At 32.7% G+C, this 115,707-nt stretch overlaps 8 protein-coding genes and 1 pseudogene across 11 annotated transcripts; 8 read left to right on the top strand and 1 right to left on the bottom strand.

The window, feature by feature from the left end:
• Positions 1–269: 269 nt before the first annotated feature.
• LOC11429546 (AT-hook motif nuclear-localized protein 7) lies at positions 270–4,726 on the top strand. Its single transcript, XM_003590338.4, has 6 exons — positions 270–848; positions 1,328–1,395; positions 1,536–1,670; positions 2,570–2,731; positions 3,625–3,969; positions 4,431–4,726. Exons 1-5 carry the CDS (start codon positions 449–451, stop codon positions 3,958–3,960), a joined length of 1,101 nt encoding a protein of 366 aa, XP_003590386.2. The 5' UTR covers positions 270–448; the 3' UTR covers positions 3,961–3,969; positions 4,431–4,726.
• Positions 4,727–15,867: 11,141 nt separating this feature from the next.
• LOC11434581 (glucomannan 4-beta-mannosyltransferase 9) lies at positions 15,868–21,076 on the top strand. Its single transcript, XM_003590336.4, has 9 exons — positions 15,868–16,540; positions 16,646–16,744; positions 17,159–17,411; positions 18,234–18,344; positions 18,567–18,703; positions 18,835–18,948; positions 19,046–19,245; positions 20,019–20,213; positions 20,573–21,076. The coding sequence occupies exons 1-9, from the start codon at positions 16,241–16,243 to the stop codon at positions 20,733–20,735; spliced, it is 1,572 nt and encodes a 523-aa protein (XP_003590384.2). The 5' UTR covers positions 15,868–16,240; the 3' UTR covers positions 20,736–21,076.
• A 4,952-nt stretch (positions 21,077–26,028) lies between these two features.
• On the top strand, positions 26,029–34,623 carry LOC25483904 (glucomannan 4-beta-mannosyltransferase 9). The gene is made up of 9 exons (XM_013612622.3): positions 26,029–26,461; positions 26,561–26,659; positions 27,236–27,488; positions 31,984–32,094; positions 32,238–32,374; positions 32,480–32,593; positions 32,689–32,888; positions 33,705–33,899; positions 34,095–34,623. The coding sequence occupies exons 1-9, from the start codon at positions 26,162–26,164 to the stop codon at positions 34,255–34,257; spliced, it is 1,572 nt and encodes a 523-aa protein (XP_013468076.1). The 5' UTR covers positions 26,029–26,161; the 3' UTR covers positions 34,258–34,623.
• Positions 34,624–35,445: 822 nt separating this feature from the next.
• Positions 35,446–37,917, bottom strand: LOC25483903 (F-box/kelch-repeat protein At3g06240-like; annotated as a pseudogene).
• Positions 37,918–50,161: 12,244 nt separating this feature from the next.
• Positions 50,162–58,990, top strand: LOC25483901 (glucomannan 4-beta-mannosyltransferase 9). The gene is made up of 5 exons (XM_039830809.1): positions 50,162–50,461; positions 50,560–50,658; positions 57,999–58,284; positions 58,565–58,675; positions 58,839–58,990. Exons 1-5 carry the CDS (start codon positions 50,162–50,164, stop codon positions 58,988–58,990), a joined length of 948 nt encoding a protein of 315 aa, XP_039686743.1.
• A 182-nt stretch (positions 58,991–59,172) lies between these two features.
• LOC120578262 (glucomannan 4-beta-mannosyltransferase 9-like) lies at positions 59,173–60,988 on the top strand. The gene is made up of 4 exons (XM_039830807.1): positions 59,173–59,193; positions 59,293–59,492; positions 60,429–60,623; positions 60,826–60,988. Exons 1-4 carry the CDS (start codon positions 59,173–59,175, stop codon positions 60,986–60,988), a joined length of 579 nt encoding a protein of 192 aa, XP_039686741.1.
• A 1,808-nt stretch (positions 60,989–62,796) lies between these two features.
• LOC25483900 (glucomannan 4-beta-mannosyltransferase 9) lies at positions 62,797–67,679 on the top strand. 2 transcript variants are annotated; one of them, XM_013612618.3, is made up of 9 exons: positions 62,797–63,223; positions 63,328–63,426; positions 63,771–64,023; positions 64,768–64,878; positions 65,165–65,301; positions 65,450–65,563; positions 65,661–65,860; positions 66,802–66,993; positions 67,137–67,676. In XM_013612618.3, exons 1-9 carry the CDS (start codon positions 62,924–62,926, stop codon positions 67,297–67,299), a joined length of 1,569 nt encoding a protein of 522 aa, XP_013468072.1. In that variant the 5' UTR covers positions 62,797–62,923; the 3' UTR covers positions 67,300–67,676. The 2 variants fall into 2 exon arrangements, with proteins under 2 accessions (XP_013468072.1, XP_024641557.1); XM_024785789.2 differs by lacking the exon at positions 62,797–63,223 and having other exon boundaries at positions 63,728–64,023; positions 67,137–67,679.
• Positions 67,680–71,640: 3,961 nt separating this feature from the next.
• Positions 71,641–77,535, top strand: LOC25483897 (delta(14)-sterol reductase). Of its 2 annotated transcripts, XM_039827332.1 has the most exons (14): positions 71,641–71,848; positions 71,881–71,958; positions 72,059–72,176; positions 72,259–72,329; positions 72,865–72,921; positions 73,182–73,273; positions 74,067–74,114; positions 74,298–74,418; positions 74,508–74,554; positions 75,135–75,216; positions 75,889–75,965; positions 76,132–76,251; positions 76,870–76,944; positions 77,049–77,535. In XM_039827332.1, exons 2-14 carry the CDS (start codon positions 71,911–71,913, stop codon positions 77,200–77,202), a joined length of 1,110 nt encoding a protein of 369 aa, XP_039683266.1. In that variant the 5' UTR covers positions 71,641–71,848; positions 71,881–71,910; the 3' UTR covers positions 77,203–77,535. The 2 variants fall into 2 exon arrangements, with proteins under 2 accessions (XP_039683266.1, XP_013468069.1); XM_013612615.3 differs by having other exon boundaries at positions 71,641–71,958.
• A 17,692-nt stretch (positions 77,536–95,227) lies between these two features.
• Positions 95,228–106,412, top strand: LOC25483895 (DNA glycosylase/AP lyase ROS1). Of its 2 annotated transcripts, XM_024777928.2 has the most exons (21): positions 95,228–95,624; positions 95,820–96,211; positions 96,293–96,403; positions 97,021–99,927; positions 100,015–100,359; positions 100,453–100,543; positions 100,637–101,879; positions 101,976–102,055; positions 102,231–102,315; positions 102,387–102,478; positions 102,560–102,628; positions 102,770–102,806; positions 102,891–102,973; positions 103,323–103,796; positions 104,003–104,039; positions 104,114–104,171; positions 104,315–104,457; positions 104,543–104,608; positions 104,706–104,820; positions 104,914–104,952; positions 105,859–106,412. In XM_024777928.2, exons 2-21 carry the CDS (start codon positions 95,989–95,991, stop codon positions 106,164–106,166), a joined length of 6,606 nt encoding a protein of 2,201 aa, XP_024633696.1. In that variant the 5' UTR covers positions 95,228–95,624; positions 95,820–95,988; the 3' UTR covers positions 106,167–106,412. The 2 variants fall into 2 exon arrangements, with proteins under 2 accessions (XP_024633696.1, XP_024633689.1); XM_024777921.2 differs by having other exon boundaries at positions 95,820–96,403.
• Positions 106,413–115,707: the final 9,295 nt, after the last annotated feature.

Below are 115,707 nucleotides of genomic sequence, written 5' to 3'. Positions count from 1 at the left end.
TAAAATATCTTTATATTTTGTTTATTGAATAGAATAAATTTTTCTGGTCAAGATTGAATAGAATATTTTACGCCATCATATATGAATTAAATTAAATGCATATAAATATAAAATTAATGTATATACAAATGCAAATAAATATAAAATTAATGTATATACAAATACAAATTAAATATCTTTCAAAAAAAAATAAAAATACAAAAAGTATTTTAGTAAGAATTTGATTTATGCTTTCAAAATTATAAAAAGAGAAAAAGGCTACACTAGCCTCTTCACTACTAACTAGTGCTACTCCTTCTATTCTTTTTTCTCTGTGGCGCCATTTGAATGCTCTTCTCCGTTCAAATCCACTCTTCACGCTTCACTTTTCTCTCATTTCAAGCATTCCATTTATAGGAATAAAAAAAAAACTCACAAAACAAACAAAGCTTTTTATATATAGTTTCACATGGAACAAACCATGCACAACAACAATGTTTCAGTTGGGTCACCACAACAACTAGTAACAACAAACACATTACCTCAAGAAATGAACATGAACATAAGTGTTGGAAACAGTATTGTAACTACTATTGGAACATCAATAGTTGCTTTAGAAGCACCAACAGTCACACCAACAACAACAACACCAGGAAGTTTGGATTTGTTTGGTAAGAAAAAGAGAGGTAGACCAAGAAAATATGATGCTGATGGAAACCTAAATCCAAGTTACAAGAAGATTGTTAAAACAACAACACCAATACTAACATCACCACCAGGATTCACTTTGTCTACAAATGAGTTTGCTTCCAAAAAGGGTCGTGGTAAATCAACTGGGTTTGTTAATTACCAAACCTTTTCTTCTTTTGGTGAGTTTTCTAACTAACGACTTTTGTTTAAAAAAAAAAAAAATCCTTACCCATGTTTTTCTTCTTCTTTTTCTTTACAATGGAATCTTAAAGTTTTGAACTTGTACTCAAAATGTGAAAAAGGCTAGTTTTTGGTTTTTATTTTCATCTTTTGGTTTATAGGGTTTTGGGATTTTAAGATTTTAAGATTTCATCTCTATTCTACTTCTAATTGATTTTTTTTAGCCCTAATAATGTAAATTAGTTATGATTTTCTGTTTTGTATTTAGATTTATTTATTTTTACTTGTAATGGCTAAATTTTTCAGTTAGGGTTCAAGGTCGGTGAAAAAGTTTGAAACTTTACTTTCTGTGTGAATTTGTTTGTTATGATTACAAAAATGTTTTTTCGTTTGTGAAAGAATTAATTTGGGTTTTCTAATATTTTTACTTTGAAAATTAGTTAATTGTTGAGTATTTTTGTGTGTTGTAATTTTGAAGGTGAGGTGTTTCCAAGCACAGCTGCTGTGGATTTTGCACCACATGTAGTCACAGTTTATGCAGGAGAGGTAATGTAATTTTTGATGCATTTTAACAGATCAAGTTGTTGAATTCCTTTTTATGATGTAATAAACTTTTTGTGAAGTTTTAACAGATCTATAGGATTTGGTAAAGTATATAATAAAGATGTTATTTTGTCACTTTGTAGGATGTTGGTGGAAAGATCTTGTCATTTGCACAGAAGAGTCCAAGAGGAATATGCATTCTTTCTGCCAATGGAGCAATCTCTAAAGTTGCACTAGGTCAACCTGGTTCTACTGGTGGTAGCATTTTGACTTATGAGGCATGGATTCTTAAATCTAAACTCAATTGTTCTCTATATTTTTCCCTTTGATTGTTGGTTCAATTTTTTTTGAATTATTCATTGAACAATCTTATGCACTGGTCTATTTATGTCTTCTGCTAAGTATAGATTATGGATATGGCCCATATATGTCAATAGTAGGTACATATTTGCCAGTTAATCTATCTATGTTTGTCTCTATTTGAAGGGTTGGACAAAGTTTCTTTCCTATTTGTTAGCTAAAAATGTTCATTCCATCATGAGATTAGCTCAAGTGTATCAGAACTAATTCTACTAAATGGGAAATTAGTTAGAGTAAATACTCAATTTGGTCCTTGAAATTGTAGATAAGTATCAATCTAGTCTATAATTGCAAAATGTTAATCAAGTTTGTCCCTTTGTCTGAATTTGTTATCAGATGCATCATTAGTCCTGCAATACTAGTCCTGCAATTTCAAGGAACAATTTGGGATATTGATAATGTGAGACTAGATTATAATAGTCCTGCAATTTCAAGGAACAATTTGGTTATTTACTCGATAAGTCAATTCCAAAAAGCAATGCAATGGTAAGGCTTACCATAGACAATGTCCTCTAGCTAGAGAAGTTGTGACTCAAGTATTACAACACTAAAAGGTTATAAGCTTCTTCAAGTAAAGCTTTTCGTCTCTTGGAACATAGAAAAGCATGAAGACATTCTTATAAATTTAGTGCATATTGTTTTGTGGATCATTTATTGGATGCACTATTTATCTGGAAACAAACATCTCTATATGCAAAATTTTCTGTTGTTTTTGTATGTGTCTCCTGTTATTGTTATTACTCTTCTACATTCTAAAAACTGTGATTGATTTTTCTTTTTAAATTCTCAAACATTTTAATACTCCATTTACTTTCAGGGACGGTTTGAGATTCTATCTTTGTCTGGATCTTACACGGCTTCCGACAATAGTGGCATAAGAACTCGAGAGGGTGGATTGAGTGTCTCGCTAGCTGGTCCGGACGGTCGAGTAATCGGAGGTGCTGTTGCTGGTGTTCTTATAGCTGCTGGCCCCATACAAGTATGATATTTTCTTCATTACTTTCTAAAATATTTATGATCTAGTTAGTATCAGATGAAAAATTTTATGGATTAATTTTCATTACAACTTCCCTATAAGATTTGACTGCAAGTTGCAATGAGATGATAATTGCAAGTTGCAACTAGTATAGTGATATTTGAAGTTAGAATTGCATAAACTATCTCAAACAAAAGTATGCTAATAAGAACTAGTTAAAAAAAGTTGCATGATATGTTAGAGTATTTGGGAAATGATTGCATTCATAACACTACGGCTATGTTTGTCAAGGCCAAACAATTAGCTTATAGCGTAAGTTCGTATGATCGACGTACAACTGTTTGGTAATGGTTTTCTCTTAAGCTTATAGCGTTTTTTGAGGTACTACTTCAAATAGTGTTTGAGCTTATAGCACATCATATTCTCTGTCATTTTTTACTTTCATTATCTTAATTGAAAAATAATTAAATATTAATTAAAAGTACATTTTCATGCCATTTTATATTTATCAGTTGGTTCAACGTGTAATTTTACCAATCACTTTATATCCAATTTTCTAGCTTATTCACTATCGGTTAACTTATCTGCTATTCTTTAACTTAACCATCTTCCTCAAGGGTCAAATTTTGTTCCGAGTAAGCAACAACCCACGAGCAAAAAAATATCCCTACAAAACCACGCTTCGCTTGTCACGACCCGTGGATCAAAACTTGCGATTCGTCACTCAAATCACCCACAAATGCCACGCGAATTATTGCTCAAGCTTCGTTAGTCTTTGTTCTTACTTTTTACCAAATAAAGCATATATAGTATTTGATTGAGGCTTAGTCTATCATTTCCATAGCTGAAATAAATATATAAGATTGATAATCTTCTCAACACATTCTTGGTTTCAGATTGTAGTGGGGAGCTTCATGTCAAATGGTAACAACAGCAAGCCTCTTAAAAGGAAGTACCAACGCGAACAAACAGTGGCTTCTCCAACTTCAACTGGTCCAGAAATAGTCACTGCAGCAAGACCTATCTCACAAGCAAATATTCATGGTGAAAACTTTATGATACCTATCATGTCTCATCAGCTTCCTGATCAAATCCAGAGAGAATCTATCAATGTTTCAAGTGATAAACTGAACTTAGATGCCACTCCTGATGATGATACTTGGAACAGTTCTGATGAATATTCAGATCAAAGGACATCCCCTGACATCAATATTTCTTTGCCTGATGAATAGATGGTTTTGGTACTGTTTTCTCTTATGATACGATGTTTCATGTTACCATTTCATGTGAATAATATGACGGCTTTTAGGGTGGGGAGAAGTGTCTCGTTTAGTCTACGATGGACTAATGCTTGAAAATCATTCGATATTCTAACAATGAGTAGAAGCTTATAGTATTACATCTAGTTGGTGTCAGTTTGGCAGAACAAAGAAAACAAAATTAGTGACTCAAACAAAACTTAATTTATATGTTTTCTTTTGTTTTTGTCGAATCAACACTAATTAGTTGACTGTCTCAGCTATAAGAACGTGAAAGACACCGAACTTCTACTTTATGTTTTCGACTTCAGTCATTGTCAAAGTTTTGATCGATTTTCAAGCACCGGTTCACTGCAGACCACATTAAACACTTCTCCATCCAAGCAATTGTTTACATTTTCCCCCCTCATCTTATTGTAACTGTCTTTTTATTCTGATTTCAGGTGATGGAGAGGCTGACATGGTAACAGAATGAAACTAACAGTGGAATTTGTGATGACAACTAGGATATTTGACATAATGTACAGTTGTCAGAAATTAGAAAGGAGTATTATTATGGCCTTACATTAATTTTTTATCTTTACAATTTGTGCTGAAAACTTACAAGTTTTTTCTTCTTGAGTTGGGAGTTAGCTAGGTGCATGGAGTTATCAAAAGACATTTTTAGTTATTCTGTTGGAATTATTTCAGTCAAACTATTTCTATTATTTTTCATTATATTTGAACATTTTGGCCTTTTTATTTGACGAGTGTTGTTCACAACGAATCTAACACGAAACCAAATCTATCAGTTCCTACCGCTGCTGCACCATAAAGTGGCCGTAGAGGATCCAAATCTATCGGTTAAACATTAACATCACAAGTGATATGTTGAACAGTTTTTTATTTTTAATATAATCAAATAGTTGGAATGCAAATATTTTGAAATTAAATTATGACATTTTCTTCGTTGATTTTGGAATTAAGTTCCATTTAATTTCGTTTATGGTAATTTAATTGAAATTAAAACATAATTTTTCTTGTTTTATTAGTTGATTCATTTAGAATATGATTGGAATATTAATTCTTTTTGACAAATTAATTCCGAATTAAAAATATTTAATCTTCCAAGAAGGTAACGGATAACTGTTGTTGAGATCCAAAGAATCTCGCAAGGTTCAAAAACTGAAATCGTATAGTCAAAGTGTGAATCAATTATTATAAGGATAGTCAAATCGTGTCCAGCTTTATGAAATAAGATTATATATTAAAAAAGAAAAACAATTCCCTTCAAAAGAAAAAAAGAAACAATTTGAATTAACTACAATATCAAATGTGGCGTAAAGTACAGATTTTGTAATTTTATTTTTGTCGTTCTCGTGTCTTCGTCCAATTTAACTAGTTTTTGGGGTCCACCACGTTGGGAAATTATTCTATGAGACTCTCGGAGTCAGACTACTTACTTAAAAAGCTTTTGATTTAGGCTCTCTTTATAAAAATAGCGGATAGCTGATAAGTTAGCTGATAGCTTTTAGCTGATAAGTTAACTGAAGTGTTTGGTAAAAGTAGCAGTTCAACTAACTGATAAATGTAAAATAACATAAAGGATATTCTTAATTCATAATAAAAATTATATCATTAATTTTAGTATTTGTAATTTTGTGAACTAATTTTTCTTTAAAAAACATTTTAAATTTATTAATTTAATATATCCTATGTATTATAAATTAAATTAAATTTTATTCACTAAAATTTTATCTTATATTTATTATCATTTAAGTGTTTCTACTTTATAAAGAAAATAACATTTACCTCAAAAACAAAAAAAAAGGTAGCACTAATAGAGTAATATTAATAACAGAGAATAAAGAAAATAACACTTACCTCAAAAAAATAAAAAAAAAGTAACACTAATAGAATAATAGTATTTTGTTTCGTAAAAAAAAACGAAGGTATATATTTAAAAAAAAAAAAAAAAAGGCCAGCTGATATATATACAAAAATTGAAATAAAGGGATAGTAGTCTTTATTACGTAGCTTATTATAAAAATTATAATGGATAAAAATACAATTTAAATGAAATAATAAGGGTAAAATTGGAAGAAAAAGTGAGAAGTTATAAGCTATAAACTCAAACGCTACTTGAAATAGCTTCTGAAAAATAGCTTATAAGCTCGTGAAATAAGCTATAAGCTCATGGTGAAAAAGTATTATCAAATAGAGCTTTTTTTGTCAAACGAGCTTATAAGCTATAAGCTAAAAGCTAAAAGCTATTTTTTTGGATTTTCCAAACAGACCCTTAAAAGATTGTAATTTCGATGGCATAAAACCTATCATGTTCTAACTTCTGATCAATTTTTGTCACCATATCTTAACATCGATTTATTTTAGAGGTTGAACAATTTAAGAAACACATAGAACAATCTCCGTTGCATTATTGGATTCTCAAACAACAGGATTGAAGCACAATTCTCATAACTCATAATAACATTGTTATTTTTACTACTATGGAACAACGACCACTAATATGTCCATCTATCTGTCTACAATTGAATTATATAAAAAGAAATGCTAGCGAGTGTTCTTATGATACCTTTTTAACAATCTTTAAATAGTAAGTTTTTATAAAAATATAAAAATTGATACACTAAATGCATTGGAAACTAAACTGCTGAACTTTACTTATCAACATTTTCTTAATTAAGAATCCTTAAAGAATGGTTTTTGGACACTCAGACTCGGTAGCAAGACTATATATATATATATATATATATATATATATATATGGGACTTGTTAGAACACACCAACTAGTTTTTATGTGTGAGTGTTTTAGCAAGCTACAACTTAAGGTGTATTTAACTACTTTTTAGTTATAACTTGCTAAAACACACCTTCTAAAAAATAAGTGGGTGTATCCTAGCAAATGCCTATAGGAGTTGCTAACACACACCCACTTATTTATTAGAATGTGTGTTTTAGCAATATTCACCTTAAGGTGTATTTAACAACTTTTTAGTTATATCTTTGCTAAAACACACCTTAATAAAAACTAGTGGGTATATCCTAGCAAACCCATATATATATGGATTATGCTAGAAGCCACCCATAAAGGCGTCTTTTAGCAACCCACACCTCAATGTGTGATTTCCATTTTTTAGTTATAACTTTGCTAAAAGACACTTTCATAAAATGTGTCTTATAGCAAAACCATATATATATACTTTTTTTTTGTGTATGTTGCTTTTTAAGTCTCCTAACCTAGCATTCCTTGTGCTTGCTAGGATTCTGTGTTTTAAATAAATTTCATTTTAGCTTCTTCAAAAAAAAAAAAAAAACTCTTACCATAAGTCTTAAGGAGTAATTAAAGTATAGAAATATGTATATGTTTTAGACTAAAATATCCTTATTTATGATTAAATTCACATGTGATAAGTCAAATGTCACAATTTCTTGAATAGTTTTACGATGTGTTTTTCAACAAGGATAAACTTGAAAAAAATATTAAATATACTAAAACATCAAATATTTTGAAATATAGTTGAAGTTCTAAAACATCAGGAAAAAAATGGAGGGAGTGTGTGTGTGTGTGTGTGTACAAACACCTTGTATCAAATATAAACTTCTACAAACAAACCAAAAACACCCTCTACAGAGGGCCCTCGAAACCAATACAGACTAAACACCTGCGCAATAGGAGAAACAAATCTTGTGTCATACCGTTGAAAAACCTCTCCAAACTAACCATCAAACCTACCAAAAACCCATGTACCCGCATCTTAAACAACCACACCGTCTAACATGTATTTGAAAACCCCAACAACAAACTCATAGAAGAAAATCCACAAAAAGCGTAACTTCCACTAGCCACCACAAGCACCACCACCACCAAAACTACCATTAACCACCACAAAACAACCATTAATCCTCACCAAAAACCAACACCAGCCACCACGAGCATCAACACCAAAAATCACCACGAGCACCACCACAAAAGACCCAGTATCAACACCACCATGAAACACCACAAATCAACACAACCAAAAAACAACCTACGAGCTCCTCAACAACCACCACCCCATACCTTCCAAATCACAAACATCTCACCACCACCAAGCCACCACAGCCCCGTCCAACACACACCACACAACTGCAACCACCCACCTTTGGCCGGCTAGTGAACCATTAACCACCACCCTCATAACGACCTCTCACTGGTGCAACAACCACACCACTTAACCACCACCGATCCACCCCATAACCACTACCGAGTCACCACCAATCCACCACAAAAAAAACTTAACCCACCAAAAACTATCTCGAAAACAGCCATAAAAGGAACATATAACACCACTGAAACAAACCATGAAAACCGTACAGAGGAGATGAAGAGACCACCAGAAACCGCCTTGAAAACAACCACAACCGCAAGCTACGATATTGAAAAAATCCAGCCGCCGGCGCAACCATCGGAAAAACAAGAACACACCAAGAACCCATCCTCTCGACGAAATCAACGCCGAGAGAATAGTGACCAGTGGTGATGCGGATGGCTGTTCCATATTCGCACCATCAGCCACCACCGTTTACATTATGAACCAAAAGAATTTGGAAAGAAGGGACAGCGGGGGTAAGAAGTTAGATGGCGGCCGATATAGTGAGAAGAGAGAAAGGATTTTTGGACTTGTGCTAAGAGTTAAAACAACAAAAGATAAAAAACATACGAAGTATATATCATTGTTCTATTTTTTTTCGACCCCTTGAATATTTCAAAAAATATTTTTCATTTGGCATTTGCATATGATTTGCCGTGTTCTATACATCATGCAAATCTTATTGATGGTTGCTCGATAGACACACCATTCAATTCAACTGCTTAGTTCTTAACTTCCAATCAACTTTTTTGTGTGTAAATTCTGATCGGGTGGTAACTCCCGATCGATCTTTTCTAAAATTATGACCGATTTGAGCGGTCCATTGAGCAATCATCAATTTTTTTTTGAATTCAATTTGTATTAGAGAATTTCTTTTTCCATTGTAGTCATTTCCTAAGTCCAAAATTACCAAATTGTCCCCCGTTCAGATTTTATAATGCAAAGTGTATTTGTGATATTTCAGATGAATATTTAAAAAAATCAGAAATAGATGATTAAAAATGTCCAACAATGAATATGACATCATAACCGCGCCCGAGAGTAAAAGGAATTACAATGAATAAAATGAATATGATCGGATATTTTTGAGAATGGTTTGAGTCTAAATGACAATATTGACTTGTAGAAGAACTGTCAATGCTTGGACACAAATCTAATTGAAGTTTCTCATATGATAACAACCGGTTTCAAGTGAGCTTTCTATTACTATAAGGGTGTTCAGTTGTTCAAACCTACGAACTAAACTAAAGTTGTTAATTCAAAGACTTTGAACGGTTGAATCATCATATACAAAAAAGGACATGCTGGCTGTTGTTATAGTCTTGGCTTTGAGATGTTGAGCAATTTTCAACGTGGTTGTAGTGTAGTGTCATTTTGTGCGTGCTACTAAAGCCTCACCAATGCAAAATTGTTAAAGAAGCAAAACACATTCTCAGAATCACACATATACATTTGTACTACTAGCCAGATAAGGTTTAATCATTGCATGAACAATGTTGTGTTTCTATCTTCATTTTGTTTTTTAAGCAACAAAACGAAATTTTGCAAAAATTAATAAATATTGATTACTTGCAAGCAACACATCACATTTTTCTTTTGTTCAAATGCAAAATCATATCTTGTAGCACATGCCATCCGATTAACTATCGCTTGCATGACACATAAATGTTAATAATAACTAGTAGTATGGTCCATTCTTGGTGAAGATTGAAGAATTTGATAAGAAAATGCTTCCATTGTTTGGGGTCTTTAAGTATACTATTTTTTTTACTTGTTCTATGCATTTGAAATTATGTTAATTGTTTGCTAAACTTGACTTTTAATGTTACTTAACTTTCTTTCGTGTGAATATTGTTGTCTTTAAGGTTGATGTTACTGTTTGCATGATTTCTTTGAAACTTCATGAGTTTGATTGACCATGCTTTTGAATTGTTTGCATAGAAAGCTCCAAGTAATTGACCAGAGAGCAGAACTAAAAAGTAAAAGCACACAAATTAATTAGTGGAACTAATACATCTTGCATATTTAAAAATCTCCATCAAGTTCAACCAGGGATTTTTCATATTCTAAAGGTTGTCTCTAAGTTGCTCAAAATGTATATTATAAGCAAACAAAAGCATTGACTATATGAATTTAGAGCATTGATAGGACACTTGTTGTAGACATAATTGGCTGTTACATATAATTTGCATCTTAGTAATAGTCAAGTCTTCCTTTCCTTCTCACATGGAATCTTGATTCTCAATGTGACAAACCAAGAGCAAGATATTATATTTCGGGACGACAAAGAGACTTAGTATTTTTAAGAGCAACGATATTTATACAATCATTTGGTATAACTTTTATGACAACCTTCGTTTTCTCTTTTTTATTAGTAAAAAACAATGGAGAGAGAAAAAAGAATAGAGAGGGTAAGAATATAATGTGAGTATGAGAGAAAGTTGTACAAAAGTTATCATAAAATGGTTGTACAAATACCATTTCTTTTTTTAGTAATAATGTAACCCTAAACACTTCCTATAACGAGTCTAAGATTTTGCCTACATTGTTTGTACAACTTGGAATTTGGATTTGAAGCAATGACTCCGCCACACAATTTTTTTTATCTCAATTGTCTGATTTCAAACTAACAATCAAATTCGTCTAAAACTGATTTTGTTATTGTACAATCTACACCGTTTAATTTCAAGTTAACAACCGAGATTGTTTGGTGTGTAAAAACGTGTTTTTTTCATCTACAGAGAATCCAGATCCATACACTTGGACTAGAATTAGCTGCTCAAACCCCATTACAAATTTAAATTGATCATAATACTATAAGCTTAAGCATAACCAAATAAATCAAAATTGGTCATAATACTATAAACTTAAGTATCATCAAATGAATCAAATTAGAACATCCAAAAATTACATTTGATCGTAGTCCACAAGAATTATTAGAAAAAAATCTTAACATATAGCCCAATAACTAAGACCACAGACATTATGCACACAGTTGACGTAGCAACCAAAACAAAGCAAAAGAGTACAACATCAAACAAACTTGATAAAGCAAAATTCACATAAACGCAATTGTTTCTTTTGTCATTGGCCTATTGCAAATCAATTTTAGTAGTAATTCCTTAATATTCCTTCACTTCAATCAGATCCAAAATTGATATATGTGTGAAGTCAACAAACCTCAGATCCATTTCCCCTCAACAGTTTTATGAAATCATAACAATTGGTCAAATGACTCAAGTTGTTCATCATATATATGTTCCAGGAGGGCAATTGTTGCTTAAAGACAAGAGAAGAATGATTAATTTCAGATGTGAAATTATATGGTGAAGAGTTATTTTAGAGATATATATCATGGGTAAATCTGACAGAATACTCGATACACATTATTTTTCTCAACCTTCTTCAATGATTACAGTGATTTTTTGGTAGAGCCAAAAATAAAAAAGGGAAGAATCTACCTATAGTAGTACTATGAAAATGTAAACTTCCTATGAATGAGCCAAAAAACTATATCTAACAGTTTTACATAAACTTTTTTGTAATTAAGTTATAACTGATAACCATAATTTTGAATGCGAATCTTGAGGTAGCAATGTCTACCGATAGATTTAACCAAAGTCAATAATGATTCAAACAAGGCAACAATTTACTATGGAGTATAAGACAATAAGACAAAGACATACAAGCCAGTGCTTTTGATGTAATAATTCAAACGTGGATACATCTTTTAGGTACATGTGTTTTTTGTGCATTTTTAGTATCATGTTTTATAAATTATGGGAAAAAAATAGAAAGATCGATCATTCTTATTTTTGCTAAACAATCGGTACAAGTTAGTTCTTGAAAAGAAGAGAAGACGACGACATGTTGACAACCTTAATATAGGAATCAAGAGTAAGTTTTGTGGAAGTAAGAGGGAAGGTGCAATGTCTAGTCCAATTGAAATAAAAATACACACGCTTTGCAAAGTACCAACCACATATCTTTTTTTTTTTTTTGAGAGAAGAGAAACAAAAATGATGTCGAACACCGAACACAAACATATGAACAACATATGAACACTGACATCAATAATAATTTGAAAAAATAATATAATTTAGTGTAATTATATGAGTCAGTGTTGTGTCAAACACCAACGCATGTCTGGCACCAAGACCCACATAATTCAAGGAGTGTATGATACAAGTGGTAAATATTATATAAGCTGTGGTCGTTACTCATTAGTATTAGAGGAGTGTTATTTGAACAACCAATTTGGTGACAACTTATTTGACAACCATATTTTACAAAGAAAAAAGTGGTATTGACACAGAAACTATAGCAATAGAGAGATAAAGTAAAAAGTAACGTGAGTATGAGAGAGAAAATTGTTGCAAAAGTTGTTACTAAGTGGATGTTCAAATATCATTTCTCTTAGTATTATCAGCCCACAAGCCAACTTTTGATACAAAACTTTTTGACAACAAAGTTAAAATAAGGGTTATGCTAACTGGTGCCTCTGGGCACCGATTAATGATAAAAAAGGAAGTTATTATCAAATAAAAGAAACTTTTTTTAATTTTTTATAAATTAATTACACAATTTTCATTGGAATAACTACTATTAAATTTCTTTTTCTAGTATACTTAACCAATACTCAGAGAATCAGTTATCGTTTTCCTTGTAATTGAGTTTACTATAAATGCTTGCATTGCACGGTCGGTTTTGTTATTATTACTAGGATGTGATTTTCTTTCTTTAACACTCAAAATATAGAGCTTTGAAATTAATTTGAAAGGCTGATGATTGAATCATTGAGTTCATCAATGATTTTATTTAAAAGAATTAATAGAGTATAAGTTAGAGAAGTGGGAGTCTCACTTAACCTGAATATGAAAACGAAAGTTAAAACAGTACCTTCAACCAATCAGTTGTTGAGTGACTCTTGTTTGGTTTATGTGACACCCTAATTAGAAAGTTAGACCTAAATTCGTACGCATGTTTGTTTTGCATTATAGCTAAATCAACTACCGGCTATTTGATTGGCTGTTAGGACTAGGACATAAAACTAAAATGCTAATAATTCCAAGGATAAACTTTTATGTTTATATTAATTTGTATCAATTATGCCATAATGAACAAACACAAAGTAAGTCAGAGTGGTTACAAGTTCAATGTGTAACGCTTGTGTATAAAGAAAATTCGATTGAGAGGGATAATACATAATTTATGCACAATAGATTTCACACGAAGATTAATTTATTGCAAACCGACAGTGGATATTTTATATTAATAATCTGGTTATAAAAAATGCTATAATGAGCAAAGTGAAATGCATAAAATACAACTTATAAAAAAGCAATGTGAAGTCCATATATATCTTAACTCAACTGATAAAAACGTCGAAATTGTTAAGTTGAATGCTATGATTTTTCTTTGAACCTTGACAGTTCCACTTATGTGTGTGAATTTTCTATGACCATTATCATTTCGTCTATCTAAAAAAACAATGTATTAGTTTGCATCTCTCATCATCTTTTTCATGGTTGTGTTGATACCAATGATGAACGCCTTGAGTCCTTTCATTTATTGTTTCCCGTCATGGTAATTGGTAAATGATGAAAGCACCAATGTAAAGATAAGAAATTATACAAAAGCAAATGTGGAAATCTCAATAATTGATGAGCACAGAGAAAAAATGCTGAAAATATTCAAGTATTGATAACAATCCAACAAAACAATGAAAAAAAATACTGAAAATAAGCTAGTTCTTGTAATCTTGAGTGTTATCGAATTCTGCACACAATGATTGAAACCTCAGTTTGCTGTTTGTACTGATATAGAGAATATTTACGGTTAGGTATTTTCTCCCTGGGGCCTCTCTCTCAAGTTTTTTGATGCTTGGATCATTCAATATTTGTCCTAGAACAATTCCAATTTTTCCCTTTCCCCCAACAATCATATTTGTCCAACTCACCTGTTTGTCTGTATTCATAACAGATAACTATGTACTGCATTGGTTTTTGAATCCGTGTAAAAAAGAGATTTTACATCACTTACATAGATATACGATAACGAAATGATGTGAATTTTTTTTTTACATCAACTAATGTGACTAAACCGGTGTAAAATATACAGTCAACCATAGTCATATTTTACCACATTTTTTCTATATTGATTGCTACAATTAAAAAGGACAAACTAAGTAGCTAAATATATAAATATTAGAAATATTATTTTTTGAGGAAAAATATTAGAAATATATAAATTGGTATATACCATTTAATATTAGTTTTTTAATAAAGGGGTAATTTGGTACTTTCATATATTAGTTTAACAATACCTACATTTTCTCTTACCTATTTCCGGTGGCGGTTTCACCGCCCAGTAACCCCGAGCACACGCATGAGGTCCGGCCTAATTTTTTTGCAATTTATTATGTAAATTCATATGAATTTCTTATATAAACTCCTATAAATTGAACAATTTTTTTAGATTTTTTGATTATTTGCTTGCAATTTCTCATGTAAACCCATATAAATGTGTTGCAAATTTCCCAGACTTTATAATAATCATGGCTCCACCATTGCCTATTTCTATCTTCACAACTCCTCCTCCAAACAAAAAACACCTCATGTAAAAAGAATGTTTACATTGTCTAAACTACCTTTGGTTGGAACTTCCTTCAACAAAATAAAACTTATTATAATGTTAAATGAGAAATGTTAACCGGTGCCCCGGGATACCGGTTAAGGGATTAAATGTACTAAATACTCCCTCCGTCCCAAATTGTATGACGTTTTGGACATTTCACACATATTAAGAAATGTAATTAATATTGTGTGGGAAATAGATATTATGAGTTGTTTTACAAAATTATCCTCAATAAATGATATGAGAAAGATAAATGAAGGAATTGAAAGAAGAGAGAGTAATAAATAGTTAAGGATATAATAGGAAAAGTAACATTAATTTTTTATTGGTATTGTAAAGCGACATATAATTTGGGACAAATATTTTTTCTAAAGTGACATACAATTTGGGATGGAGGGAGTATTACATTGTAATTTGTACTATTAACTTCTCGAAAGCATAAAAAAAATATTATTTTCACTTTAAAACTTTCTTTTTTAGTTTCATTAACCCGTGCCCGGGAGCATCAGTTAAGATGATCCATGTTAAATTCTAAATTGGTTGAAGACTACGAAATTATATGATTAAATAGCCTAAATAAATATAATTAAGATTACATTGTTATAGATGTGATAGATAAATATAATTATAATTTTTTTTTTTTCGTCTGAGTTTGAACCCCGGACCTGACATATTTTATGCATCGTTCATATCAACTGAGCTAAGCTCACGAGGACAAATATAATTATGATTAAATAGCCTAATCAAATCTTATATTTGATAGGAAAATATTTGGTGGACACTCTATCGGATGTATACACTTAGAGAGAGAGGTATGAGAGTATTGTGATAGATTTGATAAATTGATGTTGTAATAAAAGAATATACAAAAAAAATGAATTGTTGAATATGTTTTTGGTTACAAATTACAAGGTGCGTATTGTTATATTTGATATCACAGAGGAAATACCAATACTTTTTAGCATAGAAAATTAAAGATACCAATACAAATGTGTTTTAAAAAATAAAACACCTTTGGTCATTCTATTCTATATAACCATCATGCTCACTAATATGATTGCAACAGTTGGGGGGGGGGGGGGGGGGTTTATGAGGCAGTGATAGTTCAACTAAATCCACTATAAAAAGCAAACAACGCTTTAATAGAGAGAATACAGAGAGAAAAAAACAGAGCATTCTTATTTCTCACAATCACAGTGCCATAGCTCTTACAGAAACTGAAACCCGCAAGCACTCTCTCTCTCTCCTTTCAATTTTCCAACCATTTACCTGCTTTGCATTGTCATTGTTCTGTTCTGTCTCTCTTTTCTTTTTCATTAAGGAACCATAACATGCTTAGATCTTCAAGCATATCAACGTTTTGTTAATTTTTCTACCTCTTTCACAGTTTCTTTTCTGCATGACCCTGGAAACAAAAACAAGTTTTTCTCCTTTTCTTTAAGTAAAGTTGGTTAAATTTATTCAAAAAAACATTTGAAGTAAAAAAATGTATGCTTTTCAAGGAGCAAGGAATGGACTTGGTTTACAACACGAGTTTCTTTGGAGACAAATCAGAGAGCCATTGATCGTGCCATTGCTGAGAGTTGCAGTGTTTGTTTGCCTAGGCATGTCGTTGATGATGTTGGTTGAGAGAGTTTACATGGGAATTGTGATTTCTTATGTGAAGTTGTTTGGTAGAAAACCAGAGAAACGTTATAAATGGGAGACTATTAAGGATGATGTTGAGTTGGGAAACTCTAATTACCCTATGGTTCTTGTTCAAGTTCCAATGTATAATGAAAGAGAGGTGAATTTTCAATATTGATTTTTTTCCATTTTAATGTAATTTGTGAACTTTTTAAAGCATAACTTTTTCTCTTTGAAATTGACATATAAATTGTTCAAAATGCAGGTTTATCAGTTATCAATTGGTGCTGCATGTGGACTCTCATGGCCTTCTGATAGGATCATCATACAAATTCTTGATGATTCAACTGATCCTACAATTAAGGTATCTATGCTACAAAACTAATGAGAACTTTTGTCACCTTAATTTTTTTTCTTCCATTTTGGTTCTCTTGTTACTTGTTAGACACTTCAGTCATTTATATCGGTTTTTCATTTCCGTCCATCAAATATTTCCTAAAATGTAGAATAATCGAGTAACGTTTATGCCACTAAAAAAAGTTGAATTAGAAACGTAAAAATTCAAGGAAGAAAAAAAAAATGAAATTCATCTTTAATTTGGTCAAGTATCATTGACGCTAACATTGGAGACGAAAATCATTTTTTCCATCTCTAATTCAAGCTTTTTAAGGAGTGTTAATAATTATTAATAGCAAGTCAATGGACTAATGATAGGGTTAAGTTTGTATTAAAAGGTGATTGTGAATGATTGTGGCAAATGAACAAACAAAAAATGCAGGAGTTGGTACAAGTAGAATGCCGTAGATGGAGAAGCAAAGGTGTGAATATAAAGTATGAAGTTAGGGACAATAGAAATGGTTACAAAGCAGGTGCATTAAAGGAGGGAATGAAACATAGCTATGTGAAACAATGTGATTATGTTGCTATCTTTGATGCTGATTTTCAACCAGAACCTGATTTTCTTTGGCGAACCATCCCTTTCCTTGTTAATAATCCTGATATTGGTCTTGTTCAGGCTCGCTGGAAGTTTGGTAATTTCCTTTTCTTCTCCTTCTTATAATCACATTAACTTCTTTTATTTATCTTTTAGGGTCATGCTAACTTGTGCCCTAAAGAGCCGCAAAACAATAAAATCAAACTGTCGGTAGATTTTGTTTATTTTGAGAATGTTAGATTTTGGCCGTGGCTGAAGTAAGTCCCACTTAGTACTTGAATGGCTTTCTTATTTAGCCACGTATGCTTCTTTTATGATCTTCAAAGAAGTCTAGTGTTATTTTCTTCCTTTGGTTGGTTTCTTTTGTGTGCATAAAAAGTAACATGGAAAAGGTGGAAAATGCTACTTAAAAGAGTGCATATTTGATTTGGATACAGTCTGTCATGAGAAGTCATCGTCATGACTGCATTGAGTATTATGGATGCTAAGACTTCATTTATGGCTGCATTGAGTTGGTTTCTGCGGCAAACGTCCGCAATATCCAGGGGTTGAGGTTCAAACCTCGGACTTCTCACTTATTCACTTTTAGATGAATTTCCAACTACTAGGATGATATAGTGCATATAGACTAACTTAATTTTTTTTCATCATCACATTAATTAGGAAACACATTGAAGAAGAGACTAATCTCCTACTATTACATTATCAGCTGCATGTGCAATTTTAATTTAATAGTGGACCCTATTTTCCAGTAACTGTTTATGTATCTATTAGTAATGAACTGATTAATTAATATTTGTACTATCCTGCAAAATAATTCCTAATCAGTATAAGATAAACTATATAGCAATTAATTTGCATCGAAGCAAGGTTGTTGAATTAATTAATTAACGATGTGTGATTTTCCCTTTGTTTTTAGTGAATGCGGATGAATGTTTAATGACAAGGATGCAAGAGATGTCACTCAATTATCATTTTACAGTTGAACAAGAAGTTGGATCTTCCTCTTACGCCTTCTTTGGCTTCAACGGTAAAACCCCTAATCTAATCTCATCGCATGGCTAAAACAGTTTCATCCATTTTCCTTCTGAATTGTGATTATAGTCATAGTTATGGTTACATACGCTGCAAGCTTTGATACTACGATAATACAAACAAATGTGGCTGATATGCGGCCACAATTATAGCTGTGATGTCATTGTAGAAACCATTAATTACGATGTTTTTTATATAAATTATGTGCATGACACAGGGACTGCGGGTGTATGGAGAATTTCGGCGTTGAATGAAGCTGGTGGGTGGAAAGATAGAACCACCGTCGAAGACATGGATTTGGCTGTACGTGCCAGTCTCAAAGGATGGAAATTCTTATACCTCTCCGATTTGCAGGTTCGATTTTCTTAATTCATTCTCAAAATTAGTCTTATCTCTTAATCACATGTTACCAAAATTTAATGTGAGAAGAAGAGTGTTACATTACATTGGTTCCATATTAACATATGGTGTGAATTGGTCTATAGGTTAAAAACGAATTGCCAAGTACATTAAAAGCCTTTAGGTACCAACAACATCGATGGTCATGTGGACCAGCCAATCTTTTCAGAAAAATGGTAATGGAGATTGTCACAAACAAGGTAAGGTTGATTTGATCCCTTCAATACATTAGTCAAGTTATAATTTAATACTATGATCTAAATTCAGGTGTTTGTATATATAATCTGATCATTGCAGAAAGTGTCTTTGTGGAAGAAGATATATGTTGTTTACAGTTTTTTCTTTGTTCGGAAGATTGTGGCCCACATCAACACATTTGTTTTCTATTGCATTGTGTTACCTGCAACTGTTATGGTACCTGAGGTTGTGGTCCCTAAATGGGGAGCTGTTTATATCCCTTCCATCATCACCCTTTTAAATGCTGTTGGAACTCCAAGGTATTTTTTTTATTTTTTTAACTCAACTCTACCTTAAGCACGGACACTCCTCTGATTAGGCGTGTCCCGGTATCGAACACGTGTAGTGTCTGACACGACACTTATAATTACATTTAATTATGTGATTTTTTTTAAATTATTATTTGTGTTGGTATCCGTGTCGTGTCCGATGTCCGTGTCCATATCCGTGCTTCAGACCATATCTAATGGTTGATTGTAAGACTAAAAAATGTTCATTAATTCACGTTTATGTAATCTCCCTTATGTAAATAGCATTGTTTATCTCTTAGGGAAAAAAGCACATGCCACTTAATAAATAAATAAATAACTGCTGCTTAATTGTCTCATTGGTTTTAAAAAGCAGGGCCAGCCTAACCTTTAGACATGTATATATAGTATCTAATACTAATTTATGTTAAAAAAGATGTATATCTTAAGGTAAATTATATGGTACACCTAATAATTTGAGTGTATTGGTACACTAAATCCGACGTCTAATTTTAGTTAAAGATTGTGAGTGTGAATCCATGAAGCTTCATATTCTTCTTTCAATGCTTTTTCTTCTTCCTTATTTACATTGTAAGGTTAATTTGGTTAGAATTTATATAAGGTCACACGTTAACATTTGCTTTAGGCCTACAAATATGTCCGGCCGATCCTAGTAATAAACAGTTTCATGGGAGATGCTCTAACGATCGAATTTCACAAACAAAAGTATAGCTTATATTATTCATAGAGTTTGATTGATTAATTACAATAAACTTGTTTTGCAGGTCATTCCATTTACTTGTCTTTTGGATTTTATTCGAGAATACCATGTCTCTTCATCGAACAAAGGCAACGATTATTGGTCTACTAGAGGCTAGTAGAGTGAATGAATGGATTGTCACTGAAAAACTTGGAGATGCTTTCAAGGGTAAAGCTAGTGGTAAAGGACTCAAAAAGCTTCGATTTAGGATTGGAGACAGGTATAAAATACATAAAATGTTACTCTATTTAGTCTTATATATAAGTAAAAAAGAATATTTGCTTTATCATATAACTTTTATCTTATATTCAATACTAGAGTATTTCATATAGCATTCAATAATTCTCTTTTGGGTCTTGCTAACAAGTGCCCTAAGGGCAATGGTTAAGAAATTTACAATTAGAAATTTTGTCTTGGAAATATAAGATGTTACTTTTGATAAAGTAATGATTACACAACTTTTTCATGAAAATTTACTTATTTTAGATGCTTAACCATTGCCCTCTTTTTAGTGATGCATAAGCAGTCACAAAAAAATTACTTACCTATTTGTTGTATTTGTGTTCAATGATTAATTAGGATTCACATGTTAGAACTTGTTGTTGGATTCTACCTCCTCTTATGTGGCTGCTATGATCTTATGTATGGGAAAAATCACTTCTTCATATTCCTATACATCCAAGCGTTTGCTTTCTTCATCATGGCATTTGGATATGTTGGCACTTTTGTTCCCAACTCCTAGAAGAACTTGGCATTGGCAATACTTCATTCAACAGTTTCAATTTTTATGAATTCAACAATTTATATCTACATATTGGAATATAATATAATGTTCATTACTCACAGCGTGATCTGCTACATAAAAAAAGAGTGTGAATATTCAACCAAAATAGATGAAGAAATTACGTAAGTATATAGATCAACTCAGTAGTCTACAGCAACATTTGATTGGAAGATTGTTTCTAAAATTTTGTAGTTTTTTTTTTTAAAATACTTTAGATTCTTTTGCCTATTTACATTGTATTTGCTTGAGGAAATAAGCTGCTTCAATAATGGAATAGATTTACAAAGTTTTCTTTTGAATCTTCTTTTTACATGTCCTTTTTTATGAGTAGGAATCGAGCTCAGTATTTTGAAATTTAGAACATCCATACACCGTGCATTAACCACTTGCGTCAGATCTTTGTTTTTTTACATATTTGTTTCTATGTATATTATTTAAAATTATATGAATATTACGGTATGGTGCATGACACTCATACCCAAGGTTGTAAATAACGGTCAAGGTCGTTGTTGCATTAAAGATTTTGCGATTTCAGTTGTTATAGATGTTGCATTACAGATTGTTATTGTCGCGGTGTAAATTAATCACAACATTGCACAAATTTTATTAAACTTATTTATACTAACATATAATGTGAAAAAACTTAATTTCTCATTGTTTTTTCATAAGTTAATAACTATAACTCTTTATAATTTTGTAATGAATTTGTTCTTCTTAAAATCAAACTAACCACTGATAAATTCAGATTTTAATGTTTTTAGAAGAGACATGGACATACAAAATTAAATTAGACATTAAATTTGTTCCCCACCACTTGGCGCAACCGAAACTGTGTTTTGTCATGGTGTAATGGTGTTTTGACATGATAGTTTTTATGATTTTTGTTCACTATATTAAAACGGTGAAAAACGGTATCAGACACGTACTAATATTTAATATATAAAACCTTAAAATACCAAGGTAAAATTCACGGGACGATCTTAGTTATTTTCAAAGTTCAACTCTTTTATTTTCAAGCTTGACATTATCAATATATACCATGCTCTAACTTGTACGAAGCTATTGAAGAATGATACAAACAAGATCGAATCAAGTTTACTTGAAGATAGACAAGAGGAACACCATAGACTGCATAGACTGCATTGACTTGCAATGCAAGGTATCGTTACTCTAGAGCTTTTTGTAACCAAATTTCAGTTGTAAGTAATTCCATAAATTCTAGGAAGTGTTAATTATGCTATTGTTTATTAGCTTAGTGTGATTTATCATTGAAATAGTGTAAATACTTGCAAGGATGCAACTTCACATTGAGTGAGAAAACAATAAAGTTTTCTGAGATTTTATTTATCATTCATTTTCTTTGATATCTTTCGATCTTTGATTCTCTCAACTAATGTTATTTCTTTTTGTGGCTAGCTTAGTGATTTGGAGAGTGGTAGATAGGTTCATTCTGAAATAGAAGGAGAAGAAGAAAGTGGAAGGACAGAGACGAAACAAATGAACCAAGGAAATTTTTTTGGGAGAAAAACTTTTTCCAATATTTCAATTTAAAATATTATTTTAATAATAAAATGTTTCTTTCGAACACCTTGTACTGAAGAGAGTGTCCTTTAGTCGTAATATATTCATTTTGGCTTGTTAAAAAAAATATAATTGAATTAATAAAAAATTAATAGTGCATAGTTATTAAACAATGTCACATAATCATTGACTTGGATATGTCATCAAAATTGTCGCCAAAATTGAGTAAGGGATACAAAATTAGGAAGAAAAAAAAAAAGAGGATCTAAAAGTTGAGTTTTAAAATAGAGGTGCAAAAACTTAAAAAAAAATGAAAATAAAGATATAAAAAATACATTTAAACCTATAAATTTTTGTTTATCAATTCCTTAAGAAAATTTCTCAGTCATACCTCCAAAAGCACATGGGCGTACGAGGATCTTGCTTCTATTGATACCTTGACCAAATTAAATACATTATAAATTTAAATAATATTATGATTAATATCTGTATTCACAGTTGGCATTCAAAAAAAAAAAATTGTATTCGCACAAATGTTAATCGTATTGGTATATTTAAACAACAATTTGGCCTCGTGCTCCTTCTACTATTCCAAAATAAGCTACATGGAGCACCACACGATACATGCATAAACCTTAGTACTAGAATAAAAACACGTGCATGCATTTAATCCATTGAAGAAAAAACTCAAGTTGATTGACAATTGCAACTTTGGCTTCACATCCCACATGCAGTAGGTCCTACAAAATATATATACACACCAATAGATTGAATAGTAAAAACATACTGTTTTCTGAGGGGACCAGAAACACACTCGTACCACTGCAAAAAAAGAGAGTAAAGATGATTGGATACATTTGTTAATTAACAAAAGTTTACATTAACGTTAAATATCTATAAACTCAAATTTTCTTTCTTAACTTGAACCAAATTAATACAGCCACAGTAACAAGAATTCTAAGAGAATTATTTACACTAGTACAAAAAACACTTTTTAGTAATAGTGCTGCTTAAGTAATTATTGAGGGTCTAGATGATCTTGCTCAACATGCAATATGAAAATCCACCATCGCGTCTACTCGACACCGACGCAACGATCAATTCAATCGTTCTACACTTGCTACTCGGTTTTGGAGACAAATTTCAACGATCTTGGCAGTTTCTTCCATATCCGAAGGTAACATAACACCACGAGTTTCACCCTCTTTCATAATAAATAAAATTTAACAAAGTTTCGAACTCACTATCTTCTTTAACTTATCTTTCTCCGCCTTCACTCTCCATTTCGCATAACAAATCCAACCCTCTCTGAAAATACCCTTTTCTGAATTTATATTTTTTATTAAATTGTTTGTGACATTGGGTATGAAAATGATATGTTTCTTCAATTTGGAGAGAATTCTTGTGGATTTGGTGATTTCAGAAGTTGAGTATTTGTTTTGGCTAGGTGATATTTGAAGTTGAAGGGCACGTTTTGTGTTTGTATCATCCTAAGCTATGAAGTGTTTTTCTTAGTCATTAAGAATGCCATGAATCTAAGTAGTGGCACCTCCTAAACATTACACCAGCACCGTCTTGTGTTTCTTAGCATAGAAGATGAGTTGTTTTTCAAGCCTATATAAATTAATGTGAGTGAAAATAGTTTTCTATTGGGCTACTAATTAAGGCTATTTTTGCGGGGCATTGCAACCTAAGCCAGAGGAAGCGACCTGATAGGTGAGATAATATATGAGGCGAGAGTCGAGAGATAGTTAATTTCATAGTTTTCATGTGTAATGGATTTATCCATATATGTGTAAAATATTTTCATCTTTGCATCTTTATTTGCTGCTATCCTGTGATGTAATAATGTGATAATGGAGAGGCTGTACTGTGATGCATGTTTTAGTGCTAAGAAAGTCCCTTATCTTTTCAAGTAATTAATTACCCGATTTAAGAAGTCATTTTCTATGTCTGTTAAAAACCGACTTAACAACTAAAAACTTCTTATGACGGCTACTATTAACACGGTGCGCAATGACTTAGGAAGCCTTTTTCACCCGACTTAAAAAGGGTTTTTTCCACTATTGTTAAGGAGTTCCTTAAATAAAAATTTGTCTTAGAAATATAAGGGTAACATTCTCAAATTAATAAATGCATCATTTTCTATGTAAAAATTAATAAATGCATCATTTTCCACTACTTGTTACTTTTTTTTATTCTTTCAAAGCATTTAATTTCCCTCCAAAGTTCTAAAAGAGAAAAACCTTAAACAATGTCATCAGAACCCTTGTAAACATTTTTCAAAAACTTATTTCAAAAACTAATAGCTAGAAAAAGCAAAGTTATGGAAGAAAATTAGTGACGGAAAAAATAACTTCCCTCACAAATTCTTTGATCGTAAAATTTAGTGACGGAATTAGAGAGGAATTTCACGTTTTCCCTCTCTAAAATTCCCTTGCTAATTTTTCTTTTTTAGTAGTGAAACTTTTAAAAAATACACATGCATAACCATCATGACAAAACAAAACTCAAAATACATTAGTTGATTAAAGTAAAAAATATAACCCCTAAATATTAGTTGAGTGAGATAAGTACATGCGGGATTAGTAAGCTTTATGGGGCCTTAAAAAAGAACACCCTTCGTATTTTATTAGATGTCATTTTAACATTTTCACATATATTAAAGAAATGTAGTTAATGTTTTATTGAAAAAAATTTATAAATGATTTTATAAAATTATCCCTTATTGATAGAATGGGAAAAAGATATTAAAAGAATAGAAAAAAAGAGAGTGATAAATGGTAAAAGATATGATAGGAAAAAAATCCATATTGATGCATTTATACTGGAAAATGACTTAAAATTAAAAGATAAATATTTTTTTCAAATTGATCTATAATATAATGGTAATATTATTAAAGGAGAAAATTGCTTTGTTTCCGGGGCTTGATCCCCCAACATCCTATAAGTGGAACATGTGGAGCATACAAAGTGGATTATCTCCTCTTATTTAAAAAATTTCATACGCATGAGTCAGGAGTCGAACCGTTGACCATATAATTAAAGGATCTAAATCTCTCTACTTGTTAGATCAATCCATATTGTTGGTGTGGATTCTTAACCTTTAAAAGAAGAAAGAAAAGACAAGTTTTACATTAAAAATAATTATTTTTCAACTTTTAAAAAAAAGAAAGTAATTTTTCATTATTAATTCCTTTTATTCTTGACCAACTTTTTTTAATTCCTTATTAACTGCTCCTTTTATGCAAAGCTAACATAGGTTTTATGCTTTAAAAAAAAACATATATTTTTTAAAAAAGCCATATATATTATTTATTTTTTTGGTCAAGAGACATATATGCTTTTTTAAAATATATATATATATTTGGTCTAATAGCCTAGTGGCTAGAGCTCACACAATTAAATGTGGAGAAGTATGGTGCCCGGAGTTCGAACCTCGGCCCCTGCATAAGTTATGCAATGTTCCTGCCAACTGACCTAAGTTTACGGGGACGAGACATATATATTTTATATCCTCTAAAAAGGACATATATATTTTACATCAAAACTATAGTCCAAAAATCAAATTCATATTATAACTGTGGTGCGATCCCGTCAAAATAATAAATTAATAAATTGTGGTTCGATCCGATCGTCACGGATAAAATTGTCTATATGTAAAAATATTTTTATTTATTCTAGCTCTTATAAATCTGAATCACACAAACATGCATTGTTTTTATATTATCCTTTTATTTGCTTTACACTGTCATTCCTCTGTCCTGCATCTATTCTCTTTATATATAAGGAACCATAATTGGTCTTAGCTTTCATTTCAACCAAGTGGGTCATTGCCTTTCCCATTTGTGTTGATACAAAAAATGGAGGCATTTAAAGTAGCAAGTGAAGGAGTTGTTATGCAACTTGAGTTCATATGGAAGAATATCAGAGAACCTTTGATAGTGCCAATGTTGAGATGGACAGTGTATTTGTGCTTAGGTTTGTCATTGATAATGTTGGTTGAGAAAGTTTACATGGCAATTGTCATTTGTTATGTGAAGTTGTTTAAAAGAACACCAGAGAAACGTTATAAATTTGAGGCTATTGAGGATGATGTTGAGTTGGGAAACTCCTATTATCCCATGGTTCTTGTCCAGATCCCAATGTACAATGAAAGAGAGGTGAATTTTTAATGTTGACTTTTTCATTTTAAAGTCAACTTTTAAAAGCACAACTTTCTTCTCTCATTAATACATACATGTGTGTTGTTCATATTGCAGGTTTATCAGTTATCAATTGGTGCTGCATGTGAACTCTCTTGGCCTTCTGATAGAATCATCATACAAATTCTTGATGATTCCACTGACCCAACAATCAAGGTATACATGCTACACTCTTCTTCTCATATTAGTTGTCCAATTTGAGTTTCACATAAATATTTCATCCCGTATTATTTTGATTTATTGCATTAATGATGTACTTCGTCTATATTCTAGATTAGATGTATCAATTATTCAATAAATTTAAAAAGTTAATTTTTTATTATAAATAGGATCGGATGGAGTATTAAAGAAATCATTAATGTTGTTGGTTTTAATGGTAACATATGTCATTTATTAAACTACTTTTATTAATTATAGTTGGTGGAATAATAATTTGACTGAAATGCAATAAATAAAGATATGTTAATAGAAAAAATAATAAATGTCGTATAAATATTGTAAAAAAGACAAATATTTTGAGAGAAAAAAATAAATAAAGAATACACTTAATTTGAGAAAGAAGGAGTATACATAGAATTTGCCTTGAAATAAAGTGTTCTTTTAGTGGTAGTAATTATTAATTGTCCACTCAAAAATAATTATTAATAGTGAATGATTGATAGGTTAAGGATGGGGTAAAGTTTGTATTAAAGGTGATTGTAACATGTGAACCAATTTTTTCTTCTTCTTCAGGAATTGGTACAGGAAGAATGCCGTAGATGGCGAAACAAAGGTGTGAACATAAAGTATGAAGTTAGGGACAACAGAAATGGGTACAAAGCTGGTGCTCTAAAGGAGGGAATGAAACATAGTCATGTCCTACAATGTGAATATGTTGCCATCTTTGATGCTGATTTTCAACCTGAACCTGACTTTCTCCGCCGAACGATCCCTTTTCTTGTCAATAATCCTGAAATTGGTCTCGTTCAGGCTCGCTGGAAGTTTGGTAATTACTCTTTCTTCTTGAAGATTTGCATTGACCTTAACATATAAAACTCAAATAAGTAATATGAGTGTGGGTGCGTTACGATACATATAAGTAAACGTTCTGAAATTTATGATAGAACACAACTATATATAGTAACACAAAATTTATAACAAAATAAAAATTAAATACAATTAAAGTAATTGTAAATAAATAATATAAGTATAATAAAGATGATCTCATTTTTGTACCAAAGAAAAAAAAGATGATTTCATTCATTTTCATTGTATATTATCATTCGTTTCAATTTTTTGGGGAAAAGTGTTGACAATGAGGATACAAAGCTCCCTCTTTTGATTTTGAGGTGAGGAAAATTGCAGGCAGAATTGAACCTTAACAAATCTAACCACGACTTAGTGTGTGTTTGGTTCTGAGGTGTGTAGAATTGATTCTGACAGAATTGATTCTGAAAGAATTGATTTTGACAGAATTGATTCTGACAGAATTGATTTATGTTTGGATGCAATAATGCAGAATTGATTAAACAGAATGATTGTTGTTTGGATAGTTTTGATCAAAATTACTTTTGAATGTATAATTACCAAAATAGACATAGTTAAATACAAATAAATAGAAATTACTAAATTAAGATAATTAAGTGCAATATAGTCCTAAAATATAAGGTATTACAATACTAACATCATGAAAATAAAAATTACAAATAGATAATTATCCACAAAAATTACCCACAAAAAAACACTAATTTCTAAGAGACATTTTATCAAACACATACAATGCAGCAATATTTTTCCTTTGTATAAATTAATAAGAGGTACTAATTTATGGAACCAAACAAATTTTATAAGCATTGCAACAAAGAAAAAAGTGTGATTTTGGTACAACAAGTAAGCAAATAAAATTAATGAGGGCAGGGATGGAATTAATAGAATTGAGGGTGTAGAATTGATTCTAGGAAAGTAAGAAGCTAGGAATTGTAGCTTCAACTAGAATTGCTTTTGGAGGATAAAAGCTATTTTGAAAAGCCAAACCAAACATGTTAAATATTGCAGAATTGCTTTTGAAATGCTCCAGAATTGATTCTGGCTTTGCAAAAGCCAAACCAAACAGAGGCTTAGTCAACTCCTTTCCCTTTTAAAAAAACACGGTTTAAGAAAATGTATTTTAGTTTCTATGTATGGTTGAAAAAACTGAAAACAAATATTCTAAGGTTTAAATATGTTTTTGGTCCTTATAAATATACAAACTTTTCGTTTTAGTTCCTCTAAAATTTTCCTTTAATGTTTAATCCCTATAAAATTTTCAATGACTACTTTTGGTCCCTATTTTTAATTAAATTTTTGTATTTTTTAATGAAATTGTGCAGAAATTTATATAATTTTGTAAAAATCACTCTCCAAAAAAATTATAATTTTTTTAACAAAACATGAATTAAATATGAATTTTTTACCGCCAAAAATATAAAAATTTATATTTAATTCATGTTTTGGTAAAAAATTCTAATTTTTTTTTGGGAGAGATGCTTATAATATTATACATTTTTCTGCAAAATTTTATTTAAAAATATGAATTCTACATATGAGTTTACTTTAAACGAGGGACCAAAAGTAAAGATTGAAAATTTTATAGGGACTAAAAGTTGAAGAAAATTTTTAAAGGGACTAAAACGAAAAGTTGGTATATTTATAGGGACCAAAAACATATTTAACCCAATATTCTATATTGCTAACTAGTCTCTTCTCGTCATTATCATCATCGATAAAAAGCCACGAGCTTAGCTCAGTTGGTAGGGATATTGAATATTTATATGCAGGGGTCGGGATTTAAACCCCGGACACCCCATTTCTCCACAATTAAATTGTGCGAGCTCTAGCCACTAGGTTACTTGACAAAAAAAAAAAAACCACAACTTCTAAGTATAGTCTATCAAGAAACAATTTTATCATTTTCATCTCATTTTTTATACCTCTTTAATGAAGTAAGGTTAAATAAGTTTTGGTCTAAATAAATATCTCAAATTTTGTTTTAAGTTCCTCTAAAATTTTCAACCAATGTGTACCCTCTACATTCTTAAATGGATTTTCAGAGAGATATTTATAATTTTTTTTTTTTAAAACTCGGTATTCAATCCAAGAATCGACTAATCCGAAGCGATCAATTCCACCATCCACTTGCAGGGGTCCCATTTAAAGGCAGAGCAAGTTCTGTATGGACTTAACCCATAAAAATTGACATCATAGGGAATCGAATCTGAGACTAGGAGCAAACTCTAAGATCTCAAGTCAATCACTAGATCAACCCAAATAGGTTGATATTTATAATATTATGACAATCACTCCAACAAAAATTTAGATTTCTTTGCAAGATAAGTTTTTATAATGTACTAAATATGAATGTAAAATATAATTTAAAACTTTAAATGGTAAACACGAGTTTACTTAAAAAATGAATGCCAAAAATCATAATGGAAAACATTTGAAAAGTTTTAGTGAAATGAAAAACAAAATTTAAAATATTTATAGAAAACAAAATCTTACTATTTAACACGTTTGTTTGTCGTTTTGGAGGTGACATGTTTGTTTGTATTATTGACATTGTGTGATTATGATTTATTTTTTTAAAATTTCAATATGCATCGGCTAAATTACGGTAACAGACACACGTGATTTAAATGTGACAAACAATGAATGGGAAAATAAAAAAACTGTCTCTCTTAGTTTGAAGGGAAAAACTGTCTTTTTTAATTCGTCAAAAAAGGACTGACGGTGGCTTTTTTGTTTGTTTAGAGGTGAGGTAGGTCCCACCACTTGGTTCTTGTATATGGCTCTCGTTGTTTTGCCAACTATTCTTCTGTTATCATCATATTCTCAGAAAAGCTAGTGTTATTTTCCAAACTGCAGCTTTAGAAAATTAGGATGGATTATCATGAATTTTTGCACATCCACCACAATATTAAATATATATTTCATTGTTTTTTAACAAACTAAAATGGATTATTATATATGTTTCATTATTGTTAGCTGAAATTTTATGAGAGGGTCAAATATATATTAAAAATAAAATAGATTTTCTGTGAATATGATCGTAATAATATTTGTCTTTAACAATGCTCTTTCGTACTTCTACTAAAAAGTTTCACAAATAGATTTATTTGGGACAACTAAATCTATATTATTAGAGTAGCTAAACATAAGAATACACTAACTTATTAAATAAAATAAGGGATAGCAAATGCTATCCAAAGTTACACTCCCCTCCGACCCTATCTTTCGAAGTTCAAGATTCTATTCCGTTGCATGAAATGATTCAAATTCTAAGTCATCATTTTTAATTTATAAATAAAATCAAAATTTGTTTTCAATTTAGGCCATTCGATTTTGAAAGGACAATCGATATGTGTGTGACTATACCTGATCTCAATCATTATTTGTTAGTATAAAAGTTGTCCTGAAAAAGATTGAAATGGCTAGATAACATAATTATTTTTATTTTCATAATTGGTAAATGATAACCGCGTCTTAAAATCATATGTTAAGGAATTCACTATAGTATTAAAACTTGTGTGCCCAACTTTTAGAAAAATTTTATATTATTTTTTTAATGTAAAATTTATACTTTTGAATTCTTTAACGTAGATTTTAGGATCCAAATTATCAGGGTCATTTTTAATTTGTATACATATATCATCTAGGCTAAAATTTAGCACGACATTTTTACCGAAAACATTTTCATTAAGTTAGCATAATATAAGATATTTTTTTACATATTTAAATGTACTATTATAAAATATAATTGAAATATATTATCCTGTTTTTAAGTAGATTGTGCTATAAAGTCATACTCTCTAAATATTATGTTAAATGCTAAAAAAAAAAAAAAACTTAAATATCATTGAAATATTAGCTCGCTAATCTATTTAAATATATGTCACATTACTTAGTTGAAGACGTTATTATGAAATATGCATTTAACTTTAAGTATATTTACATATCAAACACGTCTTTCCAAAAAATATGACTCAACCCTAAATATATGTCTATAAAAGGTAAGAGACCAAACTTGTGGTTTGATTTTTTTGATCAACCCGGACTTTAACCTTGCAAGATTTAACTCGGTCTAATCTATTTTTAGTTTTTCACCCTTATAATGAAAAGTATTGTCACATGTAGGTAAATCGGTACTATTGATAATAATGGTTTTTACTACGTTTATTACCGTTGGGAGCCTAGAACTCGGACAAAAGGGTTTGACCAAAGTTAAGATAGTTTGAGTAAAATGATACACAAAACTATCATAAATTTTCACCAGAGTCATCTGCATTGTCAATGGTCTTCTATGAACCTTTTTAGTTACCATATACAACCCACAATAACTGTCATATTCATTTCATAAGCGACCGAAATAGAAATAATTTTATGAAATTAATCTTTTTTTTTTTTTGAAGGAAAATAACTTTAGAGTAATGTGTAATATTTTTTGTTTTTCTCTTTGTTTTCAGTGAATGCGAACGAATGTTTGATGACGAGGATGCAACAAATGTCACTCGATTATCATTTTAAGGTAGAACAAGAAGTGGGATCTTCCGCTTACGCCTTCTTTGGCTTCAATGGTAGTAATCTCATCTTATACATGCCTTTAAACTTTTATATTGTGGTCGCAATTACATTTTTTCGATAACTGCAATTTAGAACTATGCTTGTTGCGATTTGGCATGATGAATATCTTACATAACAATAATGTCAAAATTTATAGGGACTGCTGGTGTGTGGAGAATTTCAGCATTGAATGAAGCTGGTGGGTGGAAAGATAGGACCACAGTTGAAGATATGGACCTGGCTGTACGTGCTAGTCTGGAAGGATGGAAATTCTTATACCTTTGTAATTTAGAGGTTCCAATCTCAAAACTCTCGTCTCTTTACATGTTATGTTAACAAAATTTTAATGTTACATTGATTTTATTTGAATATAAGTTGTTCTTGATATATGATCTATAGGTTAAAAATGAATTGCCAAGTACATTTAAGGCTTATAGGTACCAACAACATCGATGGTCATGTGGGCCAGCCAATCTCTTTAGAAAAATGGCTATGGAGATTCTTAGAAGCAAGGTAATTATTTTAATCCTTGTTGAATTCACTAGTCGATTATAATTTAACTTATGATCTAAATTCATGCATGTCCTTGTTTAATATGTCTATTGCAGAAAGTGTCTTTGTGGAAGAAGTTATATATTGTTTGCAATTTTTTCTTTGTTCAAAAGATTGTGGTGCACATACACACATTTGTGTTCTATTGCGTTCTGTTACCTGCAACTGTTATGGTGCCTGAGATTGTGGTCCCTAAATGGGGAACTGTTTATGTCCCTTCCATCATCACCCTTCTAAAAGCTGTTGGAACACCAAGGTCTTTATTTACTCAACTTTTCCTTTTTTATATTTGCCTAGATCTATGTTTGGTTCTACATCACACATCCTAAAATCACTTTTGGGTTGGTCAAACACAATTTGATCACAAATTAGTTATGTTTGGATTTCAATCTTAAAATTAATTATAGTCTCAAACCCAATTCTTAAAAAATAGCTTAAGAGTTCTAGCTTTTTACAGTGATATAAAAACAATACTAAAAGTTACTATTAACAATGGAAGATAAGTATTCATATGCAATGGGGATAGGTAGCTTACTAAAGATCTAAGGGATTAAAGGGGTTAACGAGTTAAAGATCTAGGTTTGAATCCTGACAATGGTGAAAAATACTAACATTAATGTAATTGTTTTTCTACACATACATTTAGTTAAATCTCACCATATAGATATTTGATAAGATATTTTAGGAACAAATAAACTAAAGTGATATTATACCGTGATTCAACACATTGAAACATCACAAAGCAATTTAAACTACATGAAAGTTATCAATTGTTTCTATGTTTGAATTCTTAACAAGGGCATGACACTTGTTAGTAAGATCCTATTTTTTTAAATGTAAATAACATTGTTTAATTTTAAGGAACCCAACGTGCCAACCGTCACCCAGGTGAGCTCTTGTAAGAAGAAAAAAAATGAAATTGTTGTTTAATTGTTCTATATATTTAAAAACTTAATAAATAGCTCAATTGAACAAAAGTTGAGTTTAGATTATCCATAGAGTTTGATTACCGTGAACTTGTTTTGCAATTATAATCTTGACGAAGTTACTAAATTTGTTTCTCATTTTGCAGGTCATTCTATTTAGTTATCTTTTGGGTTCTCTTTGAAAATACCATAGCTCTACATCGAACAAAAGCAACAATTATTGGTCTACTAGAGACTAGTAGAGTGAATGAATGGATTGTCACTGAAAAACTTGGAGATGCTCTCAAAAGTAAAGTTGGTGGTAAAGGAATCAAAAAGCCTCGATTAAAGATAGCAGACAGGTAAAATAATGCGTAAAATACAATTCTCATGCATAATTATTTTCTTCTTCTTTCTGCATATTTTAAGGCACATGTTAGCATTATCCTATTTTTAAATCGAGAGAGTATTTCATATAACATTTAATAATTCGCTTTTTTAGTTATATTTTTAAGTACTTACCTACCTACATATTGTTGTTTGTGTTCAATCATTAGGATTCACATGAAAGAACTTTGTGTTGGATTCTACCTCCTATTTTGTGGCTGCTATGATTTTATGTATGGGAAAAATTACTTCTTCATATTCCTATACATGCAAGCGACTGCTTTTCTCATCGTGGCATTTGGATATGTTGGCACTTTTGTTCCTAACTCATAGAAGAATTTGGCATTGGCAGTACTCCATTCACCAATTTCGGTATTTGTGACTTCAGTTTATATTTGCATGTAGAAAATTGCAACATAATATTCATTATTCATAGCTAGCATAATTTGTTACATTAGAAATTAAAGTTTCTTAATGTAGAAGAAAATAAGATTATTCTCCAAGGTTCTGCAAAGGTACATAAAGAAGTTACTTCAGAGTACAGAGAAGAACTGATCAGCAGTCTACACCAGCATTTGATTGGAAAATTGTTTTATAAGATTTCATAGCTTATTTATTTTTCTAAATAGTTTTTATTCTTTTGTAATTGTTTGAAAAAATAGTCAACTTCAATAAATGGAATAGTATATACAAAGTTTATTGTTGGTTCTCCTTTTTGCATGTCTATTTGTCTTTCAGTCAAAGTTATATGGATATTATGGTAGGGTTAAATAATGTTTTAATTGGTTTGATATATATGGGTAAATGTATTAATTATATGTGAGACTCATTACTTGCTGGCAGACACTAGGAACAAGAAGGCCAAATTTTGTAGAAAAAATGTAGGCTTAATTGCACTTTTCCCCCCTATAGTTTATCAATTGTGCGATTTTGCACCCCATAGTTTTAAACGAGCGATTTTGCCCCCTATAATTTTCCCCCTTTCTGATTTTATGGTCCCCATGATATTTAGTGCGTTTTTTTATCAATTAATGTGTGCCACGTGTGTAATTCCATTTTTTAAAAAATAAAAAAAATGGTATTTTTCAGATTTTGAGAGAAGGAACGCGTGATTTTTCAGATTTTAAGAAGAAATATCACGTGCCTCCTTCTCTCAAAATCCGAAAATACCATTTTTTTATTTTTTAAAAAATGGAATTACACACGTGGCACACATTAATTGATAAAAAAAACGCACTAAATGTCATGGGGACCATAAAATCAGAAAGGGGGAAAACTATAGGGGGCAAAATCGCTCGTTTAAAACTATGGGGTGCAAAATCGCACAATTGACAAACTATAGGGAGGAAAAGTGCAATTAAGCCAAAAATGTATTGATTGAGAAAAACAGTTTGTATTGAGACCATCTTAAGTTTAGAACTCCATGCAACCCATAAACCATTAGAAATGATCAAATATTTCTATTTCAAATGTCCTCATGGTTATATAGCAATATGCATTCAACTTTTCAAAAAACGAAAATTCTAACAGAAGTTATGTTTTCCAAGAACAAAACTAGCATGATTAATCTATTACATCAAGATGCCCTAACCCAATTACAAGTTAGAACAGTATCATTATTTTGCACGAAAACTAACAAACTAACAAGGCTCTCATCTACATACATACATCATGATTTTAAATCACAGTAACGGTCTCAATGCTTGATATTGTTGATAATTGTAGTTTAAATTTAGTTGATATGTCTTCAAAATCTGATGCGGATACATAAATAACCTTAACTTTTCTATCTAGATCAAGCTCATAAACTGTTTTTTCAAAACCCTACAGTCAAGTTAACAAACCATAGCTCCCAAAAAAGAATATGGGATAGAGAGCTGTAACAAAACCGTGGTGCCACCGCTATTTCGTCAAACTCTCCGCCTTTCATTTCTCCTTCGAAGTGAAATAAGACTTCCCGTGTACATGTATTAGTAGAGCACCTGGAACGAAACTACAGGAAAAACATTGGCGACTGCTTTCATTTCCCCTTTTAAGTGAAACAAGACTTTCCATGTATCTAGCAGTTCTCATTGAATCACCCTTTTCATTAAACTGAAGATACTTTCTATTTTCATTCTCAGGTTCATACAACACCAACCTCTTGTTGCGATCTTTCCAAAGAAACTGATTGCTCCCATAAAACCCAACAAGCTTGTAAATCACTGGCACAGGTCCAACACTATATTTCTTAATCCAAGACCCTTCATCCCAATGATCTTTCATCACCCAAACATCAAAACATTTATCTAATAATCCCCTAGGATAAACAATGAGACCGATAGTGTCAGATTCATTAAAGGGTACTAAAGTTTTATAACATTCAGATAAAGAGTACTGTACTTTAGGCACTTCTATCTTTCTGAACAATTCATTAACCATGTCAAATGCTAGAACCCAATCTCCTGTGTTACCAGATTTGTCAACAACAACATCCCACCAATGACAACAGTTTCTCACAAAAGTGTAAATTGTAGAAGTACTCCAACTATCACATGGAAGAGGGTAGTAAGGTGGAGCATCAATGTTTCTCCAAGAGTTGGAATTAAGACTATATAACCTAGCTGTCAAATACCCATCATTTTCATCTTCATCGTCATGTGAATCATCGAACCAAATATCTCTAAGCACAACAAGTTTATAGTCATTAGTTTTGGGGGTCAAAACCAAAACCATAATGTTCAACGACATCAACCTCATCAGAAACTGTAAAATGGGATTGAGGCAAAGACATAAACTGTCTCAAGGAAGGATTCATCATTACATTATTTTGATATCCTCTAAGACAGAATATGCCATTGCAAGGACCCATTATTACAGTCCAATATTTACTATCGCATTCATAAGGAGGCTTCAAAATTTGAGAGGAAACAAGTCCTTTGGGTTCATTGGTATTCCAAGAAAAAACTGAAATATAAGGTTTAAAAGAAGGTATACGAAGGACCAAGAGATGATGCTTTTCTTGGTTGTTGTAGACAACATAGTGATTGGTAATAAAATGAGGATTGGTTGTGAGATCTAACCATGGCTTGCAAACACACTTGCATTTTGATAATTCTTTAGCTGACAACCTTGTGAGGATGTTGGATACCAATTCTTGTGGCAAACACTCCATCTCTCTTTAATTGAGCTGTGAAAAGAAAGTTCTCTTCTTTTTCTACGCAGGTGGTTCTATGTCTGTGTTACTTGGGTGGTATGCGAACTTGAGCAAACCACCGTCGGTAGCCAAACTCAATTTTTTTCACTTGGATCTGTGACGAGGATAACTGAACATCATTGCATCTGCTACATGAGGAAAATAACATGTATTGTTCAGATCATTTAATTTTGTTACGGATTAAAAGAAAAGAATGATATTTAAAAAAATAATAATTTAGAGATTTAAAAAAAAAAACATAAGCTAAACTGAAATGTAGAAATCTAAACTAAAAATGTCAATACTCAACAAGTGTTCTCAACTCTCAAGTATTTATGTGTTGAGACAGTAAAGAGAACATCATGATTAAAAAACACAAGCAGTAAAAGTAAAAGTTTCATCAACATTGCCAATTTATCAAAGTTTTTAGAAAATATAAAGATGGATAAAGCCACATCGCCAAGCTTTGTATCAAGCCACATTGCTAATTAATTACACTATTAACTCTTATTTAATCCTTTCACTACAGAAAGGAAAAAAAAAAAAAAAAAACATAAACTACTTAGCAGGTTATGAAGCACATACACTGACGCATGTCCGACACCGAGACACACCTGATTCTATGAGTGTCAGTATTTGGAAAATTGAGTTAGACTCATCAATTAGGTCCCACCAGATTGAAAACAACGACAAAGTCAAAAACACAAAACATGAGAAAAATCATATATAACATATCAAATCGAAGGAAATTTGAAGCAATGTAGCAACAAAAACCTTGATTTTGAAATATAGCAGAGAAGAAAACCTAAGGGAGAATAAATAGGGATGAGGAAGAACTTACTGTGAAGAAGACGACAACGTTGTGGTCACGGCGGCGCAATTGGCAGCTAAGCAGGAGAACAAAAGGCAGTGTACACACAAATGAAACTTGATTGAGGGTAAAAATTGGGAACCTAAAATGAATATTTTACCAAACGATTTGTTTTTTTAAACTCCTAAACAAACACTTACAAAAGTAGTTTATTGGCATTGGCTCCCTATTTTTTCAAAAATTATAATTTTGGTCCTATAATTAATTAAAATACAAAACAGCCCCCTATATATGAGATCTGGCAGTTTTTGCCCAAGGCTAATTTTGACTTGGTCTTTGCTGATGTGGCAATTTAAAATAAATAAATATTTTTTAAAAAATAAAAAATTATTTTTTTTAAATTTAAAAAAAAATCTATTTTTATTTTTTAATTAAAAATAAAAAAATTATTTTTAAAATAATAATAAAATTAAAAAAATACACGTGGCGAGTCAAAATTGACCTTGGGGGCCAAAACTGCCAAATATCCAATACATATGAGCTGTTTTGTATTTTAATTAGTTAGGAGGCCAAAATCGCAACTTTTGAAAAGATAGGGGGTCAAAAGTGCAATTAAGCCTAGTTGCTTTTGTAAATAAAAAAAAGATTTCTTTCATAGAAAAGCATGAAAGAATCCGAGCCATGATTCCCTCCAAAAACTACGGGTCTTGTTAACGAGTGTCCCGGGATATTCTTTAAACATCCTATATTTAGTAATTATTCTTTTAAAAAATTAACTATTAGAATTTCCAATACATACAATATACAACTTTTCCATGACTTAGGCTCCAAGCAACTTGGGCCATAAATCATTTTAGAGCGTTCTAGATGCTTCTAGAAGCCTTATGAGACGGCGCGCCCAAGGCCGTTTGGACCCTTCTGGAGGGGCAATGTTCTCTTAAATGCATTTTGACGGTCCAACAATAAACAACAAAAATTTCTTTTTTTTTATACTTTAACCAAAATATAAAATAATACAAAAATCCATGATATAAATTTAATGCTTGCGATTTTTTTATCAATGATTTCAAATGTTTGGCGTTATTTTTTTGGATGCACACTAAATTTTATGTATACTCTCCAATACAAGTTTTCTATAGTTGTCATCATTTATACGAAATTTGAACATAACTCATCATGCACTACAAACAAGATATTAGAGGATTCTAACATGAACCTCTATTATGGTTGTTGGATAATTTATTTATTTTAAAGTCTTTATTTAATTATTTATCTTTATGTTACTGGTTTTATTGTTGTTGCTTAAGATTTATCTCCTCTGAAGAATAATCCTAACTTAGGGAGGTGACATACATAATATTGATGTATATCTGTCTAATTAGGAAGTAATTAATTGGTAACTAGAGAAACAAGCTGAAAGCGAGTGAACCCTGAAAGTAAGTACTTATAGAGGTGACATACCTAATATTGATGTATATCTAGTAAAATTAGGAAGTAATTAGGTAGTAATTAAGAAAACATGTGCCTTCATGACTTAAATCAACCTAGTAACTCCGCTCTTTTTTCACCACGGTAAGGTAGACATTGATAAGACTGCCCGTTTGTAGAACTACCGAGAGGGATAATGTGCTATGTCCTTATAACATTCAAAGATGGGCAGAACTTTATGAAGATTTAGACTACATTGATGGGAGTTTATGAAAGCCAACTTAATTCTATGTTTCAATTACCTCTAACAGAGTAAGACCCCACATGTACGTCCATGTGATCAGCATGTGCAACTTGACAACTAGAGGGGAATGAGCCCATATCTCTGAGAGAGTAAGGCTCCACGTGTAAGGACCATCATGTGATCAACAGGTGTAACTTGACAGCCGATAGGTAGTAAAACCCCATGAACTCATCACTTAGATAGATAACGATTAATAACATGAATAAGACTTGATTGTTAAGTAATTCCAGCAACTAAATAGAGAGGATTCGAACCCACTAAAGAAGTAGAAAATATATATAGAGGAAAGGCGAGTTTGGAATGATTACCAAATGATCTTGAGAGTACTATCAAACCTAAAGGATAAGGCCAATGGGAGAGAGGATTTGACACCTAACCATTGCTGCATAAATTTTTTAGCTAACTTATGCATGACCATTTGGAGGCGCATCACAAGGAACATCTCTACCTCAAGAAACAACAACATATGGCGATCCGAAGATATCTCCCATAAAAGTTACCAGACCCAAAATGTTTCAACATCCCTTGTTGCAATGGGACATACTTTATGGGAGAAGCTATATGTGACTTAGGTTCGAGTATAAATGTTATGTCCCTCTTTACCCTGAACAAGTTTGAAAATCTTATACCATGGTATACATCAATGCTAGTTGGCCTTGCCAATGGAGCATCAATCAAGCCTCATGGGAAGGTGGAAAATGTCATTGTGCATGTGGACATATTGAAATTACCTAATGAATTCATCATCTTAGAGATGGAGGATGAGAAGGAAGACGAGCTACCCTTTGGAATACCATTTTTATCAACTACCAAGGTGATGATGGATTTTCAAAGTGAGACAATTATCACTCACTACAAAGATGACTATTCAACTTACTACATATGTGCAAAATCTTGTGATGCAGCCTTAGAAGAATCCACTTATAAGCTAAAGGTGGGGAAGAAGGCGAAAGAGGTAAACAAGAAAAAGGGAAGTCAACAAGAGAAGGCCCTAACTGAAGAACCTTAGAGACAAAGCGTCAAGATATTGACGTTAAATGAGCGCTGCATGGGAGGCAACACATGTTCTTTCTTGTTTTATTTTCAATTCAGTTTTGCTATTTCAATCCTTAGACAATGATAACTTAATTTCTTGCATTTCGCAACACCACTATGTGTTGAGTTATATTGCTTTGCTATTAGAATTTTCAATGTATTAATGTCTTGTTTGATTGATTTGAATGACACAAACAAAATCTTCCACTTTGGTGGAATTTTTTTTCAAATTGCATTGCTCAGAAGTGTATAGAGATGAAGAAGGAAAACACACAATGGCTAGCACAATCTTCACCAAATCATAACTAGTGAGATCTTTGAGCCATATATATAAATTCCACTGTTTAACTTCCATTCTCTACTTCTTCTTTCTAGAGGAATGATTCCATCCATGTGTTCATTTCCTGAATTTTCACTTATTCTTTACATGCTTATTGGTTGTACATACATACATTGAAACAATTTTATGGGTAGAGCTTTTTTCAAGCCACCCTTTGAATCATATAATCTTTACTAAACCAAGTACGAGCTTTCATGCATGTCCTTTCTTTCAGTGACAACCCCTAACATAAGCTGATATAGACCTTTAAATTACTTTGAAACTGTTTACCCTCTATGGAGTTAGTTAGATGAATTTGAAATGTTTCTCTTAGGTTTGAAAAATTAAAATTGGGGGTTGCTTTGGAGTTAGCAATTATCTAAGTTGGAGTACAAGAGAATTGAAGAAACAAGAAACAAAGGTAAAAAAAAATAGATCTCCCAAAAATGGAAAAAATGAAGGAAAAACCGAAAATGACTACAAGAACTTTAAAATTGGCCCCTTCGCAAAAATTTATGATTCTGGTTATATCCATTCTGAATTGATTAAGGCAAAAGGGCTTGCTAAAAGTGGAAATGCTAAAGAGAACAAGAACAAGTAGTTGAAACCTAACTCAAATTTAAAACTACTTTTTCAAATATATCCACTTGTTATCAAGCGAAGTTATTACCAATGAAAGCCCTCTAATAATGTGTGTGATAAGGTTCGATTCAACAATTAGAATTATTTTAGCAGTAGAATGGGACGTTTATGTTAAGGTTTAGTCTAGTTTTACAAAATAAAATCATTCAAAAAGTCAAGAAAGACCAAGAGACATGAAGATGGCTTGAAGCCATGGTAATCCACCCGAATCAGACACCTTTGTAACTATGGAATGCTTTTTACAAGTTTATAATTGATCAAGATTGTGGCATAGCTGTTACAGACGTTCTAGTGAGAAGAAATGGAGCAAGGATTGAAGAAACCAAGGAGTCAGCTACTGTCTATCTCGCATCGCGAGATATGAGCCCCACATCGTGAGAATATGATGGAAATAAAAGAGATTTCTACTGTCTATCTCACATCCCGGGTATGAGCCCTGCATTGCGAGATAAAGAGGTTAGGTCAAGGGATGTGCTCTCGGCTTATCTTGACAATTTCCCTAAAACTTAGGGAAATGAACGCCTCTAAACACTGAACCCCTAGGTCTGTTGAAAAATATATTTTTGACGAGTAGACGAATGCATACACGCAATTCCTAAAGGATTAGAGAGGCCATAACCATTCGAGAGCCAAGTAATCATCAAATGATAATCCTTTTCTCATGTTATTTTATTCATGTATAGTTATATGTGTTTAGAAATCATGAGTATCTAAATCCTCTCTAGGTTAGGTCATGAAACAGAAACTTCCGTGTAATTATTTGTTCATGTAACTTTAAATGATTCTATGGATATTCAATGAATTATTTTCTTATTTCATTTGGTTAATCAATTCTTAATACTTTATGTATGATCAATGAAATCCTAACTTTGGTCCATAAATCGAATATTAAGTCACAATGATTACTAACCACAACTTTGTTGGCTTGACCTAGTTTAACCATTCAATTATTGATTAGATTTATACATAAACTAATATTAATTTTTACTTACTTTGGCGTTCTTAAACCTTCAAATTGGCTAGGGATCACCTAAGACATTAGGAAGTCTGACCAATTAAAGAGTGTTAGTGACCAAGACATTGACCTAACTATTTTGATCAAGGCATGAAAATCAAGTAATCAGTAGTACTATATTCATAGTTTGTAGTTACTTAGATAACCGAGGGAAGAAACTTTGACATGACCTAATCATTTTCTCGCTCTCTTAAAGAATCAAAACTAATCATATTACTACTTATTAATACACTAGTACACTTGCTAGTAATTTGTCATCATAGATCAAAAGTCAGAAAAATTAAAATAGGGGATGAAAAATTGAATTGTAAAATAGGGGTATCAAAAGTATATATAAACCAATAAATATTTGCTTACCAATTCTTCAAGAGAATTTCTCTATCTACCCTATAAAACACATGGGCTTATGTATGCTTCCATTGATACCTTGACCAAATTAAATATATTAATTGTAGATACGATATATATAAGGGTTGGGGTTCAAACTCCATAAACCACATTTATTTACCTTAAAAATTGGATTTCTAACCAATATGCTACTTAACAAAAAATAATAATAATAATATTGTGATTAGTTTTTGTTCTAGTAATAATATTGTGATTAATATTTGTTTTCATATACAACTATCTTATATTGGTATAAAAGTAAGCTATTACTAGAACAAAAACATGTGCGTGCATTTAATCCATTGAAGAAAAAACTCACTTTGGAGAATGGTAGATAGGTTCATTCACAAATATTTTTTCAATAAGGACGTGAAGATGTTGGTACTGTGCCGGTTCAAAATCCAATAGGGTAGTCAGCCCCCCCCCCCCCCGCTCCCAAACCATTTCAAATTTTTTCAATATATATAGATCCAATTTTTTTTTACTTGCTCTTTTACCATTCAGGCTAATTAATGAGCTTGTCCCGTTTGTTTATATAGCTTAAGATACAATATTTATTTTGAAGGAGCTAAAGATACAACTTACGACTCCATGCTGCAATTATTGTCTTTGAATTTTGATCTATTCAATCTGCATAAAGAAATGTAAATACTAATCCGAGAAGTTTTTATTTTAAAGACTAAATATAGATAAATAAATCAAAGAATATGTCCCATAAATCCTAGCTCAACTGGGAAAAATGTCGAAATTGTTGCCATTTTGTGTGTGTGAGTTTATGATAGCTTTGCCATTTCATCTATATATCTATAAAAAAAAAAGATCAAAGAATATTTTGCATAGACTAAAAAAACATCTTGTGTTTTTAGTATAGCATGGTATAAATTGTCCTTTTTAATTTTCTGAGCAACGAATATTTAAATTATCGTTAGCCTATATTTTTTTTTTGGTTAAATATGTTTTTTATCCCTATAAAATTCAGACCTTTTAAGTTTAGTTCTTACTTAATTTTAATAGTATTTTTAGTCCTTAATTTTTTTTTTCTGCACTCAGTATTAGTCCCTCTTCAATTCAAATTTGTTTAATTATGCTTAAACTCTTGAATTTTTAAACAATTTTTTGTAGACGTGTTAAGAATATTACTAAAAGTTCCTCTGCAAAAAAAATTCACAAAATTTGATTTTTACGTTCAGATTTTGTTAATTTTATCTTTAACTTTTGTCGTTTTAAAAAATTCATATTTAATTCGTTTCATGTTAAAAAAAATATAAATTTTGGTAAATGAACATTTCTTAGTGTTCTAAACTTGTCTTAAAAAAATAGTTCAAAAATTTAAGAGTTTAAGGATAATTAAACAAACTTTGTTGTAATAGGGATTAAAATTAGAAGTAATTCTTTTTTGTAAGGATTAAAAAACCTATTAAAATTAAGTAAGGACTAAACTTAGAAGTTCCCAATTTTATAGGGACCAAAAACATATTTAACCATTTTTTATATGCAAAATTAACAGAAGGAGATGATATATATATTAATTGTTGAACTCGTCACAGGAGGAAATGTTTAACCTTGGTTGGGAGGTAGGTGGTGAGGCGTGGAGGTGGAGGAGGAGATTGTGGGCGTGGGAGGAGGACATGGTAGAGGAGTGTAGGCTCCTATTTGACGGTTTTGTTTTGCATTATGATAGTTATGACAGCTGGCAGTGGGAGCCAGACATCCATGAGGGCTACACTGTGAGCGGAGCGTATCAGATCATGGCTAATCATGCCACTTGTTCTTATGATGTTTTCGGAGATCTTGTTTGACATAAGCAGGTTCCTCTGAAAGTGTTGATTTTGGCTTGGAGATTGTTGCAAGACAGACTACCTATTAAGACAAGCCTTGTCAGGCGCGGCATCCTTCAGCAAGACACAACCAAGTGTGTGGCAGGGTGTGATCTCGATGAAACAACATCTCATTTGTTCCTCCATTGAGACGTATTTAGTTCTTTATGGCAGTATACCAAGCATTGGTTGGGTGTTGGAGGGGCTGATCCTAGTATTCTTAATGACTATTTTATTCAGTTTATTCATTGTACATGTCACTCGAAGAGGCGCAGATCTTTTCTTCAACTAATTTGATTGTTGTGTATCTGGTTGGTCTGGAATGAGTGAAATAAGAGGCTCTTTAATAACATCCAAACCCCTATTATACAGCTTTTAGAAAAAGTTAAATTCCATTCATATTGATGGCTCAAAGCTAATAATATCACGTTTGTGTACGGTTCTTAGAGTTGATGGTTGGAACATGTGTTGTGTCTGAGCCTTAAGTGACCTTTGTTTATGTAATTATTATTCTGACTCTTGGTTTTGTGGAGTGACCACTTTAGTACATTTTGTGTTAAAGAGGTAACACCTCTATTATTAATATATTTCATTTTTTTCTTCTTAAAGCAAATATTTGTATTCATACAACTGTCGTGTTGGTATAAAATAATATATTTAAACAACATTTTTGCTCGTGCTGCTTGACTGCTTGTACTATTTCAAAGTAAGCTACATTTAATTAGCACCACATTCCTTCCAAAAAAAAAAAATTAATTAGCACCACATGAAACATGCATAACATTACTATTAGAACAAAAACATGTGCATGCATTAAAGAAAAACCCACTTTAGAGAGTGGTACGTGGGTTCATTCTCAAATCGAAGGAGAAGAAGAGGTTGGAGTGGTAGATAGCAGGGTCGTTCCTATAAATCTGGAGACTTGATTCTGTAATGAAAAGAGGTCCGTAATAAAATGAAAACGTATTTTTTTAAAGAACAATGCTATATTTAAATTTTTTAAAAGATAAATACAAGATGTCGTATATATGCGATACACAAGGTGAAAATCACTACCGTATACATGAGAAACCTCAAACCACCCTCCCAAAAAACACTCACCTAACACCAAAAGCAAGATAACTCAATTCTAATAGGACTAAAACAAGACAACAGAAGAGGAAAAAGAAATCAAATCGGGAAAGAAGAAAAGAAAAGTCTGATGGAGTGATGGTGATGGAACACGCGGTATTAGAGAGAAAGAGAATAATGATTTTTTAGTGGGGTAGTACTTAGAACGTAGTACTACTGCGCTATAAAAAAATATATGAGGTCCATACCTTGGAGAGGCCCGACCCATTAAGCTCTCTGCACAACCCAAGATCCGATCCTGGATAGGTTCCTTCTTCTAATATTTTTTCAATAAAGACTTAAAGACCAATGACTTAGCCAGGACCTTAGCATAGTGGTGCAAATATTTCTAAATAATAATAATAATGATAAGTTTTTTTATAATATCATATATATGCGTGTGGGTCCTCGTGAACTTAGCTCAGTTGGTATGGACAATGCATAATATATGCAAAGTCCGGGGTTCAAACCCCTGTAGTGATAAAAATACAATTATTTATATGATAAATACATAAATATTAGAATTAAAAATAAAAATAAAAATTCAAATACGTTTAATAAAAAATTAGATACTTTACGGAACTAGGCATAATACATTCCCCGGTCCCTTAACTTATTTTATTTTCTCAGTTTGATCTCTTAACTATTAAGTGTGTCAATTTGATTCCATAAGTCGTCATCTGTTTGCTAATGTGATCCTCTCTGTTAGTATTTTAATGTATAAAATTCTTGATATGATTTTAACCATTTGATTGCATGTCCATTGTATTTAACAGTGAACCTTCACCACCTAATTTTTTCACTTTTCATCATCTTCTCTCTTCTACCTTCTCAAATCTCCATCAACCTTTTTCCAAATTTTTCTTTTCCTTCTTCATGACAACACAAAAACAACACAGTAACAACGCATTCTCTTCTCTCTTCTCCCTTTCTGCATCATCATTCTCTTTTCTCCCTTCCTGCAACAACACAGCAACATCCCCATATCAATACTCTTTTTTCACAAATAGCCAGCAACACCCCCAAATCAATACCATCACAAATGCCCATAATCAAATCTAACTCATTATCCTCTCCTCTCTCTCTCAACGCTGGTTATGTGTGTCCGTAGATCAAGGCTATGGAGGCCGCGTTTCCGTGTTTGGAAGAGATTAAATGAAATCCAAAAAGTTTCCATTGCGTTCATTTTCAATTTCAATTTCTGGAAACATCACAATCTTTTTATACAGCCGCACTTTTTGCTGCAATTTTTGCGGTTCCCTTTTATACAAACCACACTTTTTGGAAGCCTCACAATCTTCTCTCTTACTTCTTGTGAAGGTTTCACTATTGATGGTCTTGATTCCATTGTTGCGTTTCTTTTCAATTTCACTACTGATGGTCTTTGTTGTTGATGATGTTTGTTGTTGTTATGGTTAATGGTGTTTAATTGATTTATTGATTTTGGGAGGAAAAAAATGTTGTTTGTGCGATTTGATTCTGATTGTTTGTATAAAAATTGTGAGGTTATTATGTTGAATATTTTAAATGAAAAATTGAATGAGATGTTAATGAAGAATGAGACGAGGTTGCTAGAAATTTGTGAATAGGTATTTTATTGTGTTTTTTATCATGGTTTTTCCCGGGTTAATGTGTTTTTGATGAATGTTCGATGAATATGAAGAAGAGGAGTATGGAAGCAGATGAAGAAAATGTACAAAAAATTAGGTGTTGATGGTGCACCATTAAATAGAATAGACCTACATAATCAAATGGTCCTCTTTTAAAAAAAATAATCAAACGGTTTAAATTAAAATGATTAATATGATCTATAGTGGACAACTCTTAAGGTTGGTTCACCTTAGACATTTAAGATTAAAAAGTAACAGAAAGGACCATATTAGTAAACGGAGGAAGACTTATGAGACTAAATTTACACACTTAATAGTTAAGGGATCAAACTGAAAAAATAAAATAAGCTAAGAGACCGGAGGATGTATTAAGCCAAAAATCTATTATGAAATCTTTTATTTATTATAGGTTGCAAATACGGGAAAGATTCCCATGATTTCATTCAGCGGTAAAGTACTTAATTTTTAATATGAAGACATAAGTTTGATTCCCACTCATGTCGTTTTGTCAGAATATTTTGAATGTGTGTAATAATTTTTAACAATAACAATAATAACAATAATAAATTCTAGTGTCTTGTCAAAAAAAAGTTTCTAGTGTGTGTGATTGTTGCTGCACGTGTCTATATAGAGAGGAGAAGGTTCCAACTTTACTTTAAGAGATAAAAAGAAAAACTATAATAATGAAGATCTAATATCATATTTGGTCTTTTAAATTATATGATTATAATAAGTTAGTTTTTAAGTTTTTTTTAGTTATAAATTGGTTATCTAAGTCATAAAATATTTGCATCATTATCCTATTTTCATCAAGTTTAGTTAAAAAATGTTTATATGAATAATTAATGTTAAGTTGGTATATCCAAATCCACAACTCTCAAAATTAAGGTTTATAGGTGTTTTATTCGATCTTTATTTTAAACAAAATTGATCGATTATTTGATTTATAATATTCTTGATGAAATGTTTATTTATAAAATTATGCTTGAATTAAAAAAACAAGAAGAATATGTGTGTAAGTAATCATATTTGATGTTATAAACACTTTTAGCTCTTTGACCTCAATGTTAAGTGGTCCATAATCAATTTTTAAAGAAGAAATTGGCTGAAAAATGGGTGACAATGTATATATTATATAACTTAAAAGGATCAATTTGTAACAAAAAAAAGAACTTAAAATACTCATTGGTAACAAAAAAAAAATTAAAGGATTAATTAACTTGTTATAAACATCTAACTTAAAGGACCGCAGAAGCAGAACCATTTTTTGATCTTGTTATGTTTGCGCTACCACTTCACCTATTCACTGCCTTAGGGATTTGTTGTATGGATTATGGTGGCCGAACACTTTTTCTTCAACATTGGGAGTTAATGTCTAGTTTTTAGGCTGGTCAAGGTGTCTTCTCCAATAGTCCGAGATTCGAGGGGTGTCTTAATTATTTGTTTATAGAGTTTGGTGGGTCGATTGCATTTGCTTCGAGACTGGGATCAATTTCTAGACTAAAGTTATTTGAGATTGATTTGGTGTCTTCTTCGGCGAACTGGAGGTCAAGTGGTGGTGGAATTCGGATGAGTGTTCGAATATGTATTATTCGGGTGTTTATTTTGGGCTCAACTGTGGAAAGAGAATGTGAGGTGCTATTATATGGTTTAGGTCGGTTTTGATAAATTTTTTGGTGTGAGTAGCTGCATAGGTGTTTGGAACTTGTTTATATATTCACGATGGAGTTTGAGGTGTTGTCTCAACTTTGGTTTCTGCAATTGTGTGACTTTGGCGTTGACTTTGGTGGTCAGTTTTTTTTTTTTTTGGGTAGTCATACGTTGGGATGTGTCTTTATTGATATTTTGATGTATGAGGTGTATGTTATTTTTATTTTTTTTGAGTATTTCGTCTATATACAACGTCTTTTGCGATGTTGTTTATGTTTTGTCCGTCGACTTAATTATTAATAAAGTTTTAGCGTTATAAAAAAAAGAGTAGATGAAGTTGAGGTGGCGCACATGAATACCCTGGATAACATGTGGCTCCTCCAATTATTAAGGACGAGAAGATGTTGGTACTGTGTCAGTTCAAAATCCAATAGGGAAGTCATTTTCAAATTTTCTCAATAAAAGATCCGATTATTTTTTCGACTCAGTTCAAAAACCCTTGAGGCCATGCTAGCTAGATTTAACTTTTTTACCGTTTAGGCCATGCTAAAATGGCAGCCAATTAATGAGCTTGTCTCAGTTTTTTATAGCTAAATATACTATTCAATCTGCATACAGAAAATGCAAATACCATTTCCAGAAGAAATTTTTTGTAAAGACTAAATTTAAATAATTAGATTAATGAATATTTTTCATGGACCAATAAATATATTTAACCATTTTGTGTTTTTAGTATATAGCATGGTATAAATTGTCCTTTTAATTTTCTGAGCAACAGATATTTAAATTATCTTTATACTATATTTTTTATATGCAAAATTAACAGAAGGAGGTGATTTATTTTATATTATAGCTGTTGTACTCGTCACAGATAAAATTGTCTGTGTATAAATACTTTATATTGAAGTAGCAAAACCTGAATCACACTTGAGAAATGGAGGCATTTAAAGTAGCAAGTGAAGGAGTTGGTATGCAACTTGAGTTCATATGGAAGAATATCAGAGAACCTTTGATAGTGCCAATGTTGAGATGGACAGTGTATTTGTGCTTAGGTTTGTCATTGATAATGTTGGTTGAAAAAGTATACATGGCAATTGTCATTTGTTATGTGAAGTTGTTTAAGAGAACACCAGAGAAGTGTTATAAATTTAAGGCTATTGAGGATGATGTTGAGTTGGGAAACTCTAATTATCCCATGGTTCTTGTTCAAGTTCCAATGTACAATGAAAGAGAGGTGAATTTTCAATGTTGACTTTTTACTTTTAAAGTCAGCTTTTAAAACCACAACTTTCTCTCATTAATACATACACATATGTGTTGTTCAAATTGCAGGTTTATCAGCTATCAATTGGTGCTGCATGTGAACTCTCTTGGCCTTCTGATAGAATCATCATACAAATTCTTGATGATTCCACTGACCCAACCATCAAGGTATGCTATACAAAACTTTTCTTTTTTAACCCATTGCAATTAAAATCTTTCGTCCTATTCCCACAATTTAGACTATTCAAGATCGTTATGGATTAATGATTAAATCGTCAATAGGACATTTAGTTTGCAAGAGAACATAACACTTATATTCTACCAAACTAATTATATAAGTTTTCAATCGAATCCCTTTATATAGGATGAGTCATCACAAAAAGGAATGCATTCCAATATATTATTTTGAACTTAATTTTACGGACAAATTTCAATGACCAAGGAGCATGATCAAGCTCAAAACAACATCTTAGAAATGCATTCCTTTGTTTGACACTCATCCTATACGAAGGAATTCGATGTGAAAACCTATATTGTCCGTTTGGTGCCTAGGATATGATAGTTACATGATACGATTAGAAAATGAATAAAGATAGGTGTTATCGCGATTTTCGGGTGTCAAGTCATTAATTAGGCTTGAACCTTTCAATCTTTGATATTCTCTATTTTTTCTTGGGAAGGGCAAAATTGAGAAAACCCCTAGAAATTCTAAGTTCGGGGGTCGTTTTTCACTACGGGAAGGTGTTAGGCACCCGCGGTGACTATAGTACTCTATAGGAGCCGTTTTCTTAGTTTTATGTCTACGCTTTATTTTTAATGCTATTTATGAAAAAAGGAAATTTATTTATGTTAAGAATGGGGGGAGAAAGTGTTTGAGGTTTTATTTTAGTAGACTTGGAGAGGTTTTGACCTCATGCCTACATACCCATTTAAGGGATCAAACTCCATGTAGTTCTCTTTCAAAAAATGTTTTTTTTGTGTGTTTGGTTGATTTTAGTTTTTTGTTGGAAAATGGTTTTGAAGAAGAGAAAGAGGCCTTAAAGGCATAAGAGAAGAAAATGGTGAATGGTTGGTTCAATTGTTATTAAAAAAAGTCTAAGTAGGAATTAGGATTCATTTGGATTTGATTAAGAAAATAAAGGAAAAAATTCAATGGAGTTTTGACTCCAAGGTTTGTTTGGAAAAAATTGAGTGATGGAATTTATTATTATTTTTTGGAAAATTGGCATTTGTCTAAAGATCGCGTTTCCTAAGCATACATCTAAACGGTAAACATGCAACGTGTGTGCGTGTCGGTGTACATCATTAGAGTCCATTGTCCTTTACACTTTGCCCTAGTTTACATGCTATGGTCTTGCGAGTAATTTAAAAGAAAGCTAATCTACCTAAAATTATTACAAACCCATTTGATATAGAAATGAATAGAAAAATGATGCCTAAACTATGGGATGGATGAAATATGAAATGAAATGATTAGTATCATAAGGCATAAAAATGGTAAAAAAAGGTAAACAAAATTGAATAGAATAGCAAAAAAGAAAAGAGCAATGAAATGAAATAAAAGGGCAAAATATACCTAAAATTGGTTATACACTTAGACATGCATATGGCTTATAATTCCCTCATCATAGCCATTTTTAAAAGAGGTTTGATTTTGAGCTATGATATGATGATGATAAGGACATATACAAGCCAAGCATTATATCATAATTATAGGAATATTTCGCACTTTATTTCTTGGCACAAAAAAGCACATATATTTTTATCAATTTTAATCATGAAAAAGAAAAAGAAACAATCAAAAAGAAAAAGAAAAGAGAGAAAAAAAATAAAAATAAAATACATCAAGAAATATGTAAGGATTTTTAAGAATTTTTCTAAACATAAAAATGTCAAAAAAGGTGTAAAAACAGTATTTAAAAAATAAAAAAAAGAAAAAAAAACAGTTAAAAAAAGAAATAAAAAAAAACTCAGCAAGATTTAATCTGGACCGTTGGATGAATCCAGAGGTCCAGATTTAATCCTCAAGATCTCATCACAACCTTTAGATCAAAATGATCCAAATCAAAGAGTTTTAAAGAAACAGGAACACAAAAGACCTTAAATGACTACACACACATGAATCCACCCAAGAGCATCCTGGATCGTTGGATCTCAGATCCAACGGTCTAGCATTGAGGTCACATGAACGTCAAAGGTCACTCACACATACAATCAGGAAAAGAAATGCACAGCAGCCCTCAGATCTTGGAACGATCCGGATCTGAGGGCTCACAACGTGAGGGAGCACAACAAGAGCATGCACGCGCGCGCGTGGGAACGGAGGATAGTATAAAAGGGAGACTCACACAAAAAACTCACAAAAAACAACCTCCTTCTCTCTCTAAGTTACACAAGCTCTCCCCTCTCTCTAAGAAACTCGCCGGCGAAGGTGGAGGAGGTGGCCGGAGTTGCTCCGGCGCGGTGGCCGGCCTTAGCGCCGCCGCGTCGGAGCTTTTTTCTTTTTCAAAATTTTTATACCAAAAGCTTCGTCTCTTCCTCCTCTACACAAATCCGGCACTAGTTTTAGAAAGGGCTGAGAGATTTGGGCTAGATCTACACTTGAACTTCGAAAAAAATTTCACACTTTTTTTGAAAAAAATAACTACGGATCTAGATATCCTTTTCTCTCTAGAGTCCGAATCCGGCCTCAAAATTTCCAAAATCCGAACACAAAAGCCTAGACCTACAAATCTTTATCCGTAACAAACTTTTTCACATGCAATTTCAAGCAAGAAACGCGCGGAAATGGCTTAGAAAGGAAGGAGAAACGCGTTACCTCTGTCGTAGAACGGAGAAAAAAGATATTCGGAAAACTTCGAATCTCTCCTCTTCTCTTTCACGCGCGCTATAGCCTCCGTTGGTGTTGTTTTTGCTCGAAAATCCGGTACGATTTTGGTGTTGATGTGATGATTCGAGGTGGTTTTGAGTGAATCCGGTTCGGATTCGTTGATTTGGTGATGATCGGAGTTGGTTTTGAGCAGATCTGGTTCGGATCTGTTGATTTAGTGATGATTTGTTCTTGGTGTTCTTCCCTCTTTTCTGAGATTTTTTGTGTTTGATTCTGTTAGGATGAGAGAGAAAACGAAATTCTGTTTGTGAGTTGGCACTGATTTTTTTTTGATTGATCTGACACCTTTACTATTTATAGCCTGCCATGTGTATCTGAGAACCAATGAAAAAATGACATCTGTTTTGGGACTGATGTGGATCGAAAATCTGGACTAAAATGCCCCTGGGACCTTTCTGCAAAAGGACTAAAACCATATTTTAGCCAAAATAAAATTAACAAAAGGACTAAAACGAACCAATTACTGACATGAGGTATTTTAAAATACCTCCCTGTCGAAATTTTGACAGGAAAAGACCAAAATGCCCCTAGGGACTAAACTGATCCAAACTGACTCAAATGCAATTTTTGAAATGATTTTTAAACAAAGACTCAACAATGATTTGTACAGACAGGTTGAAAAGACTCAGAGGCAAACACAGGGACTAAAATGGGTCCCACTGCAGGAAATGACCAAAATACCCTTTTGTATGATTTTTTGAAATAAAGCGCAAGAAAAGTAATGCGATGTTTCTGAGAGTTCTTAAATGACTTGTAATGCAAGAAAAGACACTCTGAATGATTTTATGCAAGAAAATCGAGCTTGAATGTACTTTGAGACAGAGATAGTAAAATATGCAGACGAAAAGAGAACAAAGATTCAGAGTAAAACATCAGCGAACTGACAAGTATCAGTGTTAGAAAAGAAATTTGAACGAGTATTTTTAGGTCCAAAATCAGGGTATAACAATAGGATATGATACTGACATGATAGACGCTTATCCTATCATGTGTTTGGTGCACACATGATAAGATAAAAAAAATGATAGCATTATTTTATATGTGTTTGATGCAAATTTAACAAAGGTGTAACATATTCGTCTCCTATCTCGACAAAAAATTGAAATCAGTTTTCTCAATGATTGGGAACAAAAAAGAGAAATGCTTATTCCTACGAAATAGTTTCTAAGAATTCCACGAATGACGTGTGTATCCTATGTGGAGAAAATTGCATAAGTCAACAATACCATCTCTCTCATTTATGACACACGGTTACCAAACGTAAACACCCTCTTCTTCTTCTTTTGTTCTCTAGCTGTCTTTTTCCCATGCTTTTCTACAGCTGTTACCACCATAAACATGGTTCTGTTCTTGCAAGATCCATCACAAAATAGAGGTAGTTTTAGATTCTATATTGATTTCCTTCCAATTCTCAAAATTAAAGACCTTTGTTGTTGATCAAATATTCACCCTAGTTCCGTTTTCCTCCACAAGTCGAGTCATACCGCTATTTATGTGTTCCTCTGTATTCCTCTGGTTCTGTCCTTCAAGTCGTACCACTGTATATGTTTAATGTTGCATCTCTGAGTGTTCTTTCTCTTTATTAGTTTATTGTCTTGTTCCTCATATAGAAACCTAATAGTTCCTTGGTTTCAGTTTGTTGTTTGAGTCCAATTTAGATGGATTAGCTTCTAGATTTTCCATGGAGTAAGTTTTTGGTTTCCAACGTTATTGTTGGCTTCTGGTATTGATGGGATCCAATATACTAGTTGTGACATTGGCATGTTATTTGTATACTAGAGACAACTCTTAGGATAAACTGGTATCCTTTCTACCATTTGAAGCTGCTTGTAAGAATTTTCACATCAGACCTGGCTATAGCAGAATCAAATATGGAGAAGACAGATTTCATATTGAATTTTCATATCATATATTTTGGTTAGATTGTTTCAGAAAAAGAAAGAAAAGAAGACAAATTTTATTTTTTTTTTAAACAAAAGATATGCTTTTTAATTTTAATTAAAAAGGAGTAAAAACAACTAGGGTACCCATGGAAGAATGGTGAGTAATTTACCCCAACCAATACACATTAGCCACATAAACACATTTTTAAGTGGTATCCATGAACTATTTTGACCCCACCAACAAATTGCTCATTTTCATTGGTTGGTGGGTAAATTATCCACCATTCTTCAAAGGTAATTTAAAAAAAACCTAAGAATAATCACGTGCACTGCACAATTCGTGATTCCCGTACAAAATAATTCGTTGGAAATAGCACAAAAAATTATGAAAAAAATGAAATTGGGAATGCATATTATTTCAAGAAATTGCTGGAATCGGACGATAAAATTGAAATTGCTGGAATTGGACGGGATGTATATATATATGGATATGGATTAAGAAATTGCTGAAATCAATTCCCATACATTGCTGGAATGGATGTATTATGAGATACATATCTCTATGAGACAACAAATTGAAATCAATTTTCTCGAGTAATTTGAAAAGTGGAAACAAAACAATTATGTGTGTTGCCGTTAAAGAAAATTTACTCGTTGGGAACAAGGAACGGGAAATCGATTAACAAAACACGGAGGTGGGAGTAGAAGGAGGTCTTGTAACAAAACATTTGATAGTTTTATGCTATCAGGTTGCTAACCCACCAAAAACTAAGAATAAAAATAACAAAGGTTGATTAGGATAGGATTAGAAATAAGTTTAAGTTATCCTTTTCTATTGGTGCACCAAACAACGGATTGAATCAGGATATGATAGTTCTATCATATCATGTCTTCTTATCATGTGCACCAAACAGACCCATATAGTTGATTCGGCAGAATACATGTTTTATTCTCTTCATTCTTGTGAACTTTGAAAGAGACTTGCAAACCTTTACGTTAAGTATAAGACACTGCAATACCGACATCTTCAGCAAACTAACAAGAATTAAACTAAAATCCAACAAAATAATGACACAACATAATAATACTACATAAACATCTTCATTTGGCCGAATCAAACTCTTGAGAATATCTTCTGGCGATCTCAGCAATGTAGAATCCATCTCGATCCTCGGGAACATGTTGTGTTGACCAAATATCGAGAGCATGCTTTGCACGTCGTCATCGTTCGTTAACTCCGGCCGACTGAACGTCAATCTCCCCTTTGAGTCAAACGATGGACGTTCATACTAAACATATTTTACCCTCCTTGTGTCTCTGTGGTTTAGTCTTTGCTTGATTTCATTCAGTTGATAATTTATATCTTTTAACGTGACATCGTCCCGAACCTTGAACAAGTTAGGTTTCCACTGTTGAAGCATACTTGAACGTTGAACAAATTGTCCATTGTTTCATATCTACACCATAAGAAATTAAAAACAATCAATGAAAAATTCATTCAAACATTTCATCAAACACTTGGAGTACAAATTATACATAAACCCTAAAACTAAAAACTACAACATAAACATGCAACCCTAACCTAACTCTAATCTACCACATTTGAGTCAAACTTACTCTAATCAACAAGTAAACAACAATTTCTAACTTAATTCATCATTAACGATAAAAAATTCTAACATGCAAATTCTATCCTGAAAACCTAAAATTATGAAATTTCATCAAAAAAATCTAACTTTTAAACAAAAAAATAAACCAATGTCAAATAATCGTAATCACTTACTTCATGTTGGGGTAGAATTTGATGTTGCTTTGATCAAAGTTGATGAAAATCGCACTTGGGAGAGAGCAAAATCACAATTGAGAGTTTTAAAAATAGAATGGTAGAATGGTTGTTGTTCTGTTGCTATACCAGAAAGCAACATGACTTAAATCACATTTGGTATATACTGAATGTGACTTAAGTCACGCAGGTTACGCACCAATCTAAGTTAACGTAGGGATATTTCGATCAATTTATATAAGAATGGGCAATTCTCTTTATGGGAAGATTCTCTCTATTTCTTTTGGGTGGGAGTGATATTGTCAAATGTTTCAATATCATGTTCACATGTGTGCATATTTTTAATATATAAAATAGAGAATATTGTTTTGTCGAAAATAAAATAAAAATTAGAGAATAATGCAGTGTGCAACACAATGTTAATAAATCTTAATACCACTTAAAAAAGTTAAACTAGCAATATAAAATCATATATAATACGAGTCACATAAAAAACCATATATAATTTTGTCTATAGCTAGAATTTTTTTCACAAAAACAAAACAATATTCATTGATTTAAAATGATAGAATATATCATTCAACATTGCTAAAAACTTAAGAGAAAACTTAGAGAGAGAAAACAAGAGCGACTTGTTAGATGGGGGAGCGAAAAGTTTATAATTCCTTGCTAACTAGTATTATAAATATCAAAATCCTAGCCGATTTTTTTTCTTTGTTCTAAAATTCAACTAATACTTTAGTGGTGTTAATAATTATTAATAGTAAATGACATGATTAGTGATGGGTGATGAGTGCTATAGACAATTTCTTACCAACACTCTTTTAACAATCACAGATGAAACTCATTTGAGTCTCACACTTAAGAATTAAATCCCACGTTTTGTGATGAAATGAAAGCTATATAAATTTTATCTAATAAAAGAGTTCTAGCATTAAAGTTTTAATTACAGGTGATTGTAACAAGTGAACCAAAAAAAATGCAGGAGTTAGTACAGGAAGAATGCCGTAGATGGCGAAACAAAGGTGTGAACATAAAGTATGAAGTTAGGGACAACAGAAATGGGTACAAAGCTGGTGCTCTAAAGGAGGGAATGAAACATAGTCATGTCCTACAATGTGAATATGTTGCCATCTTTGATGCTGATTTTCAACCTGAACCTGATTTTCTCCTCCGAACCATCCCTTTTCTTGTCAATAATCCTGAGATTGGTCTCGTTCAAGCTCGCTGGAAGTTTGGTACTTCACTTTTTTTCTTCTTCAAGAATCGCTTTAACTTTAATATATGAAACCCGAATACATAATATGTCTGCGGGTGCGATAAATGTAGAATAATTATAAAGAAAGATGCAATAATCGTTGGTCACTAATATATAAGAATATGATGAACACAATATAAAAAAAAAAAGTATTTTACCTACTATGTTTTTTGAAAGATTTAATTTGTGTTTTTTTTTTTTTTGGAAAAATGAATATAGATGAGATTTACAATTTGTGTGTTTTTTCCCTATGTTTTTAGTGAATGCAAATGAATGTTTAATGACGAGGATGCAACAAATGTCACTTGATTACCATTTTAAGGTGGAACAAGAAGTAGGGTCTTCCACTTATGCCTTCTTTGGCTTCAATGGTAATCTCACCTCATGCCTAAAACAATTTCATCAATTTTCCTTTTCAAAAAGAATAGTTGAAGTAGTTTCATGTTTTCTTGTGGTATGTTGGGATGTGGCATGATGAATAATTTACATTACATTACTGTCAATGTTTAAGGTCCTGTAAATGAAATGACATAGGGACTGCTGGTGTATGGAGAATTTCGGCGTTGAATGAAGCGGGTGGATGGAAAGATAGAACCACCGTCGAAGACATGGATTTGGCTGTACGTGCTAGTCTCAAAGGATGGAAATTCCTATATCTCTCCAATTTACAGGTTCCATTTTCTTAATCCAATTTCTAAACTCTTTACTTGTTGTTATGTTACCAAAATATGATGTTACATTGGTTTTATTTTAATATATGGTGTTCTTGGTATAGGTTAAAAACGAATTACCAAGTACTTTAAAGGCCTATAGGTACCAACAACATCGATGGTCATGTGGGCCAGCAAATCTTTTCAGAAAAATTGTTATGGAGATTGTCACAAGCAAGGTAAAAACAAGGTTGATCCTTTAATGAATATATTGGCCAATTATAATATAATTTATTATATGAATTCATCAATGTGCTTGTTTAATTTTACCATTGCAGAAAGTGTCTTTGTTGAAGAAGCTACATATTGTTTACAGTTTTTTCTTTATTCGAAAGATTGTGGTGCACGTACACACATTTGTGTTCTATTGCATATTGTTACCTGCAACTGTTATGGTTCCTGAGGTTGTGGTCCCTAAATGGGGAACTGTTTATGTCCCTTCCATCATCACCCTTCTTAAAGCTGTTGGAACACCAAGGTCTTTATTTACTCAACTTTTCATTTCATCTATTTGCCTCAACCTAGGTTTGGTTTTACAGACACACATCTCAAAATCACGTTTGAGTTGGTCCAACATAGTTTGATTACGTTTAATTATGTTTGGAGTCCAGTCTTAAAATTAGTTATAGTCCCAAACCTATTTCTACTCAAAAGCTTAGAGATTTCTAACTTTTCGCAGGGTCATAAAATCAATTCTCAAATTTAGTAACAATGGTAGATAGATACATATACATACTCAAAAGCAACTCTGTAGAGATTTCAAATAGACTAGGCCGACCTAAGTTTTTATGACATGATGTGTCCAACTACATATATGGACCAAATCTAGCTCACCCGCTTGACATTGGACATCACATTTTATGTAAGGACCAACTAATATGGAATATGTGGGCTAATGGATTGACTTACTTGTTATAGGATGCATATTGGTAGAAAATTGTCGTCGGAGGGATTCGAACGTGAGATTTTAAAAGAAGCACACTTAATAGTCCAAATTCAACATGAGCTGAGCTTAGATAAATTTTACTAGTAAAAATTGTAGATTTCATTTGTATACAATATTATCAACGTATTTTTTTTCCACACATGCAGCTAAATAAATCACATCGTGTAGATATTTGAAGAGATATTTTAGAAACAAATATATTATAAATCATATGTAAATACATTGCTAGTACCTAATAGTTATATAGTTTCTTACGTAAATACCATTGTTTATTTTAAGGAACCCAATGTGCCTCCTAGATCAGCTCTGGTAAGATAAAAATTAAAGTTTTGTTTGATTGGTCTATATAATTGAAAACTTTATAAGTAATCTAGTTGGAGATGTTGTCACGGTCGAATTTCATAAACAAAAGTTGAGTTTAAATTATCCATAGAGTTTGATTACTCAATTTTGTTTCTCATTTTTCAGGTCATTCTATTTAGTTATCTTTTGGGTTCTCTTTGAAAATACCATAGCTCTACATCGAACAAAAGCAACAATTATTGGTCTGCTAGAGACTAGTAGAGTGAATGAATGGATTGTCACTGAAAAACTTGGAGATGCTCTCAAGGGTAAAGATGGTGGTAAAGAACTCAAAAAGCTTCGATTTAAAATTGTAGACAGGTAAAAATACGTGTAAAATATTACTCTCATGGTCTCAACAAATATAAGCAAAAAAGTCTTTGCATTTAGACCATTGGTTTTTCTTCTTCTTAGATTTAAAACCAGATGGAGTATTTCTTATAGCATTTAATAATTCACTTTTTGTAGTTATATTTAAGTACTTACCTATCTACATATTGTTTTGTTTGTGTTCAATCATTAGGATTCACCTGTCAGAACTTTTTGTTGGATTCTACCTTCTATTTTGTGGTTGCTATGATCTTATGCATGGGAAAAATCAATTCTTCATATTCTTATACATTCAAGCTATTGCTTTCTTCATCCTGGCATTTGGATACGTTGGCACTTTTGTTTCTAACTCCTAGAAGAACTTGGCATTGGCAATACTTTATTCACCAATTTTAGTTTTGCGACTTCAACTTACATAAGCATGAAGAAAATTGCAATATAATATTCATTATTCACCACTAGCAAAGGTTCTACTACATGATTTTTGGTCGGTTTGGTGGTTATTTTGAAGGGGTTTAGATGCGAGCAGCTTGTCTTTGGTTGGTTTGTTTCAATTTTATTTGATGTACGGTGTATATGGGTGTTCGTTTGGGTGCCTTTATACGACGCCGTTTGCTTTGTTGTTTATGTATTCGTCTTCAACATGCATTTTGTTTTTAATAAAGTTTGCATTATTCAATGCGCATTTAGCTTTTTGAAGTTTCAATTTTAATATCTAACATAAGTTCTTGGTTACTTAAGTATGCAACATTACAATGATATCATTTTGCATGGAAACTAACTATTCGGCCTCTTATCTACGTACATCATGATTTTAAATCACAATAACGGTCTCAATGCTTGATATTGCGGAAAATTGTAGTTAAATTTAGTTGATTCGTTCTAAATAGTTGTCTCATACAGCCGCAGATGCATAAAGAACCTTAATTTTTCTGTATAGATCGAGCTTATAAACAGTTTTCTCAAAACCCTGCAAACAAGTTAACAAACCCATGCTTCCAATAGAAAGAGTCTAACCCTAGAGAGCTGTAAAAAATTGTGGTGTCGCTGTAATTTCGTCAAACTCGCCGCCTTTCATTTCTCTTTCAAAGTAAATTTTTATGTTTTGAACAATATTATATTTATGAAGTATTTTTTTATAACATGTAAAGAGTTTTTCAACAAAAAACCATATCCACGCGATATTAACTAGATTCATAAACTTTAATATCATCAATTTTGTGGACCTATAAAAAAGATTTAGGCGGATTTCTAACCAATGCTTGACAGGAACGTCGACACAGGCGATTTAAAATATGTTAGATATTCATGAATGATTATTTTATAGTAATCACACTATTTTTATCGGTAGTCATTTCTTTCAGGGAAAAGATATTTATAGCGAGATATTAGACAGAGACTTCATCCCGAAAGCACGTGGCAAAATGTTTGATGCTAATTTAGCAGCCCAACCAGCATGTTTTCCGCTCATGAACAAATTCAATTGGCTGTCGCAATTCTCGTGATTCATTCGCGATGCAATTTTCACTGGATATAGCAGTTCTCTTTCTTTTATCATTAGAAATTTACTTATTATCTTGATTCTATTAATCATAGGTGACCCATGATGTACCTCCCAATTTCTCAAATTGGTATATTTTTCTTTTTAAGAGGCTTGCTTTTCCTTATACTATTATATTTTATATTATATATAGAAGGATTCATATAGAATTAATCTCAATAATTAATACTTTTCAATTAAAAATATAGAATTCTATTTTATGAAAGAAGTAATAAATTCAAACTTTGTAGATTTTAGTTCATCCTTTTAAAGAATTTCATTATTGATAGAAAATAGATAGTTTTTCAAATATATTTTACTATTATTTTTAACATAAGAAGAAAATTACATAGAAATAGAAGAAAATGAATTCAAAAAATACAATGAATATAGGAGATCAACTCGTGCAACGAACTTAAAAGATGAATTTGGGTATTTTTTGCGTGTCAAATGGACGTCAAAACGCTACCGCATGTCTAAGTCTAGTTCAAATCCAAGAAGAAGAAAAAATGTAAAGATGAATTAATAACTTTTTATATTCGAACTTCACATGCACGTCGTGCCGTGCACAATTATTTTATACCTCTTAGAAAAAGGAAAACACAAACACAAACACACACTCGTTATGTTTCTTGGTCAACCCTTTATTTGCTTTGCACTGTCAATGGTCTGTTCTACATCTCTTTTCTTTTCATAAATGTTTTTTTGACTTTGATTTCAACCAAGTGGGTCATTGTCTTTCAAGAAAAATATGGAGGTGTTTCAAGTAGCTAGTGAAGGAGTTGGTATGCAACTTGCGTTTATTTGGAGGAAAATAAGAGAACCTTTGATCGTGCCAATGCTGAGAGCTGCAGTGTTTATCTGCCTAAGCATGTCATTGATGATATTGGTTGAGATAGTTTACATGGGAATTGTGATTTGTTTAGTGAAGTTGTTTAAAAGAACACCTGAGAAACGTTATAAATGGGAGACTATTAAGGATGATGTTGAGTTGGAAAACTCTAATTACCCTATTGTTCTTGTTCAAATCCCAATGTACAATGAAAGAGAGGTGAATTTTCAATTTTAATGTGACCTTTTTTTTTAAAAGCACTACTTTCTCTCTTTGAATTTGACATTTCTTTATCATATATATATATATGGTTCTAAATGTAGGTTTATCAGCTATCAATTGGTGCTGCATGTGAACTCTCTTGGCCTTCTGATAGAATCATCATACAAATTCTTGATGATTCAACTGACCCAACAATCAAGGTATATATGCTACAAAACCAGTTTTTTTTTTCTCTCTCTTTTTAATAGACACCCTAAGCTAATTCCACGAAATAGGCGTGAATCCGTAGGAAGACTGGTTTTTTTATTGGAGATGAGCTGCTTCTCAAATGAACAACTCTAACGAACTCGATTTTTTCTAGAAAGAATCATGTTAAATATTAAAGACGTCAAAATTAGAGAAGAGTTTTTATTTTTTGTGTCTAGTTAAATATTTTTAGCAGTGTTAACAGTTATAAATAGTAAATGATATGACTAATGATGGGATAAATTTGTATTAAAGGTGATTGTGAATGATTGTGGCAAGTGAACAAAAAAAATTGCAGGAGTTGGTACAGGAAGAATGCCGTAGATGGCGAAACAAAGGTGTGAACATAAAGTATGAAGTTAGGGACAACAGAAATGGGTACAAAGCTGGTGCTCTAAAGGAGGGAATGAAACATAGTCATGTCCTACAATGTGAATATGTTGCCATCTTTGATGCTGATTTTCAACCTGAACCTGATTTCCTCTGCCAAACCATTCCTTTCCTTGTCAATAATCCTGAAATTGGTCTCGTTCAGGCTCGCTGGAAGTTTGGTAATTACTCTTTTTCCCTAATTCTTCTAGAATCGCATTAACCTATAAGTTGCGGCATAGCATATAGCGGTGATATATTTAGTGCATGCTTGAATTAACATTAATTCTGATTTTGTTGAAGTTTTAAAAGATATTTTTCTAAAACATGGTGACAAACGTGATTCGGACAAATTTGCCATGAACACAAAATTACACATAGCTACTTAAAAGTGAAACAATAAAATCTACACTGCGGTGTAGATTTTATTTGTTTTGAAAATGTTAGATTTTGTATCTCATATTTGCATCTCATATTTGTAAATGTCATTGTAATAGTTGTATCATGATATCAGCTAATTGATCCGGTAAAGGATCTACAATTAAGAATGTTCTCATCTCTCTGAATTTCTCTATTTTCAAGAGCTTTATCATGATATCAGCTAATTGATCCTCTAACCTACAAAAAAATAGTTTTCTTCTTCCTCTAATAACTTAGTCAAGTACCAAGTTTCATTTTTTCAATTGTCTTCAGTTCTTCAACCATAGCATATTGCAAAGCTTTCTCTTTCATTCATTCCTCAAAATATATTGGTTCATCATTTGCAACCATAGCATATTACAGCCATGAAATCTTGGCGGTAATTGTCTATTCAATATAAAATCAAGATTCTCTATAATTATGGAGTATTCTCATTATTGAGTAATCATTTCGGAGTAATGCACAATGTGAGTGACTTCTTTTTTTTTTTTTTACTTTGTTTTTAGTAAATGCGAATGAATGTTTGATGACGAGGATGCAAAAGATGTCACTTGATTATCATTTTACGGTTGAACAAGAAGTGGGGTCTTCTACTTATGCCTTCTTTGGCTTCAATGGTAAGCTCATCACATTCCTAAAACAATTTCATGCATTTTCCTCTTCAAAAAGAACAGTGAAGTTATAATAAGTTCATGCTTCCTAGTGGACATGGTGCTAAATTGCGATTATATTCGCCAGTAGCAAACCTTAATATTGCGAGAAAATATGAAAAAAGATTTGACCAATACATGTTGCATTTTCTTAGCTACCGCAATTTAGAACTATGTTGTTGGGTTGTGGCATGATGAATAATTTACATTACATTACAGTCAATTTTGTGTTCTTGAAAATGAAATGACATAGGGACTGCGGGTGTGTGGAGAATTTCGGCGTTGAATGAAGCTGGTGGGTGGAAAGATAGGACCACAGTTGAAGATATGGATCTATCAGTACGTGCAAGTCTCGAAGGATGGAAATTCTTATACCTCTCCAATATACAGGTTCCATTTACTTAATTCAATCTCAAAATTAGTCATATCTCTTTACCTGGTATTTTACCAAATTTTAATGTGACAAGAGTGTTAAATTACATTGGTCTCATTTTAACATAGATGGTTCTCTTGCTATATGGTATGAATTTGTCTATAGGTTAAAAATGAATTGCCCAGTACTTTAAATGCCTATAGATACCAACAACATCGATGGTCATGTGGACCGGCCAATCTTTTCAGGAAAATGATTATGGAGATTCTCACAAACAAGGTAATTGGTTGGTCTCTTGATGAATACACTACCTACTTACAATTTAAATTATGATAAAAATATTCATTCATCTGCTAATTTAATTTGTCTATGGCAGAAAGTGTCTTTGTGGAAGAAAACATATATGGTTTACAGTTTTTTCTTTGTCCGGAAGATTGTGGTTCACATAAACACATTTGTGTTATATTGCATTGTGTTACCTGCAACTGTTATGGTGCCTGAGATTGTGGTCCCTAAATGGGGAACTGTTTATATCCCTACCATCATCACCCTCCTAAACGCGGTTGCAGCACCAAGGTCTTTTTTACTTAACTTTTCATCTCTTCCATTTGTCTCAATCTTTGTTAGGTTCTACAGGTTGGGTTGGTCAAACTATGTTTGGTCTTAAAATTGATTACAATCCCAAATCCAATTCTATTGAAAAGCTTTGATTTCTATCTTTTTGCAGTGATATAAAATAAGCTCACAAGTTTATTAACATAGATAGATACATACACACAAAAAGAAAAAATATAGAGCTATCAAAATGGCTAGTTTGAGTGCTCATATGATGGATCCAACTACATAAATGGACTAAATCGGGTCAATATATTGTTAGTGGGTCAGTTCGACCCATTCCATTTTTCTATTTATGGATTATTCACTCATTTATGTTTTATGTCATTTTGATATATTAGTTTCTCAAAATTATATGCTTGGTGAGATATTTTTCTTTTGGTTTTCCATTGGTTCCCTCCACGAGAGGTAATCCTATTTGAGGCATGTTGGACACTAAATATGAGTACATCTCTCTATCTGAATTTGAACATTGGTTCACCATATTGTGAGAGTCTAACTTCTTCCTCTAGACCTAACCTCCTTTTGTTTGGTGAGATGTGATTGTATGCAAGTGTAACTTTTTTACATTTTAAATATTAATTAAACTAAAGTTTTACTCCTTCCATTAAACAAAATTAATAATTTATAAACTTTTAAATTTTAAAAGTTTTAGCTAAAATATCTCTTTTTATTAAGTTTACATATTTAAATATATTTTTATTAAAAGTTTTATTAGATGATGGTTTTTACTATGAACTTTGAGATATTCTTACAATCGAATTTCACAAAAAAGTAGATTTTAGATTAATTTTTTTTTTTTAGGGAAGTAGATTTTAGATAAGAGTTTGATTACAATGAACTTTGTTTGCAATTAGAATCTTGATGAAGTTACTCAAATTTGTTTCTCATTTTATTTTCAGGTCATTGCATTTAGTTGTATTTTGGATTCTCTTTGAGAATACCATGTCTTTAAATCGAGCAAAGGCAACAATTATTGGTATACTAGAGACTAGTAGAGTGAATGAATGGATTGTCACAGAAAAACTTGGAAATGCTCTTAAGGACCAAGATAGTAAAGGACTTGAAAAGCTTCAATTTAAGATTGGAAACAGGTAAAAAAAAAAAGGTCAATGTATTTGTTGTATAGACTTTTTGCTTACATTTAAAATTAGAGACCGATTAAAAAAATATATTAGAGAGAGTATTCCATACTTTCAATCCATAATTCATTTTTTTGTGATATTTTGTGTTTTAGGATTCACATGTCAGAACTTTTTGTTGGATTCTACCTCCTATTTTGTGGCTGCTATGATCTTATGTATGGGAAAAATTACTACTACATATTCCTATATATGCAAGCAATTGCTTTCTTCCTCCTGGCCTTTGGATATGTTGGAACTTTTGTTCCCAACTCCTAGCAGAACTTGGCATTCACAATACTTCATTCATCAATTACTTTTTTATAACAAATATATGTATATATATTTGTTATATAATATTCATTATTCAAAGCATGATTTTTTACATTAGAAATTGAATTTTCTTGGTGTAAAAGAATATATGAACGGTTATTCTTTAAGGTTCTCCAAACATACATAAAGAAATTAAAGTTTCTTTGCTCGTTTTTGTTTTTCGGTTTTCGTAGTGTGCTCTTCTGTTTTGAAAAGCTATTGTTTATCTATTGTTGCATGGACTTTGATATAGTCCTTGCAACTATCAAACTACTATTTTATCGAACTTACACGCATTCGTGTATTATGATTCTAAGTTGGGGTTTGAAAATTTTGTGTAGCTAAGTTTACTTTTTGATAAAATATTTTTTTTCAAAGCTTTGTTAGTGGCTAAGTATTCTTTTTGGATTTCTTCATGGTTAAGTAAACTCACAAACTAAGCAATCTTCATCATTGCATCATATACTCTTTTAACCTATAAATATACTCTTTAAGCCTATAAAATGTATGGGGAAAAGGTAATAGTTCAATAAAATTCATATTTGATCTAGTATTTTAATATTTAATGGGGATTTTTCATAATGTTTCTTGTAAAAGAAGGTAATGAGTGCCCTAAAACACATAGCTAAGAAGGTAATGATGATGATTAACCCTTTCATCTAGGTTAGGTACACTGCTCCGCTCTTCACTCCATTCTTCACATATGCAATATCCGACTCGAGGGATAGAAGTTTTTTCAGAAGACTCTTCCATGAGGGACGGACAAGAAACACTATGACCAAGTATTGAAGTCGTAGCAAAAGCAGTCAAATTACTTGGCATGGATGCATAAGTCATCAACTTTTTGCGGGAGTGTACCCCCAACAATTTGTTGCGACGAACCAACCGTAGCAATATCATTATTTCTCTTTTTCTCCTCAATGACATGAGCAACATAACAAGTTTTGTCCCTCTAATCCTTCAATGAGACATAGACTTTCCCTTAAGAAGTATCCTTGGTGAGCAACATATCTAACCTTATTCTCCTCAAATTTAGAGCCATTTTTATCAACAAAGAGCAACACAATGCATGAGCAACCAATACCATCTCAAAAAATTTAACAACAGGTCAATGACACTTACAGAAATATTTCTTCAACCTTTGAGGGTCGCATTGACAACTAAATATTTCACTAGGATGCATAATATATATATATATATAATCCAAAAACTCAATGATACATTGGGCCACTTCAAGAAGCAACCCTTCCTCCACACCCTTTATATATATGAGTTTCATATTCTTGTAGAAAGGAAATTTAGGTTCATCAGAAGAAGTGTAGAACAATAAAGGTTTTCCAGGAATACAAACAACCTTAAAGAGGTGATTATTAAACGCATGTGGAACCTTGGATTCAAACAAATCAATTAAACTCTGGTGTGGTTGGCCATTCAACAAACATAAGTGATAACCGGCAAAATAGTTAACTATCACGTTGTACTTAACTCCCATAATGACAAGAAATTGATTGCATTGCATTGCCTAAGACATATAATCAATGCCTATTTAGGATTTTTTTTTTTTAATTTAAGTTGTTTTTAGTGTTAATTAATCATTTTGAACTAGTAATGCTTGTCCTGGATGTTTGATGATGTAGGAACAAAAATGGCTCTGAATATACTGAAAGCTGCAGCGTGGATGAAGATTGCTTTGCTGAAGATTTGGAAAGTTGCAGCATCCTGGATCGTAAGTCGGGTCGTACAACTAGTACAGACCCAGGGGACCATGTCTGGTCATTGCTTAATGAGGAAGAATATGAGTTGACTCCTGGAACCCTAGGAATAATAGAGGAATATGTCAGGAGTAGGTAGGATATGATAAGGACATCTCATATATAAAATGACCAAAGGGTACAACTTATAGTGGTTGGTCTTGTACAATAAAATGACAATCATGTGTTGGTGCCAAAGGTCCGAAAATTTGTAATAGAAGTGGAGAGGCCAGGTTTCAGCTAGGGTTAGTAGCTTTAGAGTTCTCATTCCATCTCATCTTCTCCATAAATGAGCATGGTTAATAGATTCTAGAGGTTTAGAGTTAGATTATTTGGTGATGTTTTTAGCTCACCACTTTTCTTAAAGGATTGTAATTAATTTTGTACTAGCTCTATTTAATCTATCAATTTAGTTTTTTCATGCTTTCATTTATGTTTATTTTCATCTCCATCTCTGATGTTCAACTCACTATGAGCTAAACCCCTTCTCGTGGTTTAGCCATGGTGAGGTTATGACATTATTTATTTGCGATATATAAAGCTATAACTTCGAGCTTCTTTCTAAAAAACTAATTTAACTCAAAATATTTAGAAGTAAGAATCGATCACTTTTACTTCTTATGTTATAACTCTCTGATCCTTAGTCGATATGGGAGTGAAACATGTTTGTTAGATATGAATTTGTCCTTAAGCATCGAAAGATGAAAGGATCAAGAGAGACAACTTGAATGTTAACTAGATCTTATAGGAGCCTGGAAGCTATGCAAAACAGCTTATGAACTTGTTTGTTTTTTTCCTATAAGTTGTTTTCATAAGCTATCTTGAAGAACTTATGAAAATAAGTTGAAAACAACTTATGTACGGTCATAAGGTGTTTTCAGAAATTCTCCCAAACAGTCTCAAAGTGCTTGTGCTAGTAGACAAGCTCAGATAACTCAATCCAGGCAAACCTAGTTTATACATAATATATATATATATATATATATATATATATATATAGAGAATGTATCTTATGAGAATGATTATTTTATGTGAGAATGGTGAGAATGATTATGAACCATTAGATCAAAAATGGATGGCTGAGATTTAAAAATCAAATTTTAAAACACATACACCTCTCCTTATTATGTCAATTCTCCTAAACATATTTGCAGCTTTGCTGCTTCTTCTTCCCACGTGCTTGACCCTCTGCCTCTCCATCTTCCACCGCGTCTGTCTCTCTCTACCCACGGCGGCGGCGCAACCGCGTCTCTCAACTCACAGCAACACAGCCGCCTCTCTGTCCCATCTCTATCAACTCTCACAAACTAATTCCTTTGTTCATTTTCCCAATACAATGAAGTCGGAAACACCTGCGACTGCGGCGGTGACAAAGCAAGTAAAAAACACCAGAAACGGTGGTTGTTGTGAGGTCGGAAACACCAACGACCGCAGAGGCGACAAACGTTGCAGTCGTGAAACCCCGACAACCAATAACCTTTCACCTGCTCGAAGCCGCAGTCACCGCCGATTCACGGTCAGGCGTCCGCCGTCGTCACTATCCTAATCAAATTAACCGATCCAGATCAAATTCCAGATTTCATTGTTGTATTTTACGATGGAAAGAGTGGTTTCATGGTTGGTTCTTGATTTGGATCTGGATATGAGTATTGATTTTAAAAATTAGCTTTTTCATAGTAATTTGTGGTTATAATAATGGAGGAGAATTTGAACTAAAACAAATTTGAATCTTGTGATGAAGTAATCACGAAGGAGAATGGAATAGGAACAGGAACAGCTTGCGTGGAAGAAAGAAGATAACACAAAAGAAGAAAATGATGATGGTCCACATAATGTTTATTTTGGTACATTAAATCTAAGCCTTTCATTTAAATCTAAAGGGTTGATAATGCATTCTCACATTCTCATGCAAATAAGTCATTCTCACTAGATATGTTCTCTATATATATATATATATATATATCTCCCTCCCTCCCTCTCTCTCTCCCTCCCTCCCTCTCTCTCTCCCTCCCTCCCTCCCTCCCTCCCTCTCTCTCTCTCTCCCTCTCTCTCTCTCTCTCATTTTGAGGAAAAATCATTTACTAGAAAAGTATATTCAAAAATAGCAATTTCATGTGATTTAACTGAACCCATCAAATCTTCAGCAACACATAAAATAGGATGTCTTTTTCATAGCAACTATTTGACATATCAACATTGTTAACTGCGAGACTTGACGGAGAGACTAAATTGATTGACGTTTATAAAATTCAGGGACGTATTAACTATTTCCAAAGGATAACCAAACTACTTCATATAAGTGCTTAAATAGTGTTTATGATCTTGTCAAATTGTTCCCCAATTTTCTAGTCGAACCAAAACTCCAATTTATAAACCAAAATTATGTCACAATTTCTCGAAATCATGCCACGATTTTGCTAAAACACAAATATCAAATTTTAAGTCAAACTCAACAATCTACTTCAATAATAAAATACACAAATTTTTCATCTCAATCGTCAATCTAAGACGAGATTGTTGAAATAAAAAAATATGTTCTTTTAGTTAATATAATCTCAACCTTCGATTTAAAATCGAGCGACTGAGATCGGTTACAACCTCGGGCAAACCAATTCAATCTAAGCACATTGGAGAATCCAATTTTAAAAGTTGGCTATCAAAGAAGAAGAATCAAACTAGTTGACATAACATCTCATACTACTCGTGTGAGACTTGAACACTCACTGTTACCCAAGTCATTGTCACTCTCTGCAACAGCATTCTCAACCTTGATATTAAATCGAAGTCACACTATCTTATACTCACTGAAAACTGCATAGTGTCACACATGGATCTGGATTTTCTCATTCACGCTCTAATTCCATCATGGAACTCCGTTAGTTCAAACTACTCACAACCCATTACTTTAATTCAATCATTTATTCCAATTCTGTCATCAATTTCATATCTTTTTGCATTTTTCGAATCTGGGTCAGGTTGCTTTACTTGCGGGTTTTTTTACTTACTTAGCCATTGTTGGATCCATTCTCCCTGGAAAGCTTGTTCCTGGTGTTGTTCTCTCTGATTCTACTCGTCTTCATTATCGATGCAATGGTTGGTTACTGTCTTTGTTAATTTGTTTCTGTTTTTTGTTCTTCCGTATGATAGAGATTTAATATGATTTGTATTTTTTAAGGTTTACTTTCGCTTGTTCTGTTGGTTGGACTTCTTTGGATCAGTGCCAAGATGGAATTTGTATCTCTTACTGTAAGTGTTTGCATGATTTGTATATAAATAATTCAGTTGTTGTGTGCCTCTATATGAATTGATCATGTAATTTTATTTGATGCGTTTGTGTAAGTTCATGAAATACAAGCAAGGAACATAGTGAAGCATTGACACAGACACTGACACGACACTGAGAAGTCAACACCGATAATAATTTGAAAAAAATGACTTAATTGAATGTAATCACATGTGTGGGTGTCGTGTCGGACACCGGACACAGCTTGTATTAGAAATGCCGGTGCTACAAAGAGCATAGCACCCTTTAGTGTGACTTTTGATGCAGTAGCAATTTCTTCTATAAAGATTCGGGTGATTCTAAATTGTACTTGCGGTTGTAGTTAAGTTAAGAATCTTGATATTGTGGCAAAATACAGACAAATGTGCGGCTGCAATTTCAGTTGCAGAGACCTCTAAAACTTTTATATTGTGGCTGCAATTGCAGTTGTGGACTGTTATTTAGAACTAAGTGCAGAACTTAAATATGTTTTATGAGCTGTTTTGATAATTCTTGCAGGCCATAGCAGATAGAGGACTTGAGCTGCTGTCTACAACTTTTATCTTCAGTTTTCTTGTATGTAAGCTTAGAATTAACTTTTATCTGCTTGTTTATTTACTGGATATGTACTGCTGTAAACACAAATTTGATGTAAATTAATTAATTTTCAAATATATCCTACCAATCTAATAGAATTGAGAATGTAAGCATATATCACAGTTTTAAACACATTCCACAATTCTATATAAAAAGTCTTTCTGAACGTTAGATTATTAGGTGATATTTGGTTAAATCAGTTAGAAGATGGTCATTTTTGGGTTGTATATAAATGGCAGGTGGCCCTCATACTCTATTTCTCCGGTTGCAAGTCACGAAGTAAAGGTTCATCACTAAAACCTCATATCAGTGGAGACCTGATACATGATTGGTATGTTGTGAATGTTACTTTAACTTATTACTACTTTAGTGGAAAAGTTATAAAGGGCCAATGTTTGGAAGTTGTTGGTATCTTCAGAGAGATAGCAGAAATAATATGAATGTGCAATAAGTTATTCCATGACCCTTATCCTCTCGTTTCCAATTTTAATATGCCTCATTATCTTCCCACTTAATACTCCATTTAAACCATAAAAGCTTCTCAATTCTTCCATTTTCTGGCCCTTGGCTCCCTGCAAAATTTTGCTGTCTTCAAGAGCTTATAGCATCGAGTAGTGAGAGAATTAATATTTTGGTCTTGCTTTTGCGCTTAATTATAATTATGATTTCACTGATTTATATTTTTATTTTTTTTATCTATTTAGAAAAGTTCTCCGTATGTGTGCTATATACTACATGCACCTCGTCTATTTTAAAATGAGAACATTGATATCTTTTTTTTTACTGTGATTTCACTTTAAATAACATGTTGATAGAGTATTTGAATTTGTTTAAGATATTATGTCTATTAAGTGAGGGATATCACAATAGACTGTGATGCACTATGTGGGCAAACTAGATGAGGCAAGTATGATGTCTAACTGCATTAATAATGAAGTACTTCCCTTGGCAAAATTCTGTTTGTTTGCATTTACCATGTTCTATAATTTTATCTCCTGGGCTGGAAAAGTACTGGCTCATGCACTTAGTGGCAACAAGTAAACTTTAATCCCCTGAAAAAATTGTGTTTATAAACTTTATATCGTTAATCTTGTTGATTTTCGTTTTCCATTTTATTTTAACAGGTGGTTTGGAATACAACTAAATCCTCAGTTCATGGGTATTGACCTCAAGTATGTGAGCTATTCATTGTGGTTGCTTGCTTGTTCTGACAATTTTTATATATAGTTCACATGCATCTTAACTGACTTTTGAAATAAGACAATATATAAACATCATCAGCATAATTAAAGAGGTGTGATAACTTAAATCAATATATTATGCTGCTATACATCTAACGGAATTATCAATTGCAGATTTTTCTTTGTTAGAGCTGGAATGATGGGGTGGCTACTTATCAATCTATCAGTTCTTGCTAAGAGCATTCAAGATGGTACTTTGAGCAAGTCAATGATTCTCTTCCAGCTATTCAATGCAGTAATCTCAAAAACTTGCATACTTTCTTTTGTTGATTGAATAAACTCGTATTGTGTCTGATTTTTTTAATTTCTCCACATTTGTTCCAGCTATACATCCTGGACTACTTTGTACACGAAGAATACATGACATCCACGTAAGTGAGTCACACCTTTGCGACTAGAAGAGTATTAGGTTGACATGCTCTTTAGATTTCATCATTGGTAACATGTCCTATTTAAGTTTTATAACGATGTCCTTCATTCATATTGTTGTAAATCAGAATTCTTGCACCAATGGAAAGAAAATATCTGATGAGTTTTAGTAAAATGATCAAATTAGGTTTGGAATTTTCTATGGTTCATGTCATGCTTATAAAATTGCAGACTAAAGCAAGATTGTTTTGGACTCCATTGAGATGTCTTAAACTGGACTTTATGTCATGCATTTCAAATAAACAAAATATCAACAAGTATGCTTGCAAGTGGTTGGCTGGTATTTTATTTCGCGGGGGTGGTTACATTGTATTTGCAAGCGCCTAGACTTGTGGATTTTTTTGCTATGGTCAAGTTTCTTGATGCAGTCTATGCATTACCTTTCTGCAGCAGGGGAAGAACCACCCATCTTAGAATTCAATTACAATAGACTGATACGATTTAATTTGTGTCATAGATGCATTGGGAGAGAATTAGTATATGATAGTGTTCTCTTTTCTAACCATTTCTTGTCTGTTGCAGATGGGACATAATTGCAGAGAGACTGGGCTTCATGTTGGTCTTTGGAGATCTCGTGTGGATTCCTTTTACTTTTAGCATACAGGTAATTGTTATAATTACGAACTTGGTTGACAAATAAAGATGTTCCAACCTGCAAAGCCATGGAAGAGACATTACTTGTTTTGTGCAATGTCATACTGTTGTAACTCACTTTTTCATCGCCCGCGTTTTAATTCATTTATCCATCATATCTACTTTATCTCTCCTTCTCATTTCTATGTCTCATACCTTCCTGATCCAATAGGAATAGGTGCTTAGGGAATTGCAAGGATTTTAATAATTAAGGTTCATAAGGATTCACTTTGATATGATATCAGTCTTCTGAACTTATTAAGACTTTGGAAACATGTATACTATAGTGCTTGTAAATACTTAAAATCATACTTTTATTTTCTTTTCTCTACAAAAGAAAGCTCATCAACATCAACGAACAATACATGTCCAATTAATTTAGTAACTAAATACTCGGTGTATTACATATCAATGACAAAATGAACTCAAGAAGACATGTTAAAATAAAAATAATGTCCAAGAAAATGGGCTGGGAAATAGTTCAAGATAATATTCAATTAGAATAATACGTCATTTTCAAATAGCATTATAGCAGCCCCTGACTCATAAGTCATAACAACATTTCCTTGCAAAGTTTTATTTACCTTCACTTTATTTTACGTCTTAAAGTCTTGCATGTATTGACGATCTGAATTTCTGTTAGGGCTGGTGGCTCTTGAGGAACAAGGTTGAGTTAACAAATGCAGCTGTTGTAGCTAATTGCTTCGTCTTCCTTATTGGGTAACTTAACCATAGATTGTAAAAGTGAATTTTATAATGCACCACACACATTTCTCAGGCGACTTAAAGTTGACACGATTTTTTATGAAAACTGATATTAATATAAATATCAAATAATCAATTACATTGGTAGAATTGTAAACTTTAATTGAAAATATAACTGCAGATACATGGTATTTCGAGGAGCAAACAAGCAAAAGCATGATTTCAAGAAAAACCCAAAGGCTCCTATATGGGGTAATCCTCCAAAAGTCATTGGAGGCAAGCTACTTGCGTCTGGTTATTGGTAAGATCTCTTCATTTGATATCTTTTTCGCTCTTCTTTTATTTCCATCTTCACATGTTTTGTGGTTAAAAGAATAGGACATTGGTCTTATTTTGCTTGGAATTAATATAACTTGTACCAAGAATTAATTTTTAGGCTTAAATGCACTTTTGGTCATTTTATTTTCACGATTTTAGTTCCTGTGTTTCAAAATCTGAAAATATAGTCTTCCAGTTTTTAGAATTTCGAAATTTTCCCGGTCATTGAATTTAACATTTATTTTTCCTTATATGTCAAGTTGAATAATGAGCTGCAAGTGAAAGAGTGATGCGCAATGCATACTTGTTGGAAAAAGTGAATTTTTTAGGTCTTATATAAGCAAAAACAAGAGTTCAACTTCAATGATGGCGAAAATTTCTGAAAGTTCAAAAACTAGAGAACTATACTTTTGGATTTAGAAATGAAGGGATTAAAATTGTGAAGCAGTGAAAATAAGAGGACAAAAAGTGCATTTAAGCCTAATATTTATTTAATATTACCATTATCATTTGTCATCTTGGAGATGGTTAGAATATGCTCATATTATTGTTGCTTTTTCTCAATGAATTTATGAATCTTATTATCATTATTTTGTTATAGGGGTGTTGCTAGACACTGTAACTACCTAGGGGACTTGCTGCTTGCTCTCTCTTTTAGCTTACCTTGTGGCATCAGGTGATCTCTTTAACTCTACGATGTTAATATCAAGTTTTCAATAACGATTTTTGTAAAAGAAAACAATGTAAACCGTTTTATAATGAATTTACCAATTGTTGCAGTTCACCAGTTCCATACTTCTATCCAATTTATCTTCTCATTCTGTTAATCTGGAGAGAAAGAAGGGATGAAGCTCGTTGTGCAGAGAAGTATAGAGATATATGGTTAGAGTATCGTAAACTTGTTCCATGGAGAATTTTGCCTTATGTTTATTAAAGGGGAGAGAAAAATGCTTCACCATTAATCTCTCATTTACCACACTTAGATGTAAATGGGTTCATGTAGTCCCAATGCATACACGTCCTGTTCTTAGTGTTTGTATTAGGTAGTTTGCTGACCACATTTGTTTTTTGGTAACATTACCATATTTGTTTACCAACTTGTTTATCTGATAGATAATATTAATTAGTTATGGAGTTAGATAGCAATTAGTTCCTTTTGGCATATACTATCTGAGAAAAACAATTGAGATTTTTTTTGTTCTTAGTGTTTGTATGAAACTCAAACTTGGTTCCATAACTACTATTAAGCGGCTCCCACAATTCTACATCACACTTATGCAACTCGAGTATATTTTCCTCCAAAGATAGAAATTAAATAGCTTTTATGAAACTCAAACCTTTATTTGAAACTTTTAATTTGAGAAAATAAATCAACTTTTAATTTGATGATGGTGTAGGTTATTAAAGCTACTTCGATCATTTCTTTGTTGCTCACATTGTCATATCATGGTTTTCCAGTGAGGAGAAAAAATAAGAAATAGTTCATCATTTTGCTACAAAACTCACTTGAATACCTTTATTCGAGATGCTTTAAGCCATGTTATTTGTGGAAAGTAAAGTATCTATAGTGGTTTTGTCCACCCACGTATTTGTCATCTACAAAGTTTGAAGTTAAGAGCTTGCTTAAGTGATCCGAGTTTCGTTCGTATCAAAACAACGTGATGTTGGTGAGAGGTTCAAGTTGTATGTTGTCTTTTGGCATACACAAAATCCTTTGAAATAGAGGGACATAAGTGCCTTGTTAAAAAATTTATATCATCAAAATCCTGTGTTAACTCAATTTGTCACTTTTAAGTGAGGGTACCTTTGCTTACTTTTAAAAATAAATGAACTTCATTTTCTATTAAAAAGAAAAAAGCATGGAAGATCAAAATCACATAACTCTAATCAAAATGATATTCCATAACGATGCAAAAAAATTATGTTCTTCTTTCATATTTTAAGAGAATGTCCTCGATCCTTGAAAATTTGAGAAAAGTTGTACCTCATGAATTTGGATGTTCAAACAACAAGAGTGAAGATTGGATAGTAACCAATCTTGTAGTTAACACGGCGGTCTCAACCAATATTAAAAAAATAAAATAAGAATAAGGTCTTTTTTTTTACTAAAAATAAATGATATTCATTCATTCAAATTGATAGAGTACATCGATACAATACAAATTCACTAAAAACAAAAAAGATGAATTAACGAACAAACTCACAACAACCATGTTAATAGCATAAAACGACAAAGTACAAAAGCCTACACATATGACTATATTCAAGTCTCCGAAATATTCATGTCTTCGGATCTGCAACGTTGACGACATCAAAGTTATTGATTGGATCTGCACTGGATTGATGCTTTAGAGTTTAAATAGATCAAACTATGTGTCTCGTGACTTCTTAGTACTAGATCAAACTCTTACCGTTGTTGGTTTTATTTTTCTCTTCATAGAACAATTGGTGATATGATAACATTTTTGTTTTAGAAAAAGCCTGAAAGTGTTCTGAGATCATCTATTAATTAAACCAATATAGAAATATTATTACAAAGTGATGTAATTCAAAATTTGTTATTTGTAACATCGTATTTGAACAACAACAAAAAAAAATACCCTTATGGGTAATTATATATGCCCCTAGGGCCTAGAGCTATATGTATCATGCAAGTTGTAAATTTAAAGGCCTCAGTGCTCCTTGTGATATGTAAGCCGTAGAAAAAGTCACCAAGAAAAAGTCCACAATTTGCATTAATGAGAAAAATTGTTTTAGATTATACTATGTTAAAAAGTTGTTTTAGACTACACTAATGAAGAAATTCAAAGTCAATCTTATTAACCGTTGAGAGCATGGATGGTGAGATTGAGGTGGCTTCACTTGTGATATTGGCTCTGACACTTGTACTACGTTAGGGAAACGCGAAGTAATCTTTATACTATCACACTATGCATGCACACCATGTGCTTCCTAAACCTCATCTTTTGAGGAGAATTGTCGTTGACACATGTGCATTGGTTGAGAAATACGAATAATTTATTCAAATATTATTCGGTAGTTAACTGCCGAATTATGAAACCGGCTGCAGTTAACTACCGAGGAAAATTTTGGCAGTTAACTGCCGAGGAAACCTCAAACCTGTTTTTTTTTCGACAGAAACCATAAATTATCATTAATAATATTTATTGATTTTGAATGTTACAATCATTATTTTGTATGTTTCAAACAATTGCAGTATTATACTTTTATATATATATATATATATATATAAGAATATCATTTAAATCTTGACCAAAAAAATAAAGAGCATTTAAGCACTTAAAAAACATTTCAATAAGTGTAAAAATTAAGCTTTTGAATATTGTTTTTCAAATTACTTAAATAAGAAAAATCTTGACTGGTGCTAGTCACACAAAAAAAAAAAACAAGTTACACCCAAATTTATTTAAAATTTTACAATAATACCAAAATTGCCCTCTTCATGTAAATTTCTAAAAACCCATCTTTTATGATCATTCTGAACCCTTACCCCCTTTCATCCACAAATCACCATAGATGTGCAACCAAGATCTGAATCAACACCTTTTAGTGTAAATTAAATTTACGTGTATGTATATAAAAGGGATTAGTGTAGTTTACGTATGTAGGTTAATGTAAATTCAAATTTACGTATGTTCAATTTAGGTTAGTGTAAATTCAGTTTACTTACGTTCAATCTAGGTTAATGTAAATTAAGTTTACTTATGTTCAATTTAGGTTAATGTAAATTCAGTTTACTTACGTTCAATCTAGGTTAATGTAAATTAAGTTTACTTATGTTCAATTTAGGTTAATGTAAATTAAGTTTACTTATTTCAATTTATGTTAATGTAAATTTAGTTTACGTGTGTATATAGTATGTATATAAGAGGTTAGTGTAAATTCAGTTTACTTACGTTCAATCTAGGTTAATGTAAATTAAGTTTACTTACGTTCAATTTAGGTTATTTAGTTTACGTATGTACGTATGTATATAGTATGTATATAAGAGGTCAGTGTAAATTCAGTTTACTTACGTTCAATCTAGGTTAATGTAAATTAAGTTTACTTATGTTCAATTTAGGGGTATATTAGTCATTCTGGGGTGTAACTTGTTTTTTTTTTGGGTGTGACTAGCACCAGTCAAAAATCTTTGTGCACAATTATTTTAATGTAGAAAATATAACAACATATTATACCTTAAAAAAAAATCGTTATGCACAATTATTTTAACGATTTTTTTATTATTATTTTTATTTAAGTAATGTGCAAAACAATATTCAAATGCTTAATTTTTACACTGATTTAAATGCTATTCTTATTAAGATATATACGCATAAGTATAATACTGCAATTGTTTTGAACGTACCAAAATAATGATTGAAACATTCAAAATCAATAAATATTATTAATGACAATTTATGGTTTTTGTCAAAAAAAAAAAAAACAGGTTGAGGTTTCCTCGGCAGTTAACTGCCGAAGTTTTCAGTTTTCCTCGGTAGTTTACTGCCGAAGTTTTCCTGGGTAGTTAACTGCAGTCGGTTCCATAATTCGGCAGTTAACTGCCGAGAGATATTTGAGTAAATTACTCGTGTTTCTCAGCCAATGCATATGTGTCAATAGCAATTCTCTCTTGGAGTGGCAAAAGTAAAAGGACGTGACACCACACTGAAAGGTGAAAAGATTCTCTAATTAAAATTAGGTTTCGTTACTCATTTATAAAAATAAATTGAAAATGTAATTTGAAAAGAGATAAACACAAAAAAATAGATGGATCTTAACTGAAATAAGTGGTGGGTTCTATCATTAAGTGAGTCTCACCATCATTAATTATTTTTTACTTTTTGTGTGTCTTTAACTCTTCAAACCGAACAAATGGAGAAAGCTATAAATTGAGAGGATTCTTGCTCGCTTAAAAGTATTGATTAAATAATTTATTACTATAAATTTTATCAAGTTTTTATTTTTGTCTTATCTATAATCACACAAATTTTGATACAAATTTACTTATTTTAGTAATTTAATGAATGTTTCAAGGACACTCATTACTACTCTCTCTGACCCTAATTACAGGACCTTTTTGAAAAAATAACGGAAATTAAGAAAATTAAAAATGATAATAAATTTGTTTGTAATTGTTATTGTTTTTACAATTTTAACCTTTAAGAGAGAAAGTTAGTGTATGTTTCAACATAGTATTTAATGTTGATTGAAGAAAAAGATATAAAATAAATAGGGGTATGTTGGTAAAGAATTAATTAATGTACTTAGAAATACAAAAGGGATCTTATAAAAAGAGACAAAAAAATTCTCAAAAGGGTCTTATATTTAGGGACGAAGGTAGTAACATTTTTATTAAAATTAAAGATATCTTATTTGAACAACTAATTTATAAACAATTAAATATATATATTTATACAATATATAAAGAGAATAAGAGGTTTTGGACGGATTTTGGGCTGATTTTTTTGTTATTTCAGTTATACCTTTAAACAAATTTTCCTATAACAATGTTATATTGGTGGTGTTATTAAAAAAATTGTTATATTTGTTATATAATTGTTGTCATTAAAAAGGATAAATATAGTTTGTTGAATTTGTTACATTTGAAATTCATAAATATCTATACTTGTAATTTTAATCTATGTCAAAAAATTATATAAAATATTGTTTGTACTTTACACGCAAAATTTCTATAAAACATCGTTGATAATCGACATGCGTTAGCGCAATAAAAAGAACGGTTTGTGCCCGTCTTTCCGCTACTATATATAAAAAAGAAAGGTTTAATTGAAATTTTGGTCCCCCTATTTTCATCTTGTGAAATTGGTTCTCCTGTTTTAAAGTTCGACAGTTTTGGTCCCTCCGTCATATTTTTAACTAAAAAGAGGTGATGTGATAGGTTTTAAATGTCTTGGTATATGATATGAAGATGAGAAAATATCAACATCGATAAAATCATAAGAAAACTTTCTTAAAAACTTCATTTAGAACATGTTATATCATCATATTTTAGACAAAATATAATATAGAGGGACCAAAACTGTCAAATTTTAAAATAGGGGAACAATTTTACAAAATGGTGAAAATAGGGAGACCAAAACTGCAATTAACCCTATAAGAAATATAGATATTGACATGAAAACTAAAATAATAAAGAGGAGTTTCCACTAATATATTAAATGGACAAGTTTCAGTGCAAATTGCAAACTTACTTTTTTAAATTTTTAACATTTGCAAATTTGCACGTGATAGAAAAACCATAAAGAGAAAATAAGAACACAATAACAGTATGAGAGTAAACTATCCTAATTTTTTTTATAAAATAATTGTACAAATATTATTTATGTTAAAATAAATTTTTGGTAAAAATTTATTATATTCCACAATTTGATTGGTGAATAGAATGGACTAGGATTAGTAGTTTTTAGGTAAACAAGATAGAATAAATGAAAACATAACGAGGGTTAGGATAAGAGAGTTACAAAGTAAATATAAGTGACAGAGTTGATTGTGATACGTATGTCAATATATGATTTTAATCTTCAATTATCTATTCGTAAAAATCTTTTTTTTTTTTTAACAATCTATTGGTAAAAATCTTAAAAAATAGATATTTTAAAAATATTCATCGAGACGAATTTAACAATATCATATATGATATCATTTGTCTTTATATTAGTAAAAAAATATGATCAAAGTATGTTACGTAGATAGTACAAATAATCAAACTATGTCATTTAAAATGAGACGGAAGAAACATTTATTTTTTTGTCAAAAAGTAAGCAATTACTTTAACCAAACCAAAAACAACAATGTCTTAAAATCAAGAAACAGATAGATTGAATACATATGATGTCACTCTTAAATATCTTAGTGGTTGATTTATTCATTGATTTATAGGAAAAAAAATTAACTTTGGATTTGATCCATAACTGATTAACAATATCAAAAGTTTTACCATGTACTCGAGAGTACATGTTAAATAATCTCGAATATCAAATATCATAAAGTTATGATGCTTTCAAATTAATAATCAAATAAGACGTAAAATGAGAAGAAGAAAAAAAGCATTGCGAATATTTTCCACACCTCCACAGAGATAAACTATCCCACAACAACTGCTTTGTCCATTTTTTTGTTTGATCTTTGGCTAATTTTTTATTGTTTTTTGATTTGACTCTCAGACTTGTAACTGTGTATTAACTTTGGTGTTCTACTCTATGTCTTATGTAGGTAGAATCATTTATAAGTCGTAATATAATTTATTTTAGTTTGTTCGAAAAAAAATACAACAAAAGATAAAATTAACTAAAGTTAAATGTTAATTAATAACACATTAATTTTATTCTAAAAGTAATAAAATAAATGTGACTAGCTTGCCACGTTGGTTGCATGTCAAATAAAATGTCAGCGTCGAAAGACCCAAACATCATTTTGCCATATAGCACCACTCTTCTTGCAAACATCTAAAACATATTAGAAATTAAAAATTCAACTAAAATTTATTATGGACTAAATTTAGAGCATCCAAATCAAATTTTATATAGACCAAAAATATATTTGACCCAAATAACAAACTAAAGACAAATTTAAATATTTATTTTAGGGAAATGCTTTTTTTTTTAAACAATTAGGGAAATACTAAAGAGTATCCTAATGATACTTTTTAAGGACTTTAGATAGTAAGTTTATATAAAAACTTATGCATTCAATCCATCAGAAATTGAAATATTAAACTTTTTCAATGAATAGTTTTTTATTAAAAATCTTTAAAAAGTATCTTTAGAATACTCATTAACAAAATTCTTAAAGAGTATTCTTAAAACACTTGTCAGCAAAAACCTTTAATTTTAATTTTAATATATTTACCACACTTACAATAGTACATCATATTTAGGGAATACCATAAATCTGCTATACTCATTACTAGATAATAATAGAAGAAGTACAAGAAAAAGGAAACCAAATCAGAGTGAGATTAACAATGAGGCGTGGAATATTTCGTGCTCCTTTCTCTTTTCAAACTTTCCTTATATATTCAAATCATTGGAATATCTTCTGCCATCAATTTTTCTAAATTATCGTCAGTTGACAGATGTTCTTTTCTTTAACCAATGATCTCACCTTAGTGACTTGGTTTTCAGGCCGACCCAAGGGAAAGGCCATTAAAGCCCCTACTTTTTTTTTTTAGTAATTAAAGTCCATTTTAGACAAATCTTGATGTTCTCTTGCATTTTTTCTAGTGCTGTCTATCCTACCATCATTTGAGCCATTCATTTATGTTTTTCTCTATTTTCAAAACTGCAGTTATTTATTTCTTTATTTGTTATGATCTCTCAGTTGTTGGATGAAACCTTGATGTTCTCTTGCATTTTTCTGCTGCTGTCTATCCTATCATCATTTGAGCCATTCATTTATGTTTTTCTCTCTTTTCAAATCTGCTGTTATTTTTTTCTTTATTTGTTATGACCTTCAGTTGTTGGATGAAACATATGAGGATGCCTGAACAATAAAGGAAGGAGATGATCTATTTCCACTTTAGACCCACCAACAAAAATTATTTTTCATTAAATTTTATAGGAAAAAAGTCTCATATCCAAACAAAAAAGACTTCATATATTCAACATCATTTTAGGTCTCACTTAAGGTGTGTTTGATTTGCAAAACAGTAAGTACTGGACAGAACAGTACAAGATAGAACAACACAACACAAGGCAGAACAATATAGGACAAATTTTTATAGCATTGAATTTTTTTATATACGATTTTTGAGGGACGAAATATTATTTTGGTATTTTAGACAACTTGTACGTGGGACAAAAAGTTGTGTTGTGGTTCGGTGAGGGACAAAAATATAAGTTTTTGTCCTGTCCTTTGCCTCCAGTTTATCTTGTACCTAAAACAATTGTACAAATCAAACACTGGACAACTGGAGTTGTTCTGTCATGTCTTTTATTTTTTAGCAAATCAAACGCACCCTTACTTTTAAAAATTATTGGGCCATCTCTGATGGTTTTCTTCAATTGTTGTCATAATAATGAACTTAGTACGAGCAATTCTAATATGGTCACAAGGCCAAACAAATAGTGTTTGGTCACACACACATAAACAAATATTTTTTTTAAAGATGAAAAGAAACTTGATAAAAAAATAATTAAATATTTTAAAGATAATATCTTCATGTGAGTGTGTCCAAAGACTATTTATTTGGTCTTATGATCATGAAAGAATAGCTTGCTTGGTACCTCGAAATTTAGAATACTCACACAAAGTATGTCTCAAGTATCTCCGTTAGAACCAATAGTATACTGATATTTTTTTTAAGGTATGTTTGGCAAGACAAAGATATTGGCTTCTAGTTTAAAGTTTATAAGCTCGCATGATTAAAAAAGTATATGTTTGATAACTGACATTTCATCACGAGTTTATAGCTGATTTTTTGGACCTTATTTTAAGTAATATTTGAGTTTGTAGTGTATAATTTTTTGTCTCTTTTTCACCATTTTAACCAAAACCTAATTTTGGTTGTTTTGGGTGTTAAGCCTCTTCCTATGAGAAGAGGACTTTAGCAATCTAAAATCCCGGCAACGGAACTTTTTATGATTTTTTTTATATATTTTATTCTTCTTGAAAAAAAAAAAAGTAATCTAAAGTTCTGTTAAGAGGAAACTAAATTTTAGCAAAGAATTATTCCGCTTAAAATTAAACTTCCGATTCGTTTTTTGGTGGAATTCATTAAACCACTTGAATTCAATCATTTAATTACCTTTATAATTTATAATGAAAGAATTATTTTTTAAATGTTGGGCAATAAAAGATCGGGCCTGCTCCTCTCAAAAAGAAAAAACGATCGAACTTCCTATCTTTTTTTATCAAGTAGTATAATGGTTAGAAATTCACCTATTAAGGGGAATAAGAGGTGATCGAAGTTCAAACTCTAACCTCTGCATATATTATACAATGTCCTTACATACGGAACTAAGCTCTCTCTGACATTGAGCTTATAATCTACAAAAATAGGAAACACCCATAAATTTCTGATTCTCTACAATTAATTTAAGTTTAGTTTTTTTGGTTTGTACGTTTAATTTATATATATGTGTTAGAATTATATTACTATCCCCGTGAGCTTAGCTCAGTTGATAAGAACAATGCATAATATAGAGATGTTACATTTACCGTTACATTTATTTCGGAGGTGTTACATTTGATTTTTTACAAATATAAAAACTAAAATAAATATAAATTTGAAATAAAAAATTTATCGAATAAAACTGGCAAAAATGCCGAAATTGTTAGGTCGGACGTCACGACCGGGGTTCGAACCTCTGTGCCTCCGCTTGTGTGTGTGAGTTTATGATAGCTTTGTCATCTCGCCTATCTACCAAAAAATAATAATAATTATTATTATTATATATAAAAATATATATTAAATTAATAAATTTAATTCATTAAATATTAATTGACATAATTTTTTTATGAATTAATAATGTAATTTTGTCCTAAAAAATATTGTAATATTATGTCTTTTAAATTTACATTTTTTTTTGAAGGAAATGTCTTTTACATTTATTAGTTGATTGAACCAAGAAAAAATTCTCAGCACCGCAAATGTAACTCAGGTCTTTTTAAACTCTTTCAATGTTTCAACCAATTTTACCACACGACAACCCCTTCTAATACAATCAATGCCAAAATTAAAACGTTAATTTGTAATTAAAACTAATGAACGTGGAAAGTGAAAACATATCAGGTAGCTCTGCGACCGATATAGTCATTGACTATGATCGAATACTGAAAACATTTTACAGAAAATTATTTTATCATTTTGAAAATTAAAATTAGGTAAAGGTCAATATCTTACATAGAAGATTTCAATGCAAACACACATTGATGTACCTTGCACTAAGTGGTCCTATTGTTGTTGCCTATTAAAGAAGGAAAATGGACAAATCACACAAGGATTGAACTTCTTTGTTTGCTGTTCCTAGTTTGCATGCGTGGCTCTATGGTCCTCTGTACTTATCAAATTAATGAAATCTTTTCCTTAAAAAAATTAAATAGTAATTCCATAAAAAAAAAATTAAGCCAAAAAAAAAATACTAACACATACAAAGTTTGGGGGACATAGACCTGACCCACGGATAACCCAAACGGGGATACATCATGATAAAACAGCCCAAGTGGAACAACTCTAATCTATCCTAACAAAAATACACTAATCACTGGCGCAACCCAGCGAACCAGCGTACGGGCGCGAAACCAGATTACAAAAAAGCGTGAAAAGTGGACATTCGCATAGAACAATTAAAGTATAAAACTCGGCGAATGGATTGGCCGTCAACACGGTATCCAATCCAAGAGCCCACAATCCCCTGAATCAACAACAGACATAAAATGCTCTTTCGAGCAAACAACGCGTAAAAAGTCAGATCGAGGGGAGTTCAATACGTTAGTAACCAGACCCTTTCGGGTTAAACGAACCAGACCCTTACGGGTTTATGAAACTCAACCACTGCAAAAAAGTCCAGATTTGCAACCCTCCCAACCTCTGCTGAACAGAAGCAAGAAAACACATACCAAACTACCGAAGTCCCAAACAGCGAACAACATGACGACGACAGCGAACACAACCATCCATAAACACCACCATCAGCCCTGCCAAAACAGAAACAGCAGCATCGAGACTACCGGAACGACGGTGATACCACAAAAACAAAAACAAAAACACAGAGACCCCGGAGGGAGTCTGCCACCAAATCAAGCAAAACAACTAACTGGATAAAAAAAGGACAGCTACACGCCACTGACGCAAACCACAACCACCGGTAAGAAAACCACAAACCGCCACGATCCTTGCGACACAAATGATTCGGAGGTTACGTGAAGGAGAATTAATTGTGAAGGAGAAAGGTACCACAGTTGCAGCCGTCGGCGTAGATGTAACATGTATAGTGAATTTTATATGATCTAAAAAGGATTTAAATACTTCATCGTCGGGTTTCAATTATAAGCAAATGTTCGTTTATTAATGTCATTCTATAACTAGTGTATTTGGTCTTTATTTTATTTTTTATCAAACAAATTAATTATTTGATCGATTTAAAAAGTAATTTTTTGCTTAAAATTGAGATCGGAGAGGGTATACTCTGATTTGGATTGCATGATTTCAAATAAATGAAAACTAAATTTATCAAATGATACTCCCTTCGGTCACTAATAGTATAATAAAAATTCACTTTTTAAATTTATAGAACAACTAATATATCTGATTTATAATATATACTAGATACATCGGTTGTTTAATAAATATTAAAAGAATTATTTTTTGTTTGTTTATAATAGTGATAAGAGGAAGTATGTGATAGTCAAATGTGTCAAAACCTAAACAAGCATAAATGATTAAGAAAATAGAAATGCTAACAAATGCCTTTAGGGCATTTGATAAGAGGTTTAAAATGAAAATTTTATCTTAAAATTTGTGTATTCAACACATTAAAACATCGAAAAAGTAAATTTTTCTCAATAAAGTTATCAATGTAATTTCACCCTTAAAAAAAATCACATAGATTTCTTTTCACCCTTTCAATTAACAAGCATAGATGTGCATTTATTATTTTTACATGTGATGATGGCTTATACTTTCAAGATATTTTTTTTTATAGATTTCTTAAACAAATTTCTTAAATCACATGTTAATATGATGCAAACTTCTCTAATAATCTCGTTTTAACAATTTATTTATGATTGCATAAAACAGGGATCCTATTATCTATTTAGGCACCTAAAAATTCCTCACAAATACGTATTGAACAATAATTAATTATCATTCGATGACTTTTAAAATCAATTTAACCAATTTAAAAGGTCCCGATAGTTAATTGTATTTAAAGATGTCTTGGGTAATTTAAGGTGTCTCTGAGCATATGTTAGATACCTAAAAGACAATTGTCATATATTTAATACCTGGGACTATTTTAATCAAGTAATGTTATTTAAACAACTTTTTTGTTATAACTTTTGAGACAACCTTGTTGTGCTCTCTTTTTATTGGTCAAAAACAATGGAGAGAGAAAAAAGAAGAGAGAGAATAAGAAAATAATATGATTATGAGAGAAAATGTTGTACAAAAATTGTACAAAAATGGTTGTACAAATATCAATTCTCATTTTAAATAGGCCTATGTGAAAAGCTAGGCCAACAAAGTCTTAGCCTTAGAGATCATAAAATTCAAAAGTATGATAAAATTGAGTTTGACATATACTCTCTCCGTCCCATTTTAACCGAGCCTTTGACTCATTTCACACTTATTAAGAAAAAATGTATAAGTGAAAGAGAGAGAAAAATGAGTTTGAGTTCTCTTATCAATTATTGGTGCATTCTTCTCTATCAACTATTGAAAGTAATACTCCCTCCGGTCCTATTTATAAGAAAAAATTGATTTTTTAAATTCATTGAGTCATTAATGTACTTGGTATAGAATATAGACCAAATACATCATTTATTCAATGAATCAAAAAAGTCAAATGTTTCTTATAAATAGGACCCGAGGGAATATTAATTAGTGTTATAATTGAAAAAATGTAATTAATATTGTATTGAAAAGTGAAATGAATCAATTTTTCTGGGACAATATTTTTTACAAATGGCTCAATTATTATAGGACGGAGTGAGTATAAACTTCCTGATTACTTTATGATTTAAACTTGAGTATTTTAATTAAAAAAAATTGTCAATAATTAATATGTTAGGGGAATTTGTTACTAACATATACCAATCATTGAACCTCAATCTCAATATACCAATCATCACCCAATCAACTCAATGGATTCAACAACAACTGATTTAGAGAAAAGGTAAAATCTTTGGACATTGAGCTAAGAATATGCCAAAATAGAACTTTAGCCTCCTCCAGTACCTTCTCCCAATTGAAGTCTTCTTGCTTAAAGATGATTGCATTTTTTTTAGGCAAAATAGAAAATATATATAAAATAAAAAGAAGAGATACAAAGACTGGGGACATTAAACCTGACTTAGGAATAACCCAAATGAAAATACATCGTGATAAATCAGTCCAATGGATCTACTCTAATCTATTCTAACAAAATTCACTAATCACAAGCGCAACCTAACGAACCCGCGTACGGACACGAAACCAGATTACAAAAAAAGATGAATAATGAATATTTGCAGAGAACTGTAAGAGTTTAAATATGGCGAATGGATCGACCGCCAACACAGTAACAAAATCCAAGTGCCAACAGCTCCCTGGTCAACGACAAGCATAAAAGCTCTTTCGAGCCAAACAACATGTAAGAACTTAGATCGAGGGATGAGTCCAATACGTCAGTAACCATACCCTTTCGTGTTTAACGACCCAAACCCTTCCAGGTTAAACGAACCAGACCCTTTCGAATTTTTGTTAACAGAACCATACCCGTTAGGGTTTTTGAACCTTCAAAATTGTAGAAATATTAGAGAACCAAATAACGTCTAACTTTCCCTTAATAACTTGAATATGCCGCCTCTAACCGTCCTCCTTGCCATCCCTCTTAATAGACCCTAACACCACCTCTTTGCAAACAACCACAAACTCCTCCTCCTATTGAAATAACTTTTTCTCCAAGTGCAATTCATCTTTCTTACACCTTCTCCCTCCATTATAATCTCTACAACGCATCTATCTTTGACCGACGATAATTCAAAAAGTCTACTAAAAAGGTTTTTCATGAGATCTCTGTCCATCCATTTTCTGACCAAAAGCTAGTGACTTTCCCATCACCAACAAGCTTTCTTAAATCATGATCAAACAACCCACTCCTCCGCATCGTGGACTTCTCATAAGTTAATGTTTTAAAATTTTAACACTCTAGATTTTAAATGTTCATTTAAAATCAATAAAAATAAAGACCACAAATTTATAGAAAAAATCGCACAAAAACCAAATATTATTCGATCTGATTTCATATTGATTTTGTAAGAAGAAATTGAACACACACACACATATATTCTAATACATCTTTATTTTACCATTACTATGAGATATCAAATTAACATATTATTTGTAGGTTTTTTAATAATATTTATTAGGTTCATGCTAACTTGTGCCCTTACAACATAAGTTAAGGAGCTTAAAATGAAAATTAAAAATAAAATTTATATTGAAAATATAACTTTTGAAACTTTTAACACATTGAATGCACAATTTTCAAAAAAACATTTATATATTTGGCTTCTTAACTTATGCTTCAAAGGCACATGTTAGCATTTCTCTATTTATTAACTTGGTAAAAAAAAGTTCATACACGCACAGAGTAAGGTCTCAGGTTCAAACTCAGATGAGAGCGTTCAACCTAACCAAGGTTTTGCAACTCGAGAGTTTACCTCAACTCGTTTTACCTAGGTAAACTCGTACAAGTTTACCTAAAATTGAAATTTTATACAATTTATTATATGCATACATATGTAAGCTAATATAATACTGTAAAAAGATCAATAGTGAAAAATATAGACTTACTTATAAATGCAAAGTGTAGAAAACCACCATAAAAAAGTGGTATGCTTAACTTAGTATCAAAATAGAAAAATTAACACACAAAAGCATAGGTTTCATAAGTCTCTAAAGTCTACCCATCCCAAAAACAAAGTTTCACAAATTTATAAACTTGAGAATAAAACTATCCATAAAAACAAACTAGGTAATTTCTTCGAAAGGTCAATCTTCTAAAGTTCCATAACACCATTCTCATCTATATCTTCATCTTCGAAAACCTAATGTTTCATTCGCTCCCCTGTTCTTGAAAACTCAAAGAAAATGATATGAAATGTTTCACTTGAGTAAGCTGAAACATGTTGTAAGCTAGAAAGTAAATATGTTTTCATTTGGGCTTGAAAAAAATGGGCCAAAAACAATGGGCCATTTTTGAAGAAAAAAAAAATACAGGAGTAAACTCGCAAAAACGGTAAACTCGCCCGATTTCACACGAGTTTACTGAGTGTTAACTCGGTCAAACTCGTCAAACTTTCCGATTTTACCAGAAATCGAGTTTACCTCTGAGTTAACTCGTTTTTAGCACCTAAACACGTAAACTCGGTAAACTCGCCGAGTTGACACGCGATTTGTGGAACATTGAACCTAACAATTTCAATGTTGTAAGCTGAATTAGATTTTACCAACAATGAAACTATTTGATAGTTTTGAGAAAGTAATCAAAGTTAAACCAAACTACATTTTTTCATAGGAAAAACTGAAGCAAACTACAAAATATTTAATATTTGAATTAGATAATATTTTTCCGCAGGACTAATTTTAAACGGAACTGTGTGAAGACCCTTTTTAGAAATGTTTTTATCGACTTCAGTTTACCAAGGCTTTGTTTGGGAGTTTGGAGGGGAGGGGAGGGTTTTGGAAAAAAAGGAAGGAGCAAATGGAAGAAATAGAAGATATTGGGAGGAGAGGGCTTTGGAGGTTAATTTTTTACTCATAATAAAAAATCCCCCTCATTTGGGGTAACTCAAAAATTGTATTGGGGGAGGTTTTTGGGGGGTTATGGAGGGTTTATACTAAGTTTTCAAATTCAATCTATGTTCTTATAATATTCTTAAAATTAAAAGTATATTAATCATAAGTATTAGTTTATCATTCTTTAAAAATATGTTCTTTTACAAAATGTGAATTTTTTATCCATATTTCTACATATTTCCAACTCCCCAAAGCCCTCCCTTCCCTTCCCTCTAAACTCCCAAATAAAGCCTAAAGGAATTAACTATTTAACACTCAAAAGTAGTTGATATCCTATCCTATCCTATTTCATTAAATTATTGAAAGGACGCTAATTATTTAACGCCGATGGTGAATCAGAATTGAATTTTGCATGTAATATGTGTACAACATGCAAATATTTTATTATTCGTCTTTGATTATAAAACCCTTTACAAACAATTGTTTGTCACTAAATATATGACTCTATACAATTTCATAGGTATTAAAGATTTCTTTACAGAAATGCCTTTGTTTAATTGACTACTGAAAAATGTAAAATATCTATTTTCTCTTATGATATTAATAATCATAGGGTTAAATATGTAAAACTAACACACGTGTCAAATAAATTTATCATTTCAACAATTTTCCTTAATATCCGTGATTTTTTTTAGAGATCTTTTATAACAAGAGGTTGGGGAGGTAAATGACACTACTCTTTGCTAAGAATCACGTTCTTTTGTAGATTCTTCGCAACACTAGTAATAATTTTTCTGACAAAATTGACAACAATGTTAAAGAAACCTATCTTGTTTTTATCTATTTCACGTTGTTAATGCTACTTGTTTACATTTTGTGTGTTTTTCGTACCATTCTTCACTTAAAATACATTTTGTATGGTTATAACAAACTTTAAAAAAAGAGTCTTGTTAACGAGTGTCTCTGGAACATTCTTTAAGGACCATAAATTTAAAAAATATTATTTAAAAAAGTCAAATATTACAAACTCTAATGCATTTATTACTCAAATTTTCGTAAAAACTTACTATTAAAGATGTTTAAAGCGTGTCATGAGGACACTTAAATATTCCATCCGTCCCGGATTAACTGAGACAAAAGCTCATTTCCCGCGTATTAATGTATAAATGAATGAGAGAGGAAAATAGTTTTAAGTGCACTTGTTAAGTATTGATGCATTCTCCACTATCATAAATATAAAGTGTAATATATTGAATTGAAAATGATGAAAGTAGTATTAATTAGAGTTATAAAGGGAATGAAATAATTCAGTTATTTTGGGACACTTTTTTTTTATTTACAAATGCCTCAGTTGTTATGGGATGAAGGGAGTATTATTCCATTCGTCTCAATTATAGTCGTTATGACAATTTCACACAAATTAAGAAAAGATAACTAATGTTGTATGAAAAAGAGAAATTATCAGTTGTTTCATAAAATTATCTTTCATTAATTGTATGAAAAAGAGAAATATCAGTTGTTTCATAAAATTATCTTTCATTAATAGTATTAAAAAGATCAGATAAAGATTTTTTTTTTTGTGATGGCCGAGGTTTGAACCCCGGACCTTGCATATATAATGCATTGTCCATATCAACTGAGCTAAGCTCACGAGGACGATCGGATAAATAATTAGAAGAAGAAAGAATGATAAATAGTTAAGGTATAATAAAAAAATTATATTAATGATTTATTGATATATTGACGTATAATCTGAGACAATTTTGTTGTTGTTCCAAAACGACTTATAATTTAAGATAAAAAAAGTAATATTAAAAAAATGGGTCATGTTAATCGGTACCCCTGGGCACGGGTTAAGGAAGCTAAAAATGGAAATTTTAAGTAAAAAAGAACACTTTTTTAAGCTTTTAATGCAATAACAACACAACTTTCATTAAAGAAAAAATAATACTTTGGAAGTAGTGTGACATAGTATTAATTGAAGGGTAAATTGAAAAGAAAAAGTTATTAATGTATTGGAAACTGAAAGTGACATTCATTTTGAAACAATTTTTTTTGGCTAAAACGACACTCATTTTGAAACGGATAGAGTACTATATTTGACTCTTAACCAGTGTTCCGGAGGCATTGGTTAATATTTCTCTAAAAATATATAATTAAATAATAAGTAATTTGAGACCCGCTTAAATAGCAAAAGGATGAGAGCTCCATTGTCGATGCTCTAAGTTCTAAATTTTGTTACTGGAGATTTTTCAGTTGACTTCCACCAAAGAAACCTTTTAAAACTGTTAAGTAGTTGGTAGTCCTGTTTGATTAAAATATTAAGTCATGGGTATAAGTGTAAACTACCACTTCCTTTTAAACCTCTGACAATAATAATAAATTCTAAATTTCGCTGACAGTGTATATAAATTAAATTCTCGCATGCATGCATGCAAGTACGTAACAATATAAACTGTTTCACAAAATTATCCTTCATTAACGAAACGTTGCATCTTTGTGAGAAAGAATAAATTTATACAACTCGTCAAACACATGTTTGATCTCTTCCACCTAAACAATAGAGATTATAAATGAATTAACCTAGTTGTGAAGTATAGAATTTTGTGTTCTTTCTTCTCTTATCTTGATCTCATTCGGTGGGTGAACTCACAGTGTTAGCATGCTATTAGATCTCTTGAGCATTGACTCTGTGTAACTACCCTTCCCATGAATTTCTCTCATTTCTGTTTTCTTTGGTAAAAGTTTCGGAGATTCCAAAGGAACAGCAATAAGAATCACTTTGCTTGTTTCAGATTTTTTATGTTAATTAATTAACATAAATTCATAAAATCTTATCAGAATTACAGAGTAAAGTTACAGCTTCATCTGTCACCAGTTATGTTACAAAGGTAATTAATTACTCTAATTACATCAACTAAGAACAACTCCATCTTAATTTTTTGATTCTATTCTTCAATTTCTCTTTATTTTTTTTTTTTGTCAAGTCTTCAATTTCTCATTTATTGATTCATGATTCATGCATTTTAATTTTCCTAATTTTTTTTAATTTTTTATTATTTTATTTCATTTTTTTTCTCTGTTAGGTTCATGAATCATTCTTGATAATGCATTCCAAAGATTGACCAAAAGTTGTGACCTTTATCAGAAAATTGAGCTTTGTTCAGTGTTTTGAGATTGACCCCAGTTGTCAATTTCATCATTTTTTTCAGAAATTGAAAAAAAAAATTCAATTTTTTGAGGTCAATTGTGAAAATGGAGGTAGGTGAAAATGATAGAAAGAAGCCAGAAGCAGAGATTCCATGGATCCCTTCAACCCCTGTTAAACCAGTTGTGCCAAAATCAGCTCCGATCTGTACTCCAAAAGCTAATGGAGCATTTGCATGTCTTGAATTCTCACATGGTGGAGAGAAAAACAGAGAATCCCATGATGGGATTGTACCTGCGGCTGCAATTACAGACATTGGAGGTGAAAATGGTAAAATCTGTGACAAGACAGGTTCTGAGAATGTTTCATGTTGGAGTGATATGGGTTTTAATGAATCTTTGGTTCCGACAGAGGCGGCTTCGGCGAATTCTTATGCAACACAGCTAGGAAACATTAATGGATTGAATGATCTGTTTGTCTCTTCGGTTATCTGTGACAATTCGAGGGATCCTCATGGACATGGTAAGCCAAGTGCTACAATTATTTTTACTATTTTTAATTTCTGTGACTATTTTTAATTTAATTTTGCGTTGTATTTTATTTTTTTCCCTATAACTCACATGAACAGTATGAGTATTAGCAGTAATTTACAAAAAGCTATGAAAATTAAAAACCATGCCGAAAAGATTTAAGGAAAGAATCGATAGTTATCAATTGGATACTCTGAAGAGTAACTGGACTCGACACTGACACAGACACATTGACTCTGGTAATATTTATTGGATTAATTAAATGTAATCACGAGTGTCGGTGTATCGTGTCGGCAGTCGGTACCTGTTGACACGTGTCGAACACCGAACACGGCTGCGATGAAAGATTCATCCAAAACAAATAGAATGTCTTGTAGCTGTATTATTTTTTCCCATTATCACTCGTTTTGTACAAATTTATTTGAAAGTACTTGTAAGTTTTGTGACCATGACACACTATGGGAATCATACAACCTTTTGCTCCACAATTATAGCTTTCAGTTCACTATTTCCTAGTCAATAAGTTTCGACTTTAACTCCCTCTTCATTGTTGTATATGAATTTTGGTTGTATTGCTCTTACTCATTTCTATCTGAACTTTTGATGTAGAAACATCCGATAATGCTTGTTGTAGCAAGAGAGATTATGAGGATGACCCTGCCAAAAAGCTTGACAAGGATGGAACTCCACCAAACAAAGAGCTCTATGACCCTGCCGTAGAATTTGCTGCTGTTTCTTCACAACTGAAGGAGATTTACAACCCAGATGAGGGAAACAGTCTCTGTACTGGTCTGAATAAAACACCAGAAAAAAAGCCAAGGAGAAAAAAGCACCGCCCCAAGGTCATTAGAGAAGTCAAACCCAAAAGGACTCCGAAGCCAGCTACCCCAAAGCCTGCTCAAGCAAAAGAAAACACAACCGGCAAGAGGAAGTATGTGAGAAGAAAAGGATTGAACACTTCTACTACTCAAACAGAAGTGACAAGTGAATTAGCTGAAAAAACACCTGAAGCTACCAAAATGTCATGTCAAAGGTCCTTAAATTTTGATATAGGATCAAAAGACGAGAGTTCTACAGGCAGAGAAAATGAAAATCCAACTGCACTTTTAGATGGTGTAGCCGTACAAGAAACCAATCTCGGCCCTGTCTGTGATTTAAACACTTCGGTTAAGCATGCATCAAGCGGTTCCATGTCATTACCAGAAGATACACAAGCCCCAGATACATCTTCACAAAGCACCAGCCCCGGGGAAAAGTCAAAAGAAAACCCAACGGGCAAGAAGAAACGTGTGAGAAGGAAAATGAACAAGACTTCTGCCCCTTCAACAGAAATGACAGGTGAATTGACTACAGAAAAGATGTGTGAATTGGCCAAACCAACCAGTAAAAGTTCCATAAATTTTGACAAAGGAGGAGTGGAAGAGAGTTCTGCAGTCAAAGAAAATGCAACTATACACCTGAGCAAAGAAAATGAAGTCACAGATCGAACAAATCCAGACGTTCCATTAACAGAAGACACACAAGCCACAAAATCATCTTCAAGAATGCCCCATGAAGCAAAGCCAAAAAAAAGCCCAGGTGTCAAAAGGCAGTATGTGAGACGGTCGGGATTGAACAAGTCTTCCACTCCTACAGAAGTATCCGGAGACTTGCCTGGAAAAGTGATGCCAGAATCTGCCATAACTTCTTGTAGAATGTCCATAAATTCTGACAGAGGAGCAAATGATGAAAGTTCTGCAGATAGAGAAAATGGAACTGTGCACTCGTGCAATAAAACTGGAGCAGAAATTCAGGAAATTGATGTAGGCCTTTCCGATGATATCCAGACTTTTATGAACCCGGCAGTAGAAAATAATTACCTGTCATTTTGTAATAATGAACAAACTCCAACTGTGCATCCGTGCAAAGAAACTGCTGCAGTAATGCAGGAAGTTGATGTAGGCATTTCCTATGATATGAAGACTTTCATGAATCAGGCAACAGAAAGTAATTACATGTCATTTTGTAGTAATGGACAAACCTCAAGTACATCCCCGTCACAAACCAACCCCCTTGGGGATAAGTCGAAAGAAAAGCTGACTGGAAACAAGTATGAGAGAAGAAAACGGTTGAACAAGTCTCCTATTTGTCAAACAAAAATGACAGGAGAACTGACTGGACCAATGATGCCAGATTCTAAAGAAACGCCAATGAGAAGGTTCTCGGATTTTGACATGGGAACCGAAGATGAAAGTTCTGCATGCAGACAAGTTTTAAATGTGCATATTGGCGACACAGTAGAGGAAACACCTGCAGGCCTTGCCTATAATAAAGATACCTGGATGAAGCAGGCATTACATAGCTACATGCCATTACCTGAAGGCGCACAAACCCCGAGTACATGTCCTTCAAAAGGTAATCATCCTGGAGCAAAGCCAAAAGAAAACTCAGATGGCGATAAGAAGTGTGTAAGAAAGAAGAGATCGAAAATGACTTCTACTCCAACAAAAAGGACAGGTGGATTGACTGAACCAATTATGTCTGAACCTACTACAATATCATGTAAAATGTCCATAAACTTTGACAAAGGAGGAAGAGATGAAAGTTATATGTGCAACGAAAGCCTGACCAGCGATCAAAACACCCTGGTGAAAGAGATATTACATTATTGCGCGTCATTATCTGAAAACACACAATCTCCAAGTACATGTCTTCCCGAAAGCAATCCTCCTGGGGAAAAGCAGAATGCCAGGAACGAAAACAAAAGAAAGGGCCTCGCAACTGCTGAGGATGGAAACATCAGTAACAGTCAAGTTTCAACAATAAAGTTACAAATGGTTGGTTGCGAGAGAGAGCATGCTGGAACCATTGAACATGCAGATAACAGCAGCATGAATCTAATTGGCGCACACTATAATGGATTGGCCTCATACCAGTCAAAGTTTCCGCTTCAATTTTCAAATATCCAGAAGAAAAGGAGAACTGAGAAGGGGAAAACTTCCAATTCTCATATTACATCTTCTGTGATTACTGAAAATGGAGCACCACTAATATTCACTCCCGAAGATGCTCAAATGCATCCTTATGCATCAAACTACAACTCTTGGATGTATGGTTTTGGATATAATGCACCTGTATTCCCAATCATAAATGAATATAGAGAAAATTATATCCATAATACTCAAACATTTGATGAGTTCAGATTATCTTTGAGAAGGGTGACAGAAAAATCTCAATTCCCGGCTGAAACTTCTGATTATAATTCGCTAACGAGAATTAGAAATTTTATCGAACCAAATTATACAGCAAATCAGCTGGATTTTTCAGACCAACAAGCAATGAGAGATGCAGAAAGACCTCAAACATGTATTGACGTCTTAGTTGAAGATGTGCCTGTATCAAGTGTAAAAAAGAAGCAAAATAGAAAGAGAAGTGCTCTTTCCAGTTCAGCGCATCCCAACACAGATCAGAATCAGATGCAACAGTGCCATAATGTTGCCTTGGGAAATCACCACTTGGCACTAGGGAAGTCATCAGGTATTTCCACTAAATACTTGATTTTTGTGTTAATAACATAATATGTATTTTAAAGGACAAGTTATACAATGTAATTTTGCACTGCAGGTACTGCTCGCGGAGGAAGGCGGAAAAAAGTGTATGATGTTGAAGCATTAGTTAAGCAATTTAGACAGCTAAACATAAACGCAGGAGTGGGAGACATTGTCTTATACAAGCAGAATGCACTTGTTCCCTTTCAGGGCTCATTTGATCCCATAAAAAAACAGCGTCCACGACCGAAAGTTGACCTAGATGAGGAGACTGATAGAGTGTGGAAGCTTTTGCTGTTAGATATAAATCATGATGGGGTTGATGGAACAGATGAAGAAAAGGCCAAATGGTGGGAAGAAGAACGTAAAGTGTTCCGTGGGCGAGCAGACTCATTTATTGCACGAATGCATCTTGTACAAGGTATCAGTGCAAGACCTTCAATCCAAGTTTATTCCATTGCATTCATTGGCTTTAATCTCATATTTCATATATAATATAAAACATAATCAACAGGAGACAGACGATTTTCTCGATGGAAAGGATCAGTTGTGGATTCAGTTGTAGGAGTTTTCCTCACTCAAAATGTCACGGACCATCTTTCCAGGTATAAACGCTATGAGTTTATTTTTTTTCTTTCTTTTTACTAACTTCGAATTCAACAACGTGCCACAAAAACAGCTTTTTTCTCTGTTGACAGCTCTGCGTTCATGTCCCTTGCTGCTCGGTTTCCCAAAAAGTCAGGCAGCACAGCTTGTGACGGAGAAGGCACAAGCCAAGCGGTCAACAAACAACAAGTGGATATAGTGGAACCGGAAGAGAACACAGAATGTGATGTGAACTTATTGAATCAATCTGTTTGCAACCAGAGTTCTATGACAAAAGACATAATTGAGCATTCTGGAGAAAAAGCTGTCAGCAGCAATGATTCCTGCAGAATTACCAGTAGCCCAATTAGCCTAACAGATGAATCAAACTGCAAACTAACAGAATCATCTCAATCCTCTGGTCCAATGGTTATGATTGAGGAAGGGGAAGAAAAATCATGTTATGATGGTGCTGGGAAAGAGTTAAATGACATAGTTTCGTCCCAATCCTCTGTCATTTCATCTCAAATATCTGGAGAGTTTTCAAATGATCAAAATCCTGAGAAGATAGGATCATGCTCAGATAGCAACTCAGAAGTTGAAGATCTGTCAAGCACAGCAAAGTACAACAGTGTTGAAGATCTGTCAAGCACAGCAAAGTACAAAAATTACGGTTCTTTCTGCAAACTTCTTGAAATGGTAAGTTCAACCAAGTTTTATGAAATTGAAAGTCAAAGAAGCAAATCAACTGAGAACATGAGAGATGTCACTCACAGCTCTTTGGAAGAATCCATCATCCCGTCCCATGAATGTAATTTGAGACTCACCCACAACTCTGAAGCTCATGATCCTTTCAAAGCAGAAGCTTCATCAAGTGGCATCTTAAAGAATAAACATGAAAATGAGATGAATACACCTAGTTTTCAAACAGCCAAGTCTGCAGGCCTTGTTGAGGTTACTCATTCTCAAACTATTGCATCTCAAGTCCATCCTCAGGAACAGACTAATCACATGCAGCAAAACTTTTTCAACAGTTCTGGACAAACTCATGATCTGATTCAGAATGAAAGGTATTTAAACCTTGGTGATCACAAAGATGTTGTGAGGAGTGAAACCAATGAGATAAGTTCTACCCCAATAAAAGTAAAGACCAAAAGTCAATTAAAGGAGGAACAGGAACAATTTGACTGGGATAGTTTACGAATAAAAGCACAAGCTAAGGCTGGGAAAAGAGAAAAGACAGAAAACACCATGGATTCTTTAGACTGGGATGCCGTGAGATGCGCAGATGTCGGTGTAATTGCTGATGTTATCAAAGAGCGGGGCATGAACAACAGGCTTGCCGAGCGTATTCAGGTAAACTCAAGTTTCAGTGAAAAACTAACGATCAATCAATTTCTGAACAGAAAGAACCCATTTGATGCAGCTCATTTTACATGATTTACTATGCAGAAATTCCTGAATAGGGTGGTTGATGATCATGGAAGCATTGACCTCGAGTGGCTGAGAGACGTTCCACCTGACCAGGCAAAGTATGTTGAATGATTCATTAATCTACTTAATTCTAGTACTACTTCTCATAATACAATTTTAGCATGTCTGGACTGTATGATTGGTGAAACCAACATTTTAAACTATCAGCTAGACCTATTTCATGCAGAAGAATATACATATATGTGCATAATAAAATTTGATTCATGTATACAGAGAATATTTGCTGAGCGTAAGAGGACTGGGATTGAAAAGTGTGGAGTGTGTGCGGCTTTTAACACTGCACCATCTTGCCTTCCCGGTAAGTTGAAAACAAAGGTATGCAATTGCAGGAATATGGAATAAATCTAATAAATTATTTCCATATAACAGGTAGACACAAATGTTGGACGTATAGCAGTACGCTTGGGATGGGTGCCTCTCCAACCACTACCCGAGTCACTACAGTTGCATCTCCTAGAAATGTGTGTACTACGTAAATAAATAATGTAAGGTGTTATTTTTTTTTTTTGGATAAGAAAAGCTAATATCATTGTCAATTGTAGGTACCCGGTGTTGGAGTCCATACAAAAATATCTTTGGCCTCGACTGTGCAAGCTAGATCAAAAAACATTGTAAGTACTTCTTTTTGAATTTATATAGCAAAAGAACAGAAACAAGTACTAATATTTTCTTTGTTTTTGTAAGTTTAGCAAGGGCAATTTACCTATTGATTAATACTTTGTATGTTTTATTGCAATTGCAATGTGTTACAGATATGAGCTACATTACCAGATGATTACATTTGGGAAGGTAAGTTGCGTTATCTATTGAGACTGATCAACCCTACTTAACCGAAACCCGTCGTGATTTAGACATGAATTACAATGAATGCAGGTCTTCTGTACAAAAAGCAAACCAAACTGTAATGCATGCCCGATGAGAGCAGAATGTCGACACTTTGCAAGTGCATTTGCTAGGTATGCATATAATATCTTAAAATTCTCTGAGAGGGAAAACTATGCAGTACCAAGTAGAACTCCTTTCTCATACATTAGAACTCTAGAAGGCACTGCAAATATTGCTCTTAGCAATATAAGTAGGGAATACTAGAATGTTCATATATCCAGAATTATAATACTAGCTTGTAGCTACCTCATTTTAATGACATCACACTAATTGCATTCTATCCTAATCAAAACAGTAAATTTAAGAAATGGCTGCTTAGGTAACAGCTGAAAATTTTCTCAGGACCACAATAAAAATACAAAAATATGCATGTACTGGAAATTATGATAACATCAATAACAGAAGCTTTATTGCTTGCAGTGCAAGGCTGGCCCTGCCTGGACCAGAGCAGAGGAGTATGGTTAGTGTATCTGGAAACGGTGTGACTGATGAGAACCCACCTGTAGTCATGAGTCAGTTGCACTTGCCTCTTCCTGAGAACACAAACCAAGTGGTGGAAGAAATTCCCGAAACAGAAGTGAGTGGACAACTGGCAAAATCTGAAGTGAATATTTGCCAACCTATCATTGAAGAACCGACAACACCAGAGCCAGAATGTTCGCAGCTAGAACTAAGTGATATGGAGGATGCCTTCATTGATGATCCATGTGAAATTCCCACCATTAAGCTTAACATGGAGGAGTTCACTCTTAATTTACAAAACTATATGCAACAAAACATGGAACTTCAAGAAGGTGAAATGTCAAAGGCTCTGGTTGCTTTGCATCCAGAAGCTGCTTCCATCCCTGGGCCCAAGCTAAAGAATGTTAGCCGATTACGAACAGAGCATTGTGTGTAAGTAACATAACTCATATCCAACTAAATACCTTGGGAGTACACTAGTATAATGTCAGATAAAGAAAGTAATGAATACTACAAAAGCAAAACCAACAATTGGTTAATATATATATTAGACTTGTAGTAGTGAAAAAGCTGTAACAACTTATAGTAGTGAAAAAGTTCTGACAAACTTATACCGATATTGTGTTCTCTTCATACAGTTACGAACTCCCGGATATGCATCCTCTTCTGGAAGGGGTTAGTTATTACTGCATTTGTGAATCTATTTTACCCTATGTGTCAAACTTTTGTTAACTACATGTGCATTACAGTGGGAAAAACGAGAACCCGATGATCCTGGAAAATATCTTCTTGCTATATGGACTCCAGGTAGACAAAAATAATGATTTCATTACCTAGAGAAATCTTTTTTTGCACTTTGCACCAAAATAAGTTGGGAAATTTTAAATACATGATTGTTTTAGTTTTCTGGTATTTTGTAACTCATTTTGCCAAATAAATTATAAAATTAGGAGAGACGGCCGATTCAACACAGGCACCTGAGTGCAAATGCAACTCTCGCGAAGAATGTGGACAGCTTTGCAACGAGATGGAATGTTTCTCATGCAACAGTTTCCGTGAAGCAAATTCACAGATAGTCAGAGGCACACTTCTGGTCTGAATGCATGTCAAATTAATGATTTTAACCACGTGTTTCCTAATTCTTATTCACTACTAATTCTCATAATAAATATGAACAGATACCATGTCGAACAGCTATGCGTGGGAGCTTTCCACTTAATGGCACTTATTTCCAAGTCAACGAGGTAAAATAGTGTGAAATCACAGATAGCGAAATTTATATCCATTTTAGGTGTGTATGTTTACAATTCAAGTACCACTAACATGTATCATTCGAAGCAGGTATTTGCTGACCATGGGTCTAGCATTAATCCTGTCAGTGTTCCCCGAAGTTGGATCTGGAACCTCAATAGGCGAACGGTATATTTTGGAACCTCAACAACATCAATATTTAAAGGTAAAGAATGCAGACCATGGTAATATATTATGGCATACGTTAGTGTCGTTCAAACAATGAAGCTGATTATTTTTTTCTTTTTTGGAAAAACAGGATTATCAACACAAGAAATTCAACAAGCCTTTTGGAGAGGTAAGATTTAATTCAAAGAATATAATCCTGCTTTGTTAATTGAATATCCCTCTTTAGCTTGTTTTTAATGGTGTGATTAACATAACTAGTTTGCATTTCTTTTGGCATGCTACTGGATCAAAGACTAAAGAAACATATTTCTACAAATTAATTGATAGAAACGTGATGCATCACAGTGCCACTATAATGTGCCTCCTACCACCTATCGCTTAGGTTAAATTTGCAAACATGAAACATCTAATCATCTGTTTTAGAACAAAGGGGGGCATAGATGGAATTTATGATATATGCCATATTGTCGTTCTCCTAGTGCTGCTACTAAAGCTTTGCTTCTTTAGCATAAGTTAACAAGAGTATGCATATGCAATCAAAACATCATCTAGCAAATCAAACATAAATACAACTGCCTTCACAAGCAATAAGAAAGATATTAAATACAGCCTAATTACTAGGGTAAATTATTTGTGTAACAAAATGCTACTAAATACATCCTTGTTTTCTCTCCTTTTTTTCAGTCATTTCATAGTTTACATAATTTATCTTTTTTTCCTATGGGACGGTTATAGAACAAATGCACATGCACACATACATTAAAACACTTGCACCGAAAGACACAACTTGTATGTCTATGCTTGTCTCAATTCCTTGATTTTCTGACCCTTACATGTAGTTCTTGCTTAGATTACCGTTGCGAAGTTTTTTTATATCTACTTAAAGTATAAGAGCAATGAAAGTTAACATTATTTATGGCATAAATATGCTAAAGAAATGTTTAGCACTCATTTTAGTATTTGTTTGAAAAATTAAAATGATCAAGAATGGTTCTTCCCTGGCAAGAGGAACCAACATAGAAACTGAATAGAAAAGTGTCCAAATAATATAACGGATGATGAAAATGCTTTGTAGGATATATTTGCGTGCGGGGGTTTGAAAGGGAAACGCGAACACCCCGCCCTTTGATGGCTAGACTACACTTCCCAGCTAGCAAATTGGCCAAAACCAACGAGAAGACGAAAAAAGAGTCAGGTCCAGCGAAAGAGAAGCCAGCACCGAAACCAAAACAGAAGCCAGGACCGAAACCAAAACAGAAGGCGGCGAAGAACTCACAAGGAACAAAACCAGATCCTGAAAGTCCGGTGAAGAACTCACAGGAACCGAAACCAAATCCTGAACAGCCTGAACTGATATTAAACAGTGACAGCCTTCAGGAGTAAGGAACAGCCTGAAGACTACACTGATCTGTATTATTATGTTGTCCAGTCGCATGTATGTAAATGATGATGACAAAGTCATTATTTAATCTTAACTTTATGTTATTCTTATCATTCTATAGGACGACTAGTTTTTTTCAAGATTATTAGGTTATGATAATGTATCAACAACAGTAGCCCTGTAGGTCTATGTAGCACCAACATTGACATGTGATTTTATTCAATTATTCTTTTTTTTTTTCTTTCTAATTATTACTAATGTCGACGTATCGGTGTTCGGATCGTGTTTGTGCTTCATAAACACAGGCCAAAACGCATGAGTTGGGAAGAGCACAAACACAGGCCAAAACGCATGAGTTGGGAAGAGCACAAACACAGGCCAAAACGCATGAGTTGGGTACTTTCTTCCCCCAACTTATGTGTGGCTATGCGCTCTAGAGTCTAGACTATTATCTTTATTTGAATTTTAGGACCTAGCTTCACGAGCATTGCTTGCAAATTTAATCAGAATTTTCATTCATTAGCCTTCCACTAATAAGATGTTTCATTAAACAAACAAAATATGAGCTATCGTAATTAACCTTGTTCATAGTTTTCTAAGTGAAGTGAAAATAGCAACAAAGAAAGTCTTCAATCAATCCAAATGAAGAAATAAAAAGAGAATTCCTTCCTCATAAGGAAAAGAGAGAATTCCTTGGTACTAAATGTTATAACTTTTTTCACGCTCTTATTATTTTGTTGGGTTAATAGTGTTTTTCACCTCTGTAATATAGGTCATTTTCGGTTTTCGCCCCTATAAAATTTTCGGTTTGGTTTATGTCCTCGGCTTATGTGGCGCTGAGTTGGCATTTTTTTTTTCATTTTTTAATTGCCCACATGTAAAAAACCATTTCCACATCAGATTTTGTTTTTAACAAATTTGAAAAAATAAAAAATCCTAAAAAAATTCAGACTTTTTTCAAAAAATTTAAAGAATCTAAAAAAATCAGAAAAATATTCAGATTTTTTCCAAAAAATTTAAAAAAAAAAAAAAAAAGATAAACAAAAAACATTTAAGATTTTTTTTCGAAATTTAAAAAAAAAATTACGAAATTATGGAAAAATAATTTGGTAATAAAAAACATTTCCAGAGTTTTTTTAAAAAGAATCCATAAAAAAAAATCCTGAATTTTTTTCCAATTTTACAATTTTTTTATTTTCAAATTTTTTAAATAATTTTTTATTTTTAAATTAATATAAATGATATTTTTTTTGTATTTTTAAAAATTAAATTTCATATATTTTAATAATAAAATCTGATGTGGCCAATTAAAAAAATGAAAAAAAAGCCAAGTCAGCGCCACATAAGCGAATCTGCTGAGTTGGATGGGGGAAGGGGTTTTTCCGGAAGAAAAAAAAAATTGCGAGGACAGAAACCAAACCGAAAATGGCCTATATTACAAGGGTGAAAATCACTATTAACCATATTTTGTTTGTCAAGTAGTATACACCTTATTATTTTTTGGTCAAATAGTATAAGGGTTACAATTCTACGTTTTTAAGGTGAATAATAAATGGGCAATATGAGGTTCGAATCCATGACTCCCCATACATATATAATGCAATGTCTTTGATAACTGAGTTAAGTTTGCAGGGACGGTAAGGAGGTGTTACATTTTGATGAGAATTTAGGGAAGACGCTCGAGGTGGAGGTGGACGGTAATGTCGAGCAGCCGCTAGATGTTTTTGATGATTCAAGCGTGGTGCCACCGGTGCCATGTGTGAATCTGCAGGTCGTTGTTCCGGAGGTTCATGCCTTTAAGGACGCTGCAGAGCATGTCCCCTCTGATGGTGTAACTGTAGTAGCTAAGGTAAGAGGGAGGCGGTCGCGAGCTTCATCATGCCCACCGCAAGCGGCTCGCTCAGTTGAATCAGGACCTTGGAGTTTAGAGTGGCTCGGTGAGCATCATCATGGTGATGCTGGTGTTATTTCATCGGCTAGGAAGAAGGTTAAGAGAGTGGCGCAGCCTATTGCTCAATCATGTACCTTTGTTAACAAGCGGAAGAAAGTGAATGAGATCTTACGGAACCCGGTGATTAGTTTGAAAAAGGTGGATCGGCTGCCCTGCAAAGATCGTTCCACAGTTTTACACATCTTAAAATCTAAGTCGAGAAAATTACAAGGATCGGATCGTCTTAAGAAGGCTGTAAGGGTGGTTTCTTCGGGAGCTTCGGATGGTAGTTCTTCCTCGGGTTCAGTTAACAACGATTGGGTTAATTGGGTGGAAGTGCATGGGAATGAGAAGGTTGTGGTTGATGATGTTAGAGGAATCGGTGAGGCTATTGGTGTTTAGTTCAATGGGAACAACTGTAATATGTTCAAGGTTTTAGCAAGAAAAGGGAGAGGGAAAAGGGAGGGGCGGCGAGAGGGGAATGAGGGTGGGGATGTGGGTGCTGAAGGGTGTTAGTTGGGGGTCCGGGGGTGTGGGGAGGTCAGGGTGAGGGTGTGGTGATGAAGATTATTTCGTGGAATGTGCGGGGTTTGGGTGGGTTGGAGAAGCGGAAGGAGATCCGAGCTTTGATTCAAGTTAAATGCCCTCTTATTTTATGCATTCAGGAAACTAAGCTCCAAGTTTGTGATGGTGGTTTTGGTGCTACTTTGTGGGGTAACCAGTCTGTTGCTTTTTCTTTCCGTCCTTCTGTCGGAGCGTTTGGAGGTTTGCTAACGGCTTGGGATACATCGGAGGTGGAGGTGTGGTCTACGGTTTCTTTTGAACATTCTCTTCTTATTCATGGACAATTTCTTAAATCCAATGAGGAGTTTTATCTTTTTAATGTTTATGCTCCTTGTAATGCTAGAGAGAGATCTATACTTTGGGATTCTTTGTCTGTCCGTTTACAGTCGTTGAGTGGAAAGAAGGTGTCTGTGTGTGGTGATTTTAATGCTATTTGTTGTTTGGAGGAAAGCCGTTCCGTGGCTGCTGGTCAGGTTGTTTCGGACTTCAGTCACTTTAATGCTTTCATTGATAACAATGTTTTGGTGGATCTTCCATTGGGGGGGTCGTAATTTCACGTGGTTCAAGGGAGATGGTAATTCGATGAGTCGTCTCGATCGTTTCTTGTTATCAGAGGAGTGGTGTCTGGTCTGGCCGAATTGCTTGCAGATAGCCCAGATGCGGGGTTTGTCATATCATTGTCCTGTTATTTTGTCTGTTGATGAAGAGAACTAGGGTCCTCGACCGTCCCGTCTGTTGAAGTGTTGGACTGATATTTCTGGTTATAGGGAGTTTGTGAGTAACAAGTGGAAATCTTTTCAGGTTTATGGGTGGGGTGGCTATGTCTTAAAGGAAAAATTTAAACTTATAAAAATTGCTCTTTAAGGAGTGGCACACCTCTCATTCTGAAAATTTACCTGGGAAGATTTCGGCTCTGAAGGAGCGGTTGGCAACTCTAGATGAAAAAGGAGAATCTGTGTTGTTGACGGATGAGGAATGCGTAGAGATGCATGGGGTTTCGGCGGACATTCTTTCCTTGTCCCGTCTTAACACTAGTATTTGTTGGCAGCAGTCCCGGGTTCAGTGGTTGCGTGAAGGAGATGCTAACTCCAAGTTCTTTCATTCTGTTATGGCCAGCAGGCGTCGTAGCAATTCCTTATGTTCTATTTTGGTGGATGGGGTTTTGGTGGAAGGTGTGTACCCTATTCGTGAAGCAGTCTTTCAGCACTTTGAGAATCACCTTAGGTCAGTTGTAGTGGAGCGTCCCAATTTGACCAATTTACAGTTTCAATCTTTGTCCATTGAGGAGGGAGTGGGGCTCATTAAACCGTTCTCGATTGACGAAGTTAAGGCGTCTGCCTGGGACTGTGATAGCTTTAAGAGTCCGGGGCCTGACGGTACTAATTTCGGTTTCATCAAGGACTTTTTGTAACACCCCGTTACCCAAAAGCAATAAAATAGCATATAAACATCAGAGTATTTCACCAAACGGGCATGCTACATTGCAAATTCAAAATTCTTAAATAGAAAATAAAACTATTTAATTCAACATCAGTCATAACTTCGAAATAATGCAGCGGAAAGTTTTGCATTTCGATAACAACCACAACGATGTAAATCTCCAACAATATCCTGGCATTAAGCCTAAACAACAAAAGTCAACCAACAAAGGGCCACATCATCAAGTTCCAAAATTTGATACATAGGAGGAAAACAACAATAAAATAATATAAATATTCCCATCCCACGTATCAGAGCCCTAGACACGACAATGAGCCACCACCAACTACTCAGGATCACCTGCAAGTTACCCATAGGAAGGGCAACGTTTTCAAGCAGAAGGGGTGAGATTCACAACAATAAATATAGATACTAAAATCATCAAATGAATCTAACACCCTATTACTTCAAACATATTAATCTTGCAATTATCAATATTTAATTCACAAGCCACAACAACATCACCATAATAATCCATTTAGCAAGTATGTATACAATGTACATATTACCAATAACATCAACAACACATCAAGGTCACAATGAATATATATAAATAAATGTATATTCAACATCAACATCAACATCAGATAAACCTGAAACAACAACCAAGACTCATGCAAATGACATGACCACTGCTAAGACACCATCTTAGACTTCTTAATGAAATGCATTATGCATGTGGTACCAATCAGGACCGAAGCCCTCACCGCTTTTGAATGGTTAAAGCATTCATCAGGACCGAAGCCCTCACCGCTGTTGAGCAACTAGTACTCCAGGACCGAAGCCCTCACCGCTGTTTTATGCATATGCAATGGACCTACTTGTGTATATCTACATACAACTGACCATGCAATGCAACTCCATGTGACTCCAATTAATACAACATGTATGGTTTAATAAATAATCATACATCATAGCCATCAGCAATAACAACAACCAGCAATTCATCAATCCATAATAATGCACAATTAAATAAAACTATGCTCAAATCCAACAACCTCAGACCACTACTAGTCATACAAGCAAGTTAGCACTCAGAAGCTGTGCAACTCGCCTCGCGAGCACATCTACTCGCCATGGCGAGTTCACAAAAACACTAGCTCGCCATGGCGAGTTCAAGGCGAACTCGAGGCGAGTGAAAATCAGGTACTCTCGGGAAAAGTGATATTTTCTCACTCAAACTCCAATTCTAAGCTCCCTATTCATCTTTTTAACCTAAAACTTCCACCATTCATCTTTATTATCATCTAGGTACCTTAAACCATTCCCAAAACATCTTATAACAACTTTTCAAAATTTAAGTTTTGTCTGGGCTTACTCGCCATGGCGAGTTGGACTGCTCGCGAGGCGAGCTATGAAGTTGCTCACTCGCCATGGCGAGCACAGCTACTCGCGAGGCGAGCGATGAACTTCTGTACGGACAGAAATCTGGTTTTTCCCCAAAATCCCATTTTTCTTCCAATCATTCCCCAAATCAGTTTACAGATGCAAATTAACTTTCTGTATACACTTAGAACCTATTTCTAACATCAAATTCATGCTTACAACATCAAAACTCACAATTTCAACATAAAACCCAAAATCCCCAATTTTTACCAAAACCTGTTAAACTCACAATCAGACTTTAAATTCTACACTATTGAAGTAAACCCCACCCTTACCTTAATTTTGCAGAAGAAATGTGCAGCAAAAATCCACTCTTGGCTCTAACTTGGTCTTCTCCTCTTTTCTCCCAACTTGTCAGTTTTACGTACAAAGCTTTCTAACCTCTCTTTTCCTAACTTCCCATTACTTGTAACTCCCTTCTATTTTCATTTAACTCCCTTTAATTATAATAAATATTAAATAACTCCCCTAACTCCAAAATAACTAATATTTCATACTTATTCTAATTATTATTAAATAAACCATATAATAAAATAATACACCATATAAATCACCCAAAATCACACATATAAATATAAACATATGCATATACTCCACATAACTCATCAAACCATCATATATAAATATATATATATACTCCATATAGTTTCAAATTAATTAAATAAACAACTAGGGCGTTACACTTTTGGCCTAATTTAAAGGATGAGATTTTTCGCTTTGTCTCAGAGTTTCACCGCAATGGGAAATTATCCAAAGGTATCAACTCCACTTTCATTGCCCTCATTCCTAAGGTTGACAATCCTCAGTGTCTTAATGATTTTCGTCCTATTTCTTTGGTGGGAAGTCTGTATAAAATTCTAGCGAAATTATTAGCTAATTGTTTGCGGGTGGTTATTGGTTCTGTTGTTTCGGATGCTCAGTCAGCGTTTGTTAAAAACAGACAAATTCTTGATGGTCTTCTTATAGCGAACGAGGCAGTGGAAGAGGCTAGGAAATTGAAGAAAGATTTGATGTTGTTTAAGGTGGATTTCAAAAAGGCCTATGACTCTATTGATTGGGGCTATTTGGATTCTGTTTTGGGGCGTATGTCTTTTCCGGTTCTGTGGAAAAAGTGGATTAAAGAGTGTGTTAGTACTGCAACTGCTTCGGTGCTTGTGAATGGGAGTCCGACAGACGAGTTCCCGTTAAGAAGGGGTTTGCGGCAAGGCGACCCTCTGTCACCGTTTCTCTTTTTGTTGGCTGCAAATGGCCTTAATGTTCTGATGACTTCCTTGGTTCAGGCTCAATTGTTTACTGGGTATAGTTTTGGGGTTGTTAATCCAGTTGTGGTTTCTCATCTTCAATTTGCTGACGACACTTTGCTGTTGGGAACTAAAAATTGGGCAAACGTCCGTGCTCTAAGGGTTGAAGGTGAATTTTCATAAGAGTAGCTTGGTTGGAGTGAATATCACTCCCTCTTGGTTAAGTGAGGCGGCGTCTGTTCTGTGTTGCAAAGTTGGCAAGGTGTCGTTTGTGTACTTGGGTATGCCTATTGGGGGAAATTCTCAGCGTTTGAGTTTTTGGGAACCTATTGTGAATCGCATTAAAACTAGGTTGTCTGGTTGGAATAGTCGTTTTTTATCTTATGGCGGCCGTCTGGTTCTTTTAAAGTTTGTCCTGACCTCTCTGCCTGTCTATGCGCTTTCCTTCTTCAAAGCTCCATCAGGTATAATCTCTTCCATTAATTCTCTTCTTATAAAATTTTTTTGGGGTGGGAGTGAGGATAATAGGAAAATATCTTGGATAGGTTGGCATGATGTGTGCCTTCACAGGGAGTTTGGTGGTTTGGGGGTGAGACAGTTGAGAGAGTTCAATTTGGCTTTGTTAGAAAAGTGGTGTTGGAGGATGCTAGTAGATAGGAGTGATTTTTGGTATCGAGTCTTAGTCGTCCGTTATGGCGAAGTAGGTGGGAGGTTGGAGGTTAGGGGCCGGAGTTGTTCGTCTTGGTGGAGGGAGGTGGGGCGGATTAGAGATGTGGGAGGTGATTTTGGTGGTGGCTGGTTTGGGGAGTGTGTGTCTAAGAAGTTGGGGGATGGTTCAGACACTTTGTTTTGGTTTGATAAGTGGTTAGGGTCGGTTTCTTTGTGTGAGCGGTTTCCTAGGTTGTTTGATCTTGCTGAGAACAAATCTATTACGGTGGCAGGATTGTTCTCTCTTGGTGTTGAGCAGGGTGGGGAGGCGTGGAGGTGGAGGAGTTAGAGGAGTGTAGGGCTTTATTGACTGATGTTTCTCTGCAAGTTTTTGTTTCAGACAGGTGGGTGTGGTCGTCAGACCCTGTTGAGGGTTACACTGTTCGCGGTTCTTATCACTTGTTGACTTCAAATGATGCACATCTTAGGGATCCTGCAACATCTTTGATTTGGCATACCCAGGTGCCGTTGAAAGTCTCTTTATTTGCTTGTAGGTTGCTACGTAATAGATTGCCTACTAAAGATAATTTGTGTTTCAGATTGTGGCATGAGAGAAACGGCGCAACATTTGTTTTTATCTTGTGATGCTTTTTCTTCTTTATGGCCTATGGTGCGCAATTGGCTGGGTATTATAGGTGTTGACACCAATGTTCTTCTAGATCACTTTCTTCAGTTTGTGCACTTGTCAGGTGGTGGTAAAGCGGTTCGAGATTTCCTTCAGCTGATTTGGCTTTTGTGTGTTTGGGTTTTATGGAATGAACGTAATAACAGACTCTTCAATAATGTTGTTACTTCTATTCCCAGGTTGTTAGATAAAGTTAAATTTATGTCTTTAGCATGGTTGAAAGCCAAAAAGGTTGTTTTTAGGTTTGGTGCAGATAGGTGGTGCTCAAGTCCTTTCCAATGTTTGAGCATCGCTTAATGGTTTGTATTGGTTGTTTGTTTTGACTCTGTTTTTGTAAAGTAATTCTTTTAGCACACCTTGTGCTAGAGGACTTGCTTTTGGTGTTAATATATATTCCATTTTCGATTGTTCAAAAAAAAAAAAAAAGTTTGCAGGGACTTCTCACATTGCTATCTGCAACTAAAAAATTCTAAAGATAAAAATAAGGCTTAAATATGTAAAAGGTCCCTGTAAGTTCGCGCATTTTTGGTTTTCGTCCCTGTAAGTTTTTTTTTTTTCTAAAATAAACCCTGTATCTTCTTAACCTTTTGAAAATGGTCCTTGCCGTTAGCTTCTGTCAACAAAAACGCCACTGTGGCTAACGGAGCACAGGTGGCAAGTTATGAGTTGGCACATTTGATGAGATGGCATGAGAGATGATTAGTTGTGTAAAGACAGGGACTAAAATCAAAAACGTAAATTACCACAGGGACTAAAATCAAAAACGTAAAATCAAAATTTCATATTTAAAATCAAGATCTTATTCTTCTTCTTCCCTCATTGTCTTCTTCATCTTCATCACCATATTCATAAATCATCAACACCAAACCCAGGAAAAGAAAAAACAAACATATTTTTTTTAAACAAAACTAATAATCATCAATCAACAACAACAAGACCCACTATTCATCAACACATTAAAACAATACAAACTCTTTTCATCAATTTCTAATGGAAGCCATTTGAGTTAGTTTTCTATTCTTCACTAGAGCAGCTAATCCTCTGCTTAAAACTTCTTCAGCCAAACAGAAGAGGAGGGGTGAGAGGGGATCCCCCTGCCTCACTCCTTTAGTGCAGTTAAAGAAACCAACAGATTTTCCATTAACATTGATTGAAATTTTAGCAGAATGAAGAATGTTTAGAATCCAATCACAGAAAAGCTGATTGAATCCAAAACAATGAAGAACATGTATGAGGAATTTCCAATTAACAGTATCAAAAGCCTTTCTCACATCAATTTTCAAGGCTAAGTTTCCCCCATAAGACTTCTTGTGAAGAGAATTAATAGCTTCTGAAGTAGTTAAGATGCAGTCTTGAATATTTCTACCTGGAATGAATCCCCTTTGATTTATAGAAGTGATTTTGGAAGCAATAATTCCCAATATATCAACCAAAATTTTGGTAATGATTTTGAATTGACATTACAATCAAAACATACGATTGAGTAATGGAATTAGAATAAATTGTTGAAGGATAAGGGTTTTGGTTCAAGGGTGCAAGGTATGGGATAGATTGGGGATAGTTTGAGAGGAAGAAGAAGACTGAAATTTGAGAGGAAGAAGAAGATTAAC

The sequence above is a fragment of the Medicago truncatula genome, chromosome 1, assembly GCF_003473485.1.
Source record: "Medicago truncatula cultivar Jemalong A17 chromosome 1, MtrunA17r5.0-ANR, whole genome shotgun sequence".
NCBI classification, from domain to species: domain Eukaryota; kingdom Viridiplantae; phylum Streptophyta; class Magnoliopsida; order Fabales; family Fabaceae; genus Medicago; species Medicago truncatula.
The sequence above is the reverse complement of the archived record's forward strand: the minus strand, read 5'-3'. Positions and strand labels throughout refer to the sequence as shown.

Bases quoted from the DNA above. Each gene is read 5' to 3' on its own strand.
- LOC11429546 (XM_003590338.4), top strand. From the start codon at position 449: ATGGAACAAACCATGCACAACAACAATGTTTCAGTTGGGTCACCACAA. The intron at 1,396-1,535 runs GTAATGTAATTT...GTCACTTTGTAG, and splicing joins TCACAGTTTATGCAGGAGAG to GATGTTGGTGGAAAGATCTT. The intron at 2,732-3,624 runs GTATGATATTTT...TCTTGGTTTCAG, and splicing joins TAGCTGCTGGCCCCATACAA to ATTGTAGTGGGGAGCTTCAT.
- LOC11434581 (XM_003590336.4), top strand. From the start codon at position 16,241: ATGTATGCTTTTCAAGGAGCAAGGAATGGACTTGGTTTACAACACGAG. The intron at 18,345-18,566 runs GTAAAACCCCTA...TGCATGACACAG, and splicing joins CGCCTTCTTTGGCTTCAACG to GGACTGCGGGTGTATGGAGA. The intron at 20,214-20,572 runs GTATAAAATACA...ATGATTAATTAG, and splicing joins CGATTTAGGATTGGAGACAG to GATTCACATGTTAGAACTTG.
- LOC25483904 (XM_013612622.3), top strand. From the start codon at position 26,162: ATGGAGGCATTTAAAGTAGCAAGTGAAGGAGTTGTTATGCAACTTGAG. The intron at 26,462-26,560 runs GTGAATTTTTAA...TTCATATTGCAG, and splicing joins CAATGTACAATGAAAGAGAG to GTTTATCAGTTATCAATTGG. The intron at 33,900-34,094 runs GTAAAATAATGC...TTCAATCATTAG, and splicing joins CGATTAAAGATAGCAGACAG to GATTCACATGAAAGAACTTT.
- LOC25483901 (XM_039830809.1), top strand. From the start codon at position 50,162: ATGGAGGCATTTAAAGTAGCAAGTGAAGGAGTTGGTATGCAACTTGAG. The intron at 58,285-58,564 runs GTACTTCACTTT...CTATGTTTTTAG, and splicing joins TCAAGCTCGCTGGAAGTTTG to TGAATGCAAATGAATGTTTA. The intron at 58,676-58,838 runs GTAATCTCACCT...GAAATGACATAG, and splicing joins TGCCTTCTTTGGCTTCAATG to GGACTGCTGGTGTATGGAGA.
- LOC120578262 (XM_039830807.1), top strand. From the start codon at position 59,173: ATGGAGATTGTCACAAGCAAG. The intron at 59,194-59,292 runs GTAAAAACAAGG...TTACCATTGCAG, and splicing joins TGGAGATTGTCACAAGCAAG to AAAGTGTCTTTGTTGAAGAA. The intron at 59,493-60,428 runs GTCTTTATTTAC...CTCATTTTTCAG, and splicing joins AAAGCTGTTGGAACACCAAG to GTCATTCTATTTAGTTATCT.
- LOC25483900 (XM_013612618.3), top strand. From the start codon at position 62,924: ATGGAGGTGTTTCAAGTAGCTAGTGAAGGAGTTGGTATGCAACTTGCG. The intron at 63,224-63,327 runs GTGAATTTTCAA...TTCTAAATGTAG, and splicing joins CAATGTACAATGAAAGAGAG to GTTTATCAGCTATCAATTGG. The intron at 64,879-65,164 runs GTAAGCTCATCA...GAAATGACATAG, and splicing joins TGCCTTCTTTGGCTTCAATG to GGACTGCGGGTGTGTGGAGA.
- LOC25483897 (XM_039827332.1), top strand. From the start codon at position 71,911: ATGGATCTGGATTTTCTCATTCACGCTCTAATTCCATCATGGAACTCC. The intron at 72,330-72,864 runs GTAAGTGTTTGC...TAATTCTTGCAG, and splicing joins TGGAATTTGTATCTCTTACT to GCCATAGCAGATAGAGGACT. The intron at 75,217-75,888 runs GTAATTGTTATA...AATTTCTGTTAG, and splicing joins CTTTTACTTTTAGCATACAG to GGCTGGTGGCTCTTGAGGAA.
- LOC25483895 (XM_024777921.2), top strand. From the start codon at position 95,989: ATGGAGGTAGGTGAAAATGATAGAAAGAAGCCAGAAGCAGAGATTCCA. The intron at 100,544-100,636 runs GTATAAACGCTA...CTCTGTTGACAG, and splicing joins GTCACGGACCATCTTTCCAG to CTCTGCGTTCATGTCCCTTG. The intron at 102,316-102,386 runs GTAAGTTGAAAA...TCCATATAACAG, and splicing joins TGCACCATCTTGCCTTCCCG to GTAGACACAAATGTTGGACG.